The sequence below is a fragment of the Hakea prostrata genome, chromosome 2 (assembly GCF_041222555.1).
Source record: "Hakea prostrata isolate BN-2017 chromosome 2, UWA_Hpros_2, whole genome shotgun sequence".
NCBI classification, from domain to species: Eukaryota; Viridiplantae; Streptophyta; class Magnoliopsida; order Proteales; family Proteaceae; genus Hakea; species Hakea prostrata.
This window is the reverse complement of record NC_142601.1, coordinates 27,945,876-28,090,054: the sequence shown is the minus strand read 5'-3', so window position 1 is coordinate 28,090,054 and position 144,179 is coordinate 27,945,876. Positions and strand designations below refer to the sequence as shown.

At 40.8% G+C, this 144,179-nt stretch overlaps 2 protein-coding genes across 3 annotated transcripts; one reads left to right on the top strand and one right to left on the bottom strand.

Moving 5' to 3' along the window:
* Positions 1-47,520: 47,520 nt before the first annotated feature.
* On the top strand, positions 47,521-91,789 carry LOC149024173 (glutamine--fructose-6-phosphate aminotransferase [isomerizing] 1-like). The gene is made up of 11 exons (XM_089144499.1): positions 47,521-47,951; positions 48,521-48,693; positions 53,047-53,158; positions 66,419-66,564; positions 72,650-72,811; positions 80,684-81,044; positions 81,140-81,390; positions 81,479-81,593; positions 81,717-81,972; positions 82,055-82,223; positions 91,564-91,789. Exons 1-11 carry the CDS (start codon positions 47,705-47,707, stop codon positions 91,645-91,647), a joined length of 2,076 nt encoding a protein of 691 aa, XP_089000625.1. The 5' UTR covers positions 47,521-47,704; the 3' UTR covers positions 91,648-91,789.
* A 7,222-nt stretch (positions 91,790-99,011) lies between these two features.
* On the bottom strand, positions 99,012-103,478 carry LOC149024172 (scarecrow-like protein 3). Of its 2 annotated transcripts, none has more exons than XM_089144497.1 (2): positions 102,736-103,478; positions 99,012-102,342 (listed from the first exon to the last, which is right to left on the bottom strand). In XM_089144497.1, exon 2 carries the CDS (start codon positions 102,291-102,293, stop codon positions 100,869-100,871), a length of 1,425 nt encoding a protein of 474 aa, XP_089000623.1. In that variant the 5' UTR covers positions 102,294-102,342; positions 102,736-103,478; the 3' UTR covers positions 99,012-100,868. The 2 variants fall into 2 exon arrangements, with proteins under 2 accessions (XP_089000623.1, XP_089000624.1); XM_089144498.1 differs by having other exon boundaries at positions 99,012-102,318.
* Positions 103,479-144,179: the final 40,701 nt, after the last annotated feature.

Below are 144,179 nucleotides of genomic sequence, written 5' to 3'. Positions count from 1 at the left end.
CATGTTTTCATGTTTTCATTACCGAAAGCAATGATCCATCCTCCTATTGTTCTTGTCTTTGTTTTCTATTTCAAATTCATCAAGATCCATGTTTGAGTTAATTATGGTAACTTTTTGTTTCCTAATTTGGATCTTGATACCTTGATTTGATTAGTGTTTTGAGGTCCCCTATATGCTAGAATACTACTGATGTAGTCTACCCCTTGATTAGTACCCTTTTGAACCACCAAATTCGGATTTCATATCTTAAAACTCGATTTTATAGGCTACGTCTGCATTGGTCGACTGATTGGTCGTTGGACCACTCGACCAATCCACTCGACCAATGGGTACAGCAACTCCGGAATTGGTCTATTTCGGATGTTTTGATATATTTTCTGTTAGGGATCTTTCCTAATATGTTGTATATACTTGTTTAGGACCTTCTTCTCAAGTTTGCCAAGATCTTACTTGATTTCTTAGGATCCTTTTGCGAGTTATAAAAGGTAAGGATGGTTATTTCCTTAATTACATAGATAGCATGAATCTAGTTTCTATATTGGAATATCATTAATATGTTTCCTAGATTAGATTCTTACAATGATATACTACTGTTGCATAACTTTGATTACAGTAGCATTACTTATTCATATTGAATTGATTCATGTATGATTTACTTACCAATGTTTTACAAGTGATTGTAATACTGATTTCTTTCCATATATGTAGTTACCATATATGTGATGATATGAATTGATGCATGTGTATGCTTACATATGGTTTGGAAAGGAGAGGTGTCCTTTTGACACTTCTGTCCTTGGACTACTACGGGAATATTATGGGATGTTTCCGGAGATGCCCTCTGGACACCTTCCTAAACTGTTGGATGACATATCTAGGATTGTCTAGTAGTGTTTGGCTAGGATGTCCTGTTATGTCGGGACCCTAATCGGAGGGGTATTGAGATCGAACGACCCGTGGTAGCAATGGGGATTCATGGGCGCTCAAGACCGGTAACCAACCCGTGAGAGGACAGGAATCACATTGTGGGGGCCATTTATTGGTAGGGTTGCATATGGTTAGACTTGGGCTCACGGGCGCTTAAGACCGGTAACCAACCCGTGAGAGGACGTGAGAGCTTCCCGTTTACCATATGTGGATGATCAATAGGGTTGATGAGTCCGTAGTCCGAGTTGGTCGGTGCCATAGGATACGGCGACTCTAGTGTGAAGGATACCGGAAAGGATCGTCGGGGACGAGGAATGGAAGTATCTGGATCTGACTTGATGTAACCAAGTAGAAGACTTGCATTTGGCTAGGTTTTACCCTGACATGCGCCAGTACTTATACCAAATGGTTGTGAGAGAGTGTGTTGACTTAACCCCCTGCCAAGGTTTGTCTGAGGGATGAAGGACCCATTACCAATCGGCTGCTCAAGACCGGTGAAATGATCCGTGAGAGAATCCAAGATATCTTAAATGGTTGAGGATGTGAGTGGACTTTCCTAAAGAAGTACGGTGCTATGACTTAAAGCATGTCTGCGCAATAGAGACCAGCATCCATAGAGTTAGATTCATTCATTCATTGTTTGTCTCATATCATATTGCATTTATGTTTGTTACGGAATCCTGCCATTTATGTTATTATGGATTTTTAAGCGCCTTCTTGGGTTTCTTTGAAACTCATTCCTTTATTGTACAATGTTGTTAGACTATCCTGCAGTGCTTGAGTACTATGACGGTTCCCTATGAAGAAGCGCAAGGCGAAGAGACATATCTCCGGGAAGGTGATTGCGGTTACCACAATTACTCGAAGATCCCGCAGTGGTTATGCTCCGTACGATGCTTAGTCCGACCATCGAGTGGAAGCGTCCTTGTGCTATTTATGAGATCTATACCTACAAGGATGTCGTCTATAAAGTGGAGAATAATTTAGTTACCCAATGTACTTGCTTTGGGATTAGATTTTGTCTAGTTTATTCTTTAGAGCTACTTTTCATTTGGATGTAAAGTGGGATTTTTGCTTCACTTTACTTATCATTTGATACTACGATTATATCTATTATTTCGATTCGTTTATGATTCATTCTTTCATTATTGGATCTATGATTTATCTTCCGCACTCTTGTTATGATTGTTCATGATTATGTTATTGTTTATGTGGGAGGTTGATCACTCGATACCTGATCTTCGGGCTGTGGATCACACTCTCGGGTATGCCAGATAGGGTACCGGCTGGGAGGGCGTGACATATATGGTTTTGCAGGGTCATCTGCAGTGGCGGAAGGATCGGTCCAGTTGGATTTATCCATTGGAAGTTTTCCTAAGGAAACAACCGTCCGAATCAATTTTTTGGTGGTTCGGGAACTGCCAGCTTATAATATGATCCTCGGGCGACCATCTTTATCCAAGATAGGTGCTATCGTTTCGACAAAGCACACGAAGATAAAATTCCCGACGATATGGGAATTGGTCAAGTCTCCTCGACCGGAAGATCTCTCGGCGGTGTTACGTTGCCTATTTAAAAGACAAGGAGGGCCCGAGGAAGGTAAGCGCCCTGCCCATAGAAGTTCGAGATGATCGGGAAGAGACGAGAGATGCAAAGACCCGAACCGGTGGAGAAGCTGGAACAAATCCAGTTGTGTACCGAGGATGAGAAAAAGATTACTTATATCGGGTCCGAGCATTTGGAAGAATTTAAAGATGAGTTGAAGTTATTTCTTCAACGAGAATAAAGATGTATTTGCATGATCTGTGTGAGGACATGCCCGGAATCGATCGGGCCAATGCGAGAGCACAAACTCTGGATAGATCCTAAGGCGAAACCGGTGATACGAGAAAAGAAGAAATTTCTCCATTGAAAAATATGAAGCCGTTCGAAGCGAAGTTGAAAAACTTAAGAATTCTGGTTTCATAGAACCAATTGAGTGCCCAACTTGGTTGGCCAACGTGGTAATGGTAAAAAAGGCGAATGGGAAGTGGAGGATGTGTACGGACTACACAGATCTTAACAAAGCTTGCCCAAAAGATTGCTACCCGTTGCCTCGGATTGACTTCTTGATAGATGCGATTGCGAGGATATGAAACTTTAAGTTTCATGGATGCCTACTCGGGGTATAATTAGATCCTTATGAATAAGGAGGATGAGAAGTATACGGCTTTCATGAGTGATCGTGAAAGCTATTATTACAAGGTCATGCCTTTTGGCACGAAGAATGCGGGAGCAACATATCGAGAGGGCCGTCAACAAGATTTTCAAAGAGCTAATAGGAAAGAATGTTGAAGCTTATGTTGACGACATGCTAGTGAAAAGCTTTACAAAAGCAAATCATATTACAGATTTGGCGAGGTATTCTCGATCTTTGCGGAAATATCAAATGAAGCTAAACCCGAGAAAAATGTGCCTTTGGAGTCTCCTCGGGCAAATTTTTGGGCTTCATGGTATCACATAGGGGAATTGAGGCTAATCCTGCCAAAATACAAGCTACGATTGATATGGAGGCTCCCAAAACTGTTCGGGATGTGCGGTGTTTAACGGGGAGAGTTGATGCTTTAAATCGATTCATCTCCAAGTGCGGAGAAAAATGTTTGCCTTTCTTCAAGGCACTTAAAGACCTGAAGGGCGGTAAGGAAGCGAAATGGACTGAAGAGTGCCGAGAAAGCTTTCGAGGAATTAAAAGAAGCACTTGGACAACCACCGATCCTGTCCGGACGGGAGAAGGGGAAATATTACAGCTATATCTAGCGACGTCCCTTTCAGCGGTCGGTGCGGTACTTGTTCGTGAAAAAGATAAAAAACGGTGGCCGATTTACTATGTAAGCCATGTGTTGCTAGATGCGGAGACAAGATATTCACAGATTGAGAAGCGGGCTCTGGCTCTCATGATGGCCGCCGGGAAGCTAAGGCCATATTTTCGGGCTCATCCAATTGAGGTATTTACAACTTTTCCTCTTAGTAAAGTTCTTAACAAACCTGATTTGTGCGGAAGGATGGTTGTCTGGTCGGTTGAACTCGGCGAGTTCCAAGTGAGCTTTAAGCCCCGAAGCGCAATCAAGGCTTAGGCATTAGCCGACTTTGTAGTAGAAACTATTGCACCGGTGGAACCCACCATTGAGGATCCCATTATACCAACCACTTGGGAGGTATATGTGGATGGTTCGAGTAATAAAGATGGAGCGGGGAGCTGGAATTCTATTAAAAAGTCCAGCAAGATTTATTATTCGATATGCTTTGAGATTTGCATTTCAAGCAAGTAATAACGAAGCGAGAATATGAGGCTACGATAGCGGGACTTCGGTTGTCAAAAGCATTATCTATTGCAGATGTTACTATTTATAGTGACTCTCAACTTATAGTCAACCAAGTCCGGGGGGAGTATGGTATTAAAGAACCACGCTTGCAGAAATATCAAGAGATAGTGCGGGCATTTCAAAACCAATTTTGGAATTTGAAGATATCTCGGATTTCGAGGAATGAAAATTCGGTGGCGAGATGAGCTATCCCGACTAGCCAATGCCAAAGAAAAGAATCTAGACCCTTCGGTCTACATTGAAGAGATAACTTTTCCAAGTTATCATGAGAAAGAAATTTCTTATATTGAAGCGAACGTTCTTTGGATGGATCCGATAATCGAGTATCTAAGGGATAACAAATTACACGAGGATCCAATAGAGGCAAGGTTGATCAAGATTCGATCAGCTAGATTTGTCATTCGGAATGGGAGACTATACAAAAGATCTTATCTTTGGACCCCTTATGAGATGTATAGGCCCCGAAGGAGCAAAATCAGCTTTGGGTGAGGTTCATGAAGGAATTTGTGGAGCTCACATGGGTGGACGAGCCCTGGCTCACAAAATTACGAGACTTGGGTTATATTGGCCTAAGGTCCAAGAGGCTGCTATGGAATACGTTCGTCGATGTGGTAACTATCAAATTCATGCTACGATATCGAAGCGCCCGGCGGAAACTATGACTTCAATTCTAAATCCCATTCCCTTTGCGATGTGGGGAATTGATATCATGGGCAAATTCACCAAGGCATCGGGCGGACGGGAATATCGATAGTAGCAATTGATTACTTCACAAAATGGGTAGAAGCTAGTGTGCTGGCGGCAATTCTTGAGAAAAAAGTGGAGAAATTCGTGCTTGAATCAATCATATATCGCTTTGGGATTCCAAAGATTATACGTCATGACCATGGTACTCGGTTCGATTGTCCACAATTTGAGCAATTACGTGGAACATATATGATCGAGCATCGTATGTCCTCGGTGGCATACCCCCAAAGCAATGGACAAGTAAAGGTTACTAACCGAACGCTATTGGAAGGAATAAAGAGAAGACTCGAAGGCGACAAAGCTTCTTGGGTCGAAGAACTTCATAATGTCTTGTGGGCTTATAGAACTACGGTTCGAACACCCACAGGAGAAACTCCATTCAGGTTGGCATATGGATCCGAAGCATTGGCACCAGTGGAGATAATGGCGGGGACATTACAGGATCGTGAGTTTGAGGAAAAAGCAAATGAACAAGGACTGCATGATAGTCTTGATTTGTTGGACGAAGTTCGGGCAAAGGCAATAGCACGAACGCAACATTATCAAAGAAGGATAGCGTCTCATTATAATACTCGAGTGAAGAATCGTCGGTACTTAGCCGGAGATTTGGTGTTGAGAAACACCCTAGCTTCCGACCCGCGTCACCAAAGAAAATTGGACCTTCCTGGGAAGGACCTTATATGGTTGTGAAACCGGTCGGTTCAGGAGCTTATAGGCTGAAGAACATCAACACCCAGAAAGAGTTGGATCGTTTGTGGAATGCTAGGCATCTCAAAAAGTTTTATCCTTGATGATGATTTCAATTTTGTTCGCGATGTAATCATTTTCAACTCAATCAATGATATTTTTGGCTTTCAACAAACTATCTTTTGATTGGGGGGCATCATACACCACATTCAAGAACAAGATCCAACTATAAGGCATCGGATGAAAATTCGTGTGGGTCCTTCAACACTTATGGAAATTTTTCGGACTTTCTTAAGTCGAGGCATCGGATGAAAATCCAGTGAGTTCCTTTTGCAAGGCGTCGGTTTGAAACCCGAGTAAGTTCCTTCAAGACTTATTGAATTTTTGAATTATCCTTAAGTAAAGGCATCGGTTTAAAACTCGAGTGAGTTCCTTCTCAAACTTATTGTATTTCTCCGAAAATCCTTAAGTAAAGGCATCGGTTTAAAACCCGAGTGAGTTCCTTCTCAAACTTATTGTATTTCTCTGGAAATCCTTAAGTAAAGGCATCGGTTTAAAACCCGAGTGAGTTCCATCTCAGACTTATTGTATTTCTCCGGAAATCCTTAAGTAAAGGCATTGTTTCAAACAACTAAGACCTAATGCAATAGCAATTCAAGTGGCTAGCAAAGTTCAAGATAAAGTTAATTTCTTATTTCTTCAAAAGATCCAAAGAGGCCAGTATAAAAACAATTACAAGAGCTGGATACAATCTTCGGTCAAAAAAGAAAGTCTTCATAGGTGACTGTTAAGAAGTTATACAAGATCAACGCGACTTTGCTAGAACAAACATATGAGTCAACCATTGGTGTGGATTCAAGGAAAAGAAGAGAAGAAGTGAGGATTACAAAAAATATTTCGGTATGCATAAAATCCTCCGCAATTTCATACTCTTTGTCCAGCTTGTCCAGGAGAAGTATGGTCCTCGACCAAACTCGCATTCGGGACAAGCTCGTCATAATTGACTTCTTCCGGGGGAGAATAAACGGGAGAATCTTCCGGATAATGCATAATATCTGGATCGGAAGGTGGAGGATCAATCTTATCCTTGGTCCAGTCGGGAGGAGGAATACCCGGGTCGGTAAATACTTCGGGATGGCAAACAACCTTTGTAGGGAGTCGTATCAAAATGAGGATCCTTCCTTAATATTGATTCCCATACTTCGTTCTCACCATCCCGAGTGCGCTTTGCAAGTTATAAGCATTCAGCATATCAACAAAGGGCTTCTTGTGTAAATACTTGAAGACGCGAGGCTCTGCGAACATCGGTTGGAAGGGATTCGGGCAAAGGAACGACGGCTTGCCTTTCGGGTAACGTTTGAGATCCTTTGGCTCCCGACTTTCCAAGCTGTTCGCTCCGATCGCCGGATCTTCTCCCTGGCATCATCCAAGTCCGACTGAAGACGACCAATCATCGAATTTTTTTCTCCTGCCACCTCCCAAGCTAGATTCCGAAGGCGAGCAATCTCAACATCTTTAGCTTCGGAGATTTCCCGAAGCCTAGAAACTTCATTGCTCAACCTACTGAGCCTAGAAACTGCTTCCACTTGGTTGTGGAAGTTACCAGCAAGACTCCTGCAAACAACTTCCGAGTTAAGAAGGAGCAGAAGAGTAATTTTTCAGAATCAGAGGATAATGAAGAAAGACTTACATCACCGGTGACTTCGTAAAGACTTCATCCGGAAGTTTGGAAAGAAGCTGCGCTCTCGGAAGTCATTCGAGCAGCAGTACACCATTCCAACGCTCTGTCAAACTCGTTTGACACTAATTCAGGCGAAGGATGAGAAGGATGAGCTACACCAAGAGAAGGATGAGCTGCATCACTTGTCAACCGACGGCGCTTCCTAGTGGCAAAATCCTCCGACTCGGAAGGAGAGGAGGAGGATGCCAAACAAGCATTAGAATGGGAAATAGCAGCAGCACCTGCTGGGACCACACCTTCATCAAACACCAACATAGTTGCCTCAGATGCCTGAAGAGTCTCTTTCGGGGGTGCACCATGTGATCTCACCAGCGGGGGCGTCGGCGGCACCATCGGCAGCGGGTGATCAAGATCTTCCTGGGAAAGACGAGCGATCACTTCGGGCAAAGGAGGCGCAGGGACGACATCAATAGAAACTGTGGGAATCTGACTTGAAGATTCACCGGCAGCAGTCGCCTTACGCTTGGAGGATTCACTAGCTGAAGCCACCTCACTGGCCCCAACCACCACCAACGGAACGATTTTCTTGCAAGATTTTGCTCTGATAAAGTTCGGGTTGATCTTGGGAGCCACTATGCAAACAAACAAGCCGTATCAGTACAGAAATAAAGTGACGACAACAAGAGGGAAAACCCTAGTTTTTTATCACTTCCGACAACACCAAATAACTAAACCCCAAGTATAACTACTGTGCAGTTCACTTAGGGGGGAAGTGGGGAAAGAGATGGGTAATCAAGAAACTCACTTGTTTAGAAGTTGATAGAGCTACTGTTGGAGTACGAGGAATACGGAGCCAGGCCGAAGGACGAAAGGTCGCTTTAGCACTTTAGCAAATCTAACTTGCAAATGGCAGGATAGATGAAGAGTACCCACGAAGGCTTTAAATAGCCTCATGTATTAAGACGACGGTTGAAGGCTAAGGACAACCGACGACCTAGATCGAAATGACGCTTCGAAATCCGCAGAAAGCAAGATCAAAGGTCGGAGGGATGCCACATGGAAACATGTGGAAACGAGCACCTGATTCAGAGATACCTCCAATCGTCGCACCGCCATTAAAATAATGGATGTATTTCCGATTCATTGGAAACAGTGAATGGTATACAAAAGCAAGAAAACGTTTGAACTTCGCAGAAGGGAAACGTGCGGACTTTGCAATAAATGAAGTAGTGGGGAAGATTAATGCATCTTTCCGAAACACATCTTCACAATATTTCTACAAGATTATTATTCGGCGAGGAATGTAAAGTTAAGTGATAAGTTTTATCATTAATACTTTGATATTCAAGGCAAGATTTCGGCAAGAGACGGGGAAATATAAAGGCCAGCATGAAAAAGAAATGTCTATTCATTAAATAGAGGGTAAATCTTTACAAAAAGATAACTCCCTAAGCCTTTTCTTCATTGTTGCCCGAGGGACCCTGGTCGGGAGGACTTTTCTCAAGATCATGAGAAGAGCCTTCCTCAAGAATGGCATCGGCTGAGTCCTCTACAGCAGCAACTTGAGACTCGGGTTGTGATTTCTCCTCTGGAAGTGCCGGCTCGTCAGCCAAGTATGCCTCATATTGAGGGTCAGCTGGAAAAGGATCATCTTCTTCCTGAGCCCAGTCCGGGAGATCCATACCAACTTTCCCGAAGACCTCTTTGTGGCACACCTCACGAAAGGGAGCAGTGTCGAAGGCAGGGATTGATCCGAGAATTCGCTCCCAAACGTCGTTCTGCCCCAAGCGATAAGCTTGAATGTTGTAGATACCTAGCAGCTCGGAGAAAGGTAGGCTGTTCAGGTATTTCTGAACACACTCCTTCCGAAGCTCTGGCTTTATATGCTCGGGCTTGCTAGGGATCGCCAACTCCGGATGTTCTTCGAGCTCCCTACTTTTGAATTCAAGCCTGTCACCAAACAACGTGGCAGCTGCTTTTTGCTTCCGGCCTCGCGCTCGGCAGCGGCGGCACGAATCTTCGAAGCTTCGAGGGCCCTCCTTGAGGGAGATCACTTCTTCCTCATGCTTTTTCTGCAGCTCCACGGCAGTGCTGCGGTCAGCTGGTCTATTTCGGAATTGGCTTTGGCCAAATTCTCTTCACGGAGTTTGCGGCAAGGAGCTGGTGCGACCAACTCGGCTCAATGCTTCCATGTGTTGATAAAAGCTCAACACAGCATTCCTGGGAAGGCGGAAAATATCAGAAGAAGTAATAAGAAATTATTAAAAAATAAGTAAGCAAGAAGACCGGTACCTTGTAGATTGACTAACAAGGGAGGTGTCATCCGGGGCTTCAAATTCTGGCGATCGGAAGGAGCAAGGCGAGGGAGCTCCATTCTGCGGCTTTCTCGGGATCCCGAGTCACCCTTTCGGTCGGCTTCGGGGGTCCACCTGGGGGGTGAAGACCTCCTCACAATCCGTTGAAGCTTTGGATTTTTTATTGGAGGAAGCATCAATTGTGTCATGCCTCCTTTTGGTTCGGGCGGAGGAAGAGATATTGGACCTCTCAACCATCGGTTTTTTCCCTTTACCCGAAGCATTAGCCACGGGCCTGATATTCCTGATACCCCTATAAGAGGAGTCGGGAGAGGGAACAGAAGCCTCTTGATCTACGGTCAAGGCTCTGGGCGATCGTTGCTCGGCTGTCACAACGGCCCTAGCTGCCTTCACCCGCAGGCTCTCAGGGTTCATTCTTGGAGGCACTGCAAAGAAGAATGACAAGAGTCAGAATTAAAGACATATCACTTCTGTAAAATTAAAGGATGGTGGTTAGAAGCTCACAATGAGCCAAGCCCCAGTACTGAAGGATGGAGTTATACTCCACTTCAAGTCCATGTATCTCTTGATACCATGGAATGGATTTGATCTTCCTGACGGCCGCCTCGTCTTCTCTGGATAAGGGAAGGCCTTGGTTATTCTCGGAAGAAAAAGTACACCTCCTCCAGGTGGTTGGGAAGTTAAGATCTGATGGAGGGGCTCGACAGAAAAAGTATCGTTCGCGCCATCTTTTATGGTTAGAAGGGCAAGTTCCTTTAACAAGGATGCTGCCCCTCCAATCGAGTTCAGCCTTATTGCATTTGGCACGAAAAACCCATCCGGGAGGATGGGAGATAGAAAGAACATGAAAATGTACAAAGAGAGAAAGAGAAGGCGTAATGCCAAGTTCAAAACACAAACCCAAGAAGCCGACGATGAGACGCCGGCTATTGGGGAGGAGCATTCCGGGACAAATGTTCCAATGATTCGAAGCTGCGGAGAACAAAGGATTAAAAAGGGAAAGCGAACCCCGCTTTCCGGTGCATCTATATACGAGAGAAAATTCACCCGAAAGGGTTGAATCAACCCTCTCATCGGGGTGGGGAGCCCTACTTTGATAAGAGGAAGGAAAATCAAAATCTTGGATAGCTGAAAGAAGGGTTTCCTCATTATAAATGGAGGGAACAGAGCCGGGTCCACCATCGGACCCGGAAGTTTGAGGCTGCCTAGAAGACTCGACAATCTTGGAAGATCCGGACTCGAGAAGGACGGGGAGAAGTTTCGGTTTTTCTTTCTAAACCTTTTTGAGAAACTTCAGCAAACTCGCGCCGGAGGACAGTTAGGGTTTTGTTATCACTATCCATTGTTCGGGAGCGGGGAGAAGCAAAAGCCTCACTTGCTATTACCAACACTTTGGGTACCGGAGAAGCCCTATCATCCGCCATTACTTGTTTCGATAAACTACAAAAAGAAAAAGACCAGTAAACTTACTGATTCGGTGAGGCGGAAGCTTGAGAGCAAGAAGGCGCGAAAGCGGACAACAAGGTTCAAATTCCAGACGGGGAAGAATGAAACCTACGAAGACAACGAACCGCTTTTAAAACTCCCGCACGATTGTTCGGGAATCGAACGATCGAGATTGATTCAAAATCAACGATCAAGATTGAAAGAGCGTTTTGAAAGTTTGAACTCACGAATCCGAAATAGGCGTTCGGAAACCGTCGCTTGGATGACGTGCGCCACGACAGATCAAGCTGCAAGGAGATACGTGGCCTTACACTCCTGGCAGCTCGAGGAAAAGTGACCACCGCATTAAATGTGATATGACATTTAATGAAGCACCGAGAGATTATCACCTGACGGCGAACCCGAGTTAAAAACCAAGCCCTCGGGATCGACCGAACGGCTTAGTGCAGGGGGGCTCGTGATACGGAGAGATTATGATCGGACCGGGTTCATACCTGGTCCGACCCTCGACCCCGGTCGAGACGGAGAGAACCGACTCGCTCCCGAGCCAACCGGATCAGAAGATGGCTTGCTTTGAAGAAGAAAGCTTATTCGGCTGCAAGCGTGCCCTAATCCTACTTATGGATTAGGGTAATCACCCTAATGATGGCGGACTCGAATTGACGGCTGCGGATAATCATTATCGAAGGGATAATCATCACATAACCTAAAGGTTATCTCGGGAGTCCTCTACTAGTCCAAACTAGTAGAAGTCTATTGCTCAACGGATCTAACTGTTAAGATCCAACGACTACCCGAAGAAGGCTCAAGTGCATCCAACGAAGGAGATTCGAAGGTACACTCTATATAAACCTCACTACCATACAAGGTGAGGGGATCGAAAAGAATACTATACGAGACTCGGGTTTAGATACATGCTTGATAGACCTAAACTATCGGCGATCTGCTATCTAGATCACCTTTCCTAGTTCTTCATTCCTTAGCTCTGTGCTTCTAGCAGAGCCGTTTGTGATTAAGTTCATCAACTGACTTAGCCTTCGGTGGTGGACTCCCGACCCTAGCGGTCGGGCCACATCTGACGCTTTCGTTTTGCAGGTCATCACGAGGAGATCTAAGGGGGGGGGGGGGGGGGGGCGCCCCGGGGGGCGGAAGGGTGGGGGGGGCCGGGTGGGGGGGGGGGGGGGGGAGGGGGGGGGGGGGGGGGAGAAAAAAAAAAAGAGAAGGAGGAGGGATAGGTGAGGAGAGGTGGTTTGGTTTGTTTTGGGGGAAAAAACCACCAAATATTGGTTGTTTCATATCCGGTGTGGGTGGGGGGAGGGTGGGGGGGATCTTCAGCCATGGTCGTTGATTGGATTTATATCCTTATATCTCGATCGTAACGTCCAATTTGGTCGAAACCATTGGGGTCTATGTGAGACTTCCTAGAGGAGGCTGGTGGCTACCTTAATGTATGTCTACTTAGATAAAGACTGGTATGGATAGTTAGCATCCTCGCATCGAATTGCATTGCATTCATCATACTTAAGTTACTTATATGGTTATGTGATGTTGTTAATCTTGCTGAATTCATTGGAACTCACCCTTTTGTGGAAAGATTTTCTTCATACTGTATTGCAAGTTATGATGTCCAAGCGATATAGGAGTACCCAATGCCGACAGAGACATACAAATACCAGTTGAGCTAGATTACAAGGTTCACGATGACTCATGTGCTTGTCTCAAGTGCTCCTACGGCACTCAACTCTTTTGATAGGAGACTAGTGATTTGTAGGGATATAGAGGCCTTCGTTAGGATCATTTATCATTTGACTAGATTTATTAACAGTTTTAATTAAACATCATTTAATTTTCTTCCTTTTGATAACATTCATCGTAGTTGTTTTTCATTGACTTGATTATGGTTCTTGCTCATTGATTTTGTTATTGCGTGGATTGTTTATGAGATTGAATGTAAACCTTATCTTTTGACCGTGGATAATATCCACTGGTAGTCAAAACGATTCCGATTTCATCTGGTGGGGTGTGACATTCTTGTTCTCAATTTGCCAAAACTCCTTTTCCTCAACAGAGCATAGAATTTGACCAGCAACACTAATTGAAAATAGGTTCCAATCTATAAGAGGAGGTGGTGGTGGACGGTTTCCAATGGCTCAACTTAACCAGAAGAAGATGGGTGAACGGGTTCCCCCTTCATGAACCCCTTCACCGATCTCTATGTGTAAGGTTCAACTTTGAAAATAGGATTTAAGGGGCATTTGAGTCATTTTAACATTTAAAGGTACTTTGAACCGTACTTGAATTCGGTAGCAATCTTAAGTTGTTTAGTAATGGAGGACTCATCTATTGTTTTCGAAAAACTAGGGGGGTCAAGAGTTTCATGGCAAAGTCAGCGGTGTGCATGTAAAAACTCTAGATTAAATCAAAGAGAAACTCATTGAGACTCGGGGATTAGAAACCCTCGAAATCTGGATTCAATTCTTGATAGCAATACAATGTGGTTGATTGCCAATCAAGTCTTCCAATCGATCGACCGGTTGCTGCTATGTTACCAATTAATAATTCAGGATAGAGGAGAAAGCCTAAGCATGCATATTAACACTTAGAATTCCATATTTAAATAATAAGTTGGGAAGACATGATCAGGGTTGCACTCCAACTCAAGCAAGTTCCACCCTACAATCTACGTCGAGGTGAGGGAAGTGTAGCTAGATCCTGGTATATTCAATTCACTATCCCTTATTATGATGGGTTATATATGGGAATTGAAGGTTTGCTAGTATAATTCGTCCTTGACATGACATGCACTCATTAGGCTCTTGAGTAGCGGGTGAAACTGTGAATTGTGTCGTGTTCATGAGGCTCACAGATCATTCTTGCATTTATTTATTTTCAGCAGATGGAAGACAATTTCAGCATGTGAATGTGTTACAGCTGTAGAAATGAATTACACTATATATATATATATATAACGTCATATCTGTCATAGGCACCTTTCATACATGATATACTACTTGCATGCATCATGTATAATATACGTGGTTGGGTAAACCCAAAAAATGCTACTATCCTTGGATACTGAGGTTGGGCAAACCGTGGTTTGGATGACAATATAGCTAGAAGACTGACATATGTATATTGTTTTATATTGTTTCATGTTGAATAGCCTATAGGGCATTGATGCGACCAAAATCTGCTCAGCCCTTGGATTTCCACGTGATGTCCTGCAAAACGAAAGTGTCAGATGTAGCCCGACCGCTGGGGTCGGGAGTCCACCTCCGAAGGCTAAGTCAGTTGATGAACTTAATCACAAACGGCTCTGCTAGAAGCACAGAGCTAAGGAATGAAGAACTGGGAAATGTGATCTAGATAGCAGATCGCTGATAGTTTAGGTCTATCAGTATGTATATGAACCTGAGTCTCAGATAGTATTCTTTTTGATCGATTGATCCGTCCCTCACCTTGTATGGTAGTGAGGTTTATATAGAGTGTACCTTCGAATCTCCTTCGTTGGATGCACTTGAGCCTTTCTTCGGGTAGTCGTTGGATCTCATCAGTGAGATCCGTTGAGCGATAGACTTCTACTAGTTTGGGCTAGTAGAGGACTCCTGAGATAACCGTTAGGTTATGCGATGGTTATCCCTTCGATAATGATTATCCGCAGCCGTCAGTTTGAGTCTGCCATCATCAGGGTGATTACCCTAATCCATAAGTAAGATTAGGGCACGCTTGCAGCCGAATAAGCTTTCTTCTTTAGCAAGCCATCTTCCGGATCCGGTTTGCTGGGGAGCGATTCGGTTTTCTCCGTCTCGACCGGGGTCGAGGGTCGGACAAGGTATGAACCCGGTCTGATCATAAACTCTCCATATCACGAGCCCACCAGACCAAGCGTTCGGTCGATCCCGAGGGCTTGGTTTTTAACTGGGTTCGTCGTCAGGTGATGATCTCTGCGTGCTTCATTAAATGTCATATCACATTTAATGCGGTGGTCACTTTTCCTCGAGCGTTGTGAGTGTAAGGCCACATATCTCGTTGCAGTTGATCTGTCGTGGCTCACGTCATCCAAGCGACGGTTTCCGAACGCCTATTTCGGATTCGTGAGTTCAAACTTTCAAAACGTCTTTCAATCTTGATCGTTGATTTTGAATCAATCTCGATCGTTCAGATTCCCGAACACTCGTGCGGGAGTTTTAAAAGCGGTTCGTTGTCTTCGTAGGTTTCATTCTTCTGTCTGGAATTTGAACCTTTGTTGTACCTTCGCGCCTTCCTGCTCTCAAGCTTCCGTCTCCTTGAATCGGTAAGTTTCTTGGTCTTTTTCTTTTTGTAGTTTCTTGAAACGAGTAATGGCGGACGATAGGGCTTCTTTAGTACCCCATGTTGGTAATAGCAGTGATGCTTTTGCTTCTCCTGCTCCCGAACAGTCGGATAGTGATAACAAAACCCTAACTGTCCTCTGGCGGGAGTTCGCTGAAGTTTCTCAAAAGGTTTTGAAAGAAAAACCGAAACTTCTCCTATCCTTCTCGAGTCTGGATCTTCCAAGATTGTCGAGTCTTCTAGGCAGCCTCAAACCTCCGGGTCCAATGGTGGACACTGGCTGACATTCCCTCCATTTACAATGAAGAAACCCTTCTTTCAGCTGTCCAAGATTTTGATCTTCCTTCCTCATATCGGGTTAGGGCTCCCCACCACGATGAGAGGGTTGATTCATCCCTTTCGGGTGAATTTTCTCTGTATATAGATGCACTAGAAAGCGGGGTTCGCTTTCCCTTTTTTAATCCTTTGTTCTCCGCAGTTTTGAATCACTGGAACATTTGTCCCGGAATGCTCCTCCCCAATAGCTGGCGTCTCATCGTCGGCTTCTTGGGTTTGTGTTTTGAGCTTGGCATTACGCCATCTCTTTCTCTTTTTGTACATTTTCATGTTCTTTCTATCTCCCATCCTCCCGGATGGGTTTTTCTTTCCAAACGCAATAAGGCTGAACTTGATTGGAGGGGCGGCATCCTTGTCAAAGGAACTTGCCCTTCTAACCACAAAAGATGGCGCGAACGATACTTTTTACGTCGAGCGCCTCCATCAGATCTTAACTTCCCAACCACCTGGAGGAGGTTTACTTCTTCGTCCGAGAGTAACCGGGGCCTTCCCTTATCCAGAGAAGACGAGGCGGCCATCAGGAAGATCAAATCCATTCCGTGGTATCAAGAGATACATGGATATGAAGTGGAGTATAACTCCATCCTTCGATCTTGGGGCTTGGCTCATTGTGAGCTTCTAACCATCATCCTTTGATTTGGTGAAGTGATATGTTTTGAATTTCGACTCTTGTCCTTCTTCTTTGCGGTGCCTCCCAGAATGAACCCTGAAAGCCTGCGGGTGAAGGCCGCTAGGGCCGTTGTGACAGCCGAGCAACGATCGCCCAGGGTCTTGACCGTAGATCAAGAGGCTTCTCTTCCCTCTCCCGACCCCTCTTATAGGGGTATCAGGAATATCAGGCCTGTAGCTGATGCTTCGGGTAAAGGGAAGAAACCAATGGTGGAGAGGTCTAATGTCTCTTCCTCCGCCCGAACCAAGAGGAGGCATGACACAATTGATGCTCCCTCCAATAAAAAATCCAAAGCTTCGACGGATGGTGAGGAGGTCTTCACCCCCCGGTGGACCACGAAGATGACCGACGGGGTTACTCGGGATCCGAGAAAGCTGCTGAGAATGGAGCTCCCTCAGTCTTGCTCCTTCTGATCGCCAGGAGTTTGAAGCCCTGGATGACACCTCCCTTGTTAGTCAATCTACAAGGTACCGGTCTTCTTGCTTACTTATGTTTTCATAATTTCTTATGACTTCTTCTGATATCTTCCGCCTTCCCAGGAATGTTGTGTTGAGCTTTTATCAACACATGGAAGCATTGAGCCGGGTTGGTCGCACCAGCTCCTTGCTGCAAACTTGTGAAGAGAAATTGGCCAAGGCCAATTCCGAAATAGACCAGCTGACTGCAGCTACCGTGGAGCTGCAGAAAAAGCATGAGGAAGAAGTGATCTCCCTCAAGGAAGCCCTCGAAGCTTCGAAAATTCGTGTCACTGCTGCCGAGCGCGAGGCCAGGAAGCAAAAGGCAGCTGCCACGTTGTTTGGTGACAGCCTTGAAATCAAAAGTAGGGAGCTCGAAGAACATCTGAAGTTGGCGATCCCTAGCAAGCCTGAGCATATAAAGCCAGAGCTTCGGAAGGAGTGCATTCGGAAATACCAGAACAGCGTACCTTTCTCCGAGTTGCTAGGTCTCTACAACATTCAAGCTTATCGCATGGAGCAGAACGACGTTTGGGAGCGAATCCTTGGATCGATCCACGACTTCGACACTTGCTCCTTTTCGTGAGGTATGCCACCAAGAGGTCTTCGGGAAAGTTGGTATGGATCTCCCGGATTGGGCCCAGGAAGAAGATGATCCTTTTCCAGCTGACCCTCAATATGAGGCATACCTGAATGACGAGCCGGCACTTCCAGAGGAGAAATCACAAGCCGAGTCTCAAGTTGTTGTTGTAGAGGATTCAGCCGATGCCACTCTTGAGGAAGGCTCTTCTCATGGTCATGAGAAAAGTCCTCCCGACCAGGGTCCCTCGGGCAACCAAGAAGAAAAGGCTTAGGGAGTTGTCCTTTTGTAAAGATTTTCCCTCAATTTATTGAATAGACATTTCTTTTTTCATGTTGGCCTCTAAGTTTCCCCGTCTCCTGCCGGAATCTTGCCTTGAATATCAAAGTATTAATGATAAAACTTATCACTTAACTTTTCATTCCTCGCCGAATAATAATCTTGTAGAAATATTGTGAAGATGCGTTTCGGGAAGATGCATTAATCTTCCCCACTACTTCATTTATTGCAAAGTCCGCACGTTTCCCTTCTGCGAAGTTCAAACGTTTTCCTGCTTTTGTATACCATTCATTGTTTCCAATGAATCGGAAATACATCCGTTATTTTAATGGCGGTGCGACGATTGGAGGTATCTCTGCATCAGGTGCTCGCTTCCACATGTTTCCATGTGGCATCCCTTCGACCGTTGATCTTGCTTTTTGCGGATTTCGAAGCGTCATTTCGATCTCGGTCGTCGGTTGTCCTTAGCCTTCAACCGTCGTCTTTATACTGAGGCTATTTAAAGCCTTCGTGGGTACTCTCCATCTATCCTGACTTCTGCAAGTTAGATTTGCTAAAGTGCCAAAGCGACCTTTCGTCCTTCGGCCTGCTTCCGTATTCCTCGTACTCCAACAACAGCTCTATCAACTTATGAACAAGTGAGTTTTTTGATTACTCATCTCTTTCCCCACTTCCCCCCTGAGTAAACTACACAGTAGTTATACTTGGGGTTTAGTTTGTTGGTTTGTCAGAAGCTTTAGAAAACTAGGGTTTCCCATTTGTTCTTTGTCGTTTATTTCTATCTTCTTGATACGGCTGGTTTTTTGTTGTTTTGCATAGTGGCTCCCAAGATCAACCCGAACTTTATCTAAGCAAAATCTTGCATGAAAATCATTCCGTCGGTGGTGGTTGGGGCCAGTGCGGTAGTTTCAGCTAGTGAATCCTCCAAGCGTAAGGCGACTGCTGGCGGTGAATCTTCAAGTCGATTCCCGCAGTTTCTATTGATGCCGTCCCTGCGCCTCCTTTGCCCGAAGTGATCGCTCGTCTTTCCCGGGGAAGATCTTGATCACTCCGTTGCCGATGGTGCTGCTGGTGAGCTTTGTTGGTGAGCTTTGTTGGTGCACCCCGAAGGAGACTCTTCGGGCATCCGAGGCAACTATGTTGGCGTCGATGAAGGTGTGGTCCCAGCAGGTGCTGCTCCTATTTCTAACTCTAGTGCTTGTTTGGCATCCTCGTCCTCTCCTTCTGAGTTGGAGGATTTTGCCACTAGGAAGCGCCGTCGGGTGACAAGTGATGAAGCTCATCCTTCTCTTGGTGTAGTTCATCCTTCTCATCCTTCGCTTGAATTAGTGTCAAACGAGTTTGTGAGAGCGTTGGAATGGTGTCTTGCTGCTCGAATGACTTCGAGAGCGCAGTTCTTTCCAAACTTCCGGATGAAGTCTTTACGAAGTCACTTTGGTGATGTAAGTCTTTCTTCATTATCCTCGATTTTGAAAAATTACTTTTTTGCTCCTCGCTAACTCGGAAGTTGTTTGCGGGAGTCTTCTTTGGTAACTTCCACAACCAAGTGGAAGCGGTTACTAGACTCGATAGGTTGAGCAATGAGGTTTCTAGGCTTCGGGAAATATCCGAAGCTAAAGATGTTGAGATTGCTCGCCTTCGGAATCTAGCTTGGGAGGTGGCGGGGAGAAAAAAATTCGATGATTGGTCGTCTTCGGTCGGACTTGGATGATGCCGGGGAGAAGATCCGGCGGCTGGAGCGAACAGTTGGAAAGTCGGGAGCCAAAGGATCTGAAACGTTACTTGAAAGGCAAGCTGTCGTTCCTTTGCCCGAATCCCTTCCAAGCGATGTTCGCGAGCCTGCGTCTTCAAGTATTTACACGGTAAGCCCTTTGTTGATATGCTTGAATGCTTATAACTTGCAGGCGTACCGGGATGGTGAGAACGAAGTATGGGAATCAATATTAAGGAAGGATCCTCATTTTGATACGACTCCCTACGGTGCTTGTTTGCCATCCTGAAGTATTTACCGACTTGGGTATTCCTCCTCCGAGTTGGACCAAGGATAAGATTGATCCTCCACCTTCCGATCCGGATATTATGCAATATCTGGAAGATTCTCTGTTTATTCTCCGCTAGAAGAAGTCAATTATGACGAGCTTGTCTTGAATGCGAGTTTGGTCGAGGACCATTCTTCTCCTGGACAAAGGCTGGACAAAGAGTATGAAATTGCGGAGGATTTTATGCATACCGAAATATTTTTGTAATCCTCATTTCTTCTCTTCTTTTCCTTGAATCCCCACCAATGGTTGACTCATATGTTTGTTATAGCAAAGTCGCGTCGATCTTGTATAACTTGTTAACAGTCACCTATAATGACTTTCTTCTTTGATCGAAGATTGTATCCAGCTCTTGTAATTGTTTTGATTCTGGCCTCTTTGGATCTTTTGAAGAAATAAGAAATTACTTTATCTTGAACTTTGCTAGCCACTTGAATTGCCGTTGTATTAGGTCTTCGTTGTCTGAAACAATGCCTTTACTTAAGGATTTCCGGAGAAATACAATAAGTCTGAAAAGGAACTCACTCGGGTTTTAAACCGATGCCTTTACTTAAGGATTTTCGGAGAAATACAATAAGTCTGAGAAGGAACTCACTCGGGTTTTAAACCGATGCCTTTACTTAAAGATTTCCGGAGAAATACAATAAGTCTGAGAAGGAACTCACTCGGGTTTTAAACCGATGCCTTTACTTAAGGATAATTCAAAAATTCAATAAGTCTCGAACGAACTCACTCGGGTTTCAAACCGACGCCTTGCAAAAGGAACTCACTCGGATTTTCATCCGATGCCCCGACTTAAGAAAGTTCGAAAAATTTCCATAAGTGTTGAAGGACCCATACGAATTTTCATCCAATGCCTTATAGTTGGATCTTGTTCTTGAATGTGGTGTATGATGCCCCCCAATCAAAAGATATTTTGTTGAAAGCCAAAAATTGCATTGATTGAGTTGAAAATGATTACATCGCGAACAAAATTGAAATCATCATCAAGGATAAAACTTTTTGAGATGCCTAGCATTCCACGAACGATCCAACTCTTTCTGGGAATCGATGTTCTTCAGCCTACAAGCTCCTGAACCGACCGGTTTCACAACCATATAAGGTCCTTCCCAGGAAGGGTCCAACTTTCTTTGGTGACGCGGGTCAGAAGCTAGGGTGTTTCTCAACACCAAATCTCCGGCTAAGTACCGACAATTCTTCACTCGAGTATTATAATGAGACGCTATCCTTCTTTGATAATGTTGAGTTCTTGCTATTGCCTTTGCCCGAACTTCGTCCAACAAATCAAGACTATCATGCAGTCCTTGTTCATTTGCTTTTTCCTCAAACTCACGATCCCGTAATGTCCCCGCCATTATCTCCACTGGTGCCAATGCTTCGGATCCATATGCCAACTTTGAATGGAGTTTCTCCTGTAGGTGTTCGAACCGTAGTTCTATAAGCCCACAGTACATTATGTAGTTCTTCGACCCAAGAAGCTTTGTCAGCTTCGAGTCTTCTCTTTATTCCTTCCAGTAGCGTTCGGTTAGTAACCTCTACCTGGCCATTGCTTTGGGGGTATGCCACTGAGGGCAAACGATGCTCGATCATATATGTTCCACAGAATTGCTCAAATTGTGGACAGTCGAACTGAGTACCATGGTCGGTGACAATAATCTTTGGAATTCCAAAGCGATATATGATTGATTCAAGCACAAATTTCTCCACTTTTTTCTCAGTAATTGTCGCCAGTGCACTGGCTTCTACCCATTTTGTGAAGTAATCATGTGCTACTATCAGATATTCCCTTCCGCCCGATGCCTTGGTGAATTTGCCCATGATATCATTTCCCCTCATTGCAAAGGGAATGGGATTTAGAATTGAAGTCATAGTTTCCGCCGGGCGCTTCGATCTTTGTAGCATGAATTTGTGAGTTACCACATCGACGAACGTAGTCCATAGCAGCCTCTTGGACCTTAGGCCAATATAACCCAAGTCTTAGAATTTTGTGGGCCAGGGCTCGGCCACCCATGTGAGCTCCACAAATTCCTTCATGAACTTCAGCCAAAGCTGATTTTGCTCCTTCGGGGCCTATACATCTCATAAGGGGTCCAGCATAAGATCTTTTGTTTAGTCTCCCATTCTGAATGACAAATCTAGCTGATCGAATCTTGATCAATCTTGCCTCTACTGGATCCTTGAGTAATTTGTCATCCCTTAGATACTCGATTTATGGATCCATCCAGCAACGTTCTGCTTCAATATAAGAAATTTCTTTCTCATGATAACTTGGAAAAGTTATCTCTTCAATGTAGACCGAAGGGTCTAGATTCTTTTCCTTGGCATTGGCTAGTCGGGATAGCTCATCTCGCCCTTTGAATTTTCATTCCTCGAAATCTGAGATATCTTCAAATTCCGAAATTGGTTTTGAAATGCCTGCACTATCTCCCGATATTTTTGCAAGCGTGGTTCTTTAATGCCATACTCCCCCTGGACTTGGTTGACTATAAGCTAAGAGTCACTATAAATAGTAACATCTGCAATAGCTAATGCTTTTGACAACCGAAGTCCTGCTATCAATGCCTCATATTCCGCTTCGTTATTACTTGCATCAAATGCGAATCTCAAAGCATACCGAATAATAAATCCTGCTGGACTTTTTAATAGAATTCCAGCGCCTGCTCCATCTTTATTACTCGAACCATCCACATATACCTCCCAAGTGGTTGGTATAAAGGGATCCTCAATGGTGGGCTCCACTGGTGTAGTAGTTTCTACTACAAAGTCGGCTAATGCCTGAGCTTTGTTTGCGATTACGGGCTTAAAGCTCACTTGGAACTCACCGAGCTCAACCGACCAGGACACCATTCTTCCGGACAAATCGGGTTTGTTAAGAACTTTACTAAGAGGAAAAGTTGTAAATACCTCAATTGGATGAGCACTGAAAACATGGCCTTAGCTTCCTGGCGGCCATCATGAGAGCCGAGCCTCGCTTCTCAATCTGCGAATATCTCGTCTCCGCATCTAGCAACATGTGGCTTACATAGTAAATTGGCCATTGTTTCTTATCTTTCTCCCGAACAAGTACTGCACTGACCGCCGAAAGGGACGTTGCTAGATATAGCTGTAATATTTCCCCCTTCTCTGGCCTGGACAGGATCGGTGGTTGTCCAAGTGCTTCTTTTAATTCCTCGAAAGCTTTCGGCACTCTTGAGTCCACTTTGCTTCCTTACTGCCCTTCAGGTCTTTAAGTGCTTTGAAGAAAGGCAAACATTTTTCTCTAGACTTGGAGATAAATCGATTCAAAGCAGAAACTCTCCCTGTCAAACATTGTACATCCCGAACGGTTTTGGGAGCCTCCATATCAATCAGAGCTTGTATTTTGGCAGGATTAGCCTCAATTCCCCTCTGTGATACCATGAAACCCAAAAATTTGCCCGAGGAAACTCCAAAGGCACATTTTTCTGGGTTTTGCTTCATTTGATGTTTCCGTAGTACTGAGAAAACCTCAGTCAAATCTGCAATATGATTTGCTTTTGTAAAGCTTTTCACTAGCATGTCGTCAACATAAGCTTCAACATTCTTTCCAATCAGCTCTTTGAAAATCTTGTTGACGGCCCTCTGGTATGTTGCTCCTGCATTCTTCAGGCCAAAAGGGATGACCTTGTAATAATAGATCTCACGATCAGTCATGAAAGCCGTATACTTCTCATCCTCCTTATTCATAAGGATCTGATTATACCCTGAGTAGGCATCCATGAAACTTAAAGTTTCATATCCTGCAGTCGCATCTATCAAGAGGTCAATCCGAGGCAACGGGTAGCAATCTTTTGGGCAAGCTTTGTTTAGATCCGTGTAGTCTGTACACATCCTCCACTTCCCATTCGCCTTTTTCACCATCACCACGTTGGCCAACCAAGTTGGGCACTATATTGGTTCTATGAAACCAGAATTCTTAAGTTTTTCGACTTCGCTCCGAACGGCTTCATACTTTTCAATAGAGAAATTTCTTCTTTTCTGTATCACTGGTTTCGCCTTAGGGTCTATCCGAGTTTGTGCTCTGCAATGGCCCGATCGATCCCAGGCATGTCCTCAACAGACCATGCGAATACATCTTTGTTCTGTTGAAGAAATAACATCAACTCATCTTTAAACTCTTGCAGCTGTTCTGACCCGATATAAGTAATCATTTTCTCGTCTTCGGTACACAGCTAGATTTGCTCCAGTTTCTCCACTGGTTCGGGCCTTTGCATCTCTGTCTCTTCCCAATCATCTCGAACTTCTATGGGGAGGGCAGTTACCTTCCTCGGGGACCCTCCATGTCTTTTAAATAGGCAACACAACACTACCGAGAGATCTTCTGGTCAGAGGAGACTTGACCAATTCCCATATCAGTCGGGAATTTTATCTTCAGGTGTTTTGTCGAAACAATAGCACCTATCTTGGATAAACATGGTCGCCCGAGAATCATATTATAGGCTGGTAGTTCTCAAACCACCAAAAAATTGATTCGGACAGTTGTTTCCTTAGGAAAACTTCCAATGGATAAATCCAACTGAACCGATCCTTCCGCTACTGCAGATGACCCTGCAAAGCCATATAGGTGTGTAGATGAAGGTTTCATCAAGTCCTGATCCACCTTCAATTTTTGATACACTTCGTAGGAAATTAGGTCAGCTGCAAACCCTGTATCAATCAAAACTCTATGCACTTCCCGCCGTGCAATCTCTACCTTGATGACTATAGCATCATCATGAGGTAAACAAACGTGGCAATGCACGTCTCCCTGAATCGCGTTGATCAGGCTCTTGTGGTAAAACCACTCGTTTGGTGAGCATGCGGAGTGCTTGGCTCACCTCCAAGAGTTGAATCTTTACCTGATCCAATTGATCTTGGATTGTATCAGGAGGAGGATTACGTCCTCCCTGGCCATCATCCACCTCGATAGGATTTTGGCTTTCCAGGGGAATATCCGGATTATTCACTCCAGGTATCTGAACACCGGAATTGCGTTGTGCAGCGGCTGCTGCGGCTGCTGATCTAGTCACCATGGCTTTTCAAGTCGTTTCCCACAGACGGTGCCAAATGATGCGTCCAAAATCTGCTCAGCCCTTGGATTTCCACGTGATGTCCTGCAAAACGAAAGCGTCAGATGTGGCCCGACCGCTGGGGTCGGGAGTCCACCTCCGAAGGCTATGTCAGTTGATGAACTTAATCACAAACGGCTCTGCTAGAAGCACAGAGCTAAGGAATGAAGAACTGGGAAAGGTGATCTAGATAGCAGATCGCTGATAGTTTAGGTCTATCAGTATGTATATGAACCTGAGTCTCAGATAGTATTCTTTTTGATCGATTGATCCGTCCCTCACCTTGTATGGTAGTGAGGTTTATATAGAGTGTACCTTCGAATCTCCTTCGTTGGATGCACTTGAGCCTTTCTTCGGGTAGTCGTTGGATCTCATCAGTGAGATCCGTTGAGCGATAGACTTCTACTAGTTTGGGCTAGTAGAGGACTCCTGAGATAACCGTTAGGTTATGCGATAGTTATCCCTTTGATAATGATTATCCGCAGCCGTCAGTTTGAGTCTGCCATCATCAGGGTGATTACCCTAATCCATAAGTAAGATTAGGGCACGCTTGTAGCCGAATAATCTTTCTTCTTCAACAAGCCATCTTCCGGATCCTATTTGCTCGGGAGCGATTCGGTTTTCTGAATCTCGACCGGGGTCGAGGGTTGGACCAGGTATGAACCCGGTCTAATCATAAACTCTCCATATCACGAGCCCCCCAGACCAAGCGTTCGGTCGATCCCGAGGGCTTGGTTTTTAACTGGGTTCGTCGTCAGGTGATGATCTCTGCGTGCTTCATTAAATGTCATATCACATTTAATGCGGTGGTCACTTTTCCTCGAGCGTTGTGAGTGTAAGGCCACATATCTCGTTGCAGTTGATCTGTCGTGGCTCACGTCATCCAAGCGACGGTTTCCGAACGCCTATTTCGGATTCGTGAGTTCAAACTTTCAAAACGTCTTTCAATCTTGATCGTTGGTTTTGAATCAATCTCGATCGTTCAGATTCCCGAACACTCGTGCGGGATTTTTAAAAGCGGTTCGTTGTCTTTGTAGGTTTCATTCTTCCTGTCTGGAATATGAACCTTTGTTGTTTGCTTCGCGCCTTCCTGCTCTCAAGCTTCCGTCTCACCGAATCGGTAAGTTTCTTGGTCTTTTCTTTTTGTAGTTTACTGAAACGAGTAATGGCGGACGATAGGGCTTCTTTAGAACCCCATGTTGGTAATAGCAAGTGATGCTTTTGCTTCTCCTCTGTCCCCCGAACAGTCGGATAGTGATAACAAAACCCTAAGCGTCCTCTGGCAGGAGTTCGCTGAAGTTTCTCAAAAAGGTTTTGAAAGAAAAACCGAAACTTCTCCTGCCCTTCTCGAGTCTGGATCTTCCAAGATTGTCGAGTCTTCTAGGCAGCCTCAAACCTCCGGGTCCAATGGTGGACCTGGCTCTATTCCCTCCATTTACAATGAGGAAACCCTTCTTTCAGCTGTCCAAGATTTTGATCTTCCTTCCTTATATCAGGTTAGGGCTCCCCATCCTGATGAGAGGGTTGATTCATCCCTTTCGGGTGAATTTTCTCTGTATATAGATACACTGGAAAGCGGGGTTCGCTTTCCCTTTTTTAATCCTTTGTTCTCCGCAGTTTTGAATCACTGGAACATTTGTCCCGGAATGCTCCTCCCCAATAGCTGGCGTCTCATCGTCGGCTTCTTGGGTTTGTGTTTTGAGCTTGGCATTACGCCATCTCTTTCTCTTTTTGTACATTTCCATGTTCTTTCTATCTCCCATCCTCCCGGATGGGTCTTTCTTTCCAAACGCAATAAGGCTGAACTTGATTGGAGGGGCAGCATACTTGTCAAAGGAACTTGCCGTTCTAACCACAAAAGATGGCGCAAACGATACTTTTTCTGTCGAGCGCCTCCATCAGATCTTAACTTCCCGACCACCTGGAGGAGGTTTACTTCTTCGTCCGAAAGTAACCGGGGCCTTCCCTTATCCAGAGAAGACGAGGCGGCCATCAGGAAGATCAAATCCATTCCGTGGTATCAAGAGATACATGGATATGAAGTGGAGTATAACTCCATCCTTCAAGATCTTGGGGCTTGGCTCATTGTGAGCTTCTAACCATCATCCTTTGATTTGACTGAAGTGATATGTTTTGAATTCGACTCTTGTCCTTCTTCTTTGCGGTGCCTCCCCGGAACGAACCCCGAAAGCTGCGGGTGAAGGCCGCTAGGGCCTTTGTGACAGCCGAGCAACGATCGCCCGGGGGTCTTGACCGTAGATCAAGAGGCTTCTCTTCCCTCTCCCGACCCCTCTTATAGGGGTATCAGGAATATCAGGCCTGTAGCTGATGCTTCGGGTAAAGGGAAGAAACCAATGGTGGAGAGGGCTAATGTCTCTTCCTCCGCCCGAACCAAGAGGAGGCATGACACAATTGATGCTCCCTCAAATAAAAAATCCAAAGCTTCGACGAATGGTGAGGAGGTCTTCATCCCCAGTGGACCCCGAAGATGACCGACGGTGGTTACTCGGGATCCTGAGAAAGCTGCAGAATGGAGCTCCCTCAGTCTTGCTCCTTCTGATCGCCAGGAGTTTGAAGCCCTGGATGACACCTCCCTTGTTAGTCAATCTACAAGGTACCGGTCTTCTTGCATACTTATGTTTTCATAATTTCTTATGACTTCTTCGATATCTTCCGTCTTCCCGGGGAATGTTGTGTTGAGCTTTTATCAACACATGGAAGCATTGAGCCGGGTTGGTCGCACCAGCCTCCTTGCTGCAAACTTGTGAAGAGAAATTGGCCAAGGCCAATTCTGAAATAGACCGGTGACTGCAGCTACCGTGGAGCTGCAGAAAAAGCATGAGGAAGAAGTGATCTCCCTCAAGGAAGCCCTCGAAGCTTCGAAAATTCGTGTCTCGCTGCCGAGCACGAGGCCGAGAAGCAAAAGGCAGCTGCCACGTTGTTTGGTGACAGCCTTGAAATCAAAAGTAGGGAGCTCGAAGAACATCCGAAGTTGGCGATCCCTAGCAAGCCCGAGCATATAAAGCCGAGCTTCGGAAGGAGTGCATTCGGAAATACCCGAACAGCGTACCTTTCTCCGAGTTGCTAGGTTTCTACAACATTCAAGCTTATCGCATGGGGCGAACGACGTTTGGGAGCAAATCCTTGGAACGATCCCCGACTTCGACACTTGCTCCTTTTCGTGAGGTATGCCACCAAGAGGTCTTCGGGAAAGTTGGTATGGATCTCCCGGACTGGGCCCAGGGAGAAGATGATCCTTTTCCAGCTGACCCTCAATATGAGGCATATCTGAATGAGGAGCCGGCACTTTCAGAGGAGAAATCACAAGTCGAGTCTCAAGTTGTTGTTGTAGAGAATTCAGCCGATGCCACTCTTGAGGAAGGCTCTTCTCATGGTCCCGGAAAAGTCCTCCCGACCCAGGGTCCCTCGGGCAACAAAGAGGAAAAGGCTTAGGGAGTTGTTCTTTTGTAAAGACTTACCCTCAATTTAATGAATAGACATTTCTTTTTTCATGTTGGCCTCTAAATTTCCCCGTCTCCTGCCGAAATCTTGCCTTGAATATCAAAGTATGATAAAACTTATCACTTAACTTTTCATTCCTCGTCGAATAATAATCTTGTAGAAATATTGTGAAGATGCGTTTCGAGAAGATGCATTAATCTTCCCCACTACTTCATTTATTGCAAAGTCCGCACGTTTGCCTTCTGCGAAGTTCAAACGTTTTCCTGCTTTTGTATACCATTCACTGTTTCCAATGAATCGGAAATACATCCATTATTTTAATGGCAGTGTGACGATTGGAGGTATCTCTGCATCAGGTGCTCGCTTCCACATGTTTCCATGTGGCATCTCTTCGACCGTTGATCTTGCTTTTTGCGGATTTCGAAGCGTCATTTCGATCTGGGTCGTCGGTTGTCCTTAGCCTTCAACCGTCGTCTTATACCTTAGGCTATTTAAAGCCTTCGTGGGTACTCTCCATCTATCCTGACTTCTGCAAAATTGATTTGCTAAAGAGCCAAAGCAACCTTTCGTCCTTCGGCCTGCTTCCGTATTCCTCGTACTCCAACAACCGCTCTATCCACTTCTGAACAAGTGAGTTTTTTGATTACTCATCTCTTTCCCCACTTCCCCCCAGAGTAAACCGCACAAGTAATTATACTTGGGGTTTAGTTTGTTGGTTTGTCGAAGTCGTAGAAAACTAGGGTTTCCCCCTTTGTTTCGTCGTTTATTTCTCATTTCGATACGGCTTTTTTTTTTTTTTTTTTTTTGCATAGTGGCTCCCAAGATCAACCCGAACTTTATCAGAGCAAAATCTTGCAAGAAAAGCGTTCCGTCGGTGGTGGTTGGGGCCGGTGCGGTAGTTTCAGCTAGTGAATCCTCCAAGCGTAAGGCGATCGGCTGGCGGTGAATCTTCAAGTCGATTCCTGCAGCCTTCTATTGATGCCGTCCCTGCGCCTCCTTTGCCCAAAGTGATCGCTCGTCTTTCCCAGGAAGATCTTGATCACTCCGTTGCCAATGGTGCTGCCGGCGCTCCGCTGGTGAGCTTTGTTGGTGAACCTTGTTGGTGCACCCCCGAAGGAGAGTCTTCGGGCATCCGAGGCAACTATGTTGGCGTCGATGAAGGTGTGGTCCCAGCAGTGCTGCTCCTATTTCTAACTCTAGTGCTTGTTTGGCATCCTCCTCTCCTTCGAGTTGGAGGATTTTGCCACTAGGAAGCGCCGTCGGGTGACAAGTGATGAAGCTCATCCTTCGCTTGGTGTAGTTCATCCTTCTCATCCTTCGCTGAATTAGTGTCAAACGAGTTTGACAGAGCGTTGGAATGGTGTACCGCTGCTCGAATGACTTCGAGAACGCAGCTTCTTTCCAAATTTCCAGATGAAGTCTTTACGAAGTCACTTGGTGATGTAAGTCTTTCTTCATTATCCTCTCGATTTTGAAAAATTACTTTTCCGCTCCTCGCTAACTCGGAAGTTGTTTGCGGGAGTCTTCTTTGGTAACTTCCACAACCAAGTGGAAGCAAGTTACTAGACTCGATAGGTTGAGCAATGAAGTTTCTAGGCTTCGGGAAAGCTCGAAGCTAAAGATGTTGAGATTGCTCGCCTTCGAATCTAGCTTGGGAGGTGGCGGGAGAAAAAAATTCGATGATTGGTCGTCTTCGGTCGGACTTGGATGATGCCGGGGAGAAGATCCGGCGGATCGGAACGAACAGTTGGAAAGTCGGGAGCCAAAGGATCGAAACATTACCCGGAAGGCAAGTCGTCGTTCCTTTGCCCGAATCCCTTCCAACTGATGTTCGCAGAGCCTGTGTCTTCAAGTATTTACACAGTAAGCCCTTTGTTGATATGCTGAATGCTCATAACTTGCAAGCGTACCAGGATGGTGAGAACGAAGTATGGGAATCAATATTAAGGAAGGATCCTCATTTTGATACGACTCCCTACAGTGCTGTTTTCCATCCTGAAGTATTTACCGACCTGGGTATTCCTCCTCCCGACTAGACCAAGGATAAGATTGATCCTCCACCTTCCGATCCAGATATTATGCAATATCTGAAAGATTCTCTTGTTTATTCTCCGCTAGAAGAAGTCAATTATGACGAGCTTGTACTGAATGCGAGTTTGGTCGAAGACCATTCTTCTCCTGGACAAGCTGGACAAAGAGTATGAAATTGCGAAGGATTTTATGCATACCGAAATATTTTTGTAATCCTCATTTCTTCTCTTCTTTTCCTTGTATCCCCACCAATGGTTGACTCATATGTTTGTTCTAGCAAAGTCGCGTCGATCTTGTATAACTTGTTAACAGTCACCTGTAATGACTTTCTTCTTTTGATCGAAGATTGTATCCAGCTCTTGTAATTGTCTTGATACTGGCCTCTTTGGGTCTTTTGAAGAAATAAGAAATTACTTTATCTTGAACTTTGCTAGCCACTTGAATCGCCGTTGTATTAGGTCTTAGTTGTCTGAAACAATGCCTTTACTTAAGGATTTCCGGAGAAATACAATAAGTCTGAGAAGGAACTCACTCGGGTTTTAAACCGATGCCTTTACTTAAGGATAATTCAAAAATTCAATAAGTCTCGAAGGAACTCACTCGGGTTTCAACCCGACGCCTTGCAAAAGGAACTCACTCGGATTTTCATCCGATGCCCCGACTTAAGAAAGTTCGAAAAATTTCAATAAGTGTTGAAGTGTTGAAGGACCCATACAAATTTTCATCCGATGCCTTATAGTTGGATCTTGTTCTTGAATGTGGTGTATGATGCCCCCCAATCAAAAGATATTTTGTTGAAAGCCAAAAATTGCATTGATTGAGTTGAAAATGATTACATCGCGAACAAAATTGAAATCATCCTCAAGGATAAAACTTTTTGAGATGCCTAGCATTCCACCGAACGATCCAACTCTTCTCGGGAATCGATGTTCTTTAGCTTCGTAAGCTCCCGAACCGACCGGTTTCACAACCATATAAGGTCCTTCCCAGGAAGGGTCCAACTTTCTTTGGTGACGCAGGTCGGAAGCTAGGGTGTTTCTCAACACCAGATCTCCAGCTAAGTACCGACGATTCTTCACTCGAGTATTAAAATGAAACGCTATCCTTCTTTGATAATGTTGAGTTCGTGCTATTGCCTTTGCCCGAACTTCGTCCAACAAATCAAGACTATCAAGCAGTCCTTGTTCATTTTCTTTTTCCTCGAACTCACGATCCCGCAATGTCCCCGCCATTATCTCCACTGGTGCTAATGCTTCGGATCCATATGCCAATCTGAATGGAGTTTCTCCTGTAGGTGTTCGAACCGTAGTTCTATAAGCCCACAGTACGTTATGTAGTTCTTCGACCCAAGAAGCTTTGTCAGCTTCGAGTCTTCTCTTTATTCCTTCCAGTAGCGTTCGGTTAGTAACCTCTACCTGGCCATTGCTTTGGGGGTATGCCACTGAGGACATACGATGCTCGATCATATATGTTCCACAGAATTGCTCAAATTGTGGACAGTCGAACTGAGTACCATGGTCAGTGACAATAATCTTTGAAATCCCAAAGCGATATATGATTGATTCAAGCACAAATTTCTCCACTTTTTTCTCAGTAATTGTCGCCGTTGCAATCGCTTCTACCCATTTCGTGAAGTAATCAATTGCTACTATCAGATATTCCCGTTCGTCTGATGCCTTGGTGAATTTGCCCATGATATCAATTCCCACATTGCAAAGGGAATGGGATTTAGAAGTGAAGTCATAGTTTCCGCCGGGCGCTTCGATCTTGTAGCATGAATTTGACGAGTTACTACATCGACGTAACGTAGTCCATAGCAGCTTCTTGGATCTTAGGCCAATATAACCCAAGTCTTAGAATTTTGTGGGCGGGGGCTCGGCCACCCATGTGAGCTCCACAAATTCCTTCATGAACTTCAGCCAAAGCTGATTTTGCTCCTTCGGGGCCTATACATCTCATAAGGGGTCCAGCATAAGATCTTTTGTATAGTCTCCCATTCTGAATGACAAATATAGCTGATCAAATCTTGATCAACCTTGCCTCTACTGGATCCTCGGGTAATTTGTCAGCCCTTAGATATTCGATTATTGGATCCATCCAAAGAACGTTCGCTTCAATATAAGAAATTTCTTTCTCATGATAACTTGGAAAAGTTATCTCTTCAATGTAGACCGAAGGGTCTAGATTCTTTTCCTTGGCATTGGCTAGTCGGGATAGCTCATCTGCCACTGAATTTTCATTCCTCGAAATCTGAGATATCTTCAAATTCCGAAATTGGTTTTGAAATGCCTGCACTATCTCCCGATATTTTTGCAAGCGTGGTTCTTTAATGCCATACTCCCCCTGGACTTGGTTGACTATAAGCTGAGAGTCACTATAAATAGTAACATCTGCAATAGCTAATGCTTTTGACAACCGAAGTCCCGCTATCGTGGCCTCATATTCTCGCTTCGTTATTACTTGCATCAAATGCGAATCTCAAAGCATATCGAATAATAAAATCTGCTGGACTTTTTAATAGAATTCCAGCGCCTGCTCCATCTTTATTACTCGAACCATCCACATATACCTCCCAAGTGGTTGGTATAATGGGATCCTCAATGGTGGGCTCTACTGGTGCAGTAGTTTCTACTACAAAGTCGGCTAATGCCATAGCCTTGATTGCAGTTCTGGGCTTAAAGCTCACTGTGAACTCACTGAGCTCAACCGACCAGGACACCATCCTTCCAGACAAATCAGGTTTGTTAAGAACTTTACTAAGAGGAAAAGTTGGAAATACCTCAATTGGATGAGCCTGAAAATATGGCCTTAACTTCCTGGCGGCCATCATGAGAGCCAGAGCCTGCTTCTCAATCTGCGAATATCTCGTCTCCGCATATAGCAACACGTGGCTTACATAATAAATCGGCCACTGTTTCTTATCTTTCTCCCGAACAAGTACTGCACTGACCGCCGAAAGGGACGTCGCTAGATATAGCTGTAATATTTCCCCCTTCTCTGGCCCGGACGGGATCGGTGGTTGTCCAAGTGCTTCTTTTAATTCCTCGAAAGCTTTTCGGCACTCTTCGATCCACTTTGCTTCCTTACTGCCCTTCAGGTCTTTAAGTGCCTTGAAAAAAGGCAAACATTTTTCTCTAGACTTGGAGATAAATCGATTTAAAGCAGCAACTCTCCCTGTCAAACATTGTACATCCCGAACGGTTTTGGGAGCCTCCATATCAATCAGAGCTTGTATTTTGGCAGGATTAGCCTCAATTCCCCTCGTGATACCATGAAACCCAAAAATTTGCCCGAGGAGACTCCAAAGGCACATTTTTCGGGGTTTAACTTCATTTGATGCTTCCTCAGTACTGAGAAAACCTCAGTCAAATCTGCGATATGATTTGCTTTTGTAAATCTTTTCACTAGCATGTTGTCAACATAAGCTTCAACATTCTTTCCAATCAGCTCTTTGAAAATCTTGTTGACGGCCCTCTGATATGTTGCTCCTGCATTTTTCAAGCCAAAAGGCATGACCTTGTAATAATAGCTTTCACGATCAGTCATGAAAGCCGTATACTTCTCATCCTCCTTATTCATAAGGATCTCGATTAAACCTCGAGTAGGCATCCATGAAACTTAAAGTTTCATATCCTGTGATCGCATCTATCAAGAGGTCAATCCGAGGCAACGGGTAGCAATCTTTTGGGCAAGCTTTGTTTAGATCCGTGTAGTCTGTACACATCCTCCACTTCCCATTCGCCTTTTTCACCATCACCACGTTGGCCAACCAAGTTGGGCACTATATTGGTTCTATGAAACCAGAACTCTTAAGTTTTTCAACTTCGCTCCGAACGGCTTCATACTTTTCAATAGAGAAATTTCTTCTTTTCTGTATCACTGGTTTCGCCTTAGGGTCTATCCGAGTTTGTGCTCTGCAATGGCCCGATCGATCCCGAGCATGTCCTCAGCAGACCATGCGAATACATACTTATTCTGTTGAAGAAATAACTTCTACTCATCTTTAAATTCTTCCAGTTGTTCTGACCCGATATAAGTAATCTTTTTCTCATCCTCGGTACACAGCTGGATTTGCTCCAGTTTCTCCACTGGTTCGGGCCTTTGCATCTCTGTCTCTTCCCAATCATCTCGAACTTCTATGGGGAGGGCAGTAACCTTCCTCGGACCCTCCTTGTCTTTTAAATAGGCAACATAACAATGCCGAGAGATCTTCTGGTCAGAGGAGACTTGACCAATTCCCATATCGATCGGGAATTTTATCTTCGTGTGTTTTGTCGAAACAATAGCACCTATCTTGGATAAACATGGTCGCCCGAGAATCATATTATAGGCTGGTAGTTCTCGAACCACCAAAAAATTGATTCGGACAGTTGTTTCCTTAGGAAAACTTCCAATGGATAAATCCAACTGAACCGATCCTTCCGCTACTGCAGATGACCCTGCAAAGCCATATAGGTGTGTAGATGAAGGTTTCATCAAGTCCTGATCCACCTTCAATTTTTGATACACTTCGTAGGAAATTAGGTCAGCTGCAGACCCTGTATCAATCAAAACTCTATGCACTTCCCGCCGTGCAATCTCTACCTTGATGACTATAGCATCATCATGAGGTAAACAAACGTCTCTTTCGTCTTCTTCGCTAAAGGTGATAGAATCTTCACCATTCAGCTTCTTCCACTTCTGCGCCTCTCCGGCTCCAACAAATTTGGATTTTGTTTTCAGACTCTGGAATGATTCGGGCTCTGGTCCCCCGAAGATGGTAAGGATCGGTGACCGAGTAGCAGCTTCAATCACCTCCTTGCCTTTTTTAGACTTCGGGGCCTCCCTCGATCGTTCTGAACAAACTGAAGGATCCCTCTTTGGAGCAGCCGCACGTGGCCCACATGGCTCCTCCCTTCTCCTCCGCTAACAAAGCGGACAGATGTCCCACGAGATATCAATCTCTCAATATCCGCCTTCGGATGACGACGATCATTAGTATAATGACCATAGTCCTTGTGGAATCGGCAATACTTTTCCCGATCCTGCTGCTCTCCGGGTTTCAAAAGAATTTTAGGCGGCCACTTTAAAATATTTTTTCTTTTGAGGATATTCAAAATATCAGCCCGAGGAGCATTTAATGGAGTGTACTCACTTTTACCGGGGGACCTTTGGCGCCAAGGCTGGGATTTTCCAACCCGATCGCGAACATTTTTCTTTGGCTTCCGCTTCGCTCGAGAGCCTTTTGTTCCTTATTGGAGACTTTATTATCTCCTTGGCGCGCATCTAGAATCTCCATGACTTCAGCCTCGCTTCCGGCATCTCTGTACCAACTCAAGCATAAGTCGTGGGTATATCCCGTAGTAATAACTCCAGGAGTTTCCGATTAGTGAGTCCTGTGAATAGAGCGGTTCGGCTACTTGTTCATCCAAGTTTTCTATCTCCATCGTCACTTTGTTGAATCTTTTCGGAAACTCTACGATCGATTCGTTCTTTCCTTGTTTGACAAGTAAACAAGGTTTCTTCCGTTTTATTGACTCGTATCCCACTCTGGAATCGCCCTATGAATTGGCGTGCCAATTCGTCAAAGTTTACGATCCTTCCGGAGGGGAGGTTAGAAAACCACTTTTGTTCTGCTCCGATTAGAGATGAACCAAAAACCCCGCATAAAATTTCATCGAATTACCTGGAACGCCATGGTCTCGTTGGTAATAGCCGATGTGAGCTGTTGGATCTCCGGAGCCATCGAATGTTGAGAAGGTAGGCAAACGGAAGTTATGGGGAAACCGATATCCCGCAATTGGCTCAGCAAAGGAGTCTTCCGAATGACCGAGTAAATATCCTCGATTATTCTTCCCTTAGCCAATCGCCCTAATTTCTCATTGATGTTGGCCAATTCTTGACCAATCTGGGTCGGGTGATCTTCAGCAATATGATCACAACCTCGATTAACACGATCATCCCGTGCTACTCGATCATCAAGAACAGCCCGTCCTTTCCAAGCATTCCTCTCGTCACGAACTGCTCGATCATCACGAACGGTTCTTCTGACAGTGGGTGAGTGAGTCCTTACCCCTGTATCCAACCTTGTATTTGAATCAGTTGTACTCTCTTGCGGTCTGTCGAACCGATCGCCTAGCCTCAGTTGATCATCGATCCTCCGAAGTCCTCGGTCTCCTTCACGGAAATTCTGATCAACATTCCGGTCTTCCGCCATTCTCTGGTCACGTGGCAATGCACGTCTCCCTGAATCGCGTTGATCAGGCTCTTGTGGTAAAACCACTTGTCTGGTGAGCATGCGGAGTGCTTGGCTCACCTCCAAGAGTTGAATCTTTACCTGATCCAATTGATCTTGGATTGTATCAAGAGGAGGATTACGTCCTCCCTGGCCATCATCCACTTCGATAGGATTTTGGCTTTCCTGGGGAATATCTGGATTATTCACTCCAGGTATCTGAACACCGGAATTGTGTTGTGCAGCGGCTGCTGATCTAGTCACCATGGCTTTTCAAGTCTTTCCCACAGACGACGCCAAATGATGCGTCCAAAATCTGCTCAGCCCTTGGATCTCCACGTGATGTCCTCGCAAAACGAAAGCGTCGGATGTGGCCCGACCGGGGTGGCGGCGAGTCCACCTCCGAAGGCTAAGTCGGTTGATGAACTTAATCACAAACGGCTCTGCTAGAAGCACAGAGCTAAGGAATGAAGAACTGGGAAAGGTTATCTAGATAGCAGATCGCTGATAGTTTAGGTCTATCAGTATGTATCTGAACTTGAGTCTCAGATAGTATTCTTTTTGATCGATTGATCCGTCCCTCACCTTGTATGGTAGTGAGGTTTATATAGAGTGTACCTTCGAATCTCCTTCGTTGGATGCACTTGAGCCTTTCTTCGGGTAGTCGTTGGATCTCATTAGTGAGATCCGTTGAAGCGATAGACTTCTACTTTGGGAGGGCGGCCCACGGGGGGGGGGGGGGGGCCGGGGCCCCCAAGGGGGGGGGGCCGGGCGGCGCGGGGGGGGGGGCGGGGGGGGGGGGGGGGGGGGGGGGGGGGGGGGGGGGGGGGGGGGGGGCCGCACCCCACCCCCCCCCCACAACACACAGGGGGGGGGGGGGGGGGGGGGAAGGGGGGGGGGGGGGCCAATATTGTGTAATGAGATGGTTGTGATCTTCACCAATATTGCATCCTGAGGTAATTGAGATCTTCAATTGGAAGTACAATCTCTTTGGGGTAATGGACATCCATAATAAATATTATTTATAACACTCCCCCTTGGATGTCCATCAATAGATAATGTACCTCGTTAAAACCTTACTAAGAAAAACCCTGTGGAAAAAAATCTTAGTGAAGGAAAAAGAGTATACATATCTAAATAATACGTATTGGTAGCTGCCTCATTAAAAACCTTACCAGGAAAACCCAGTGGGACAAAACCTTGGTTTAGGGAAAAAGAGTGCAGCACGTATTTTACTCCCCCTGATGATAACATCATTGAGTATCTTTGAATACGTACATTCCATTATCATATACCAACTTCTCAACATTTGAAGTAGGCAACGCCTCAATAAATAAACCTGTCAAGTTATCACTTGAACGAATTCAATGAACATATATTTCACCATTTCATTAAAGATCAAGAGTGAAGAAGAATTTTGGTGAAATATGCTTCGTTCTATCTTCTTTGATGTATCATCCCTTCAATTGAGTTTTGCATGCAGCATAATCTTCATATAATATTGTTGAAATTCCTTATTCTAGTAGAAGACTGCATGCTTCATGAATGTGTTGTATCATTGATCTTAACCAAATATAAAATATCTAACATTCACTTGAAAATAAATAGCATGTTTGAGATCTAGTTTTATGTAGATCAGATAAATATCCTGCATCTGCAAAACTAGTAAGTTGATAACCACATTCATAAAATAATATCATGTCAATAATTTCTCGAATATACTGAAATATATGTTTTATAACATTTCAGTGTCTTCGTATTGGAGAATAAATAAATCTTGTTAATACACTTATAGAAAATGCTACATCCGATTGTGTATTATCAGCAAGATACATTAATGCTCCAATTGCACTAAGATATGGTACTTCAGGACCAAGAAATTCTCCACTGTTTTCTTGGGGTCGAAATGAATCTTTCTTTATATTGAGCGATCTCACAACCATTGGGGTACTCAATGAATGTATTTTATCTAGATAAAATCTCTTCAAAATATTATCTATATAAGTTGATTGATGAACGAATATTTCATTCGTCAAATGCTCAATTTACAAATCAAGACAAAACATTGTCTTTTCAAGATTTTCATTTCAACTTTCTTAAAATAATCTCATCGCTTTTGGAAACTCTTCAGAGTTTCGATGATATTTAAATCATCATCATATATACTTATTAAAATTAGATACATATCCTTTAATAAAGACACGATAATAAATTAGATCATTTTTATGCTTTTCATTTAGTAAATATCCACTAAGGAGATTACCATATATGCCTTGATAATCTTTGAAGCCTTATTGAACAAACTTCCTAGGAATTTTTATATGCTTCAGTCATTCTGAATCCTTCGAGGATTTTCATATATATTTCACACTCGAGTGAGCCATATAAATAGGCTATAATAATATCCATTAGACGCATGTCAAAATTTTCATATACTTGCGCGATTAATAAGATATCTGAAGGTGATTGCATCCACCACAAGAGAACATGTTTCCATGTAATCAATGCCAGGCATCTGCGAAAATTCTTGTGCCATAATTCATGCTTTATATATCACGATTTCATTATTTTTCTCATTTCATTTTTCGCAGAAAACTCAATTGTACCCCACTGACTTTATACCTTCAGATGTTGGACTACAGGTCCAAAAACTTTAATTTTCAAACGAATTTAATTCTGCTTGAATTGCGTCTCTACATTTTTGCCAATCATTTATTGATTTATATTCATCAACAAATTTATGTTCAAGATCCTCGTCTTGATGTATTATTTCAACAATACATAATATGCAAAAATGTTGTCGACAACTTTATCTTTTCGGTTCCATCTTTTTCCTGCAATGACATAACTAATCGAGATCTCTTCATTATTTTCAGGTACCTGAACCTCTTCTGGGGTTTTATAGAAAGTTATGTCTTCAGGATCTTCATAATCAATTGTCTCCATATTATGACCATCTTGATCATTTGCTCCTTTCATTTTCTAGGATTTTATCCTTGGAACCGATTGATCTTCCACATTTTAAACGTGGTTTAATTTCATTTGCACTGATAGATTGTCCTGCTGGGACATCAATTCTAATTGGAGCATTTACAACTGGAATATGAGATTTAGTAACTCTTAGCAGTCAAAGCAAATCTGGCAGTTGATTTATAATATTTATTGCATTATCCTTTGGATTTCAAGTTCACAGTGCTCAGTTCGAGGATCTAATGAGATAATGATAATGCGTACAATCAATATCTTTTTCCAACTATTTATTCTCTCCCCCTCATGTTGGAAAAACTAATTCATCAAAATAATACTCAGCACGTATTGCATTAAATAAATCTCCTATCCTTAGCAATATATTGAATTATATAAGGAGATTTATATCCAACATATATTCCCAACTTTATTTTGGGACTCATCTTTGTGCGTTGTGGTGGAGCAATTGGAACGTAAGCCGTACATCCAAAAATTTTAAGATGAGAAATATTTGGCTTCTGACCATAAGCCAATTGTAATAGGGAGAATTTATGACAATATTTTGGCCTGATGCGTACAAATGATGCTTTGTTCTCATAAACAATGGTTTAGCAATTAATTTGAGACAATTAATAAATAATTTTACCAAACCATTTTGGATATAAACATGAGTAACAGGCTATTCAACTGTGATCTCAGTTGTTATACAATAATCATAAAGCCTGAGATGTAAATTCACCAGCATTATCAAGACAAACTGTCTTTATCTTATAATTCATAAATTATGCTATTAATCTCATTATTCGAGCAAACAATCTCGCAAACACCAAATTGCGAGTTCATAATGAACATACATGTGACCGCTTTATAGATGCATCTATTAAAATTATATATTATCTGAATGGTCCACATGATGGGTGAATGGGCCCATACATTTCACCCTCTATACGTTTCAAAAACATAGAATGTTCAATCTCAACTTTAGCTGGTGAATATTTAATAATAAATATTTCTTGGGAACAAATAATACAAGAAAATTCACTTAATTGAAGAATCTTCTGGTTCTTCAATGGATAACAATTGAATTTTCAATAATTTTTCGCATCATACTTGATCCGGTATGGTCCAACCGGTCATGCCAAATAATAAAATTATTGGAATCAATGTTCATTTGATTTACCCAAGCATGTGTTTCAACCATGCGATATTCGTGTAGTACAAATTGGGAAAAATATCTAATAACTTTGTATAGATATTTACTTATACCATTATTTGTAGTCTCAATCTGATAATAATTTTGGCAAATAGCTTTGAAACTTAATAAGTTTCTTTGAGACTTACTACAAAATAATGAATTATTTATAACCAATTTTATCTCCCAGATAATAATAGATTAGCTCTTCCGGAGCTTCCAATCAATGTTGTACTACCGATTTTATATGAACATTGGCTTCCGCATTATCAAATAAGAGAAATATGTATATTTTTCTCTCAGTATAATATGCGTCACAACATATAAGAGAATATTCACATTCTTCATCAAAATGAAACAAAATATATTAAAAGATATATAGAAAGTCAATAAAAAAAAATTATAGAAGAAAAAGATTAAATTTAAGATAAACTAACATATGAGATGAGATTTGAAGAGAAAAGAATTACATAATCAAATCTTCAACTATTATCTTCAAAGAAGTTTGCAGTATCTAGATATGTAGTATCTGTGAGGCCATCAAAATCATTCCTTTTATAGGCAAAAATTGCTCAAGTATCATGATTTTGGAAAATCTAATTTATCTCCACATTATTTTTATTTTTTTAATTAAGGCTTGACAAAGCTTAATTAAATATTGTGGAGTATGACAGATACATGTCTAATGGCTTTCATACCACATTGGTAACAAATATTATCTTCACTCCTTGAATTGTTATATTGAGAATCCTTATTATTCTCTTATTTATTTCCATAATAATGACGGTAATTATTCCGTCTTTTGTCTCATCCTCTTCCACAGTCATGACCATAATTTTAATTTTGCCTTTTTTTCAGGCATATCATGAATTGTTGCATTCACTTCAGGGAATGGAATAGAACCAATAAGACGAGCTTCATGACTTTTTATTAATAGTCCATTATTTTACTCAGCCACAAATAGGTATGATACCATTCAGAGTATTTCTTAAAACTCATTTTACAATATTACTATTGTAACAACAAATCTGAAACTTGAAAATTTGCTGAGATATTTTCATGAATAATATTTTCTCCTTATAATTTCAAAAGAGAATTAATTTCAAAAACTCACGAACCGTATTTATTTACGCCAAATCTTGCCTCAATCTCACGCGACAATTCGCTTCAAATCTTGCAACTCATGTGCATCTCAGAATCGTATTCATTTACAGTTTCAAATCTTGCAACTTCATGTGCATCTCGTAGAATCGTATTTATTTAGTTTCAAATCTTGCAACTTCATGTGCATCCGTAAAATCGTATTCATTTACAGTTTTAAATCTTGCAACTTCAGGTGCATTTAACAATATTTGTGGTGCAAAGCTAGCAACCACTATATACAATAAATAAAACCACAATCGTTAAAGCAACATAATATCTTATTATTTGATTGATTCTTAGATTCAATAAAACACATACCTTTTTATCATGATGCACTTACATTTCAAGATGGACAAGGTAAACTCCATTGTTTACAAAAACGTGCGAGGAGGTCGATCATTCTTTTCACTTTGGAATAGAAAACATAATGATACATAGTCTGTTGTCTTTCTTCTCAAAACGCAATACTTCGAGCGGATTCATTCTTCGAGCGAAATCGTGCTGATAACGTGTTATAAAATAAAGAGAAAATATATTAGATACAAAGAAGAAAGACAAGATGAGTTTAATCAGAACTTATTCATTCAGTTGAGTGCATTATATATTTATAGTAGAAGGAGCATCTACTCTGATATGGAAATACAATATATGATTCTTGCACACAATAAGATATTCTTGATATGGAAAGATAGATTGCCGCCCAAGATAGAAGGTGCATAGAATGGAAATATTGACTGCCAATATTGTGTAATGAGATGGTTGTGATCTTCACCAATATTGCATCCTGAGGTAATTGAGATCTTCAATTGGAAGTACAATCTCTTTGGGGTAATGGACATCCATAATAAATATTATTTATAACACTGTTGGTGTTCTTTTATTTATTATTTATTTTTAATCTTTTCGTTAGAAAATATTTTTGGAAATGGCCCCAGTGGGGATTTTGAAGGGTTAAAAAAAATTATTTTTTAAAAAGGGGGGGGTGTTTTAAAAAATATTTTTTTTTGTGGGGGCACATAATTATTAAAAAAAAAAAAAAATTCCAACAAAAAAAAATTTTTTTTTTTTTTTTTTTTTAATAAAATTTTGTTGTGGGGTGGGTTCTGGGGGTTGGGGGGGGGCTGGTTGGGTGGGGGGGTGGCTGGGTGGGGGGTCATTCCACTCATTTCTCCCTCCCCCCCCCCCCCCCCCCCCCCCCCCCCCGCGCCCCCTCCCCCCGCCGGGGGGGGGGGGGGGGGCCCGGGGGCGAGGTGGGGGGTGGGGCCCCCCACCCACAAAAAAAAAAAAAAAAAAAAAAAAAAAAAAGAGTGCGGAAGATAAATCATAGATCCAATAATGAAAGAATGAATCATAAACGAATCGGAATAATAGATATAATCGAGTATCAAGCAGGATAAGTAAAGTGAAGCAAAAATCCCACTTTACATCCAGCGGAAAAGTAGCTCTAAAGAATAAACTAGACAAAATCTAATCCCAGTAGCAAGTACATTGGGTAACTAAATTATTCTCCACTTTATAGACAACATCCTTGTAGGTATAGATCTCATAAATAGCACAAGGACGCTTCCACTCGATGGTCGGACTAAGCATCGTACGGAGCATAACCACTCGCGGGATCTTCGAGTAATTGTGGTAACCGCAATCACCTTCCCGGAGATATGCCTCTTCGCCTTGCGCTTCTTCATAGGAACCGTCATAGTACTCGCACTGCAGGATAGTCTAACAACATTGTACAATAAAGGAATGAGTTTCAAAGAAACCCAGTAAAGCGATTAAAATCCATAATAACATAAATGGCGAGGATTCAGAACAAACATAAATGCAATATGATATGAGACAAACAATGAATGAATGAATCTAACTCTATGGATGCTTTGGTCTCTAATGGCGAGACATGCTTTAAGTCATAGCACCGTACTTCTTTAGGAAAGTCCACTCACATCCTCAACCATTTAAGATATCTTGGATTCTCTCACGGATCATTTCACCGGTCTTGAGCAGCCGATTGGTAATGGGTCCTTCATCCCTCGGGACAAACCTTGGCGGGGGGTTAAGTCAACACACTCTCTCACAACCATTTGGTATAAGTCTTTGGCGCATGTCGGGGTAAAACCTAGCCAAATGCAAGTCTTCTACTTGGTTACATCAAGTCGGGATCCGAGATACTTCGATTCCTCGTCCCGACGATCCTTTCCGGTATCCTTCACACTAGAGTCGGCGTATCCTATGGCACCGACCAACTCGGACTACGGACTCATCAACCCTATTGATCATCCACATATGGTAAACGGGAAGCTCTCACGTCCTCTCACGGGTTGGTTACCGGTCTTAAGCGCCCGTGAGCCCAAGTCTAACCATATGCAACCCTACCAATAAATGGCCCCCACAATGTGATTCCTGTCCTCTCACGGGTTGGTTACCGGTCTTGAGCGCCCATGAATCCCCATTGCTACCACGGGTCGTTCGGTCTCAATACCCCTCCGATTAGGGTCGACATAACAGGACATCCTAGCCAAACACTACTAGACAATCCTAGATATGTCATCCAACGAGTTTAAGAAGGTGTCCAGAGGGCATCTCCGGAAACATCCCATAATATTCCCGTAGTAGTCCAAGGACGAAGTGTCGAAAGGACACCTCTCCTTTCCAAACCATACGTAAGCATACACATGCATCAATTCATATCATCACATATATGGTAACTACATATATGGAAAGAAATCGATATTACAATCACTTGTATAACATTGGTAAGTAAATCATACATGAATCAATTCAATATGAATAAGTAATGCTACTGTAATCAAAGTTATGCAACAGTAGTATATCATTGTAAGAATCTAATTTAGGAAACATATTCATGATATTCAAATATAGAAACTAGATTCATGCTATCTATGTAATTAAGGAAATAACCATCCTTACCTTTTATAACTCGCAAAAGGATCCTAAGAAATCAAGTAAGATCTTGGCAAACTTGAGAAAAAGGTCCTAAACAAGTATATACAACATATTAGGAAAGATCCCTAACAGAAAATATATCAAAACATCCAAAGCAGACCAATTGCTGGAGTTGCTATACTCATTGGTCGAGTGGATTGGTCGAGTGGTCCAGTCGACCAATCGGTCGACCAATGCGAGATGATAGCCTATAAAATCGAGTTTTAAGATATGAAATCCGAATTTGGTGGTTCAAAAGGGTACTAATCAAGGGGTAGACTACATCGGTAGTATTCTAGCATATAGGGGCCCCCAAAAAACAAACCAAACAAAAGACCCAAACCCAAAAAAAAAAAAAAAAAAATACCCAAAAAAAACCCCAAACATGGATCTTGATGAATTTGAAATAGAAAACAAGGACAAGAACTATAGGAGGATGGATCATTGCTTTCGGTAATGAAAACATGAAAACATGCATAGGTCTTCATGGAATAAGGCTTAGAAGCATAAATCTAAATAAGGAAATAAAACCTACCATATATGTAACTATCATGCATCATGAAGAACACATAGTAAGGTAGAAGAGAACAACTAGAATTCTATGGATTATGGATCATGGAAAGAAAACACAACCATTAACCACTAACATGATCAATGAAAGAAGATCCAAAGAGATCGGAATTCAGATTAGAAGATTAACAGAGATTAAATCATGGTTTGATCATGAATCCTTCAAAAGCTTGCAATGATCATGGTTAAGATCATTGTTCTAGCCTTAAATCCTTAGGATGATCATGAGAACATGTTTAGAGATGTTTGCAACAGAGGATGCAGCATCTCTTCTACTGTCTCAACTCAAAAAGGAAAGAAAAACAAAGATGGAGGAGAAGAAGAGAGAGTAGACATACCTTTTGATGCAAAAAGAAGAGTTCCGACGAAGATCCGTCAAGAAAACACCAAGGATGCAAGAGAGATGACTTGCAGAGGTCTTTGGTTCGTTCGAGAGGGTTTGGAGGCAGCAAATACGAAGTGGACTCGAGGTTGGACTTAAATAGAGCAAGAATCAACCTAATTGCCAAAGAACGACACTCATTGGTCGTGGCGGACCGGTCGACCCGGTCGACCAATGTCGACCAAAGACAAGGCCAAAACAGGGAATTGAAGGTCCAGATCAAATCCAAACCTAAAGGGGTTTTGCACACAAGTCAAGTGACTTACCTAATAGGTAGAAATGCCTTCAAACCAAGATAGAGAGCACTCCAAGTCCATCAACTAATTAGATCTTCATCAGGATTCAGTTTCCATAAATAGAACCTCATCATCAACTTTCATGGATTCAAAGCCAGACACCAAGTCCTCTACTGGGATGGCCCAAAGCTGACTTCTTACTTTACTTCGGGTCATCGGACCTACAAACAACAAGGTTTCCGGGTCAAGGTTAGGGCTGGGTTTCACACACGCTGGACCTATATGGCAACACCGCTTTGAATGGAAGGTCAACTATGAAGATGATCATACAGGATAACGGACGAAGGAGCTTGGTCAGGGTAGATTAGGTGGCCGTCATCGGGGAAGCCTGTCTACCTACACGCTATTTAAACAAAGACTCACCCCTCCAGTAAAAAAACGAACTTATTCTAAGAAAATTTCTATTTAGCTCTAGCATGGGATCTTAACCTGATCATTGTCTGACTTAATCATCGGAGACGGTTGCCCGGCATTCTGACCGGCCCGCGTCTAACCTTTCTTGCAGGACTTATCGTCTCTGACCATGGGAAGGCATTCGGGAGCTTGTGAGGCTTAGTTGGACTCACGATTAGAACTGAGACACATCACTGGCATTAGTATAGGGATAGATTTATAATTTTGATCATCCATGGGTTATAAGTCTTTCATTTTAGAGATAAGTATATCCTCAATTAAAAATATAGATTTATCCCCACCTATACTTGTGGCACTAGTGGATATCAATCCCAAATGACTTGAACTTTGGTTTTTTTTTTTTTTTTTTTTTGATCTAAGGTTCATCTAGGCCAGTTTACGCGCACCTCGACTACATTTTTAGGATATCTTTATAATTAATATAGACGGAGCTTTGCCCTTGATTCTAAAAAAATTCGAACTTTAATTCATTTATAGAAGTGCTGGTCTTTTACCAACTGAGCCCCTTGAAGTTAGTTTGCCAGTCTTTTTTTGTTTGCACTTGAATGGGAGCTTCATGGACTGTCTTTATTCACCAATTCAAACAAAGAAAGTAATTTTGTGGCTAACCCGCTTGACGGGTCTCGTGACCGTAAGTAAATGAGATAAACTTTGGTCTCGGTGGACGGTGGGTTACCTAGTATTGGTGAATATTATTATATTATATTTATCTAATACAAATGCCCTATTCAATAAAAACAATCTAAAAACTCGTAAAGAAGAAGAAGAAGAAGCAAACTTGACTGGTCAAACAAGGCAGACAAAATCTTCCATGTGGGGAAAGATAAGACGCTCAGTCAGAGAGCAATAATTTGCCGCAACCATTGCGGGAGGATGAAAATTCCATCCTTCTGGTGACTCATTTGTATATTTGGAATTTCTCACTGATTACTTCCTTACAAGTGTAAGTAATGACGCAGAAGGTTATTAATGTCATTTCAACGTTATTTAAAACCCCCCTCGAACCGAGAAAACGACCGGAAAGTGTAAAGAAACCGCCTCTCTCTCTCTCCAGCCTACTTCTTCTTCGCCATCTTCTCTCTCTCTCTCTCTCTCTCTTTCTCTGTGTATGTTCTGTTCGATCTCTGCTTTTTTTTTCTTCTCTCGGTTCTCCATCATCGAAGAGAGGAGAGAGTGAAGGATTGAATACAAAATGTGTGGGATCTTTGCGTATTTGAATTACAATGTGCCTAGAGAGAGAAGATACATTCTTCAAGTTCTCTTCAATGGGTTGAGGCGTTTGGAATACAGAGGATATGATTCTGCTGGGATTTCTATCGATTCCTCTGAACTCGCTTCTGTTACTCAGGATCAGCGTAGAATCTCATCTACCTCTTTTGGACCTCTTGTGTTCCGCCAGGAAGGAAACATTGAAAAACTCGTCAAATCTGTTTACGAAGGTTATATCACGCCCCTTTTTTCTTTCCTAGAGCAGCCAAAAAAAAAGCTAAATTTTGTTTATGTTCATAGGGCTTAGTGTAGTTTTGTTCGTGGTTTCGGAGTGAAATTGTTGATTAAAATACTTGTTTGTAATTAATATTTTTATTAAATATTTTGGCGTCTTGTCTATGCCTTCAATCAAATTCTTCTTCCCCCCCTTTTTATTGTTGTTCATATAACTGTTATAGTACGGTAGCTAAATTGGAGATTGTAGCTGGTAGCATGGGAAGGGAAAAATTACTTTCAATTTCCGAAGAAGGATTTTTGTCTTGCCCTTATGGGTGCGAAGTTATGATTTTTCTGGTGTTGATGGGTTATGCTGAATTTTCTGTTCCTTGAGGTTTTCGTTTCCTGCATTTTCTCCTCATGTTAGCAATGGTGTTGAATTTTCTTCGAGTACACTTGGTTGACTTTGACTGACCATATGTGCTGGTTTCGTTATTTTTATATTGTGAATGATTTTTAATAGAGCAGTAGATTTTAGATGATGATAATGAAACAAAAATAAGGTGGGCCTTTCTACTTACAGAGGTTGCGGCTACGGATTTGAATTTGGAGGATTCGTTTCCTGTTCATGCTGGAATTGCACACACCCGGTGGGCAACTCACGGTGAGCCAGCACCGCGGAACAGCCATCCTCAGGCTTCTGGTCCTGGAAATGACTTCTTGGTTGTTCATAATGGTGTTGTCACCAACTATGAGGTACACGGTTTCCTTATGTTGTTTCCCTTTCCTCTTGTTCCTTAATTTCCTCGTGAATCCACGTTGTCTTTTGTCCTTCTAGTTATTTGTATTCTTCGTTCCTCATTTATTTAACAAACTATTGTATCTGAGTTTTCAAATTTCAACTCCATATTGGTGCTCCCGTGGCTTTATTTTACTTGTTGTATTAGTTATTTTGGTAACACACCAACGTTCTCCCCCCCCCCCCCAAAAAAAAAAAAAAAAAAAAACCAGAAGAAAACCATGAGCATTTCATGCTTTACATGTTTCAGTTATCTTATTGTAGCATTTTAGTTCTTTAGGGACTTTGTCTCTTAGCCTGGGAACAAGTGTCACATTCAGTGGTGTACATTTCGAATGGCTGGATAAATGGGTTGGCTACACATATCCTACCTTGAAATTTTACTTTATTTATCGTTATCATCAAACATATTTCTTTCTTTCTTTCTTCTTCTTCGTCTTTTTTTTTTTTGGCTGATTAAATTTACTTTAGGCAATTCATGCTAGAAACGTCTTTTCTGAAGCTTTCTCTTTTAAGTCTCTTGAAACATGGTGTGTTATTAGTACCTTTGGCTACACACTCACAGACTCACAGTTAGTGCTGGCTATAATTGTGACTCTTTGATTGATATGGTTTATCACTGGCTATTTGTGCAACACTGGGTGGTCAGAACTATATGTCCAACCCTGTAGCAATCAAGCTGCCCATGGCTGAATCAAGTTGTTTCGAAACAGAATGTTTAATCATGAGTATTTCAAATAGTAAAGGGTCCATTACTTAACTGGTTCCACCTATGTGGGGTCTTGAGAGAGGGGAGTTTGGAGATGGCCCTAACCTTTGTCCTTTTTTGCACAATGTGACTGCTCTTCAAGACTCTATCCCAGGCATTTTCCCAATGCCTAAACCTTTTACCATTATTCCAAGTTATGGACCCTATTCTTTTTCTAAATAGCTGTCGCTAATTATAATTAAGAGCATTTTGAATGATGAATGTAAAACTTCATAATCAAGATTTGGACTCAAAATCTTTGTAACTCTTACCAACTAAGCTATGTAGTCAATTACAATTTGAATAGTTAGGGTGTCAATTTAGGTTTCCTGTTTGTATGAACTTACCAGATTGCTTGGTTTCTTCAAGAATTTAAATACCCTTTCAGTCCCATGTCTCTTTAATTTTTTTCTTAGTGAATTTGTCATTTATTTCAAAAAACTTTTGAATAATGATCTTATCACTGACATTGAGACATTATATCCTTCATCAGTTTGGTGACCATTGAGATAGGGTTCAATCATAGTGGTCTGTGCAACAGCATTTTCCTGGAAATTTAATTGAAAATTTCCAAGCATTACCAATCAAACAATTAGCAATACAATTTAGAGCATTTATAAAATGGAAAAGATGAAAGATTTTAGACTTGGAACATAAGAAATGCAAGAGTTCAAATGTTTTCAGAATTGATAACATAACGAATGTTTGATATGAGAAAATTTTTATCCATTTGGAGAATCCCTGACTACTGCCTCTTTCCTAAAACTTGATGATATAGATTGAAATAAGAAGGGGGGGGGGGGAACCAAAACACTGTTCAGAGTACTGTTTATGTGAACAATGTGACGACCTGTGTTTGCCTTGTGTGCTTATGCTTGTTAGAAGATGTTGTGGGCCCATCAAATGAAGAATTATTCTATCCTAATGCTTCCATAGTTTAGTATCTATCTCAGTTTTAGAAAATATTTTTTTATTTCATTGCAATAGAATCTCAGATTTCTAATATCATTTTGCTATGATTTTGTTTTTAGGTGTTTCTATTTGATGTATGTCAGCTACGTTTATGGGAAGTCCCTAATTTGGTTGTAAATCTACTTCATAGCAAGTACTTCCTATTTATATTGTTTCTAATTTTAGACTCAACAGTCTATGTAATGTGATGCACATAGAGGCCTCCTCCATACAATTCAATAAATAAAGTTGTGTTATTTTGCTATGCATTGTCCCAGTATAGGTTGAGAAGGGTTAGATGCTCAGGCTGAGTAAGACCTGAGAAACAGGATGCTATGGTGGGTTGTGAGTTGTGACAGAAAGAGAACTAGAAGAATAGGAAGAAGAAGAAGAAGAAGAAGAAGAAGAAGAAGAAGAAGAAGAAGGGAAATAGTAGAGATGCGGAAGAAATCTCACAATCTGATTCTCAAATAGCACTCCACTTGTCTGCCAATTCACTCTAATGTCTGCTGGGTGTTACAGGCATGTATTTATAGGGAAGTTAAAAAAAAAAAGAAGACATCTTGGTTAAAATATAAACTTATAAAAACAAAGTTCATACCAGAGTCTTAACTCCTACATAGGAAAACAAAAACAATTAAAGCATTGAAAATAATATACTAATTCAACTAATTCCAGGCCTTCTTGGACTGGTTGTTGTTGGGTTTGGGGTTTCCAAAGTCTTGTTTGCTGGTCCAACCAAGTTATTGATGCTGCATCACTGAGGCATTCAAAATCATTGTTTTGACAGCTGAAACAGCTGGGGATGAGAGATCCAGCGCTGAGATAGCCTGCTTCCCTCCTATTCCTATTCCCACCTTCTCATATCCACCTCATCTGCTACCTTTTTGTCTTAATGAGTTTGGTTTTTGGTGTCCTGCTGCAACCTATCAACAGTACTACTGCAGAGTGGGTCTTACTTGAATTCCCTTCAACATTAGCTGATGTGTAGAATACCTACTGCAGATTTGGGGCTTGGTATCATATATTGTATAATGATCTGGATATGGTCTGTTTAGATTCCCACATCTCTGTCTTGAAACATGGTTGGAATCATGACTTGGGCTTCGTGTTGTTGTGAAACCTTTGAATTGAACTGTCTCAAATGTGCTTGGCTTTTAGCCACTAGGAAGAGAAGGATCAGGCGAGGTAGAAAAGAAGACAATCCAGTGATCAGCCTATGTTCTGCAAGGTATCTGCTGCTCCAAACAAAAATTCCGAAGTGGAGGCTTATATTCCAAGAATCAGATACTGCGCAGCAACCAAAGTATTGAATGTTGTGGGCCACAGCAGCTACATGATAATTTTTGGGAAGAAGAGAAGATGATATGGTGCCTTTGTTATTTTGGTTTCTGAATGGTAGAGGATCACATTTGCTTTAGTTCCTACTTCGCAGGCTGCGGTGAAGCATTAAGAGGCTGTGGTATTGTTTCTTTGATTTTGTATTCTTAGTCAATTTCTAGTCAGTGCAGCTGCAAATAAGAGGGGTGGGGGGTGGGGGGAGAGGAATGGTAAAGGTATAGTTTAGTAAGGAAATTAGCTGAGCTCCATGGTTTGCATCTTATTTTATTCTTCATTGATGGTTTATTTGGTTTATTTAGAATGCAAAGTTAAAAATGAGTAGTTTTTGTGTCGATTTCTATGTTGGGATTTAGTAGATCTAGGAGATACTTTTAAGGTAAAGGTATGTATGGTAAGGGAAAGAGAATTCTGCTTGGTTGCATGCCCCTACACCCAGACAGGGGAGTCCACCCCGATGTTTGATGCCTGAGCACATGCTCTACTTGGCCAAAGTGCTGGTGCAGGGGCATATGACCAATCGCTTCCATACAATGAAAATTTGGATAAATTCCTAACTGAACCCAGACATGAAGAATCGTTGTCAAGTCATTTGGAGTGCATACCAGCACTGCTCTTACCGTTCGGTTGCGCTGATTGTTTCTATGTGAAGTCCTAGAGTTGGCATTTTTCTTAGGTGCAAACTTAAGTTGGGAAATACTTGGAATGAAATTGAATGTGAAGTTGGACATTGTTCGTACACTGAGTGACAAAAAGAACCTCTCTTATCTGTAGTTGTCACAGATTCACAGTGCCAGTGCCTCCTGCGGGGGGGAAGGAGGTTGGGGATGTGAGATAGAAAAGGCAACACCAGCTAGGTGACAGGCAACCAAGGTGATGCTAGCACCTAGACTCGTCAACTATTATTTTCATTTTATTTCTAATAATTTATCCTCTAGAGGGTAAGGGAGACTCTAACCCATTATCCATAAAGAGATCCAATTTTATGTCTTTCAAACAAGAGGATTTCCTCTCCATTACTGGTCCTAAAAATGGTGCACACCCCCACCGACCCTGCCAAGTGCATACAAGTGCTGTCACCCACACACAAACATACATGAAAACTTCATATTTTACTCCTGGATTCATTCCTCCAAGTTGCTACGTCTCTGTAAAGAGTTAGGAAATAGTTATCATATTTCAACTGTGAACCTACAGTAAACATTATTCATCCAAAAAAAGTAGCCATTATTCATGAACTGAAGTTGGATTTTGCTTATTTTAATCTTTTCAGGTGTTAAAGGAGACATTAGTTCGGCATGGGTTTAACTTTGAGTCTGAAACTGATACTGAAGTCATTCCCAAGCTTGCAAAATTCGTTTTTGACAAAGCAAATGAAGCAGGAGGTAATCTTGGTCTATGAACCTCAAATTTTATAAAGAGACTGTTCTTGTACGTTTGTGTTGGATATTTTCGAGAATCCTGTCTATGATGCTTGCTTTATTTTATTTGGGGAACTTACACCTGGGGTACCTATTATTTAGAGAAATTGCAGTTGAAGTTCCTCATGTTTGTTGTATCATGTATGGCACTTGACATGTCTTAAATATTATGTTTTGGGTATCTCACTTTAATAAATTTTATATATTATATTTGGTGCATCGTTTTTTCATATTTCTAATTTTGTCCATAGATATTATGTTTATTGACGCATTCTCAAGAGAATGAAACAGAGAGGGGGGCTGAAAATGATGAGATGAGCTGGTTGAAGCAAGGGACATAGCAGGGGGGGCTCAAAAGGAGGAAGGGGGAGAGAAAGCAGCAGAGGGGTGGGCTTGTGATTGCAGCTGGAGGAGGGGTACAGCTGATGATGTAAACCAAGTCTAGGTTTAGGGGTATTTTAGTAATTTTCCTAGACTTTGGGTTTTCCCAGGAGATTCCAGCAAAAGGGAGGGGGGGAGGTTTTAGGGTTTCTACGGTAATTTAGGGCCTGCTGAAACTGAACTCCAGATCTGAATCCTATTGTAGTCAGAATTCCATGTTTGAAATTTGAATTCAAATGCCAAACTAGGGTTTCGGTTAGGGGTGGGGAAGGGGAAAGGGCTTGCTCTCTTTGCAATTCAGAGCTAAGGGTGCTACTGTTATTCATTTCAGAATCTAGGTTCAATGGATGAAGGGCTAAGATGTTAGGAACTTAAGGTTTTTCTTGAAACTTAGGAATTCTGCAGAACTTCTTGAAGAAGATGAAGTGCAGGATTTTTTAAAGTCAAGAATACTAAGCAGTTAGGACTATAACCTAGTACTAGGGGTGACCAAAGGGGAAGGGAAAAGAGGGTTAGTGGGGCTGGGGTTTGGGATCAGCAGGTGAAGGGTTCCTAGGGTGCTGTGGGTAGGAGAGAGAGGTGGGGAGCCAGCGGGTGCTGAGGGGGAGGTGAGGAAGGGGCTGAGGAAGTCGTGAGGCTTAAGGGAAGAGAGTAAGGGGGTTGTGAGACCTGGGTGCTACTGAATTATTGTAGCAGCAGAGCAGGGGGTTGGGGGAAGGTTGCGCAGGGCAGCAGAGGTGGGGGACGGGCTTGCATGGAAGGGAGGGTGGTGGGAAGGGGCTGTGACTTACTTGGACTGGCTGGAATGTTGATGAAACTTGCTGGATTTACTGAATTGCTCTTCAGAACTTTATTTCGACTTGCTTGAATGCTGGAAACAATTTGAGAACACTCAATAAACAACCACAAGGTCCCCATCAAAGGAACCGTGCCCCTCACTCAAGGCAATTAATCAATCCAAATTTCTTATTCATCAAATCTGAAAATCACTATGCAAGAAGATGGTATTTATAGCCTAAAACAATAGACTTTTGGGATCTCCTTAATAATAGGATCCCATTACATATTGGACTGGACTCTTATCAAAAAATCCTAACGGATAAGATGAGGAATCTTATCTTATCTAAACTACTAAATTCTTCTTCAAAAACAACTTTGACTCAAAATAAAATACTCCAAACAGATCCAAACTTGACTCAAATTGACTCATCAAAATTTTGAAAAACGCATAAATTAATTACAAAGGGAAATTAAGGGCTTAAATGTCCAAAATACCCCTCATAAAAGGTTCAGTCATCTTATGGATGTTTCTTGGAGCCATCCTTGGGGCCCCATGTGGACTTTCAGCCAGGGGAGTCTTTGTGTTCACATCATCTGATAGCTGATTGTGGTAGATGAAGGGGTGCTGTAGCCTGCGGGTTCACTGCTGGTTAATGTCCTTTGATATTGTCAATTAACCTTGATGGACTATACATGATGGAACTGGTAACCTCTGATCACCATTTCAATCTTTGCCCTTTTTATCCTTCAAATCTGGATAGGATATCCTCATTCCATCTTCACCATCTGGAACCTTTCTCATACTCTCCTTCCAATACTCAAAACCATTATGAAAACCACATGTACCCACTAATCTTAACCCTAATTAGAGTATTAGGCCATAGTTCTGTGGTAAAAGCAAGCATCCTAATATCGATAAAGAAACTGCCAGGTTCCAAGCAATTCAGTTGTGAACAGGCTCCCAGCAATCCCATTCAGCAGATTGCCGGTTGTGCCTTGACAGGCAGGGATGCCAGCTCATGCTATCACACATCAGCATCAATGGCCCTGACCAACCCTTTGCTTGCTCCATCAGTAGCACTGGCCTGGTGGTGTGAGACATTGAATCTGTATCAATGACATGATTCCGGTGTAGTGGAGGCACTGAAGCCTTATTTACTCCTGTTGCTGAGACAGTTGCAGTGATGGAATTGAATACAAGATCAACAAAAAGTATGAAGAAGACAATAAGATGCCACGGAGGATGAGGTGTATTGCTGGCCCTTTTATTTGATTCAGATGGAGTCATTCCCACCATTGGATAAGTAACTAGAGGGAGACGCGGGTTTGGGAGGGGGACACAGCATATTGGCAAAAGATGAAGACAGGAAAAGTGTGGGGGGGGGGGGAAATCATCATCTATGTGCAAATTTGTCTATGAGAGTCTAAGAAAGAGACAACTGGCCCCAGAACTCACCAACCACAAAAGAAACTGCTCCATTAAGCCGAGAGAACAATACCCAACCTCTATAGTTCCCCGTCAACCTATTCAGTACCATAGTTGTCACGGCGACGAGGCGGTTTTAGCTAGTTGGGGCGATGAGGCGCCCTCCGAGGCGCTTTTGAGGCGGTCGAGGCGTTTTAGTGTACATCTCATACACTAATTCATTATAAACATATCTTATTTATAATAAAAAACTAATATTAGCCATTTAGCCTACCTCAAGTCATCCAACATACTACAAGCCACACATAGTAGGTCCAAAATAAATTTCAAGTATCATACTATCATTAACAAGAATCAAGATATGATAAAATGTAACTAAATACTAAATAGTAAACACATAGATGCATGAGCAAAACAAATAAACACTAGACAACATACCTTCATTAAATGTCACCAACACTAGCACCACCTACAACTCCACGGCTCCACCTCCACCTCTTCTACATTGTTGAGCTGTAGCCAAATATCCTCACAAGTAAAAGAAGAAAATGAAACAAAGCATATTATATCTAAATAGAAAGTTGTAAATATTCAAGCAAACAATCCCACTTATATCTAAAATCTAAAATCCAAATCCCAAATATACCAACACACCCATATCCAAATTCCCAATAAAAATCCACAATCCATATCCAAAATTCCCAATAGAAAAGTATAAGTCAGCTAGTCATAATCATCATCAAGTAAATTGGTAGCAAGTGGGAGATCTTCTCGAACTTGTTGTTGCTCCAAAGAGGTAGACCTCAAACCAAAATCATTTGCAATGTTCTCATCATCATGCAAGTCTTCCTCTTCTTCCATGTCTCCATCAGACTCAGAGTCATGTTCCTCTTCCTCAACCACCCTCTTCAAAGACCTGTGACGTGAGTAACATATATCAACTCCACCAGATGTTGATCCACTTGGTTGACATCTCCTCGGTCTATTTTGGCCCTCAAGTGATGAAGATGCCCCCTATAGCTCTATCAACAGTGCCCCAAGTAAGATCACCCTCAGGATGGACTAAATCATCAGGTTGATTAACCATCCACTCACTGCTCCAGTCAAGCTCATCAAGGAGTAGTGGATCATAATTTCTAATCTTTAATCGCCTTTCATCGAACCTTTCTTGAAGACGGCGATTGTACTGAACAAAAGCTAGATCATTCAACCTTTCATGTTTCAGCCTATTCCTCTTTTTGGTGTGAATCTGAATTCATAAGCAATTGAAAAGAATCCCAAGTCATTCTTCTAAATTTAAATTTAAAAGTGTTTTAAATACTTGAATCACTTAATACTTACAAACTCAAATGTGCTCCAATTCCGTTCATAACCAGAGGAAGAACAACAAAGGCCTAGTATCCTCCGTGCAATCTTTGTAAGCTCAAAAGCAATTCCTCCATGTGTATCCCACTATGTAACTATAGTATTTTTAAAAAAAAAGAGATTAACATAATAGGTAGAGTTACAAACCAAATAAGTATAACTAAAAATAAAATATACAAGTAAAAACTTACGAGAACTCATAGTTGTACGCTGTCTGATAGCCATAGCTGTGGAGAAAGGACCTCTAACTTCCTTGTAGTCACTTACCTAGGACAATATCTTATTTTGTTGATGTGCATTTGGCACTAGTCTTCCAACAACTTCATTGAAAGAAGTTTGGAGAGAAGTGATCAACTCATAATCATCTACATCATCTAAGTTGTAGAACTTCCCATGATTCAAGAAATAGGCTGCACCATATAAAGGTCTCTCCATCTGGCACTCCCATCACCTATTAATGATTTGTATGACTTTCTTCCAGAGTCGTTCTTTGCCTCCAAAATTGTCCTTTATTTTTTTTTTTTGGCCTCTTGCATGGCTACAGACACTTCAGGCAATACGGGTCTTTCATTAGCATCCACAATCCTCAATACAATCATAAGAGGTTGTGATGCTCTAATACAATCCTCCACACCATGCCAAAATGCTGTAGAAAAAGTTGTTTCAGTTACTTTCTTCCCTGCTTCTGACTTGGACAAATTGAAATTTGTCCACTCCTAAGAAATGAATAAGTACCTTAAATCATCCTTGTGTTTCAACAAGCTTTGCAATGTCAAGAATGAAGTGTCAAACCTAGTCACTGCAGCCCTCACAAGATCTTTGCCATTTGTCTTCTGTCTCAAGGCCTCCAGCAATCTTGTGTGCCTATAAATGAAAGTGGTAATTCTCTTCCCCTGAATTATCACTTTCTTATATTGTTTCAAATTCCCAATGTCCTCTAGCATCAAATCAAGACAGTGGGCTGCACAAGGAGTCCAATATAATCTAGTCCTCTTCTCCATTAATAATGCCCCTGCTGCTTTGTAATTTGAGGCATTATCAGTCACCACTTGAAGTACATGGTCTTCCCCAACTTCTTCAACTTTGCTATCCAATAACTGAAAAAGCATGTTTGCATCTTGCACCTGGCTAGATGCATCCACAGAACCAAGGAAGAATGTTCCCTTTGGACAATTGACGAGAAAATTGATGAGATGCCTACCCTTTTTGTCAGTCCACCCATTAGACATGAGTGTGCATCCATACTTCCTCTAATACTTTTCATACTTTTTCCTCATCTCCATTGTTCTTTCTTTTGCACTCTTCAACAAAGGCACCCTGACTTCATGGTAACTTGGGGGCTTATACCCAGAACCATATTGTGCAATAGACTCGACCATCACCTCAAAGCTTTTAGCTTTAACTGCATTGAATGGAATGCCACATTGATACATCCAATCAGCAATGTGGTTATCCACTCGCTTCTTTTCTTCAGGAGATCTCATTCTATTCAAGATGGTTGTTTGAGTAGCACCCTTAGCCCTCCTTTCTTCAACAAGTTCTTCAGGAGTGCGTCTAACATGCATATCCATGGGACCCCTTACTGGTGCCTTATTAAGGGCACTTTTCAGTCTCTTTGATGCAGTCCCAGAGCTTGGTATCTTGGAGCACACCTCAACCTCAGACCCCACACTAGGTAATGTAGTTCCTCCACTAGAGGGCCTAGAGGCAGGAATAGGATGTTCTTCTCCAATTTGAATGTCATCATACTCCTCATTATCCAAATCAATAACAACAGCCCTCTTTTTATTTTTCACCAACACTGCATTCATCTCTTGGGCAATTGCTGCAGTGGTCTTGGTGCACTTCACAACATCCCCATATCCACCCACTAGATGTTGCTTCAATCTTTTAATTCCTCCTTTAAAGTTTTTGTTGCACAAACTGCATTTGACTGTATTTCTATCAGCAACATCTGGCCAATACCCATATTTCCACCCTGGGTCATTTGACTTAGCCTTTCTCTTTGGGTCTTTTGAGGGATCATAGGCTTCACCCCCACTAGGAATAGGCTTACTAGGAGCAGCCGCTTGATTATCACTTGAGGGCCTTGAGGTCATTTTAAATAACTAGTAAATATCTACAACAAAAATCATGAAACATACACCTATAATCAGCCAAAATTAAAAACAATAATAAAGTTGATAATGATACCGTTTAACCGTATAATTCTAACGTTGCACCATACCGCACCACAATAAAAAATTCTATGCATTCATCTAATCATCTAACTCCATGATAAATTGATAATCAAGCTTCTAAATCAGACTATCAGAGAAAATGAATCGAAAAAATACACTGAAGCTAATAAACAACAATAATAAGTAGGGTAATCACAATTATGGTTGAATGCCATTTTATGAGAATACAATCATTGCTGAAACCTAACCTAGTGGTCCATCACATGATTCACATCAACTGATCTTGAAAAATATATTTCAAAAATTGCAAAGGGACCATTTAAATCTAAGAGAAACCTACAAAAACCTCCCTGAAGCTTATGCAAGGAAAGAATTCATCAGCTGTACCAAGTTGTTGAACTATAAAAAAAAACCAAACAACAAAAGAAAATCAGAGACACACGTACACCAGATTAGAAAAAAATCATTACAATGATACAATCAGGTAGATGAAACAGAGATGGAACAAATTCAACGAAGAAGAGTTGTTACAAATAAAAAAAAAAAATGCGGAGAACATCCAAATAGCAGCTCTGAACTATGCAATCAGGTGCAATTTGCAAGTCACAGGCTCATAGAAATGGTGAACAAAGCTACAGACGACATATAACTAGTTTAACTATATAAGTATATAACATAGCTACAACGCAGGAAAAAAAAAATTTGGCGACTTACCGTTGCCTGAGATGGTGACCAGAGTGACCGGAAGCTATTGCAAGTCTGCAACTTGGTCGCTGACTCGTTGCAAGGCTGCAATCGCAACAGTTGCAACAGTTCCAAAATGGATTTAGGAAAAAAAATGAATGATCAGTTGCTGAAGGGGGGGGAACATTTAGGCGACTTACCATCGCCTGAGATGGTGACCAGAGTGACCGGAAGCTATGCAACTTGGTCGCTGACTCGTTGCAAGGCTGCAATCGGCCAATCGCAACAGTTGCAAAATGGATTTAGGAAAAAAAATGAATGATTAGTTGCAGAAGGGAAAAAAAAAAACATTTCGGCGACTTTCCGTCGCCTGAGATGGTGACCAGAGGGACCGGAATCCACTGCAACTTGGTCGCTGACTCGCTGCAAGCCTGCAACTGAGATATGGTGGAGTTTTGGTTGATGAAAAACAAAAATCAGAGATTCAGAGTCCAACCGAGAAGAGGGTTCTGGGGTCTGTCTTGTTTTACTCAAGCTCTAGAGAAATAACGAAGCAGGGCCGTAGTAAGCATCAGCTTCAAGCTACATAAATGGTCGATTTGATTTAGACTTTAGGAGCTTGCTGGGATGATGAGATGAGCACGGTGACACTGAGGGAGATGGAGTTGTAGGGAAGACCTGGCTGTCGCCGGTGATGACGCTGGCTGTTGCCGGTGTTGCTGGGGGTTGTGTCGGAGTCAGAGACGAAGAGAGTAGCAGAGGGAGAGGGAGAGTAGAGGGAGCCAGAGAGGAGTTAGGGCTTGATTCGATCGAATGCTCGATTCGATCGACTATTCGAGTATCTCGTTTTTTTTTTTTTAATTAATTTAATGTTATGATAATATGTAACACCTATATAACAATTCACCCCTTAGATTCTTTCTGATTGGAATCTACTTTTCAAATTATTTTTTACCTTTGATCTGGAATAAAATAAATTACAATTTTTAAAATTTAAAAAATCGGTCGCCTTGTGTAAGATAGCGTCCGAGTCGTCTGGAGGCGACGACTGGCGACGCCTCAGCGCCGAGTCGAGCGCCTTATTGAGTAAGTCTGAGGCGACACTCGCCTCAGGCCCTTCGTTTCCACGTGGACGCCAAGGCGTCACCTTGACAACTATGTTCAGTACATTTTCATGAATGAGTTCATAGGTCAGGCGGGGGGGGGGGCAGGCATTGGGTGTTTAAGGGAGTGGGAGAGAGAGGGGCCTGCGAGGGGGTGCTATGGGAAGGGAGAGCTAGGGTTTCACAAGTGAGAGAAAGAGAGCTGCAATTGGCTCTTTGGAGGAGATGGTGGTATGGGCTAAATTGATGATATTAAACCCAAATATAATTTATCATACATAGGGTACTAATGGGAACCTTGTCCAATCTTTGCCACTGAATCATAATCCTCAGTAGAGGATTTCAGTGAGGTGAGAACACAACCAGAATTAGGCAATTTTAATAAATCTAAAACAGTGATTTCTGTATTCAGATTACCTCAATTATTGGGTTGAACTTGATGGAAGGGCTCAATGAGTTCAATTATCCTCCAAGAAACCACAGAGATCCAATGATTGGATACACAGTTGTGAGTGAAATTCAGTTGCAGCAGTGGAACATAAAATAGAAGAATCACAGGTTCCCAACGCCACACAACTGAAGTCAATTTGAGCGTCATATGGCCAACCACCAAAAATCGTAGGAGTCCACCAGAACAGCAGCAAAATAGTTGCTATGCTTGAGAACAATCAGTAGGTAATCTTAACCACCCCCCCACCTCAACTAAAAAAATAAATTAAGTAAGAAGGAGATAAAGAGGGATTTGACCAAGATTTTTTCACCAAGGCTTGGGCTAGCATCTCATCAACCAAAACAAGGCATCTCACTTATGCGTTTCACATTATAGGCATCAAATCTTAAATTTCATGGAACTTCTTTAAAATGCTTACTGACAGTCTTAGGCTTTGAGAGGGTTCTAGACATCATTGGCTCTTCTTCCTCTTGATGTAGCTTCACTAAAGGTGGGGGTGAACAGCCAAAATCTTCGCAACAGAACCAGCTCAAATCGGAGGAAACTACGATTTCTTGGGATTTTTGATTAGGGTGTGTGGGATGGGAAAGAGATGGTTTCAGATAGGGTCTGAGTAACTTGGTTAGGATTCAAACAGGTTGGGGTTAATGGCATTGGGTGGGCGTCAACCATGGGATCAACAAAAGGCTGAAAGAATAGTTTCTTCTTCTTTTAATTAGAAAATTATGATGGGGTGAACCTTGAGATGTTGAAGAAGTTTTTCAAAATGAGATTGGGTGTAACTTGGATTGAACCTGAATAGGTAGATCTGTAGATTTACTCTTTGGAAGGGTTTGCATTGGTAGTTCGATTGATGTATCCTCAATTGAGTAAGGGCCAAATGACGAAGATTGTATTCACAAATAACTCCAAGAACAACCTGTAATGGTCTAGATTAGGTTCTGACATGGTCTTTGGAGTAATTATTAATGTGATCCCTAGTGGGGATATCTTTGTGGTTAATGATTGAGATGGTTAATACAAATTAGTTTGAATAATTTCAGATGGGAAGGTTAGGTTAGGTTATGTTTCTGGTCACTTATGGAGATTTCTTGACTTTTAGAGATAAACTGAGATATTTCTAAGTGATGGGTTTGGTGGCTTAGAGTGTTCAGAATAAAATGAATCCTGGGTCGAACCTAGGTAGTACTGTTTTGGTAATATTCTCCAAATTTTGTTGATTTTGGATTGGTATGATGAAAGCTTTGCAAGTTCTTGATTTTAGGGTTTGAGATTAAGGTTTAAATAGAGAACACTTGAGACATAGGGTTTGGGTTGTCATTATGGGGGCAAGTTCTTGAATTTAGGGTTTCAAATTGAGAGCTGTTGGACATAGGGTTTGGCTTGTCATAATGGGCTAGAACTTGGATATAGAGAAATGTGATCCTTCCAAGTTCGATCAAGTTCGGATCACTAAATTGGAATAAATGGGAATTCTTGTTTTTAGGATTTTAGGGATTACAAAAATTCAAGAAGTGGCTGGTTTTTAGGGTTAGCATGATGAGAATAGGGTATAATACAACTTGGTTTGGAGGTAGGGTATGGTCTACACATGCTTAGAGTTTGGGACAAACCTGATGGTTAACTTTGAATTTTGGGTTCTGGTAGTCCAAATGTTGAAGAAAATAAAAGAAAAAAGGTGAAAGGAAAGGGTGAAGGGGGTGTGTAGGCTGTCTGATTGCAGAATGGAAGAGCCTTGTAAAGCTTTGGATCAAGTGGAATAAAATATCTTCTTCAAGGCTGTCAATTCAGCCAAAACAAGGATCTGGCTTGATCTCACCGAGAACCCTAGGTTTACTCAATTGTTGGAATCACGCATTATCAAAATTGAATATAAAGCAATGCACTAGCAAAATCACACAAAAGACACTCAAGCTTGTAGGGAAAATAATTTATTAATCAACTGTAAGGCCTCCAATTGAGTAGGGATGCTCTATTTATGACATTACACTTGAGTCTTTTGATATTAGGACTCAGAAACTGACTTGAACTAGGACAGCAGCTTTCCTACTTCTAATGGACTAAGCAGCCTGGTCGTGGGCTGCCTTTTACAAGAGATAGACTGACTTAAAGAAAACCTAAATGATCTTGTTGTCCTTGACTTAAAGTTGGGAATAAGTACAAGACCGTCGCTGCCCAATTGGAATTTACTTTTTTGAAACAAAATCTTAATTCCTAAGTATATAATCCTGTTAAACAAGGAAAGTGCTGCTGGGCTGCAAGCCTAGTGGAAGAGGATACTAAGAGCAAGGCAGCAAGTCCAAAGACTCTAGTTAGGGTCTAAGTGTGGATCATTGAAGGGAATTTAAGTTGTTGAGTTTTTAGGTTGAGGTAACTCAAGATGCTGGTTTTATGCTTTGGGATGGGGAATGTGCAGCAGGTAGGGCTGAAGGTTGGTATGCTCTTCTTTTTTTTTAAAAATTTTGGTTTTTTTTTTGTGTTGGGGGGGTGGGGGTGGGGAGGGTTCCTGGAGCTTGGAGTCAAACTGATGGAGGAGTAGGGAGAAACTTAGTATGCGTTTGGTAATGTTTCTGTTCTGAGAAACCAGTTCTTATGCAAAACCTTTTTTTAATGTTTCTGTGCTAAAAGACCGTTCTTTACTCGAAATTGGGCGTTTGATAAATCCGTTCTGAAAATATTTTTAAAACACTAATAGAATATGTTAATGTTTTTTTTTTCTTTTTTTTTTGGGTTGAAAAATAAGTTGGTGTTTGATAAACTTGTTCTGAGGCTTCAATTTGAACCAATTTTATCACTTCCGTTTCTGTTCTTTGGTAAAAACATATTTTTTATGTTCTGCAAAAAGCGTTCTTTAGAACATTTTTCTGACTGGTCCGTTCGTAAAGAACAGAAGAACGAACCGTTTTATCAAACGCCTCTAACCCGTTCTTCCGTTCCCAAAGAACAGAAGAGCGCCAGAAATGTTTTTTAAGAACGTTATCAAACGCACCCTTAGGTTCTTGTGAATTGGTGGGGTAGTCAATGGGGTTGTCTTAGGTTCAAGAAAACAGAAAAAGGGTAGAGAAGAGCCTGGTGTGCCACTTATCTGCTGTAAGTCTTGCTCTTCAATGGATGAAGAGATCAATTGCAATGGAAGAATGAATCCATAGTGACAGCAAGTATCTTGGACTTTTAAGTACCAAGAAACTTCAACCACCTGAGACTTTAGACACCAAGAATCCCTCAAATTGGACTAAAAACACCAGAATAGATCTCACTAACAGAGAAAACACAAGCTGCTTGAGAAAAACTTTGCATTAACTGAATGGTGTCTTTGTTTCTTCTCAAGCGACAGTATTTACAGGCTTTAATAAGCTGATTACTTGGACCAGGATTGGAAAACCAGAATAAAACAGCATATGACCTCTCTATGCATGGATGTCTTTTAAAGACTTAAAACAAAACTTCAAACGACTTCAAACAGTGAATGAACATCCAGTCACTGGCATAAATTAGACCAGCATAAACCAATTGGAACTAAGGACTGAATTATTGTTTAACCAAAATTAATGGAGCTTTAAAATAACTATGTTATTAATACTTATACTATGACCGTTAATACTACAGTGCTGGGCAGGAACTCCAGTGGCTCTACTTGAGCAGATGTAGCTCTTTGGACTTGTATCATGTACTCTTTGACCATTCAATGAACTGCATATTTTTCAAGGATTTACAAAAACACCAGTAGCTAACTTATTGACTGTAATAATATATGCTGTGACTTCATATTATAGTTGTTGCTAACTGGATGGTGCTTCTTAAATTCTGCATACATGCATTAATTACTTTTTTTTCTGAACCAACTGAACCTGGTTCAGTCGAACAAAACACAAGATTATTTGAGGAACCGTAGTCTAAGGTAAAGGCTTGGTTCCCCAGTTTTCTCCTTTCTTGCAATGCTACTGCTTGTTGTAGAACTTATCTACTTAAGGGTACTTTAAGTGTGCTTTCTTCAAAGTTTGATGACCTGATTATCTGAGTGTAACATCCTTTTCTTTTATTAATGAACCAATGATGTTTGATGTTATTTGCCTTAAAGTCATTTTTTGGCTACATGGTACACATGACGGACATGTTGAGAACCTTAGTGTCAAATTGCATTCTGAAATCAGTACTTGAAGTGGCTAAAAAGTTGGTCCAAGCTCCTTTTTTTTGGATGAATAAATAAATTCTTTAATCAAATGAGAGAATAGCAGAGGGGAAACAATTCAAAGGCGAACCAAAGCAAACAAAAGAGGCCTCAACAAGGCAAAACGCACAACACTAGCACAATGTTAGCACAAAAAGTGGCTGATAAAATCCTTAAAACAAAGCAAGAAGCACAACACTAGGCCAAAAATAACCAAAAACAGGGCCAGTAGACCAAGCTAGACCGAAGCAGTTTCTTGTTCGATGAAAGTGGGCCTTTATTGCAGCAAGGTGGACGTCGTCGTAATAGGGACAGACATTGCATCAGGGCACCAAGTAGGAGCAACCGGGCCAATAGCCACTATGTGGCAGGCATAAAGTTAAAAGAAAGTGATTTCACTGTAATGGAATTTCTGTAATTTCTTGCAACTTTGGACTCAATTAAGGCACCTTATTCTAGCTATTTTAATCAAGGACTCAATTGGTTAGTCATGTGGGGCCACCTCTCTCATGTGGGTCCTTTATGTTAGTCAATGTGGTGAGTCATCAAATTTCACTCTCACAAACAGGTCTTTATGAACATCATGGAACAAGGATGTCTCTGTGCTTAGAACACACACACAGCGTATGTATTTGTTGCATATGTATATCACTACTTTGCTTATCTTTGAGGTGGTTATGCTGCAGGCGATCAGAAGGTAACATTTACTCAAGTTGTCATTGAAGTCATGAAGCATCTCGAAGGAGCATATGCACTTATTTTCAAAAGTCGACATTATCCAAATGAGTTGATTGCTTGCAAACGTGGCAGTCCATTGATCTTAGGTGTCAGAGTATGTTATTTCTGTCTGTTATTTGTCTTCTGGTTTTTCCAAGCTCTATCAGTTACAACCTAAACATTGCTCCCAGTCTACTATGATATTGAGGTATATGTTTCTTTATTTGTCTTCAGGATTAGACCATCTAATCCACCACTTCAAATATAAATTCATAGTCAGCCAGTCCTAGCCTCTATTTGGAACCATGCATACGATAAATTCCTTGTACACTAATGTAATTGATGTTGATTACAGATCACTGTTGACTGATATGTGGCTCATATGTTTTGGTTTATGGTTTTGTGGAAATAATTGAATCCCTTTGATGACCTATGTGTGGGGCCCTCACTAAACAATTGAATAATGCTAACTTGAACCACAACTTATAATTAAACTAACCCACAAATAAACCGAACCAACCAACACTCCCCCTCAAGTTGAGGCATAGATTTTAATCATGCCCAACTTGCCCAAAATAAGGTGGAAGTCTCCTTCCTTCAGTCTTTTAGTAAAGATGTTAGCTACTTGATCTTTAGATCTCACAAAATGCATGCATATCAGCCCTTGCTTCAACTTTCCTTTGACAAAAAATCTATTTATCTCAATATGTTTTGTATGATCATGTGATATGTTTTGTACGATCATGTTGCATTGGATTATTGGCTATACTGATGGCAGCCTTGTTGTCACAATACAACATCATAGGGCTTATAATAGGAAACCCAATATCTTCTAATGTACCCTTTAGCCATAAAAGCTCACATACTACTTGAACTATGGATCTATACTCGGCCTCTGTACTAGACAATGACACCACATTTTGCTTTTTTACTCCTCCAGGTCACTAGATTGCCCCCAACAAGTGTACAATATCCTAATATTGATTTTATGTGAGGTGAACTAGCCCAATCAGCATTTGTATTAGCTTCCAATTTTAAATTATCTGGGGGTGACAGAAGTATTCCCTTTTTCTGGTGTGGACTTCAAATACTGAAGTATTCTAGGGACAACATTCATATGAGTCGAGTATGGGTCATGCATAAACTGGCTAACTAGGCTTACTAAAAAAGCAATGTCGAGTCTGGTGTGGGACAAATAAATCAATTTTCCAACCAGCCTCTGCTATCTCCCTTTATCTACTGTTATTCTCTCTTTCTCTTTAAGCTTCATGCCTGCTTCAATTGGGTATCCATGGCTTTACATCCCAACATTCCCACTTCTGAAAGTAAGTCTAGGATATACTTGCACTGGGACAAATAGATGCCTTTTTCTAACCTAGCGACCTCAATTCCCAGGAAATACTTGAGTTTCCCTAGATCTTTAACCTTAAATTCCTTGCCAAGGAAGCTCTTCAGCTTTTGTATTTCTGCCCCATCATTCCCAGTGATGACAATGTCATCCATATAGACTATAAGAAGAGTAATGTGAGTTCCTGACCTTCTCATGAAGAGAGTATGGTCAACATTACTTTTCTTTTAACCAATTGATGTCATGGCCTTTTGGAGGTGTCCAAACCAATATCGGGGAGATTGCTTCAACCCATAAATTGACCTCTTCAACTGACAAACCTCCCCTTTTGTTTTGCTATCAAAGAATCGATGTGGGATTTCCATATAGAACTCTTCTTTCAATTATCCATGTAGAAATATATTCTTTACAGCTATTGACGTAAATCCCAATCTCGATTCACAGCCACTGATAACAAGATCCTGAGTGTATTCAATTTTGCAACTGGAGCAAAGGTCTTTTGATAATCAATTCCATAAGTCTGGATGAACCCTTTTGCAATCAATCTAGCCTTCAATCTGTTGACTGAACCATCCATGTTTTGTTTCACCATGAACACCCACGTACGACCTACCGGTTGTTTCCCTGGAGGAAGAGTAACCAACTCCCAAGTACCATTCTTCTTCATAGCTTGCATTTCCTCTACCATTGCTGCTTCCAATTTTTATTAGCATAGGCTTCCTACCAAGTCTTTGGAATAGATGCTGTAGATAAAGATGATATGAAGGTTCGGTAGGAGTCAGACAAAGAATCATAGGAAACATATTTAGCTATAGGATGCTGAGTACATGACCTGCCTCGTTTTCTAACAATGTAGGAAGGTCGGAAGAAGATACCTCAGGGATACTTATAGGACCTAAATCTGGATGAGGAGACTGGAGTGGTAACTTGTCCAACTGGTTTTCTTCATTTGATAGGTCTGCACATCCTTGCTTTGGTCAATTTGCTTTTGAAAGACCTCAATAGTGTGCCTTATATGAGTGGTCTCCCCTTAGATAGGAACCTCACAAGGTTTAGAGGAGGAAAGGGGAGATTGAGTGTTTACAGGTATGCTGACCTAATGCTCCCTCTGGTTAGGAATCTCTTCATGAACCTCTAAATGGGGTTGAATTGGGTTTGGTAGGTCTCTACATGGGATAGGAACGTATAATGTGAGAAATAACACCTCTGCTGTTGGAATCTCCCCTTGGAGAGGTGTATAATAAGGATTAGACTTATTAAAGATGACATATATGGACACAGTTGTTCTTCTCGAAGGAGGATGGTAACATTTGTAACCCTTTTTGAGTAGTAGAATACCCCAGAAAAATGCAGCGGAGGCCACAAGGTTCCAACTTACTTGTGGGTCGAATTCCTGGCATAACTCACACAACCAAATATCCTTGGAGGAACTATAAAGGAAGATGTCCCTTGAAGAACCTCACTAGGGCATTTGAAGTCAAGGATTCTACTAGGCATCTTATTCATGAGGTAGGATGCAGTGATAACTGCATCACTCCAATATTGGTCAAGGACATTGATGGCAATTAGAAGAGAACGAGCAATCTTTAAGAGATGCCTGTTCTTTCGTTTGCCCACTCCATTTTGGCCTGCAGTATCAACACAACTAGTTTGGTGTATGTAGAATTAGAGAGGTATCTCTAAAATTCTTTTTCACTGTACTTGGTTCCATTGTCATTGCAAAGGACCTATCACAGTGGCATTGAATTGAGTTTTAACCATGTTATGAAAATCTTGAAAAACATCAGAAAATTTCATTTTTTTGTTTTAAAAGATAAATCCATGTGGATCTAGAATGACAATCAATCAAAGTAACAAAATAACGATGGCTAGTAACGGACATGCGTTGACAAGGCCCCCACACATCAGTATGAATTAACGTAAAAGGAATGGAACTTCTATTATTTTTAGAAGGCAAATAACTTGAACGAATCTGTTTAGCAAAAACACAAGCCTCACAAAAAAAATTCCCTATGATAGGATGAGACTAAATCGGGAAATTTTTTTCTTAGAGTTCTTATGGGGGGATGTCCTAGCCTACGATGCCACTGGTGGAGGGCTGGCAAATTCAAATTGACCTGATAAGGAGTAACAAGCATAGCAGGAGAAGAGGCTCCATTCGATTCCAACAAGTAAAGTCCTTTGTCCAATTTACCACATCCAATCTCCTTCCCTATTACCAGATCTTGGAAGACATAGTAGGAAGGAAAAAAGGTTATCTTACAATTCAAGTTATTAGTAAGACTACTAATGGAAAGAAGGTTAGTAGAAAAAGATGGAACATGTAAAATTGAGGACAAAGAAAGGGATGGTGAATGCTATATGGTTCCCTTTCTAGCAATGGAAGAGTAAGAGCCATCAGTTTTATGGACCTTATCTTTCCCTGAGGTAGGTAAATAATTCAAGAAAAGAGAAGCAAAACCTGTCATATTTTTTGTTGCTCCAGTGTCAATGAAGTAGAAATTGAAGGAGCATGGAAGCCTGTAAATATGGTACTTGAAGTAGCAAGGTAGGAGTTCGAATGTGCAGTTGAAGGAGCATTGGAAGAGGCAGTGGCAGCGGTAGAAGGCTGTAGAATGCGCCTGATAGCAAGCAACTCTTCCTGGGAAAAACCGATATCTGGAGTAGGTGGTGCAGAAATAGTCTTTGAATGATTAGCCTTTGGTTTACCCTTCCTTTGGGCTCTTTTTTATTCAAATCAACAGGCTTCCCATGTAATTTCTAGCATGTGGCTTTGGTATGATAGGGTTTGTGGCAGTGCTCACACTTAACCACATCTTTGACTGATTTAGTTTTGGACACCATACTCACACTTTGAAGAGCAGATTTTTCCACTATCGGGTTGTGTAGCATAGCTAGACTACAACTCTCCTCACATTGAACAAGTGCATAAGATTGTTCCAGCATAGGAAAGGGAAAACGGCTCAAAACCTGTACCCGGATCTGATTATACTCCACATTCAATACAACAACAACCACAATATGTTGGTAGCCACATTCAATCCAACCAAAAAATCATACACCCGAATTTTGTCAACATGCTTCTTGTAGGTAGCCACATTGTAAGGATTAGTATGTTGGTAGTCACCATAATGGTCTAACTCTTGCTAGAGAGACTGTAATTCAGCTTAGTGCTGGAACTGTCAACTCTTTCTGTGTGGTCTCATGAAGTTTTTTCCGTAACTCGTAGATCTGCACCTCACTCTTCAACTGTCCATAAGTCTCTTTAGTGGCCTTCCAAATCTGGGCTGCTGTATCCAACAATATATATCCCCTGACAAGTTTTTGATGCATGGAATTCAAAAGGAACGACATGATAAGAGAGTCGTTTGAAATCCACTTATCTTGAAGAACGGTAGCAGTCAAAGGTTCAGTTGTAGTGTCCATAATATGGCCGATTAGACCTCTTCCAACAATTGTCAAATAGGTAGAATGAGATCAGATCAAGTAATTAGTTCCATTGAACCTAAATAGAGAGTGGCGGAAGGGTGGGAAAATTTTCATGACTTGTTGGAACTGCATAAACATGCCAGTGGTGTCGTATCTTCAGCCCACTCACCAAAAAACACCATGAAAAAAATTATTGAGGAAGTAAAAAACCAAAGTCGGATAGAGAATGGTGGAAGGGTGGGATAATTTTCATGACTTGTTGGAACTGCATAAACATCCTGTGGTGTCGTATCTTCAGCCCACTCACTGAAAAACACCACGAAAAAAATTATTGAGGAAGTAAAAAATCGAAGTTGGATTGATCCAAAAAAATTCTGATCAAACCTGCTGAAATTTTCTGATCAAACTTGCAGTAATTTTCTGATCAAACTTGCAGTAATTTTCTGATCAAACTTGCAGTAATTTTCTGATCAAACCTGCCGTAAATCTCTGATCAAATCTGCTGATCTTCAGTCTTCAAACTTTTAGAAGAATCTGAACTATGGCAGGAGGTGTATATCTTAAAAAAAATATTTCTTTTCATTGCGGTAGAGGAGAGGACAACATCAATTTCTGCAAGAAACTACCGCATATATGCTGTCCTTTAATGGATTAAATAACCAAGGAGGGGCCGATAGTAAGAAAGAAGCCTAGAGGAAGAAGAAAAAAGGAGAAAGAAGGAGAGTCGGTGACGCGGTTGCCTTGGGGTTGATCGAATTTTTTTCTTTCTTGGTTTTTCGATTCTAATTTTCACTTGGCTATGATGCCATGTGGATATAATTGAATCCGTTGGATGATCAAAGTGACCCCCAAGCTTCTTATTTATAATAATGGGAAATATACAAAGTTACATAATTACCCTCACTAAACAACTGAATAATAATAACTTGAACCACAACTTATAATTAAATCAACCCACAGATAAACCGAACCAACCAACAGGTTTCAAAATTTCTGTTAAAAGGCAGTGGGTCTGGAGCCATGTCCCAATGCTGTTCCTTCATATTTGTGATCTTGGGAAGGGTGTATAGGGAGATGGTCTTGGCCTCACAATTGTTTGCACAATGTGGCTGTTATTAAGACTAGAGTTCAGGACATTTACCATGGCTGCCTGAGGCTTTTACTATTGCTTGAAGTGAGGACTATTGAAAAACTAGGGGAAGTCCTGTATGCATCATAGGCCAACTTCATTGTGATGGGCTTTCAAATTCGAAATGTGTCCTACTCTAACTTCTGTCCATGTGGAAAAAGTAGTGCATTTGTGTGAATAGTTTCCTAATTCTGGTCCATTAAGGGGAAAAAATGTGAAATTGTTAGTGTTCTCTGCATTTTTTTAACATGGCGTCACCCATGTAACTTTAGGAGATGTATATTGTTGTTGCAGGAACTAAATGAACATGTGAACAGTGAACCACTTTATGATCCTAAATTTCTTCCAAAGACGGATGAGCCCAAGGAATTCTTCTTTTCTAGTGATCCAAATGCTGTTGTTGAGCACACAAAAAAAGTTTTGGTCATTGAAGATAACGAAGTTGTGCATCTCCAGGTTGGTTTTTTTTCTTCCTTTCTCTTAGTACCTTTGGAATTTTTTTGCAGGTTTTTTTCTATGTTCTGGTTGACCTACTAGAGTAATACCATTTTCATTTTAAATTGTTGTCCTCCAGTTTTATCTTTAACCCATATTGACATATTCTCCTTTTTGAAGCTTAAACATGTTTTCCTTCTTGAAAACCACATCTTAAACGACCAACCAAGCATCTTGGTTCAAAGTGATTGCTGCAATGCCCTTAAAACTTCTTGGCACCCTGTGCTGAAACTAAAAGAAGGGACTAGTATCTGGGAAAATTTTCAAAGAAAGCCCTGATATGTTATTGAAAATGCATTTGGTTTTTTCCTTGTTGAATTCTAATGAAGAGAAAACTTCAAGTCAATGATTGGTGGCACAGGAGATGCTAAGCCAGGTACAAAAGAAGGACCTGGTAACAGATGTCTGATCTATTTTCTATAAGTCTTCTTTGAGCTTAATCACCTTGGAAAGAGAATAGGGCTTACTTTGTCGGAAGCTGGTCCTGGGTTGGGAGTGAGCATTCATTAATGATGCATTTTAGTCTTAAAAAAAAATAGTTGCTGACTTGTTGCCTGTTGCTAGATTTTGATTTGAGATATGACTCCTAATCCTATGAAGAAGCGATAAGTGGAAATGACCGATCCATTTGTAGCTGAGTTTCATGGACACATTATGCATATTCCATGTACATGAGAATAACATCCCATTTATCCCCCTCTTGAAAAGGAAATTGGTAAAGAAATTTGTCTCAATAAATTTTGATAATTTATCTACTGCACTGTACTTCACAACCTGCAATATGTGGGTTGAGTGGGTCCATTAAGTAAGAGGACAGCAGCCCCATCACAGTGGTAAAATTTATTAATCCAAAGTTTTGTGATATTACCAAATTGTCACTAGGGAAGCATTGAATATATAAATATGAAGTCTTCTTTGTAACTCCGAGCCCTTAAAAGTATACGATGGCTTCTTTATAATCTTAGCTCTGAAAAGTAATAAAATGTATAAGGGCATATGTCATTTTGAACCTCTTTCTATTCTCATGTTGGGCTGAAATTTTACCAATGATTTTGGTGGAGGGCTGATGCAGCCTTACTTGAATAAGGCTTAGTGTTCCAAGATCCCTAAGACTAGCCTACTTGTCCAAGCCCCATTCATGATTTTGAGCATGGTATATTGGATGGTTTCTGGATGGTTTCTCTAATTGGGGTGGTGGACTTTTAATTCCTTGGTTAGGTTAATTGGGATGAAATGGTCTCAAGGGTGGTGGAATGTTACTTTTGGAGAGATTTAGGGTGATGGGATATTTGGTGAGATGGGGTTTGTTCTTGATATATCGGATGAAAAGCTGTGGGAATGGGGTGAAACTTGGATCGAGCCTAGCCCTTGCTGTATAGAATAATATTTTCAAGTTTCAATTGGTTTGCATAGTGGAATGTGGAGATATTAGGTTTCTTAATTTTGGAGGGAAATTAGTGGGTGAAAAAAAGCAAGAATGATCGTGTCTGGAGACTGGCTGCTTTGTTTAGGCTGACTGGATCAAAGATAAGGGATATTCTAACGCCTCAATCTCCATGTTAGGGAGAAGACTGTCATCTATTAAGGTTTGCTGATACTTGGGTAGCAAACCAAAATTCTTTGAGGGTTTTATCCATTGACTATGTAGATTTGTAAGATCACCCCAAAAACTTAACAGATTGTTGCGGAATTTAATCAAACTTAAAATAAAGACATTTTCATAAATAATTCATAATTCTCATAAAACCAAAATAAAACTAGGTCTCCAAAGGTTTACGGTCAATAAATTTCTTAACTAAGACTACTCTAAGAAATAAAATAGACATGCTCTCATTTAGTTTGCATATATCCACCATCCCTTGGGTTGAGCTCACCATTTGTAGAAGGGGTAAGTTTTGGAATAAACTTCGCACAGTTATATAACAAATTAACAAGTTTTCCCTATATAATCTCATAAATAAAGTTTAAACAAAATAAACTTAATGCATGTGACAAAAATGACCATGATATGCTTAATGATGCAAATTTAACTAAATACTACACAGATAAATGATGAGTAAACCACCTTCCCACTGGTCTAAGGTCGATAAGATGTCCTATGGTGTTATATGGTCTATGCGTGTTGCATAACCCAACATTAATTTACCTTAAACCAAGTATTTCAAATTCAATGGATGTTCCATGCAATTACATAGTTTGTGTCATTACACAACCCTAACATCCATCTCATCCAAAACAGCACTTCTAGCCCACTATCTACCCTAAACCAAGTGCCTTAAATTCAATGGATGTTCTATGCTGTTACATGGATGCACATAGTCCTAGCATCAATCTTGTCCAAGACACCAATGCTTTGGATCACATGGATACAATTATGCAATAATGACCATGGCATACATAGAATATACAACAATATAACAATGACATGCTCATTTTAATACAAATTCATAAAATGGTCAATGTATAACATATATTAAATCATTAAAGATTAATATTTTAAGATTAAATTAATTATATGATCTCCATCAAATCAATAAGAAAATGACTCAAAAATCCAATATAGTAAATTATTAATCAATCAATAGAACACATAGTCCTAGAAATAAATTTGTATATTGCACATTAAATATGAATATAAAACCAATTACGCATGAAAGTCATGTTGATAATGCATAACCATTGTACATAGATGTGATTCCTACTCTCTCACATGCATAGGCTCCTTTTCCCCAATTCCTCTTTTTTTTATTCTATTATTTGAATCCCCCCTCTCTCACGCTTGGACTCCTTTCCCCCAATTTGTCTTCTATTTCAATCGCTTTCCACTTTTTATCTTAATTCACTCTCAATCTCCATCCAATTCGTCTTCTATTTCATTCTCTTTCACTTATTATCTTAGTTCACTCTCAATCTCCAATCAATTCGTCTTCTATTTCATTCCCTTTCTCTTTTTGTCTTAATTCTCTCTTAATCTCCACCATTGATTCTATCTTTATCTCATATTTGGATCTCCCCCCCCCCTTCATGCATGGACTCCTTTCCCCCAATTCATCTCTTATTTCATTCTCTTTCTCTTTTTGTCTTAGTTCTCTCTGAATCTCCACCCAATTGGTCTTATATTTCATTCCCCTTCTCTTTTTGTCTAATTCTCTCTCAATCTCTGCCCAATTTGTCTTCTATTTCATTCTCTTTCTCTTTTTGTCTTAGTTAACTTAATTTCCGTATATAACACCCGTGATCAAAGTACCAGGGTACCTTAGGCCTCACATTGTTATAGATTCAATAATGCTTTATGTGTGAACTAATGTAGGATGGATAAACTTATTAGGATTATATCTTGTCAGATTGGTAAATAAGTTGATGCATAACTAGGCGGGTTAAGCCTCACCTTAACTAGAAAGGGAGGCCAAAGGTTCGACGCCTTGTAGATGCGTTAAGGAGGCATGACGTGTTTTTATATTATTTTGACCTCACCCTTCAAAACTAACTTGGATACTATGCTATGAAATAAAGAAGGAAGATCCTCATAATAAACAAGAAATTAAAATAAGAAAGAGAGTATTGACTAGGGACCAAAATAGAATGAAATATTGAAATTGAGAGGGAATTGAGACAGAAGGGAATGCAATATGGTGATAGAGAGAGAATTGAAACAAAAATAGAATGGAATATTGAGATTGAGAGGGAATTAAGACAAAAGGGATGAATATGGATATTGAGATAGAGAGAGAATTAAGACAAAAGGGGTAGATATGGATATTGAGATAGAATTGAGACAAAAGGGATGAATATGGATATTAAGATAGAGAGAGAATTGAGACAAAAATAGAATGGAATATTGAGATTGAGAGGGAATTAAGACACAAGGGATAGATATGGATATTGAGATAGAATTGAGACAAAAGGGATGAATATGGATATTGAGAGAGAATTGAGACAAAAATAGAATGGAATATTGAGATTTGAGAGACAATTGAGACAAAAATAGAATGAAATATGGAGGTTGAGAGAGTATTATGACAAAAAGAGAGAATGAATAGAAGAAGAATTAGGGGAAAGGAGTGCATACGTGGGGGGGGGGGGGGGGTCCAAATAATAGACAAATATAGAATGAAATGCAGAGATTGAGGGAGAATTAAGACAAAAAGAGAAAGAGAATAAAATGAAAGACGACTTGTGGGAAAGCAGCCCATGCGTGAGAGGAAGGGGGAATTCAAATGAGTGAATAAAAGAAGAGAAATTGGGGGAAAGGAATCCATGCGTGTGAGAGAGGGGGAAATTGAAATAAAAAGAAAAAAGTTCTAAGAGAGATAAGGGATAGTTAGGGGTAGAAGGGAGAGACAAGAAGAAGAAAGGATTAAGAAGAGGGTAAATTGTTGAAATCACTATACGAGTAGTAAGTATGAGGCTATGAATCTATAGTTAAAAGACTTACCTGATTGGTGTGATGCACATATCCTTGTAGAAGTTGGAGAAGACATTGGCATCAGCATCATGTGTTTTTCGAAATAAACATGTTGAATTGTCCGAAAACATACTCTCTTTAAGGCATTTGAATGCCCCCTTATTGTGCAGACCGGGTTAACCATGGTGTCCTCACCTCCAAGATAAACAACTATTGATTCCAATGGCATGCACTTTGAAGGAAACTACTTGCATAGGACGTCCGAAGGTAGCACACAAACGCATTGATAAAACACACATTTTGATAGAAAACCAGAGACTACAATCGGTTTTAAAATTGTTGTTAGAGCAATTAGCAACCAACTCCTCTCTTTATATGGAAGTGGAAGAGACTCCTAAAGAGGGATCTCTCCAAAAGATATGTCCCAAACCATGTCTTTCCCTTATGGTCTGTATGTTAGCCACTCAATTAAGTTTTTCCATAGAACACCCATTGGCTATTTAGGTATCTAATAGGGAGTAACATCACCTCTAATCCTTCTTTGTAAAGCACACGAATATTTTGAATCTCACATTTTAAAAAGTTGTTTAACAATTCTGACACAAACAAAGTCAAAAGTGAAGTCCCTTTATCTTAGGGAGAAATTTCTGTGCAATTTCGTTTCCACATCTGTAAGTAGAACTGTTATACATTATTAACGTAATTTTTTTTCGTAATCGATCTTATTTTCATATTTGATGTATGGTATACAGATTTGTTTTTTAAATTATGTTTTCTATAGATTGATTAATGATTTTGAGTTGTGTTCTTATTGATTGGATGAGGGTCTTAAAAGTATTTTAATCTTGAAACACATTAATTTTTAGTGGTTTAATATATGTCATACATTGATCATTTTGTATTAAATGAGCATGTCATTAGTATATTGCTTGTATATTTTTATCGGTTTATGCCATGGTCATAATCAATTGTTGTACCAAATGGTGTGAAGCATTGGTGTTTTGGATGAGGTAGGTGTTAGGGTTGTTAATGGCAGAAGCCATGTGATGATATGGAATGTAAATTGAATTTGAGGCACTTGGTTTAAAGTAGATGCATGGGAAGCATTTGTGTGTTGGATGAGCTTGATGTTAGGGTTGAGTAACGACATGAGCCATGCAATGGCATGGAACATCTTGGTTCAGGATAGATGAATGTTGAGCTAGCATTAGTGTTTTGGGTAAGACAGATGTTAGGTTTGTTTAACGATAAAAGCCATGTAATGGCATGGGGCATCCATTGAATTTGAAATACTTGGACTAGCGTAGATAGATGTTGGGCTATGTAACATGCGCAAGCCATGTAACGACATGGGACATCTCATAGACCCTAGACCTGTAGCATAGTTGGTTTACTCATTGATTTGTCAGTGGGATTGAGTCAAATTTGCATGATTGAGCATGTCATGGTCATTCTTGTCACATACATTAAATTTATTTAAAAAAATTATTTGTGTGATTATATACAAAAGTACTAAATGATTTGTATATGGTTGTGCAAAGTTTCTTCCTGAAACTTACCCTTTTTGATGAGCTCAACCATGGGGAGGGTGGACACATGGAAGCTGGAGGAGAGAATGTCTAATATATTTTGTAGGGTAGTTTTATTTGGGGATTTTATTGACTGTAATCCTTTGGAGATTCATATTTTGAATTTTATGAGAATTATGGACCTATCATGGAAACCTTTTTATTTCATTTTTGATTAGATTTCTGCTGTGATCTGTTTTGTATTTGAATTGATTTTACTAATCTACATGCCCACTGGATAAATCCCTTAAAGTGTTTAGGTTCACTATCTAAGTATCGTCAGTCCTTGCCAAATGACGGTCTTCTCCCTAACGTGGAGAGTGGGGCGTTACATCATATTTCATCTCTCTTTCTCTTTTTGTCTTCGTTCTCTCTTAATCTCCAAATTTCATTCCGTCGTTGTCTAAATGTCCTCTCAATGTCAGTAGATCTTCCCTCTCTATTCATCACCCTATTTCTCACATCTCCTTATTTTGAGTAAATATCAATATTCTTCCCCTTATTTTAAGGATCGTATCGTTCTCCCAATATTATCTTTCTTACTCTTTAAGTATCCTATTTATTCTCTCAATACTCTTTGTTATTTTAACAATCTTGTTTATTGTGAAGATCGTCCTTCTTTGTTTTGAAGCATAGATAAAAACTATATTATACCACCTAAGGCATCTACGGGTTGTCCAACCTTTGACCTACCTGTCAAATCAGGGTGAGGGTCAACCATCTATTTACTCGTCAACTTATGCATAAGATTTCACCAAATAAAATCCTAAAAAGTTTATTCATCCTGTATTAGTTCACACATAAAGCATTGTTGCTCAGGTGTTTCAGGTATGGTGGTAGTTTAGTGGCTGGAGCTTGAGGAGAAAGGGGCGGCTGGTTAGTGAGATATGGAAGTTCTTGGTTTAGAGTGGAAAAGAAGGGCAACTAGGGTCTTTTTTTTTTGGGGGGGGGGGGGGGGGGGGGGGGGTGTCCAAATCAGTGGATAGCAGAGAATGAAGAGGAGGATTCTGTAGGGTGCCAGTTGTACCTGTTTGGAATCATTATGGATGCTGGAACTCACCTGTAGATGAAAGTCGAAGGCTGTCCCATACAGCCGCAGCAAGAGTCTAAGCTTGATTATACGTAGAATCTTCTTTAGCCCTGGATCTTCAATGCTGATTTAGAGAAATCAGAAATCAGAACCTAACAAACACAAGAGAGGTGCTCAAAGAGAAGCTTTATATTCAATATTCAAAAGCTGATCCTTATTGAGTGGAGGGGTCTTATACAAGTTATGAGCTGGAAATCCTAATCTGATTTGAATTCTCAGCCTTATTCTGACTGACTTCTAATGCTACGAGGTTTTTATAGTTAGATATACTCTTTTAAAATAATATATTATCATATGCTTAAAAAAAGAAAGAATCACATGGCCAGTATGCCCCTCAAGTGTACAGAACAAAAATTATGCCACTGGTTCTATCAACTATCAAGTACACTAATGAACTGAATAAAACTATAGATAAGCTGCTGGGCAGCAACCTGCGAGGGCCCTCCACTTGGAGGGCTTGGATACTGCATCAGGGGCCTTGCAAAACTATGTCATTTGTTTGCAGTGTTTTATATCTGGGATGAAAATTACAGCATTCTTTTTTTCTTCTATGCTGCTTTTGTGATGTTTACCTGCAATTAGACCATTTACTCATGTTCATCTTTAGCCTTTGCATCTCTAATCTTACCCTCTATCACGATTGACCTGCAATGGTTCCACAATTTATGAAATCCAATTGCTTAACTAGTTACTGACTTATTTCTGCTTGGCAATACTATATATATGTGAGCATAGATTTTGGAATTTCCTTCTAATACTGATGATTCCAGGATGGAGGTGTGTCAATCCTCAAGTTTGATCATGGAAAAGATAAAACAAGTGGCAGCCATACTACACCTTCATCTGTGCAGCGTGCACTGTCTATTCTTGAGATGGAGGTTGAACAAATTAATAAAGGAAATTATGAGCATTACATGCAGAAAGAAATTCATGAGCAACCAGAGTCTCTAAGAACAACAATGAGAGGAAGGCTTATTCGCGGAGGTTCCTGCAAAGCCAAGAGTGTTCTTTTGGGTGGACTCAAGGATCACCTAAAGACAATTAGAAGGAGCAGGCGGATTGTTTTTATTGGTTGTGGTACAAGCTATAATGCTGCCTTGGCAGCAAGACCAATTTTGGAAGAGCTTTCTGGTGGGCATGAGTGTTCTCTGCAAGAGTTTTAAATTTGATAGATATATGTATAGGAAATTATTTTACTTACTAAATTTCTTTCCTGGAACTGAAAGGTCTGCCTGTAACTATGGAGGTTGCAAGTGATTTGTTGGATAGACAGGGCCCCATATACAGAGAAGATACAGCTGTGGTAGTTAGTCAATCTGGTGAAACTGCAGACACCTTACAAGCATTACAGTATGCTCGAGAAAATGGGGCATTATGTGTTGGTATAACAAATACTGTTGGTAGTGCAATAGCCAGGAACACACACTGTGGTGTCCATATCAATGCTGGGTGTGAGATAGGTGTGGCGAGTACCAAGGTAAAATTTGCTTTTTTATGACATCTATTTGAATGTCTGTGTTTGGGTTTTAATGTTTTATGGGGTTCTTCGTGTTGTATTTCGTCAGGCATATACAAGTCAGATTGTAGTGATGGCCATGATAGCTCTAGCAATTGGAGGCGACACTCTCTCCAATCAAGCAAGAAGGGAAGCTATCATAGATGGTTTAATTGACCTGCCAAGTATGTTATTTTTTTGGCTTCCTTACTTGCACCAGTCTGGAATTTTTGTTCATGACAAAAAAAAAAAAGAAGGTAGTACATTACATGGTTTACCTGTGTTTTTATCTTATTATTGTTCTGCAGATAAAGTCAGAGATGTTCTAAAGCTTGATCAGGAAATGAAGGATCTGGCAAAATTGTTAACAGCTGAGCAGTCGCTTCTTGTGTTTGGAAGAGGCTACAATTATGCAACGGCTCTCGAGGGGGCACTGAAAGTGAAAGAGGTCGCTCTGATGCATAGTGAAGGCATACTTGCAGGTGAAATGAAACATGGTCCTTTAGCCCTAGTGGATGAAAATCTTCCCATTGTTGTTATTGCTACCAATGATGCTTGCTTCAGGTATGTTCTGTAGGAAGAGAAAGTTAACACAACTTTGATTTCTTTCTCTGTTTGAGTAAGACATTTATGCCCCTTCTGACAGCAAGCAGCAGTCAGTTATCCAGCAACTTCGTGCTCGCAAAGGACGCCTGATAGTGATGTGTTCAAAAGGAGAGGCATCATTGGTTTGTCCAGGCGGGTCTTGCCGCATAATTGAAGTTCCTCAGGTTGAGGATTGCCTTCAACCTGTAGTTAACATTGTCCCACTACAGGTATTTTCTCAGGGTTCCATTTATATCCTGGTACATTATGATGCAGATTCATCATCAATTGGGCTTTTCCTTAGGAATTAATTGAGGATTAGATCATATATGTATTTGGCCTTTGGTTCTATGGGTATAACTGGTAATTGGCCTATTTGATGGGTCTAGGTACAAAGTACAGAAACAGTTATTTCATTAGTTTAGTTAGTCATATTTTGAATCTATTTACTTTATTAGTTTGCTTTCCTGGTCAGTTTTGGTTACCTAATAGGTTAAGGATTGGGTTAGGACTTGACTTTTCAGTATAGGAGTCTATCTTTTAGTCTTGGCCAGATTTTGAGTGTGGTCCCTTTTTGATGTACATTTTTTGCCGGCAAATTTACTGCCCCTAGATAATTGTTTTGGATCTCTCTTCACATATCATGATGCACAACCTACTTAAACAATCACTGGTTTTGCCTGGCTGGATGAAAAGGTAGATTTTGATCCAGCTTAGTGGCTTCATTTGCCTTTAGCCTTCTTGATCCTCTGAACTGGTTCAAGCCATTTCTCCCTACTCTATTTGCATTTCTATCATGCAGTCAATTTTACATTAACATACATTAATATGATGCTTTCCTTTGTGTCCTTCTTCGGGAAATCGAGTTAGCTGGGTTGGTTCCCTGTCCCCGATATGTAACTCTAATATTTTTTTGTTTACCACATTCATTCATGAAAGCACCTGCCTCTCTCTGGTGGGCTTGACCTTTAAAATAGAGGAGAGGTAGTCGCAGCAGGAGAAGGAAGAGACCTAAATTAGGAGCGAAATCCACTACCCTCCTTTTGTTGTCTGAATGGAATTTTATTTTATTGTTTTCTGGATGGTGGTTTTTCTTTCTTTTTTGGGAGAGGAGGGTGGTGTCTTGGTGGGGTTTGGGGCCTTTACTGGAAACCACAAAACAGCTAACCATGTTTTATTTCTCTCAGTTAAGATGCTGTGTACCATTGAGGTAATGAATTTAGGCTAGGATGTAGAGGCATAGTTTTGAACTTATCCCTGCTAAACCTGTTTGAGAATATCCTGTAAAATTATTATGTTCACCTCTTCCCGATTATTAATATGGCTACATTTGCGGGTAGTTTCTGGACCCCACAAGTTTTGCATCCTTGCTGAACCTGGCGGGGGGGCCCCCTTTGGGGGGGGGCGGGTTTTTGGGGGAGTGGGGGTTGGGGGAAAAGCCCCCCCAAAAAAGGGTTGGTAAAAAACAAAATAATAATTACCCCAAAATCCATACAAGAATGCAAGAAATAACAAGATAACACTGGTTTCTATGATGCCAGTCACCCCCAACACCTCACAGTGTTCCCTCAGCCTACGGTTGCCCACAGGACTCTCCAAACATTTGATGCCCTCTTCTAACACTTCTCCCTCTATTTATTATCTCAACTAACCCTAACTAACCTTCATTCCACCTGGCCTCATCCTAGGGTCCTAACAACTACCGGCCTCTCGAAAATCACCTTGTCCTCAAGGTGATTGAAATTTTGAAGAAGTTTAGCCCTCTGCATGCTTGCCAAGTAAACACACTAGGTCAGCATCTTGACTGATAGCCTTCTTTGGCTTCCCATACTCTGGGTACCCTTGCAACTGTAAGCAGCCCATATGAAGAAAAAGAAAACCTTTAAAATTACAGCAAAAGCACGATCCCTTCCTGCTCCAAGATTTCCGCTTCCATTAAACAACCCAACTCCAAATGCCACAGCCCTAGCAGAAGTCCGAGGAACCTGCACGTGGTTGGAAGAAGGGCATCGGTGGCCAATTTGCTCAGTTTCCACTGCCGCTGCTGCTGCCGTTGCGACGCAAGTCTCATGCTGCATTTGGTTGGAGCTAGAAGGAGGAACAGTAGTGTTCCTAAAATGCCCATGGTAGTTTTGCTTTGTCAATGGGTTGTTTCCAAACTGGGCCTCAATTGACAATACCCAAAACAGAACTGCTGGGCTGGGCCTGAAACCAGTAAGAACCCATCCGCGAACCTCAATTCCATGACTCAGGTCCAACGTCTTCCCATTGTGGGTTTTAAAGCCCATAGTAGGTCTTTTGAGTGGGTGGGGTTCCAATTTAAACCCTGGGTTAAGATAAATGGGCTGGGTAATGGTTTGATGGAAGGGGTTGGGTTTTGGGTCATAAAACCGTAATGGGCCCAAATTAATTCTTTTGAATGGGCTAGGACTAAAACTTTAAAGTGTGGATGAAGGAATATAGGTTGGGTATTGGGCTAATGGAATAAAATGGGCTGGGGTTTAAGAAATAAGTTGGGCCCAAGAAGGTTTCTTTGGGAATCAAGCGGCCCAATCTTTAAACTTGGTTCGTTTGGGCCCTAAGTGTGAGAATGGGCCAACCTGAGTTGGGCCAAAGTTATGGCTCTTAATGAATGAACCAAACCCATGAACCGATTTGAGGTGAACCGAACCAATTCGAAAAACCCTAACTCTCCATCGTCTTCTTCTTCCTTTCCTGCGAACAGAAAGCTTCACTGCCGCCTGCCGATTTCCGCTAGATGCTTCCGACTCTCTTCCATTCCCCTTGTGACCCTCGTTTTTCATTTTACCGCTAAAATCAATAGCCTTCGCAACCTTCAACCCTCCATTTGGCATTTTTCTCATGGTTTGGTGAGAAACGACTGCTGCAACTAATCGATCACAACCATCGGCCTCTTCCTGCGCCTTTACCTGCACTTGATCGATGTGGTGCTGCCATTCCTCCTCTCCAAGAACCAATGCAGATTCGATATGATGAAGCTTTGCATTCTCCCCATCATTGAAATTAGTAACTAGTGCTTTACTGAAGTTCGCCCAGGTAAACTCTGGCCAAGACCTTTCATATACCCAATCCAATGCGTTTCCCTCCAAGTGTTGGAGAGCTATGCCTAATCGTTGGTCATCCTTGATGTTGCATTCCCAGCAAAACAACAGGATCTCAAGAAACCAACTCTGCACATCTTCTGTGCCTGAAAACAGCGGCAATACCATCCTTCTCTAGGATTGAACTGCTCTGATGCCAATTGATAAAACCCTACTAATACTTCCTAAAATCCATACAAGAATGCAAGAAATAACAAGATAACACTGGTTTCTATGGTGCCAGTCACCCCCAACACCTCACAGTGTTCCCTCAGCCTACGGCTGCCCACAGGACTCTCTAAACATTCGATGCCCTCTCCTCACTCTTCTCCCTCTATTTATTATCTCAACTAACCCTAACTAACCTTCATTCCACCTGGCCTCATCTTAGGGTCCTAACAGGTTATACCAAGTTATAGTTGATCTATTGAAAAATAGAATTCTTAAAGTGTATTTATCCCCTCATGGTGATTTTAAATAGTATTCGCTCATACCAAATAAGGTAAATCATTACATTACTCCTTCGATATAAATTTAGAAAATATAAGAGTATATGAATCAAATATGAGGGAACATTGATCATTTCAAGAACAATATGAAGCAAATGTATGTTTTAGCTCTTTCAAGCTTTCAATGACATATCTACATTTCTAGTACCTAATTTATGTGTCGAGTAGGTGCTTGTAATAAGGCTAGCATATGTCATTCAGCTTTAGATTAGCAAACATAGGTTAAATTCATCCCCCCCCCCCCCCCCCCAAAAAAAAAAAAAAAAGAAGAAGAAGAAGAAGAAAGACCATAGGTTAACAGCACAAGTAACATTTTGGGTGCTATTTTGGTGAAAACAATTCATGGAGCAGATTTGAAATGTATTTTAAAAAAACACATAAAATTAAAAAACAAAAACCACTTTCTGGACCTCGGTACTAAGAATCTGTTTCTTTTTTCTACCTATATGATGTACCACAACAGTCCACCCTCCTGCAGTAGCTTGAATTCCCCATCTTTTCTTGCTTGTATGTTTCAAATAAACTGGATCAAAACGAGGAATAAAGAGTATATAAATTTTGAGGGTGTGTGTACAGAAAAATGTATGGAATTATGAATATGAGAATCAATCCTTTTCTAACTTTAGGATCTTTCTTGGATCTATTAGCTAAGAACAGCACCAAACAAGATATTCAGTTGCAACCTTCTAAGTGGTTAAAAAAGAAGTCTAACAGGCCTACAAGGCTACAAGTTTTTCTGTCAATACCAATAGTCACTTCCTCAGGTGCTTTTGTATTGTTCGCTATCTCATTCTGTGTTTCAGTTTGGCATGAACCTGCTGCATAACTAGCGTCCCCTCCCCAACACCCGAAAAAATAATAATAACACAATCAGCTGCCAAGATGCTGAACAGTGACAAGAAACTTCCACATAAATTTTTTAACCATTCATACAAGTCTCTTGGTTAAGGAAAGGGAGACAATGATTAAAGAAGCAAATGAAACAATGCAAGAAGAGCATTCATTCTGAAAAATTAACTGCTCTTAATTTATACTCATTAGGGTTTAGAAACCAACAGAAATTTCCATAATTGCTGACAAATAGGAAATGGATCAAATAAAACTCAATAACATGGGCACTGAAGTTAATATTTGAAATCCTTTCTGCAGCAAAATCTAGGGTTCCTTGATGGTTAACTATCCTATAATTTCTACCTATAGAGCAGCAAAGATGATCGAATTTGAGTGCCATTCAATTGTTAATCAAGTGATGCCCGAAGATCAAATGATCAAATCTACAGAGGAACTATCAAATTACCAAGCCCGTAAGGCAAAAGGGAAAACCAAAACTTAGGAGCGATGAACTTCCCTCTTTCAGTATAATGACAGTTTGCAACTGAGGTTAGAGTAGATGGCACACAGGTTTCATGGAGTTGAATCAGTGGGAGATTGACAGAGCTGAAGACGCTGAAGTTGCAGGAGATCTCTCGCTGCAACAGAGGGCTCCACATGAGTTGAGATCCTCTGGGTCTCCCAAATATTTGGACCAATTCTGCCTTTCTGGTTTTCTTCTCTTTACAAGATATGTCTTAACATATTCTTACAAAAGCTTTCTTGAGACCACATTTGTCACCAGTTTGTTCTTAAAGAGAAAACCAACGAACTATTTTACCTTACACCTGTTATTTATTGGGGATCAGAAAAATGCCAGAAATGTTCCCCAAAAATGTTATCAGACGCTTTATTAGGTTCTGAGTTAAGCGTGGAAAAATGCAACTCAGTTTAGGGACTGACTGAGACCACCCTTGGAACATTGTCAACTTATTATAATTCTAGACATTTGTCTTGTCTAATTTATTAGGCAAGATGAGAGCAAGTAACAAAAAGCTGTTGATTTTTGGATGAGCACAAGGAAAATTTAATCTGGTGTACAAGTGGAGAGTCTGAAGGAAAGAACTTTGCCAGAAGCTATTGCCATTGAATTCAGGAAATTCTGTTATTCAAGGGTTGAAGGTTAGTAATGCAAAAGTCTACCTCGGACCAGGACACCAGCGGGAGATTGATTGCAGCCAGGGTCAACACAATAAGGATGAACCACTGAAAACTATTCCACCACCCCGCCACCCCCCGCCGCTCCTCTTTTTTTTTTCTTCTCTCTCTCGCTCTTTTCCTGTTCACAGGGGATAAAAAAAGATAGCAGTAGATACAAGAAAAGAAAGGGGTAGGAGCATGGCCTATCTCAGCCCTGGGTCTCTCACCTACAGATATCTCAGCTGTTGAACAGGAATGTTACTCCATAATTGAGGCTACTATACCTCCAATTTAATTTCTTCAATGTCAATTTTTTTATTGCAATGTGAAGGACCTATTTATAGCCTTGGGCAAAGCTGTACAAAATAAAATGTCTTGAAAAAAGAAACTACTAAATAAAACTAAGAAACAAGAATAGAAATTTCCTACAAACATTGAAATAGAAACTCCTAAAATACTAACAATCTGAAATTAGAAGCTATTTAAACTCTAGTTTAATGAAATAAGTTATAAACCTGTAAATGGAAACTAAACCATGGCAGCGTTAGTATAGAATCTTTCCACTTGATAAGGCCCACAATATCTGCAAAGCATTCCCAAATAAGGCCTATGTTGGCTGTCACATGAACAATGTTTTGGTATTTTTTTCACTTTCATGCTTCTATTTGGTGCAACTTCCTTATGTGATGCTCCATTGACCTAACAAAAACTTGCCACATCATTAGACCAGGCGTCTCCCACAGCAGTGGCATCTAGGGCTGCAACTGGGCTGGGCTTTTGCAATCCCAAGCCCAGCCCTATATGTTCTAATCTGAGCCCATTCCTGCCCTGACCCTAATTCAGGGCCAAGGATTATTGTCCCTGGCCCTAAGCCCTATAGGGCCAAGCCAAGCCCATTCCCGCCCTAATTGGCCCTAATTGGGCTGGGTTGGCCCTAATTGGCCCTGGCCCTGACCCTAATTAGCCCTGATTGGCCCTGTCCTTAGCCCATAATGGCCTTGACCCTGATTGGCCCTGTCCCTGGCCCTAATTGGCCCTGACCCTGATTGACCCTATCTTGGCCCTAGCCTTAATTGGTCCTATCCTTGAACCTAAAATATCAAATGTAAATTCATAAAAACAAAAAAAATAATAATAAAAATAAAAGTATCATAAGTAAACTAAAAATAAAATTCATAGAAATATAAGATGATTCAAGTTCATACAAAATGATAAAATAGTCAATAAGTTGATAGTGTTGCTTTAAACATAAATAAATTCATACTCTATAATTCTATATTGATTTATGAAAGTCTCTCATTGCTTTGATGATGAAAATTGAAAACCTCTCCCATTACAATGGTGATGGAAATTGAAAACCCCTCCCATTGATATCATTATTCAACAAAAACAATCATATTCAAAACTTTGTTAACAAGTAAATCAACGATAATTTAGTATTGATATTTTTTTCGTAGTTAAAGAAAATTATATTTTAGTTACAAACATAGCTATCTGTCCTTAATATATATATTTTTTTCCCTTCTTCTTTTTCTTCTGAAATATCACATTGGAGGCAAAAGAAAGATGTCAAAGATGTCAATATTCATGATGAGAAGTTGGGGTGTAGATTTGTTAGATATTAATTCTCTATATACTAGTTTTTATTATTTATAATATATTATCTCGCCTTAGTAAAAAAAAAAAAAAAAAAAGAATCAATGAGTTTTTGGAACTAAAAATGACTTAGTTCGAAAAATAAAAATTATCTTAAAAATAATATAAAAAGTGAACTCATTGTCTAATATGATCAAAATGACTGAAGGTCAAAGTCGAGACTTATATTATATCAATGTTAATGTGAAGATTAGGGTAAAAATCTAATATATGATCAGGGTCAAATTAACATTAAGACTAGGACCAAAATTAGGGTCAGGATCAGACCAAAATCAGGTGGATGCTTACTACATTGGTAATGAAGATATAATTTATTTTTATTAATTTTTTACAAAACATGATCATGTTTTTAAAATTTGACACGTGTCAAATATTCACCAATGTGGATTATAATTAATTCCTCTCCATATGGGTGGAGGGTCCGGACTCAAATCAGGGCCAAAATCATGGGCCTAGATCAAGGCCAAGATTAGGGCCAATATCCAGGCCAAGATCAGGGCCAAGATCAGGGCCAAGATCAGGGTCAGAATCAGGGCCAAAATCAGGGTCAAAATTAGGGCCAAAATCAAGGCCAGAGTCAGGGCCAAGATCAGGATCAGAATCAGGGCCAAAATTAGGGCCAAGATCAAGGTCAAGATCAGGGTCGAGATCAGGGCCAGAATCAGGGTCAAGATCAGGGTCAAAATCAGGGCTAGAATCAGGGCCAGAATCACGGCCAAGATCAGGGTCAAAATCAGGGACAGGCCGGGATGGGCTGGGCGGGCCAAAGAGTAATCCCAGGCCTGCCCTTGGCCCTAGTTTAGGGCTAGAATATTTTGGCCCTAACCCGCCCTTAGGGCCAAAATCTTTAGCCCAAGCCCTATTCGGGCTTAGGGCGGGTCAGGGCTGCCAGGGCCAAACTTGCACCCCTAGTGGCATCCAGCGTCTTTGCTGGGTGGCTCGGAGCCTTGTTCCTAAACATGCATATGGGCTTATGATCTACATCAGCTAGTTGTGTCACAATTTTGAAACTGATGGAGAAAAGCACTATCCCTATTATAAATTAGTACAGATGGTTGAAATATGCCTGTTTAACAACCCAGTTTCTTTGGCTGGGATTGCAAATAGGTACAAAACATATCCGTCATATTCATGCACACGTTTCATTGAGGATATCGGTTTCTAGGTTGGGTCTGGTTACCAGAGAGGTACTATCTGAAGGCTAACCTAAACTAGAAGTCCAATCAGGTAGCCAATTATCATACTCTAATTTGATTTATGAAGGTTTGGGTTTGGCTTACCCAAGCTGTAGTTATGAAGGAGAATAGGATTTCTGACAAGCTTTCCTAGGGATACAAAACCTATGTAGGGAATGAGGAGGAAATTGTTAATAGATAATTCGAATTTCCCCTCAAGATAAGGTCATGTATTTAAATCTAAACTTATTTCAGTGGTTATATATTGTTGCTGCTCAGGCCAACAAGCCCTAGGGAAATTAGGACTCTCCCTTGCTTGAAGAGTCTTGCCAAAACTTGTTTGCCTCCTTGCTTTATTGAAATTGGGATGTGAATAACTTGCTGAAATGTCATTTAGTGGGAAATCCTTATAGTCCTAATCACATGGGAAAGAAAAACTCTCATAGTCTCATGATATTTATAGCCAGTTCTGTAAGTGAAAGGAATGCTGTAATTAAGAAGCATGTAATTGGGTGAGTTTAAGCTATTCATACTAAAGGTGAGAGGAATTTGGATCAACTTAATGGAACTAAGGTGTTTCTTGATGGAATTCATTTCCTTTGGTTCTCACCATATTTGGATCCCAGAATTTCTCCTTTTCTTATCTTATTATTATGTTGAGTTTTCAAGAATGTTGCTGAAGTCAACAGTAGTATATCAGATAGGTGGGAAACAATACTTGTGGATTTTCTCTAATCTGCTTTTTCTTTTATCAGTTCTGCTTCTTAAATTGATTGGTGGATGCAATTTTGGGTGTGATATCTATAAAAATTCTTTGACTTTTGCTAAAATAGTCAGTACTCGTCTTTGGTTGTTTACCTCAGAAGCCCAAGGAATATTTATGTTAACTAATTATTTTTAAAACTCAAATACTGTTGTCCTCAAGCTTAATGCATAAAATGCCATGCTATTTTGTGCAGTCATAATTGTACTTGTCTAGATGGGATGCCTTTATGGCCTACTCTGTAGGACATTTATATCTTTATATGTAATTATGTAAAGTATCATTTGACATTTTGTCTTATACTTTTCCAAACCTATGAGTAAGTTGAGCTTATCTTGACAATATTGTTCTCGCAGTTGTTGGCTTACCATCTTACTGTTCTACGGGGATACAATGTTGACCAGCCTCGCAATTTAGCAAAGAGTGTGACCACACTATGATGAGGAGAATGTATTTTTATTTGGTCTCTTTCTCTACTTTCAAACTTTAGGATCAAGGTTTTAAGCTAATTTAAGCTCAGTCACTATGCTACTGTTGACACCTTCAGATTAGGGAAAAGAAAGAGAAAGAAGAAAGGGGGGGGGGCGGGCTTCGATTTGTATCTTTCTTTCTATTACTCTACAGTGATACCTTAATGCTTTGTAGCTAAATATATGCATCTTTTTGACAAATTGCTGTAATTTTTTCCTTACTTTGGGTGGGGAATGGGGAGATGCATTTAATCTTGGCAGTTTTTATTCTTCTTGACATGTCCAGGGAAGATGCCATACTTCCATTGTAGTTTGAATGGAGATCGCTTGTCTCTGTTAAATTTTCTTTGACATCTATAAAGTTTGCTCGCATAATATGTAAGGTACTTCCAGTTTTCAAGAAGGTTACTAGTTCTACTTCATTGTAGCCATGGTTCTGAATGTAATACAAGATTTTCCTCGATAGTTTTTGTTGATCACAGAACTTGACATAAGATGGTGGATGGTTGTGGTTTGTGAAGGGCCAAAAACCCAGAACAACTTACCTGATGACATTCGCACAATAGAATTGAGTTCAACTGTTGGGCGAGAATAGGGTTGTAAGTTTGCCTTTGATGGCTTTGATTTGGAATGTCCCACCCTGAGTGCAAACAGGCTTTGAATCCAAGATTTTGGTCCTAAGGGCAGGGATAAGGGTGCATTGGGATTAGTGTTTGTCCCACACTCTTCCAACTTGTTCTTGATTTTTGTAGTCAAGGCGACAATATGGATTTTTTGTGGACAAAGAAACGATATGGAATTTGGATCATTTTATGCTGTTGTGTATTTTATTTTTTTGTTTGTCTGAGATTCTATTTTTTTCCTTTTTGTTTTCATTTAATAGCATCTTGGGAGTTTCATTGCTTATTTATTTATTTTTATCTATCAAATGATTGAAACTTAGTTACAGATTAGATTATGAAAGCTTTATTTATTTATTTTTATTGTGCATCTGTTGAGATGATATTGATATTAGCCTTTCACGAGGGCATGGATAGTGATTCTAGTTTGGAAGTTATTTTGTTTTATTTTTATTTTTATATCAAATGATTTAGATCAGTTTTAATTATGTGTGTATATATATATATATATATATATATATATATATATATATATTTTTTTTTCTTTCTCTTATAGGTCTAGTTAAGATACTATCATATCAGAACAGATTTAATAATAAGTCTTTCGGAAGCTTGTATGTTTTCTTTGTTTTATTTTAAATTTAGTGAGAGTTTCAATTTGGGGAAGTTCCATTGTTTGACTGGACATCTCATGTTCAATTTAGCTATATACTAGATTTGCCAGGCCAAGGCCGTCGGTCATCTAATCCAATAAGGGACAATCAGGGTAGGATTGGGTTTGGTTCGGCGTGTTAGAGTCCAGGATCAGGAACAAGAATCTTAAGTCTTGAATTAAGAAAAGTCCGACCCAGCTTGTCCTTAAAGCAAATAGGTAAAATATTGCTATTTGGATTTGTAACTTTGTAGTGCACCCAAGCATGGACTGGTGAGAGGGCACATCGAGGAATGAACACTAATTCCAATTTTTACATTTTGGGCTTTTATTTATTTATTATTATTATTAAATTTTTTTTTCTAGTGCAAGCATGCTTTTATATGACTTTTCAACTAAGACGTATTGGCTTTATCAATCAAGCAAACTTGCATTTGTTTGTAGTTTTTCTTTTTATAAATATAAAAAACTAATACCCGTACAGCATATTGCAAAGGAAATTCCAAGTTAAAATTCACTATATATGATTCTAATTAGGGCTGTAATAGGGAAACTCTCATCTTGACTTAACCTTCATATTTACTTTAATCACCGTTAAAACAAGGTTAGTTCATGGTTAATATGAAGGTTTAAATTAGGGTTGGTTTGGGTTGGGCTAGGTTAGGTTAGATTAGATACTACTCAACCTTGATCCAAACCCTGATATGCCTTTTGGGAGTTGAATTTTGAGCTCAGACCCTTTGTGTGCTCTGCTAAACTTGGACCCTCGATCCTAATTCTGTTTCATTTTAAGGCTTTGTAAGGAAAGGTTGAGCAAGGTGCCACTTATTGAGCTATCTTTCTAGTTCCTTTCTATTTGGAAAATACCCTTCTTCTTGGATTGATTTCTCTCCAATGTGCCCAGTGCCTATGGAGTGTCAAGGGCATCTCATGGCTGACTAAATACGTAGTAGGATGTGTTTACCTCAATGGATAGAGGATTGTGTTCCTCTCACATCCTTCTACAACTTGTTCAAGGAGAGGCGTTACTTTTGAATATTTATGGTCATTTTTATCAATGTTCAAAAATGGATTTTCTTTCTAAATGTGTGGTGGATGGGTGTAAGGAGAATACAATCCTCTTCCCATCCAGATAGAAAATCCCAACTCGCCATTGGCTGCCTCCCATGTTTCTTTGTGTCTAATAGGTTTTTGACACACGTCTTCCTCTTTTCGTCCCTTTGAGTGGAGATTACATTACTTTTCTCGTGCCCAACCGTATACTTTTGCATCTCCTGGTAACCCAAAAACTATGCTCAACCCTCTCCCCATGATAAATTAAAAGGAAAGGGAAGTAAAAATTCTAGACCTAAATATAGATGTTTTGCAATAATTATCCAACAGGATTAATATTACTAATTAACTTCAATTCATATTGGTCAATGACTAAACATTTGGTTGTAGCATCTAGATCTACATAGATTTGAAAAATAAATTGTAAAAGTACATCTCATAGGCATGAGAAAATATGATTTTCATTTCATATCTAAAGAAAACCTCATTTTTCTTATTTTAGCACCATTCCCTCCTCTCTCCTCTTTGCATTGCAACCCAAGCCTTACACTTTCTCTTTTACCCCATGTTCCCCTTGCAATTTGGTGCCCCTTGCCTTTCCACCTTTTCACAATGATTTTTTTTATGAATAAGGTAAAAAATGATTATATAGAGCTTGTCTAGGAGTAAATCGAACAAATGATAAACTCCAGAAAGTCGATTGAAGTAATATCGTTATGTTCAATTGAGTACTTTCAACACCTTGAACGGAGAAATGATTATATCAAAAGAATTAGAAAACTAATGGTACAACTAAGTTAACTTTAGGATAAGTGGTGAAAAAAGATATGCATAACTTATGCATCATATTTAGTGTATCTTCAAGTAACAAGAAGTTAAAAATCCATAGGACAGACCTCATTTAATTGAAGCATGTTGGAATTTATTAATATAATTAATAAATTAAATGCCCAAGGACAAATCTAAAAAATCACTTTTAGGGTGGTTACAAAATATAGGTTATATATTTGTAACCACTGCATTACTTGAGAGTAAGTGTGTGATTCATTCGTACGAGATTTTTCCAGAAAAGTGGCGGCTCCAGAATCGCAGGCTTGGAGTTTATTTCTTTCCTCGCTTTAGATCTTTATTCCATTTTTCCATGGCATTTGGGTTGTGGAAATTATTCCATTTTCTAGTGATTTTGGAATCACTCTGGTAGAGCTTTGGTGGTGGAACTAGAACGTGGATTCAGATTTACTTTCGCTGCATATACTTCATATTTGGAAAAACGAATTCAGGTAAGGATCTTTCCCCTATCAATTATGGAATTGAAAATTACATAGAGTATAACCTACAAAGCAAGTCTTATTGTTGTTGTCGTTGTGATCCTCCTGCCTGGGTAGTTCTCATCTCAAATAAGACAATAGGAAGAGAGATTGGATGAAATCATGACCACTTCTAATTGCCAAACAATCAGATTTAAATCCTCTCCAATTGCTTGATCACCAGGATGGAGAGAGGTCTAACACCTGATAGGCATGATATTTTAAAAAAGAAAAATAATAATGATTTATAAAACGAGTATGACTTCATAAAATCACCCACTCCTCCCCACCCAACCCACCACTCTCCCTTTGAAAAACTCATGCAAAAAAAAAAAAATCATTCTGAATTATGGTATCATCACTTCAAATTAATGATCATTGAGATAAAAAGAAAATTATTTTTCTTACATCTCTTAGCATGCGTTTGGGGATGTAGCGATTCTAGACCATCAGTTCTAGTGTAAAATCGTTTTGACATGTTTTTGTATTAGAAGACCGTTCTTTGTTTAGAAATAGGCATTTGATAAACTCATTGTATAAGTATCTCCCAATTGAACCACTCTATGAAAAATCTTGTTTTCAAACTAGAAAGCGGGAAAGGAAAGCAAGGTTAGGGGTTTATGAGTAGCAGTGCGGTGGGGGTGGTCCCGAGAAGCCTTCACCATTGACACCATTTTGGCTAGTTTTTATCTTTTTTTAAGAACATGTTCCACAAAAGTGGTTCTTCATACCCTATTTTCCTGGTTTCTTCTCGAAAAACAAAAGACCATTTTAATGAACACCTAACAGTAATTCTTCTATTCTTTGAGAACAAAAGAACTCTTAGAATTGTTCTCCAAGAACATTACTGATTGCGTTCTTACCGGTTCCCTCAAAAGGTATTCATTGAGGTTGTTAGAAGAAAATAATAATGATTTAAGGAGCTAAACATTATCTACACCACCTTATCAGTTAAAATAGTTAGATTAAAGTAAAACGTCACTGTGAATTAAAATTTCTATGAAATGACTCAATGGACCCATAAGGCTATCTCATGATGTCAGGTAAGATTCATTTAAACTGATTTTATGGTTGTTTTTTTTCTTCTAGGTCTCTTAACCTATTGAAAAGGATTTATAATTTTAATCAGATTAAAAAAAATGATGCATGTTATAGAAAAAGTGATGGGATTGAAAGAGAAAACATCATCTGTTGGATAGAGACAAAATTATTTGACATATACTCTTCAACAGCCAAAGATTTTCCTTTTTCTCCCCATCACCCTGATGGTCTACTTAACATTTCTTTTTTCGGTTTTTATTTTTATTTTTATATATTCATAAAAAAATATTAGGTGATTTAAAAGAAATAAAATGTGAGGCCCACATTTCTTAAAAAAAGTTACTTTTTCTAAATTGAAATGATTTTGGATTCATTTTAGTCAAGTTACATCTCTCCACTATAAATTTAGGAGGACACTCACCTCTGAGCATTAATAAAGCGGACTAGAATTAGGTCTCCCCTCCTAAACATATGATATTAAGGGTATCAGAAGAGCATAATCCTTTACAAGTTGGGTAAGGATTTCACAGTCTTCTATGTAAAGACAACAAGTTCAAGGAAGTCTTGCATTTTGAACCTTCACACCTTCCCCTTCTCCCCCACAATTCCCCCCCCTAAAAAATCCCCTGGATCTATGGCCCTCCAATCCTTGTGATTGGTTTGATGATGACAAAAAAAAAAAAAAAAAAGATAATAAATAAATAAATAAAGTTCAGTGCCACACTTTGAGTTATCCAATTTATTAATTAAACCTAGTGTAAAGTAAAATTATATCAAAGGCACCCCGTGCTATTAAAAAGCACAATTAAGACATAATATAAGCAAGTTAGATATTTCAGAAGAACAAAAATAACAATGTATGAAAAACCCATAGACACTCATTTTTCTTCTCCCTCTATGGTCTATGATTACTTTCTCTCCCCAATCATAAATTATCACAAAGTTTAGAAGATAGATGCTATGAATTGTGTTTTTAAAGTTAGGATATAGGGTACGATGTTAGTAATAGAGGGTCTATCTGATAAATTGAGTAACTTAAGGGATGACATTAATATTAGGGGGTAACTTAGGGGTAGTGTTGGAAGTTTTCTCCAGAAAAACAAAGAAGTATATATATATATATATTGTCAAATGCCACAAACTTGCATTCTGAAACAACCTGTACACAATCTAAGTGTAAACTAGGATCTAACTGGACTGCATCCCTAATTGCTGCTTCCATCTCCATTTTAGTAGCTAAAACCCCTCTGTTTACCGAGTCACGCTGTGCGATTAAGGCGCATCACCGGACAGTCTACCATCGAGATCAAGATCTCAATTTCGACTATACCTTGCAGGTGTTGCGCATTAATTACACAACACCCAAGCAAAATCCCTGTTTACCATTGTTTTGGTAGCCACAAAAGCTCCTTCCAGGTCCCACAGAATGCAACTTCAAATGCCTTGGTGAGGAGATGCTTCCCTCGCCCTATCAATATAAATCATAAAGTCTTGGTAAAGCTAAATTGGATTGGAAGAAACATAAATGAGGTTGCACCAAAATTGTCACATCAGATGTATTCAAAACAGAATAACTTAAATGTTTGCCCCAAAAAGAAAAGGAACTTTACCTTAATGCAAGTGGAGGTTTTTCTTTTTTTGGTAAGACAAATGAAAGTTTTTCTACATAAACATCAAATGGTACGGTTTTCTTTTTCTAATGGACATATCATACTAAGTTGCTCAATTTGAGTAATGGAAAGATGATGTGGACCATCTATCCTTTCCATGTGGTGGAGTCTATTCAAATTTAACTTTGGCCATCAAAGTAAGAGAGAGGAGGTGGTGGGCATTGGCTCTTTTCTTGAAAAACTTAAATTTTTTCGAAGAACGATTTTATATATGACCGTGGATAGTGACATTGTCATGTTTATAATCATTGGATAAATATGATCATATACAAACCTAATCTCTCGTCATCATCTAACGATCGCCAACACGATCAGACACACTTATCTTTTTCTTCAATTGTTCTATCATTTTCTATCAATTAAATACTTATCTTAAGTGGTGGTACCACAATTGCTTGTAATGGGTAGTTTAACATCGTAAAAAGTCAATTATGTGACTTTTTGTAAAAATGTAATGCATATTTGAGTCAACTTGCCACAAAATAGGGAAGTGTACATCAATTTTTATTGTATGTGAAAGAAACATCAAGTATCTACTCATTAATTTATCTAAAAATATATATATTGTTTAAAAAATAATAATAAAATTTTTTTTTCCTTTTTACACTGATGTGATGCATGAAAATGGCCTGTGGGGCCCACTTATAGAATCAATTCCTTTTACTATTTCTTGGGAGAAAGTTGAAGCAAATCTTTGAAATGAAGTTCATTGCAATGTAGGTAGGGCCTGATGTGTTGGGGAAAAAAAAAAAGAAAAAAAAGGGCCTGATATCATAGAGAACTCTTGAAACAAACCCTGAAGAGTGATGGTGTTTGATCTAGTGGATCTACCAAAGACAAATAGATCATCGGCAAAACATACAGCGGTGATCGCCGGAGATTTACAAAAGATTATTGAGTCATGTCTGGTTTCACTTGAAATATAAATATTTCACAACTCTTTTGAGTCTTATCTTATACCTTTTAGACAGGATGGTTAGGTCATGCAGGTTATCTGGTCATGATAGCTGGTGGTGTTGGTTATGATAGAGGTGGTTTGTGAGGATCCACCACACCTATACTTGTGGTTCATCTTGCTGGGCATTCAAATGAAAAAAACACAAGAAAAGACTGGTGTTTGATCTTAGATCCACACATATCTTGGACAGAACTCAATAAAAGAAGATCCAATATAGAATGTAATCGAAATGGATTCATATCCAATTATATTTGGGGGAATTCGGATAACATCCTATTGGTTTTTAGATGAATTCAATTACTTTTTTTTTAAATAGATACGAACACGGATTGAATATCAATCTTCAACTACCCATTGATATCTTCGATGTTCAAAAATTTAACGCATAAACAGAGATGTAAATTTGCTCTGCCTCTACTCTACCGTCAATCTCCATTTCATCAGTGAAGTGATTTTGAGGGCTTCCAACAGAGCTTGGTACGACAAGGGACCCCTTAGAACAAACCTTGGAATGCAGTTGCTTGTGTCTTTCAATGCTAATCTATGGCATTAAAAGCTACAAAACATTCTGGACTGAAGGTGTACTAGAAACCAATACAAGAATCATAAAATCCATAGATAGTATGGTATCTATTACTCATTATAATATTCACAACAGATTACTCCAGAGTAGACTTTTTTCCATGGAATTGATAGCACTTATTGATGAGAGCACACCAAAAAGAAAAAGGCTAAATGAGTAACAGAAGCATCCAGATTAAGCAACATCAACATATTAAGAGTAAACCAGTAAACCTGAAGGGTCTGGAAAGGAAGTAAAGGGTGACAGGATATATAGAAAGGTTTTGGAAACCTCAGTTCAGCCAAGGATGGAGGCAATGATGAAGATGATAAAAATACGACATTGATACAGAGGAGCACACCAATTTACTGTCAATGAAACTGCAGGCAAAATCTCAGGATTAATGTCGTAGTAGTTTGGCAAATCCTCAGACTCAGATGCACCAAAAACAGAGACCAGTTCTTCAAGTGTTGTCATCTTTCAACTAGAGAAAAATCAAATCACCAGCTGACAAAGTGGCAGTTCTAAAATGACAAAGAAGGTAGATGATGCATCATCCACTAATCCACTGGACTGGATTGGATTCTTCTGCTGCAGATTTCATACAATGGATAACATCTTGTGAAACTACAACTATAATTTTTGTTTTCAATTTTCCCCTTTTATGGTTCAATCCATGGGGGCCTAGGCATCATGAAGGTTTCCAAGTCCTATCCCAATTGTGGAAAACTTTAAGAGGGATATCAGTTGGATTGACCCTTATGATCAAGCTGACTAAATGATCTTCACCAGAGACAGACTTACTGATATTCAAAAGGATACCATGCTGAGGGATACATTTCAGGTATTCTCTGATAAGTGATCTTTTCATCATGCTCAATTCAGGTCATGGTGACCAATCAATAGAACAATTTAACAACAAAATGAAAGGGTGTAAGATTCTGGAAATGTTTTGTTTGAGAAATGAAATACAGTCAGGAGGAAAGCTGAAAACTATTGAACTTTTGGGAGAACTAGTTACCAAGAATTGAAGGAGACGAAATATATGCTACAATGAACACCAAAATGATTCATGAAATGCAACCATTTGTAATTTTGTACCAAACAAGCATATCAAGGTTGAGTATGGGACTGGAAAAGAAAAAACAGAAAAGGAGAATGTCTATTACATCAATAAACAAAAATTTAGAACAGAGGATGAAGAAAACTTCCATCCCTTCCACAGAATGCTATGCAAAATTAGAGAAAACAAAAAAGAAGAAGAAGTGGAGAACTCCGAAATCCTTTCTACATGGAAGAGAAAAGCTCACTGGAAAAATGATCAATTTTTACCTCCTACACTTCCAAGCTGAAACAGAAAAGAGGGCTCGATCTTGCCAGCAAATTACTAGACAGCCGTTCTCTTCTTTGATCTTATATCCATCGCAACCATAGGTTTGCAATAGTGTCCTTGCTTGCAACAGAGCATAGTAACTCAAAGGCACCCTTGCAAACCCTGCAAAATCCATCCTGCGGATCCACTTCTCAAGCTTCTCATGCCTTTCCTTCCTCTCAGCTCCCTCACATGCAATAATATTCTTGATTTCTTCCCCAAATAGCATCTTCTCTACTTTGATTCGCTCCATTGAAGCTCTTGATACAGTGGATTCCAAGCAATCAAAAAGTGATGCATAGAAATAAAGCGCTTCCAAGAGCCTCTCCATCAAGGTTGATCCATTATGGTTCGATTCTTGCTCAGTAACTACCATTACTTTTGGTGATAGCCCCCAGAGGGCATTGAGGAAGCTGTCCATCTTTGCTGAAGAAGATACAGATAACGGGGATGAAGACACCAAATCAGAATTGAGGTTGTACCCATTGAGCAAATCTTTATCAAGCAATCCACCCAAATTGTTCTGGTTCAACTGTAGGGCTCTCTGCAGGTGAACTGAATTCGAATTCTTGGAAGCAGGTGGGGATTTATTCCTGAGGATTTCATCATCTGATGCCAAGAGGGAATGCAGTTGAAGCACAGAGCTGATCGCCAATGCCTCTCCGGTCTTAACGCGCAGGCTTTCAACATCAAGATCCTCTAACTTGCTAACTACAGGATTGAATTGAAATGGTATATCCAATTTCTCAGCTTCTTCAGTCAAACGAAGAGCTGTTTGTTCCAGTACCTCCTTCTGTTGATGAATACCTGTAATTCTCAAATGGGGTGGGCCTTCAGGTCTGGCACTCAATACTTGAAGGAGAGCAATCCATTGTGCAGGCTCTGCAGCATTGAGATCAATGATATGAACCATCTTCTCCCCTTCCATCGCTTCAATGATGGATTGATTGGTGATCAGATAGGAGACCTTCAAGAAAGGGCAGAGGTCAAAGAACAACTTTCGAACCATAATTCCATCGGAGACTGATGAAATCTTCGTAGAATTGAAAGCTTTATACAGGCCAGGCCAGGCCTTGAGAATCCTGTCTGCCAGAGCCTCCGTGAAATAGGAAGCAATGCGCTGCATAGTATCTCCATCCGGTGAAGCAAGGTGGGAAATTTGCTCAAGTGCCATATTTGTATTCTCAAGGCTACCAGAAGCAACGTGGTTGCCACATGTTAACAATAGATGGATGAGATACAACCCACGCTCCTCAGATTTAAGCTCTCTGAGCCATGGGTATGGTGAGCCTAAGCTAGGGGAGAGAGACATCAGGGAGAAGAACTGAAGGGGAGAAGAAGTTACAGATGATGATCCTTCATCTTGAACCATTCCTGCCATTCACCACCACCGTGATTCTTCTTTTCTGAAGAAAACCAGAGTCCAATAACTGTCAAAAAGAGCTAGAATCAATTCCAAGACGGAAAATCACAGATACGAGTATGACCTGTGTGCTATTTATAAGAATTTGTAGAACAATCCTTTCTATTAATAGTAAAATCAATCCAAAAAGGAAGACGAATTCAGAGAACTATTTATGACAGAACCTCTGCTTCAGTACTTGAGATTTAAATATGCAAGAAAATCAATCGCAAACAGAGAAGAAGAGTCAAAATGAACTGTTCATTCACGAAGGTCTGCCATGTACGCCTCAAATCAACACAAATAATAATTAAATGTAAAACGAAACCTCGGAAGACAAGATTAACTGGGCACCACGCCTTTGAAGATTTTGAAATCACATTAAAAGATGAACACATAGAAAACAGAGAAAGAACAGTACCATAACAGCAGAAACAGGAACTCTCACACAAGAACTCAAAAACCCCACAACTGGGTTTTCTAATTCCTCAAAAACCCATCATAATCTATCTGCTCGCTTCTCTTGGTTTTGCGCATATCTGAACCGATTGTTGTTTAAGTGGTTTTAGATGGAGAGTCACATATGAACTAAAGGGTCTCCTTTGATGAATTTTCCATGGCTGCAGTTGGCAACAATGCGGGTTTGGAGCTTGGATGGTGTTAAATTGTTGTTATAAACTTCTTGTCTTCTGAAGGGATACGAAAAATATGGTTATGGAATTTTTGAGAGAAAACACCTAAATGGCTCTCTGCTCTTGCTTATAGATGACTGAACAGGTTCTAGCTTTTTCTTTCCCTTTCTCTATCATTGTCTCTCTCTCTCTCTATCCTTCTCTGTGAAATTGTCCCCCTTGAGGTTTTGTCTTGATGTTAGGTGGAAGAGGAATAAGGGGTACCCAAGAACTTAGTATTATTCCAAACCATCACTCCCATTCAAACATGCCCTAACAAAACAACAAAACAACCTTCTTGTTTGGTTACATCTGGGTCCTTGTGGTGGGAATGCAGGGAAGGTCTCGCCGAGCACTTCCAAAATCTCTGTTTGTTTTCTCTTTAAGGCATAGACCATCCAATTGGTATTATCCTCTTACATGAAGACAAAGAGACAAGGAACTTGGGAAAACATCCAAAACCAGAGGCCACATTTAACTCTATCTACAGACTCTGATCCTAGGTGGCTAAAGATCCTCTAATAAAACCAAAACCCTAGTTTCCATTTCTTAATCCTTACTATCTATAATTTCTTAAAATTTACTAAAAATAATTTATTATTTTTTAATTAAACACCCCATTTCATGCCATCCTTCTTAGGTCAATTTTTCTTTTTTTCTATCAGGAGGGACCATTAATAACAAGGTTTTTTTTTGGTAATCATTAATAACAAGGTTGGCATTCCAAGAAGGCGGCCAAGAAGTGGGGGTAACCAACAACTAACATTTGCAAATGTTTATAATTTTTTGAAAGTGAGTTTTCTCTTGGACAGTTTACATGCATCTCCACTACATTTTCAGAGGAGTAGCATAATATCATAAAATCAGTGTGGGTTTTACTTTTAGGTGACATTTCAATAATTATTTTCTTGATCTAGATTCTCCTAAATGGGGAAGAATACAAATTAAATACAAGTTTTCGAGGATCCAGATCTTTTGCATCTGCGGATGTGGTGCATCAAATATGTCTACTCGTTAGATGATGTCACATGGTTTTCTTTAATCGTGATCGTCGATTTAAGCACGCGCTTAATTGATGACTTCAAATATTAATTTTAGTATATACACTATCCGACGCCTTGGAAAATAATGAATACGCATGACATTCGTCTAATAGCCAAACGTATTGGACGCACCACACCCATGGATGCAGAGGATATGTTTCTAGTTTTTGACTACCCGTTGACATCGTTACTATTTTATTAGAGAGGTTTGGTAGAGTGGTAAGATACTAGGATATGTACTTCTCAAAAAAGAAGTTGTCAATTCGACTTTTGCGGATGACATATATAATATCGCCCTCTTCATCTATATATATACATATATATCATATCATACTATTATATTAAAACACGTCTTGTTTTTCATGGCAAATTTTTTTGTCCTTCTTTTTCTTTGAAATATTTTTAATTTTCTATTGTCTATAATTTCTTTACCTGATTTCTGTTGGATATTTTTTACATTTAGTTAATAATTAGTTACTATTAATCAAAAAAGAAAACATAAAAAAAAAAAGAAGAGAAAATCTTCTCCTAAATTCTATCATTTCCTTAATGATTTTGTTTCCATTTTCTCTATCAGAATATTTGAAAATCTATCATTTCCTTGATGATTTTTGTTTCCATTTTCTCTATCAGAATTTGAGGGAAAAAAAAAATGATCTCTTGAAGTTGAAAAATGCTGAGTAATCCTCCCTTCTCTCTCTCTCTCTCTCTCTCTCTCTCTCTCTCTCTCTCTCTCTCTCTCTCTCTCTCTCTCTCTCTCCCCTAAGCTAGACGCATCTGAGTTGTCACGCCCTCCCAGCCGGTACCCTATCTGGCATACCCGAGAGTGTGATCCACAGCCTGAAGATCAGGTATCGAGTGATCAACCTCCCACATAAACAATAACATAATCATGAACAATCATAATAAAAGTGCGGAAGATAAACCATAGATCCAATAAAGAAAGAATGGATCATAAATGAATCAGAATAATAGATATAATCAGAGTGTCAAACAGATAAGTAAAGTGAGGCAAAAATCCCACTCTACAACCAGCGGAAAAGTAGCTCTAAAAGAATAAACCAGACAAAATCTAATCCCAGTAGCAAGTACATTGGGTAACTAAATTGTTCTCCACTTTATAGACAACATCCTTATAAGTGTAAATCTCATAAATGGCACAAGGACGCTTCCACTCGATGGTCGGACTAAGCATCGTACGGAGCATAACCACTCGCGGGATCTTCAGTGTAATTGTGGTAACCACAATCACCTTCCTGGAGATATGCCTCTTCGCCTTGCGCTTCTTCATAGGGACCGTCATAGTACTCGGACTGCAGGATAGTCTAACAAACATTGTACAATAAAGGAATGAGTTTCAAAGAAACTCGGTAAGGCGATTAAAATCCATAATAACATAAATGGCAGGATTCCAGAACAATCATAAATGCAATATGATATGAGACAAGCAATGAATGAATGAATCTAACTCTATGTATGTTGGTCTCTATTGGCAGACATGCTTTAAGTCATAGCACCGTACTTCTTTAGGAAGGTCCACTCACATCCTCAACCATTTAAGATATCTTGGATTCTCTCACGGATCATTTCACCAGTCTTGAGCAGCCGATTGGTAATGGGTCCTTCATCCCTCGGGACAAACCATGGCGGGGGGTTAAGTCAACACACTCTCTCACAACCATTTGGTATAAATCTTGGCGCATGTCGGGGGTAAAACCTAGCCAAATGCAAGTCTTCTACTTAGTTACATCAAGTCGGATCCAGATACGTCCATTCCTCGTCCCTGACGATCCTTTCCTGTATCCTTCACACTAGAGTCCTCATAGTCCCTGACTACGGACTCATCAACCCTATTGGTTATCCACATATGGTAAACGGGAAGCTCTCACGTCCTCTCACGGGTTGGTTACCGGTCTTAAGCGCCCGTGAGCCCAAGTCTAACCATATGCAACCCTACCAATAAATGGCCCCCACAATGTGATTCCTGTCCTCTCACGGGTTGGTTACCGGTCTTGAGCGCCCATGAATCCCCATTGTTACCACGGGTCGTTCGGTCTCAATACCCCTCCGATTAGGGTCGACATAACAGGACATCCTAGCCAAACACTACTAGACAATCCTAGATATGTCATCCAACGAGTTTAGGAAGGTGTCCGAGAGGGCATCTCCGGGAAACATCCCATAATATTCCCGTAGTAGTCCAAGGACAGAAGTGTCAAAAGGACACCTCTCCTTTCCAAACCATACTTTAGCATACACATGCATCAATTCATATCATCACATATATGGTAACTTCATATATGGAAAGAAATCAATAATTACAATCACTTGTATAACATTGGTAAGTAAATCATACATGAATCAATTTAATATGAATAAGTAATGCTACTGTAATCAAAGTTATGCAACAGTAGTATATCATTGTAAGAATCTAATCTAGGAATCATATCAATGATATTCAAATATAGAAACTAGATTCATGCTATCCATGTAATTAAGGAAATAACCATCCTTACCTTTTATAACTCGCAAAGGAATCCTAAGAAATCAAGTAAGATCTTGGCAAACTTGAGAAGAAGGTCCTAAACAAGTATATACAACATATTAGGAAAGATTCCTAACAGAAAAGATACCAAAACATCCAACACGGACCAGTGCGGAGTTGCTTTGTACTCATTGGTCGAGTGGATTGGTCGACTGGTCCGATCGACCAATCAATCGCGAATAGTAGCCTAAAAAAAACAGAGTTTTAAGATATGAAATCCGAATTTGGTGGTTCAAAAGGGTACTAATCAAGGGGTAAACTACATCAGTAGTATTCTAACATATAGGGGACTTCAAAACACCAATCAAATCAAGATATCAAGATCCAAATTAGGAAACAAAAAGTTACCATAATTAGATCAACCATGGATCTTGATGAATTCGAAATAGAAATCAAAGACAAGAACAATAGGAGGATGGATCATTGCTTCAGGTAAAGGTATCATGAAAACATACTTAGATCTTCAAGGAAAAAGCTTAGAAGCATAAATCTAAATAAGGAAATAAAACCTACCATATATGTAACTACCATGCTTCATGAAGAACACATAGTATGGTAGAAGAGAACAACTAGAAATTGATAGATTATGGATCATGGAAAGAAAACACAGTAATTAACTACTAACATGATCAATATCAAAGATCCAAAGAGATCGAATTCAAATCAGAAGTTTAACAAGACTAGATCATGGTTTGATCATGATTCCTTCAAAAGCTTGCAATGATCATGGTTAAGATCATTGTTCTAGCCTCAAATCCTTAGGATGATCATGAGAACATGTTGAGAGATGTTTGCAACGAGAGAATGCAGCATCTCTTCTACTGTCTCAACTCAAAAAGGAAAGAAAAACAAAGATGGAGGAGAAGAAGAGAGAGTAGACATACCTTTTGATGCAAAAGGAAGAGTTTCGACGAAGATCCGTCAAGAAAACACCAAGGATGCAAGGGAGATGACTTGCGAGAGGTCTTTGGTTCGTTCCGAGAGAGTTTGGAGGCAGCAAATACGAAGTAGACTCGAGATTGGGCTTAAATAGAGCAAGAAAAACCTAATTGCCAAAGACAGACACTCATTGGTCGAGTGGATTGGTCGGCGGTCGCCATCGGTCGACCAATGCCGACAAACAAGACCAAAACAGGGAATTGAAGGCTCAGATCAAATCCAATCCTAAAGGGGTTTTGCACACATGTCAAGTGACTTACCTAATAGGTAGAAATGCCTTCAAACCAAGATAGAGAGCACTCCAAGTCCATCAACTAATCAGATCTTCATCAAGATTCAGTTTCCATAAATAGAACTTCATCATCAACTTTCATGGATTCAAAGCCAGACACCAAGTCCTCCACTGGGATGGCCCAAAGCTGGCTTCTTACTTTACTCCGGGTCATCGGACCTACAAATAACAAGGTTTCCGGGTCAAGGTTAGGGCTGGGTTTTACATGAGTGCTACCCTCTCTCTATGATATGGAGAAAATATAACCGAACCTGGTTCAATCTTCGTTCGACCCTCGACTCTGGTCGGGACGAAAGGAATCGACTTGCTTCCGAGCTAGCCGGGTCCAGGAGATAGCTTGCTGAGGAAGAAAACTAATTTAGTCACTAGCACGCCCTAATCCACTACGACCGGAATAGGCTATTCGACAAAGAGACAGGTAACAACATTTGGCGGCTGTCACTCATCGCTATTATATGGATAACTACCATATAACGATCGTATTATCAAAGGAGTCCTCTACTAGTCCAACCTAGTAAGGATCTATCACTCAACGGATCTATCTGTTAAGATCCGACGACTATCCGAAGAAGGCTCAAATACATCCAACGAAGGAGATTCGAAGGTACACTCTATATAAGACATCACCTACTCACAAGGTAGAATGACACATACAATCTGAATCGTATTCTCGTTATTCATTCCTTAGCTCTGTGCTCCAGCAGAGCCGTTTGTGATTAAGTTCATCAACTGACTTAGCCTTCGGAGGTGGACTCCCGATCCCAGCGGTCGGGCCACATCTGACGTTTGTTTATGTAGGTCATTCATTAGCGATCTAAGGGCTGAGCAGATTTTGGACGCATCATTTGGCGCCGTCTGTGGGAAACATTTCAGAAAGCCATGGTGACTAGATCATGGCAGTGGCGGCAGCAGCAGCGGCTTTTGCGGCCCAGTGAGATGCTGGCGTCCAAATTTCCAGAGTAAATAATCCAGATATCCCAGAGGGAAGTCGACCCCTTGAAGTGCGGGAAGATGGTGGTCAAGGAGGTAATAATCCTCTAGATCCACTCTAGTGTCAACTGGATCAACCGAAGCTCCAGATGTTGGAGGTAAGTTAGGCGCTCCGTGTGCTGACCAGACAAGTGGTGGCACCACAAGCACTTGATCACCGTAATGCGGGAAGGCGCGCGTTACAATGGAAGCAACGACTGATCGATGAACAGAATGTCGGTCAAAATTTTCGGGAAGGCGACGGATGGCAAGAAAGAGAACCTTGGAGAATTGGAGAACTCCCTAGGCGAGACGATCGGTTCGACGGACCGCAAGGAAGTACGACCGATTCAAATACAAGGTTGGGTGTAGGGGTACGAACTTACTCACCAACCATCAGACGTGTGGCTCGAGAGAATGATCGTGTTGTCGGAGATCAATCTGCACATATTGGTCAAGAATTGGCCAATATCAATCAAAAACTCGGACAATTGGCGAGAGGGAGGATAACCGATGATATTTATTCGGTTATTCGAAAAACTCCGTTTGCCGAGCCCATAGCCGGATATCAGTTTCCTCACAATTTTCGTTTTCCGACTTTTTCCACGTTCGATGGTTCGGGAGATCCCATCGCTCACATCAGTTATTATCAACAGACTATGGCTGTTGCGGTAATTCCGATGAAATCCTTTGCAGGGTTTTCGGTTCATCCTTGATTGGAGCAGCTCAGAAGTGGTTTTCGAATCTCCCATCGGGAAGGATCATGGATTTTGAAGAATTGGTGCGCAAATTCATAAGACGATTCCAAAGCAGAATCCAGATAAAAAAGACCGAAGAGACCTTGTTCACTATTAGACAAGGGAAAAGTGAATCGATTCGGGAGTACCTGAAAAGATTCAACAGGGTCACAATGGAGATAGAGAATCTAGATGAACAAGTGGCTAAAACTGCTCTATTCACTGGACTCAAAAACCGACGACTTTTGGAGTTATTACTTCAAGATATGCCTACCACTTATGCTGAACTGGTGCAAAGATGTCAGAAGCAGGCAGAGGTGACGGAGATCCTAGACGCACACCAGGGGGATAACAAAGCCTCTACAAGAGAACAGAAGGCCCCTGAGAACAAGCAGAAGCCGAAGCAGAATGTTCGTGATCGGGTCAGAAAGCCTCACTAAGCGTGGTGACAAAGATCTCCCTGTAAAAGTGAGTATACTCCATTAAATACTCCTCGGGCTGATATTTTAAATATTATCAAGAAACAAAATATCTTGAAGTGGCCTCCAAAGCTTCCCACCAAACCTGGGGAGCAGGATCGAGAAAGGTATTGCCATTTCCACAAGGATTACGGTCATTATACCAATGATTGTAGACATTTAAAGGCGAATATTGAGAGATTGATATCTCAAGGGCACTTGTCCAATTTCGTTAGAGGAAGACGAGCGGAACAGCGAGACACAAGTAACAAAAGGGACCACTCGGTAGGCCCAGAACAACCGATGGAGGCTCCAAAATCTAAGAAGGGTAAGGAAGTGATCGATGCCAATCGGTCACCCATACTAACAATATTTGGAGGTCCCGAACCTGAGTCGCTCCAGAAGCTGAAAGCCAAATCCAAGTTTGTTGGGACCGGAGAAACACAGAAGCATAAAATGCCGAATGGTGAGGGTTTGATCACCTTCGGCGAAGAAGATGAAAGAGGCGTCTGTTTACCTCATGATGATGCCATAGTCATCAAGGTAGAAATCGCGCGCCGTGAAGTACATAGGGTGTTAGTTGACATCGGGTCTGCTGCAGACCTTTTATCTTATGCAGCTTATCAAAAGCTTAAAGTGGATGAAGACTTAATGGAGCCGTCATCCACGCATCTATATGGCTTTGCGGGATAGTCTGCAATAGCGGAAGGATCAGTACAGCTAGATCTGTCGATTGGAAGCTTCCCCAAAGAGGCTACTGTTCGGGTAAACTTCTTGGTGGTTTGAGAGCTTCCGGCTTATAATGTCATCCTCGGAAGGCCATCCTTATCAAAGTTAGGTGCTATAGTCTCAACGAAGCACCTGAAAATAAAATTCCTGACAAAAATGGGGATTGGTCAGGTCTCATCTGATCAGAGAATCTCTAGACAATGTTATGTAGCATATTTAAAGGACAAGGAGGGCCCAAGAAAGGTAACTGCGTTACCAATAGAAGTATGAGATGATCGGGATGAAGCAGAAATGCTAAGGCCCGAGCCGGTAGAAAAGTTGGAACAAATTCAGCTGTATCTCGATGATGAAAAAGGAATTACTTATATCGGGTCTGAGCAGCTGGAAGAATTCAAAAAGGAGTTGAAGTCTTTTTTTCAACAAAACAGCGATGTGTTCGCGTGGTCTGCGGACGATATGCCAGGAATTGATCGGCAAGTTGCAGAGCACAAACTTTGGATAGATCCGAAGGTGAAACCAATAATTCAAAAGAGGAGAAATTTCTCCATAGAGAAGTACGAAGCCGTTCGGGGTGAGGTTGAAAAATTAAAGAACTCTGGTTTCATTGAACCCATTGAGTGTCCGATCTGGTTGGCCAACGTGGTAATGGTCAAAAAGACAAATGGAAAGTGGAGGATGTGTATAGATTACACAGATCTCAACAAGGCTTGCCCAAAAGACTGTTACCCGTTGCCTAGGATTGATCTATTGATAGATGCAACAGCAGGATATGAAACATTAAGCTTCATGGATGCATACTCAGGATACAACCAGATCCTCATGAACAAAGAGGACGAGAAGTTTACGGCTTTCATGACTGATCGTGAGAGTTTTTATTACAAAGTCATGCCGTTTGGCCTGAAAAATGCAGGGGCTACTTATCAGAGGGCCGTCAACAAAATCTTTAAAGACTTTATTAGGAAGAACGTGGAAGTGTATGTTGACGATATGCTGGTAAAAAGCACTGGAGAGCAAAGCACATCGAAGATTTAGCAGAAGTATTTTCAGTACTGCGAAAATACCAAATGATGCTGAATCCGGAAAGTGTGCCTTCGGAGTTTCGTCGGGCAAGTTTTTGGGCTTTATAGTATCACAAAGAGGTATTGAGGCTAACCCAGCCAAAATACAAGCTTTGATTGATATGGAAGCCCCCAAGATTGTTCGGGATGTGCAATGCTTAACGGGGAGAGTTGCCGCGTTGAATCGTTTTATCTCACAGTCGGGAGAAAAGTGCCTACCTTTTTCCAAAGCACTCAAAGACTTGAGGGGTAGTAAGGAGGCAAAATGGATTGAGGAATGTCAGAAGGCTTTCGAAGATCTAAAGGAAACTGGGAAGACCACCGCTATTGTCCCGACCTAAGAAGGGAGAAATTTTACAGCTATATTTAACAGCATCCCCTTCGGCGGTAAGCGCGGTACTCGTTCGGGAAAAAGACAAAAAGAAGTGGCCAATCTATTATGTTAGCCACGTATTACTCGACGCGGAGACATGGTACTCTCAGATCTAGAAGCAGGCTCTGGCTCTTATGATAGCAGCTAGAAAACTACGGCCATACTTTCAGGCTCATCCAATCGAGGTATTTTACTACTTTTCCCCTTTGTAAAGTTCTTGGTAAACCTGATTTGTCTGGAAGAATGGTAGCTTGGTCGGTCGAACTCAACGAGTTCTAAGTAAGCTTTAAGCCTCGAACGACAATTAAAGCTCAAGCATTGGCCGATTTCGTAGTAGAGACTACTGCACTAGTGGAGGAAATTGTCGAACCCACTATTCCAACCGTTTGGGAGGTATACATGGATGGTTCGAGTAATAAGCAAGGAGCAGGGGCTGGAATTCTCCTAAAGAGTCCAACAGGTTTTATTATTCGATATGCATTAAGATTCGCATTTGAAGCGAGTAACAATGAGGCAGAGTATGAGGCCCTAATAGCTGGACTTCGATTGTCAAAAGCATTGGCGATAACAGACGTAACTATTTTTAGTGACTCACAGCTTATTGTCAATCAAGTACAAGGGGAGTATGGCGTTAAAGAACCCTGATTACAAAAATATCAAGAAATTGTGCAAGCATTGCAGAAAGAATTCAGGAATCTGAAAGTATGTCAGATCCCAAGAAAAGAAAATACGATGGCAGATAAGCTATTCAGATTAGCCAATGCCAGGGAAAAGAATTTAGACCCTTCGGTCTACATAGAAGAAATAACATTCCCAAGTTATCGGGAGATGGAGATATCCTAAATTGAAGCTGAACGGTGCTGGATGGATCCGATCGTGGAATATCTGAGAGATGATAAATTTCCAGAAGATCCGAAAGAAGCAAGATTAATCAAGGTGCGATTAGCACGATTCATTATGCAGAACAGAAGGCTATACAGAAGATCTTATGCCAGACCCCTCTTGAGATGCTTGGGTCTCGAAGGATCAGAATTAGCTTCGCCGAAGTACATGAAGGAATTTGTGGTGCTCACATGGGCAGTCGGGCCCTAGCACACAAAATTTTGAGGCTCGGTCTATATTGGCCTAAGCTTCAACAAGTTGCTATGGAATATGTTCGTCGGTGTAGCAATTACCAAATCCGCGCTACAGTATCTAAAAGCCCAGCTGAAACCTTGACTTCGATCCTAGACCCCATCCCTTTTGTGATGTGGGGAATCGATATAATGAGAAAATTCACCAAGGCGTTAGGCAGAAGAGAATATCTCATAGTAGCGATTGACTACTTCACCAAGTGGGTCGAGGCTAGCGCCCTGGCAACCATCACTGAACGAAAGGTGGAGAAGTTCATGCTCGAGTCTATCATATATCGGTTCGGGATGCCAAAAATAATCGTGACCGATCATGACACTCAATTCGATAACCCACAATTTGAACAATTTTGCGGAACTTATTTGATCGAGCATCGTATGTCGTCAGTGGCATACCCCCAAAGCAACGGCCAAGTAGAGGTTACAAACCGAACATTAATTGAGGGGATAAAGAGAAGACTTGAAGATGATAAAGCCTTATGGGTCAAAGAATTGCACAACATACGTGGGGCCTATCGAACTACGATTCGAACACCCACAGGAGAAACTCATTTTAAACTGGCTTATGGCTCTGAAGTGTTGGAACCTGTTTAAGTAATGGCTGGAACACTACGGGAAAGAGTGTTCGAGGAAAAAGCAAACAAACAAGGACTGCTAGATAGCCTTGACTTGTTAGATGAAGTTCGTGCAAAAGCAATAGCACGAACTCAACATTATCAACAAAGGATAGTGTCACATTATAATTCCCGAGTGAAGAATCGTCGATACATAGCAGGAGACTTGGTATTAAGGAATACCTTAGCTTCAGATCCACGCCATTAGAGGAAATTGGACCCTTCATAGGAGGCCCATAAATGGTTATTAAACCAGTCGGTTCGAGAGCTTATAAGCTGAAGAACATGACAACGCAGAAAGAGCTGGATCGTTCGTGGAATGCCAGGCACTTGAAGAAATATTATCCTTGAGGAGATTATCATTTTCATTTAAGATGTAACAAAATTCAACTCAATCAATACAATTTCAGTTTTCAAACACACTGTCTTTTGATTGGGGGCAACACACAACACTCAAGATCAGATCCAGCGACAAAATCAAAAGGCATCGGTTTAAAACCCGTGTGGGACCTTCTACAAGGCATCGGATTAAAACCCGAGTGACTTCATTCTCAAACTTATTGAATTTCTCCGGAAATCCTTAAGTAAAGGCATCGGTTTAAAACCCGTGTGAGACCTTCTATAAGGCATCGGTTTAAAACCCGAGTGAGTTCCTTCTCAAACTTATTGAATTTCTCTGGAAATCCTTAAGTAAAGGCATCGGTTTAAAACCCGTGTGGGACCTTTTACAAGGCATCGGTTTAAAACCCGAGTGAGTTCCTTCTCAAACTTATTGAATTTCTCCGGAAATCCTTAAGTAAAGGCATCGGTTTAAAACCCGTGTGGGACCTTCTACAAGGCATTGGTTTTAAAACCCGAGTGAGTTCCTTCTCAGACTTATTGAATTTCTACAGAAATCTCTAAGGCATTGTTTTGAAACGACTAAGACCTACTGCAACAGAGACTCAAGTGACTGACAAAGTTCAAAGATGAAGTTAATTCTTTATTCCTTTAAACGACCAGAAGGGGCCAACCTTTACATCAAATATACATATGAGATAACAAGTGTTGAGGTACAATCTTCGTTCGGTCAAAAAGGAAAGTCATCATCGGTGATCGTCAAGAACTCTAACACAAGATCGAAGCAGCTTTGTCAGAAGCAACACAGAGTCAAGAAGAAGAACAGAGTCGAAGAACAGAGTCAGGAAAACATATGTTATCATTTTTTTATCTCCCTCGGGGATTGCAAAGCATTATGTAAATACAAAATCCTCCGCAATTCCATACTCTTTATCCAGCTTTTCCAGAAGAAGCCTGATCTTTGATCAAACTTGCATTCAAGGCAAGCTTTTCATAGCTGAATCCTTTAAGAGGAGACAAAGGAGGAGAGTTATCAAGATGATGCATTATATTTGGATCTGGAGGTGGAAGGTCCATCACATCCTTGGCCCAGGCAGGAAGAGGAAGTCCCAACTTTGCAAACACTTCAAGATGACAGTTGGCGCGGTGGGGAGTCGTGTTGAAATAAGGATTTCTCCTTAGTATCGATTCCCATACCTCGTTCTCACCATCCTGATATGCCTACAAGTTATAAGCGTTCAGCATGTCAACAAAAGGCTTACTCTGCAAATATTTGAAGATGCAAGCCTTGCGAACATTAGTCGGAAGGGACTTGGGCAAAAGGGTAACAACTTGCCTTTGGGGTGTTGATACAGCTCCAAACCCTTTTGCCCCTGCTGAAAGCTTTGCAACTTCCCGCTCCAGCTGCCGGATCTTCTCCTTGGCACCATCCAAATCCGAACGAAGATGCTCGTTCTCAGAATTCTTTTCTCGGGCACTCTCCCAAGCTTTGTTTCCAGACGAGCAATCTCAGCAACAACTTAAGGGTTAGTCAAGAGAAAAACAAAAATCTTCAGAATGAAAGGTAATGAAGAAAAACTTACATCACCAGGGATTTCATAAATTTTCTATCCGGGACCGTAGAGAAGGCTTTGCTCTCAGTAGGCATTTGAACAGCAGTGCACCATTCTAGTGCCTTGTCAAAATCGCCCGTTACCAAGTCAGATCTCTTCAACGACCAGGAAGGATGGAACACATCATCGGCCAACCGAGGGCGCTTCCTAGAAGCAGAATCCTCGGCCTCTTCGAAAACCTCCACAGTAGGAGGGTTGGAGGAGGATGCCAAACAAGCACTAGAGTTGGGTTCGGAGGCCCGAACGACGACTGCAAGGACCACATCTTCTTTAGAAGCCCGAAGGGTCTTCATCATGGAAGAGGACTCTAGTGTAGTGCCAGCGGGGTTTCAGCCAGTGTGAACAATGACGAAGGCATCCACATCCCCCTTAGAAGACCGAACGGTCTCTTTAGGCAAAGGAGGCGTGGGAGAAGCATCAGCAGAAGCTGTGGGAATCTAATATGAAGATTCACCAATAGCGATCTCCCCACGTTTAGAAGATTCACCAACGACAATCACTTCAGAGGGAGCAACCTTTGTCAGCACTGGAGCAGTCTTCTTGCAAGATTTCGCCCTAATATTATCCAAGTTAATTCTTGGAGGCACTACAAATGAAAGGCAAGCAGCATCAGTATGAGAAATCCAACAAAATATAACAGAAAAGGGAAAACCCTAATTTCTGTCGAACAGATGAAGTAACGAATACCCAGTAGGGAACTTCCGTAATGAGCAAACCCCAAATATGAATACTGTGGAGATTACTCTGGGAGAAGAAGAAGTTCGTGATAAAACTGAATGACAGAGCAGAAGACTTACTTGTTCAAGTTCTGATCGAAGATATTGTTGGAAGATAAAAGTACAGAGACAGCAAAGGAAGACAAAATACTACTTTGCAAATCTAGCAGACAAGAATAACTTGCAGATAGCGAGGATAAGGATGAAGCACCCTTGAGGAACTTAAATAGCCTCAAGGAGTGACGCGACGGTTGAAAGCCCAAGTTAATCAAGGGATAGGATGGAAGAGACGCTTCGAATTCCGAAAAATGCAGGATCAACGGTTAGGAGATAACGGCGCTTCAAATTCAAAACTTGAAGGCTGAACTAAGTTTCCACGTGGAACAATGTGCACCTGATACGAGGATACTGCCAAATACCAACCGTCGCACCAGTATTACATAAGAAAGTATTACCAATTCCTTAGGAAGAGCAACTTGTACGCGAATACAAGGAAACGTTTGGGCTTCGTCATAAAGAAGGAGCAGTTGGGAGATAAAGTTCAAGTGTCATAAAAGGTTCGGAAGAATCAACGCTCCCGAACGCATCTCTCTGATGTCCCGAGTGTTATCTTCAATTAAGGTACAAGTTAATCTACATGATAACTTATCTAATTCTTAAATATCTCTTGCGTGAGGGAATAGACAATTCCTTGGATACGATATGAGAAAGTGTTATGGCAATCATTAGAAGAGTTTGGGTAAAAGGAGGCAAATTTCTATTTCATTATAGAAGACCGTGGGGGGCCAACCCTTACAAAAAAAGAAAAAGAAAAAAGAAGAAGAAGATAGCTTCCTATTGGTTTTTTACATTTTCGGCTGAAGGATTGTTGTTTGAGGCAGGCTTTTAAGGTTCTTTGGGAAGAGGCAGCGAATTAGCAAGATACTTCTCGATGTTTGGATCCGTTGGAATGGGGTCCTCTTCTTCCAAAACCCAATCAGGGAAAGGCATCTCAAGCTTCTCAAAGATTTCCTTGTGACACCCCCCCTCGAAAGGGAGTTGTGTCAAAGGAAGGGTCAGTTTCAAGGACATTTTTCCAGACATCATTCTGCCCCTCTTGATAAGCTTGAAGGTTAATGAACCCATCATGTCAGTGAAAGGAACGCTGTTCAGATTCTTCCGAATACAGTCCCTCCGAAGATCTTGTGAAAGATGTTTGGGCTTGCTAGGAACTGCCATCTTCTTCAGGCGTTCGTTATCCAGGGCCTAAAGCTCGAGGCTCTCACCAAATGCGGTAGCAATATTTTTCTGCTTCTTGGCTTTGCGTTCTGCAGTAGCAGCATGGCTAACCGACAAGTCAAGTTCTTTTCTCAAAGAACTCATGGCCTTGTCATTCTTCTCCTTTGACTCTTCGGCTGCTTTCTTCAACCGGTCAACTTTAGAATTGGCTTCCCCAAATTTTCTTCATAGGTCTGCAACAAGGAGCTACTACGACCGACTCGGCTCAATGCCTCCATGTGTTGATAAAAGCTCAACACAACATTCCTGGAAAGGCAAGAGAATTATCAAAAAAATCCCAGGAGAGATTACAAAGCAAGTAGTGAAAAACTCAAGAAAAGTAATACCTCATGGAAAGACGAACCACAGTGTCGTCTTGTAGGGTTTCGAAGGCCTGCCGATCGGCTGGCATAAGGCCGAGTGAGCTCCACTCGGCAGCCTTCTCGTGGTCCTGCGTGACTCGGTCTGTCTCCGTCAACGACCACTGAGGGACAAAGATCTCCTCAGAATCTTTATTCTTTTTTGATTTCTTCGGGGCAGAAGCATCGACCGAGTCATGCTTCCTTTTGGTTCGGATGGGAGAGGGAGTTTCGACCTCTTCCACCATCGGTTTCTTCCCTCTCCCTGAAGCCTCAACCATTGGCTTCAGGTTTCTAATACCCTTGTAAGAAGGGTCTGGAGGAAGCATAGAAGCCACCTGTTCTGTAGTCAATGCTCGAGGAGACCGTTGCTCTGCAGTCACAATGGCCTTAGTAGCCTTCACCCGAAGGTTGTCTGGATTCATTCTGGGAGGCACTACAAAGAAAGACGAAAGTCAAAAAGTTGAAAAAGTTCACAATACATTCAAGAAAGCAAAACGTGGCAGTTAGAAAGCTCACGTTGAGCCAGCCCCCAGTATTGAAGAATGGAGTTGTATTTCATCTCATATCCATGTATCTCTTGATACCATGGAATTGACTTGATCTTCCTAACAGCAGCTCTGTCTTCTTTGGATAGTTGAGGGACCCGGTTGCCCTCAGATTATGAAGTGTACAGTTTCCAGGTGATCGAGAAGTTAAGATCTGATTGAGGCGCTCGGCAGAAAAAATACCGCTTGTGCCACCCTTTGTGATTGGAGGGCAGGTTCCCCTGGCAAGAATGCTGCCCGACCAGTCAAGCTCAACTTTATTGCGCTTGGAAAGCACAACCAAATTAGGAGGATGGGAAAGAGAAAGAACATGAAAATGTACAAAAAGAGGAAGAGAAGGTATGATGCTGAGTTCAAAACATAAACCCAAGAAGCCGACGATGAGACGCCAGCTATTGGGAAGAAGCATTCTGGGACAAATGTCCCAATGATTTAGAAGAGCAAAAAACAAAGTATTGAAGAAGGGAAAGCGAACTCTGCTTTCCAGAGTATCTATATACAAGGAAAATTCGTCAGGAAGGACCGAATCAACCCTCTCATAAGAAGTGGGAGCCCTAAGTTGGTACGAAGAAGGAAAGTCAAAGCGTTTGATGGCTAAAGGAAGGTTCTCCTCGGTAAAGGAGGAGGCAATAGAACCAGGTCCATCAGTGGACTTGATAGGTTGTTTGGACTGCCCAGAGGATTCGGCAGTCACCTTCAGAGTCTTGGATGGTCTAGACTCAGGAAGGGCAGAAGAAGCCTCAGCATTTTCTTCTGCTTTTCTCTGTTGGCTAACTTCTGAGAAGTCACGCCAGAGAGCAGTTAGGGTTTTCTTGTCCCTATCCGACTACTTAGAGGGGACAGAGGCAAAGGCTTCATCGCCAGTATCGCCCTTACCGGCGCTAAGTTTAGGAGAAATTTCAGAAGAAACTCTACCGCCCTCCATTACTAAAAAGTTTGATTGTGGTTTCTAGCAAGAAAAAAGAAACCTGGAGACAAAAGTAAACTTTGCAAAGGAGTCAGTAGACTTACTGAATCACTGAAGCATAATGCTCAAGAGCGAGAAGATCGTTAGGGCCCAAAGAAGACGACGAGGTTTCAAATTTCCAAACAAAGAGAATGAAACCTACGAAGACAACGAACCGCTTTTAAGAACTTGCACGAGTGTTCGAGGACGTGTACGATCGAGATGGATTCAACATCAACGATCAAGATTTAGAGACGGTTCGAAAGTTTGAACTCACGAATCAAAAACAAGCGTTCAGAAACTGTCGTTTCGATTTCGTGAGCAACGATAGTTTCGGCTACAAAGGACGCGTGGCGTCACTCCCACAAAAAGTGAGAATACTCGCAATGCTCGAGGAAAAAGCGACACAGCTGCATTAAATGTGGTATACAGCTGCATTAAATGTGGTATGACATTTATTGGGTTGGGGATTATGCAAAACTATTGTTCGACAGAGAACCCAGTTAAAAACCAAGCCCTCGGGATAGTTTGAATGCTTGGTCTGGGGGGCTCGTGATATGGAGAAAATATAACCAAACCTAGTTCAATCTTGGTTCAACCCTTGACTCCGGTCGGGACGAAAGGAATCGACTAGCTTCGGAGCGAGCCGGGTCCAGGAGATAGGTTGCTGAGGAAGAAAACTAACTCAGTCACAAGCACGCCCTAATCCGCTATGACTGGAATAGGCTATTCGACAAAGAAACGGGTAGCAGCATTTGGCGGCTGTCACTTATCGCTATTATATGGATAACTACCATATAATGATCGTATTATCAAAGGAGTCATCTACTAGTCCAACTTAGTAGGGATCTATCACTCAACGGATCTATCTGTTAAGATCCGACGACTATCCGAAGAAGGCTCAAATACATCCAACGAAGGAGATTTGAAGGTACACTCTATATAAAACATCACCTACTCACAAGGTAGAAAGACACAAACAATCTGAATCGTATTCTCGTTATTCATTCCTTAGCTCTGTGCTCTAGCAGAGCCGTTTGTGATTAAATTCATCAACTGACTTAGCTTTCGGAGGTGGACTCCCGATCCCAGCGGTCGGGCCACATCTGACGTTTGTTTCTGCAGGTCATTCATCAACGATCTAAGGGCTGAGCAGATTTTGGACGCATCACTCTCCATCTTCTTTAATTTAGTCTTTCAATTCACTTCCATAACCTTCTTCCTCATGCGTGGTCTCTCTGTCTCTTCTCAAATCTTGATGAGAGGGATCTTAGGAGTTTTCTTAAAGGAAAAGGTTTGAGCATAGGTAATTGAATCAAGCACATGAGAGAATGGGTTTGATGTGTGTGTGTTTTGTATGTAATGGGTGGGATTGTGAAAATTGATGTGATAGGCAACACTAATTTGTATAGGTTTGCAAGGCATGGAATTTTTTTTTAGTTCCTTTTATTCTTTCATACTTTTTTGGTTTTATGGTTCCAAATAAAAAATATCATGAAGTCTTTTATCAACATCTTAAATTTTACTCTCGATTCCCTTTTTATCAAGCAACTTTCACTCAAGCTAACCTCAACTATGAACCTAAAATCTCTGGATTAAGTTCATTTTGTGGGTTGACAATGTTATTAGGTTCTTTGGGTATGTTACCCTTAATTCTCTTGTAACTAAATTTCATATTCTTTTTCTTGAGGCTAGAATACAATAATATCATAGAATAGTGAATATAATACAATGATTGCATGCAATATAAGGTTCTTCCTTAAATTCTTTCTTGTTCCTCGTTCATTTTACATTAAGATATTAATGATACAATATATTTGTCATTTCCTCTAACTAATCAACAGTTCTAATGGAAAAGCGATAACTGAATTGGACATAGTGTTAGGATGTCAATGTTTTTCATCGATCATCTTGGGTTATCTTTCAAAGCTTTTCTATTTTAAATACAATTTATAAGCAATATATATAAAATTGTACATAAATGGGGTCAAAGGAACAAGTAACAGGAAAAAAAAAACTAAGCAACAACCACATCCGTCTGAAGGACCTTCATCAAGTTAGGATGAAGGTCCTCAAAGAACACCAAAGTGAGCTGCTGTCTAAAACTAAACTTTGATATTCAATCAGCAGCTTTGTTTGCCTCGCTGCATACGTGGCTAAATCATAAGCAATATTCACATCGAGGGAAAAAAGAAACAAACAAAGAGAGAGTAGCAAAATAATAGAACTAATGGCATTCCACTTTAATAATAAAACATATACAAGAAAAAGGACATCTCAACAGCTTATGAACGAAAGAGAGAAAGAGAAATGCTTTTGGCCTTTAGGCTTCATAAAAAATGTCAAGAATCGAAAAACCCAAAATTGGTTGTCAAGTAGGGTTGATGGATATGGAGATGAGATGGACACTCATTCGCAGGTATATATATACTTGGGTGTTGCTGTAACACGTTTACCCCTTTAATTGTTTTATTTATTTGAATCCCCATCACCCAATTTAATTCAAATAGAACAAAAATGGATTTGTTTGGTCTAGACACTATTGCCTGACATGTGTCCTTTCCACAACCCATCTAAGTTGTTGTAGATAAACATCATCAAAATGGCCTGGCCACACATTCTATATGCTCCTTCTACTTCTTTAAGGTTCACCCAGCATCCCTATCGATAGTTGTTGTGTTTGATTTTCTATATTTTTTTAGTTTTCCTTTTCATATTCCTTACAATAATGCAGGTTGCATGTGGGGTTCCAACGGGGTTGGGTTGGGACACATTTCATGAAAATTGGGTTTAGGGTTTATCCTAATCTTAAATATTCTAAATGGGGTTTTTAGTACTCACTTTATTCTTAGACTCCACAAAATTTATTTAAATAGTCAAGCACGGTGTTTAAATAGGCATTCTTAGAATTTCAACAAAAAAATAGTAAGGAGGCCCTAAAAATAGGGTTTATGGATCTCGGATTGATCCAAGCTCAAACAAGTTAACCACATGGGGTTAGCTCAGTACAAAGACCATTGCCTCATAATGGGAGGTCAAGAGTTTAATCTTCTTGGACCTAAGGGATAAGCATGCTATATATTTGAATACATATAAAACTAATTGCACCTCCCAAGGATGTAGTTGAAGTGCACTTAAACTGGTTTGGACGAACCTCGCTTCTAAGAAAAAAAAATAATAAATGAACAAATATATATTGTGAAATCTCGCAAAACCCTAAGCCAGAAATCTATATTGTAGGTTTGAAAATCCGGAGTGTAGGAAGAAGGCAACTGTGAGCCATCCAAGTTGAGACCATTGAATTAGACCCTGAACCAATAGAAGTAGATGGAGATGATGCCAAGTTGGGAGTTCTGGGGGGAATAGAGAAGAAGATTTAATGGGGGGGTGGGGGGGGTTGTGTCCCCCGGCCGGGGGGGGGGGGGGGGGGGGGTGGGGGGGGGGGGGGGGGGGGGGGGGGGGGGGGGGGGGGGAGTAATCAACCTCCCACATAAACAATAACATAATCATGAACAATAATAATCGATGTGCGAAAGATAAACCATAGATCCAAATAAAGAAAGAATGAATCATATATAAATCAGAGTACTAAATATAATCAGAGTGTCTAAATCAAATAAGTAAAGTGAGGCGAAACCCCACTCTACAACCAGCGGAAATGTAGTTCTAAAAGAGAAGAAACAGAATGAAATCTAATCCCAATAGCAGGTACAATAGGTAACTAAATTGTTCTCAATCTTATAGACAATATCCCTATAAGTATAAATCTCATAAATGGCACAAGGGCGCTTCCACTCTATGGTCAAACTAAGCATCGTACGGAGCATAACCACTCGCGGAATCTTTAGTGTAATTGTCATAACCGCAATCACTTTCCTGGAAAAATGCCTCTTCTCCTTGCGCTTCTTCATACGAGCAGTCATGATACTCAGAACTTGTAGAGTAGTCTAACAAACATTGTACAAAAGGAATGAGTTTCAAAGAAACTCGATAAAGGCGATTAAATCCATAATAACATAAATGGCGGGATTACAAAACAAACATAAATGCAATATGGTATGAGACAAACAATGAATGTATGAATCTAACTCTATGTATGCTGGTCTCTAATGGCAGACATGCTTTAAGTCATAGCACCGTACTTCTTTAGGAAAGTCTCATTCACTCATCATCAGTTGGTAATGGGTCCTTCATCCCTCAGGATATTCCATGGCTGGGGTATAGGTCACCACTCTCTCACATCACCATTGGTCTAAGTACCGGCGCATGTCAGGGTTAAAGCCTAGCCAAATGCAAGTCTTCTACTCAGCTACATCAAGTCAGATCCAGATACGTCCATTCCTCTCCCCTGGCGATCCTTTTCGGTATCCTTCACACTAGAGTCCTCATAGTCCCTGACTACGGACTCATCAACCCTATTGGTTATCCACATATGGTAAACGGGAAGCTCTCACGTCCTCTCACGGGTTGGTTACCGGTCTTAAGCGCCCGTGAGCCCAAGTCTAACCATATGCAACCCTACCAATAAATGGTCCCCACAATGTGATTCTAGTCCTCTCACGGGTTGGTTACCGGTCTTGAGCACCCATGAATCCCCATTGCTACCACGGGTCGTTCGGTCTCAATACCCCTCCGATTAGGGTCTGACATAACGGGACATCCTAGCCAAACACTACTAGACAGTCCTAAATATGTCATCCAACAGTTTAGGAAGGTGTCCAAAGGGCATCTCCGGAAACATCCCATAATATTCCCGTAGTAGTCCTAGGACAGAAGTGTCAAAAGGAACACCTCTCCTTTCCAAACCATACTTAAGCATACACAAGCATCAATCCATAACATCACATATATGGTAACTTCATATATGGAAAGAAATCAATAATTACATTCAACTTGCGTATAACTGGTAAGTAAATCATACATGAGTCAATTTAATATAAACAAGTAATGCTACTGATATCAAGACAGTACCACAATAGTATAACATTATAAGAATCTAATTAAAGAAATAAACTAACAAGATTCAAATATAGAAACTAAGATATGCAATTTATGTTGTTAAGGAAGTAACCATCTTTACCTTTTATAACTTGCAAAGGAATCTTAAGAAATCAAGTAAGATCTTGACAAACTTGAGAAGAAGGTCCTAAACAAGTGTATACAATACATTAGGAAAGATTCCTAACAGAAAAGATATCAAAACATCCAAAACAGACCAAATCTGGAGTTGCTTTGTACTCATTGGTCGATTGGATTGGTCTCTTGTCGATCGACCAATCGGTCGACCAATGGAGACGATGGCCTACAAAATCAGAGTTTTAAGAATAAAGAACCGAATTTGGTGGTTCAAAAGGGTACTAAACAAGGGGTAAACTACATTGGTAGTATCCTAACATATAGAGGACCTCAAAACACTAATCGAATCAAGTTTTCAAGTTACAAATTAGGAAACAACAAGTTACCATAATTAGATTAATCATGGTTCTTGAAGAATTCAAGATACAAATCATAGACAAGAACAATAGGAGAATGAATCATTGATTTTGATAAAGATATCATGGAAGGCATACTTAGATCTTCAAGAAAATAGATCTAAGAACATGAATCTAAATAAGGAAACAAAACTTACCATAGATGTATCAGTCATGATTCTTGAAGAAAGCATGGTATGATAGAGGAGAAACAACTAGAGATTGATAGATCATGGATTATGTAAAGAAAACACAGCGATTGACTACTAATATGATCAATATAATAGATCTAAGAACATCAGAATTTAAATCAAAGATAAACGAAGACGAGATCATGATTTAGATCATGATTCCTCAAAAGCTTGCAATGATCATGATTACGGACATTGCTTTAGCCTTTAATCCTTAGGAAGATCATGAGAGATAAGTTCGAGGAGATGTTTGCAACGAGAATGCAGCATCTCCTCTCTGTCTCAACTCAAAAAGGAAAGAAAACAAGGATGAAGAAGAAGAAGAGAGTGTAAACATACCTTTTTGTGTAAGAACACGAGTTTTGACGAAGATCCGTCAAGATAAACACCAAGGACGCAAGGGAGATGACTTGCAGAGGTCTTTGGTTCGTTCCAAAGAGTTTGGAGGCAGAAAATACGAAGTAGACTCGAGATTGGACTTAAATAGAGCAATCAAGACCTAATTACCAAAGACAGAACCCATTGGTCGAGTGGATTGGTCGACTGGTCCAGTCGACCAATGAGTCGACCAATTAGTTCAGCAAGTTCAAAACAGGGAATTGAAGGCTCAGATCAAATCCAAACCTAAAGGGGTTTTGCACACTCACAAAGTGACTTACCTAATAGGTAGAAATGCCTTCAAACCATGATAGAGAACACTCCAAGTCCATCAACTAATCTGATCTTCATCAAGATTCAGTTTCCATAAATAGCACATTGTCATCAACACTCATGGATTCAAAGCCAGACACCAAGTCTGTCACATCCTCCCAGCCGGTACCCTATCTGGCATACCCAAGAGTGTGATCCACAGCCCGAAGATCAGGTATCGAGTAATCAACCTCCCACATAAACAATAACATAATCATGAACAATCATAATAAAAGTGCGGAAGATAAACCATAGATCCAATAAGGAAAGAATGAATCATATATAAATCAGAGTACTAGATATAATCAGAGTGTCAAAAACAGATATGTAAAGTGAGGCAAAATCCCACTCCACAACCAGCGGAAAAGTAGCTCTAAAAGAAAATAAACTAGACAAAATCTAATCCCAGTAGCAAGTACAATGGGTAACTAAATTGTTCTCCACTTTATAGACAACATCCCTATAAGTGTAAATCTCATAAATAACCCAAGGACGCTTCCACTCAATGGTCGGACTAAGCATCGTACGGAGCATAACCACTCGCGGGATGTTCAGTGTAATTGTTGTAACCGCAATCACCTTCCTGGAGATATGCTTCTTCGCCTTGCGCTTCTTCATAGGGACCGTCATAATACTCAGTACCTGCAGAATAGTCTAACAAACATTGTACAATAAAGGAATGAGTTTAAAAGAAACTCAGTAAGGCAGTTAAATCCATAATAACATAAATGGCAGGATTTCAGAACAATCATAAATGCAATATGATATGAGACAAGCAATGAATGAATGAATCTAACTCTATGTATCTTTGGTCTCTATTGGCGGACATGCTTTAAGTCATAGCACCGTACTTCTTTAGGAAGGTCTCAATCACTCATCATCAGTTGGTAATGGGTCCGGCATCCCTCGGGACATTCCATGGCTGGGGGTTAAGTCACCACTCTCTCACATCACCATTGGTCTAAGTACCGGCGCATGTTAGGGTAAAACCTATCCAAATGCAAGTCTTCTACTTAGTTACATCAAGTCAGATCCAGATACGTCCATTCCTCGTCCCTGACGATCCTTTCTGGTATCCTTCACACTAGAGTCCTCATAGTCCCTGACTACGGACTCATCAACCCTATTGATCATCCACATATGGTAAACGGGAAGCTCCCACGTCCTCTCACGGGTTGGTTACCGGTCTTCAGCGTCCGTGAGCCCAAGTCTAACCATATGCAACCCTACCAATAAATGGCCCCCACAATGTGATTCCTGTCCTCTCACGGGTTGGTTACCGGTCTTGAGCGCCCATGAATCCCCATTGCTACCACGGGTCGTTCGGTCTCAATACCCCTCCGATTAGGGTCTGACATAACAGGACATCCTAGCCAAACACTACTAGACAATCCTAGATATGTTATCCAACAGTTTAGGAAGGTGTCCAGAGGGCATCTCTGGAAACATCCCATAATATTCCCGTAGTAGTCCAAGGAAAGAAGTGTCAAAAGGACACCTCTCCTTTCCAAACCATACTTAAGCATACACATGCATCAATTCATACCATCACATATATGGTAACTTCATATATGGAAAGAAATCAATAATTGCAATCACTTTGTATATAATTGGTAAGTAAATCATACATGAGTCAATTCAATATGAATAAGTAATGCTACTGTAATTAAAGTTATGCAACAGTAGTATATCATTGTAAGAATCTAATTTAGGAAACAACTCAATGATATTCAAATATAGAAACTAGATTCATGCTATCTATGTAATTAAGGAAATAACCATCCTTACCTTTTATAACTCGCAAAGGAATCCTAAGAAATCAAGTAAGATCTTGGCAATCTTGAGAAGAAGGTCCTAAACCAGTGTATACAACATATTAGGAAAGATCCCTAACAGAAAAGATACCAAAACATCTAACACAGACCAATTCTAGAGTTGCTGTACTCATTGGTCGAGTGGATTGGTCGACTGGTCCGAGTCAACCAATCGGTCGACCAATGCGACGATAGCCTAAAAAAAAACGAGTTTTAAGATATAAAATCCGAATTTGGTGGTTCAAAAGGGTACTAATCAAGGGGTAAACTACATCAGTAGTATCCTAACATATAGGGGACCTCAAAACACTAATCCAATCAAGCCATCAAGATCCAAATTAGGAAACAAAAAGTTACCATAATTAGATCAACCATGGATCTTGAAGAATTCAAGGTAGAAATCAAAGACAAGAACAATAGGAGAATGGATCATTGCTTCAGGTAAAGGTATCATGAAAAGCATACTTAGATCTTCAAGGAAATAGGCTTAAAAGCATAAATCTAAATAAGGAAACAAAACCTACCATATATGTAACTATCATGATTCATGAAGAACACATAGTATGGTAGAAGAGAACAACTAGAGATTGATAGATCATGGATCATGAAAAGAAAACACAGCATTTGACTACTAACATGATCAATATAGAAGATCCAAGGAGATCAGAATTCAAATAAGAAGTTAAACAAAGACTAGATCATGGTTTGATCATGATTCCTTCAAAAGCTTGCAATGATCATGGTTAAGATCATTGTTCTAGCCATTAATCCTTAGGATGATCATGAGAGACAAGTCCCAGGAGATGTTTGCAACAGAGAATGCAGCATCTCCTCTACTGTCTCAACTCAAAAAGGAAAGAAAATAAGAGATGGAGGTGAAGAAGAGAGTATAGACATACCTTTTGATGCAAAAGGAAGAGTTTCGACGAAGATCCGTCAAGAAAATCACCAAGGATGCAAGGGAGATGACTTGCAGAGGTCTTTGGTTCGTTCCAAAGAGTTTGGAGGCAGCAAATATGAAGTAGACTCGAGATTGGACTTAAATAGAGCAACAAAAACCTAATTGCCAAAGACAACACTCATTGGTCGAGTGGATTGGTCGACTGGTCCAGTCGACCAATCAGTCGACCAATGCTGACAGCAATTCCAAAACAGGGAATTGAAGACCCAGATCAAATCCAATCCTAAAGGGGTTTTGCACACATGTCAAGTGACTTACCTAATAGGTAGAAATGCCTTTAAACCAAGATAGAGAGCACTCCAAGTCCATCAACTAATCCGATCTTTATCAAGATTCAGTTTCCATAAATAGAACTTCATCATCAACTCTCATGGATTCAAAGCCAGACACCAAGTCCTCCACTGGGATGGCCCAAAGCTGACTTCTTACTTTACTTCGGGTCACTGGACCTACAAATAACAAGGTTTCCGGGTCAAGGTTAGGGCTGGGTTTTACATTCTCCCCCCTTAAAGAAATTTCGTCCTCGAAATTGAAAGCGTATCTGTGCTTCCAAAGAGGTAAGGAAACTTCTCCTTCATGTCTTCTTCCTTCTCCCAAGAAGCTTCTTCAGGGGTATGGTTCTTCCACCGAATCTTCACCAAAGGGATGGTGCGATTCCGCATGCTGCTTGTCCTTCCTATCCAAGATTTCGGCCGGTTCTTCATCGTAGGTCAAATCAGCACTAAGTCCTTCAGGTGCTTGCTGCAAAATGTGTTCCGGATTCTCTATGTATTTTTGGAGCATCGAAATATGAAACACATTGTGAACACCAGCAAGAGGCGGAGGTAATGCTAACCGATACGCAACAGGTCCAACCTTTTCCAAAATCTCGAAAGGTCCAATGAAACGAGGGCTAAGCTTTCCCTTAACATTGAATCTCATCACACCCTTCATTGATGAAACTTTCAGAAAGACTTTCTCTCCAACTTGAAATTCCAAATCTGTCCTTCTCTTATCAGCATAAGATTTCTGTCTTGAGTGGACAGACTTAATCCTTTCTCTTATCATATCTACCATAGCACTCGTAGCTTCAATCATTTCAGGACCTAAGACTTTTCTTTCACCTGTCTCAATCCAGTACAAAGGTGTCCTACAAGTACTACCATACAAAGCCTTGAATGGAGCCATGCCTATTGTTGCTTGATAACTGTTGTTATAGGCAAACTCAACCAAAGCTAGGTGTTCATCCCAATTACCACCCATATCCACCACACAAGATCGAGCATGTCTTCCAATGTCTGAATTGTCCGCTCAGATTGTCCATCAGATTGTGGATGATGAGCTGTACTCAAGTTCAATTGGGTTCCCAAGGCCTTTTGCAAACTATTCCAAAACCTTGAGGTGAACCTAGGATCACGATCCGAAACAATACTCAATGGCACACCATGCAGACGAACCACATTATCCACGTAAAGCCTTGCTAGCTTATCCGGGAGTATGAGTGATCTTCATAGGAATGAAGTGGGCTGATTTGGTCAACCTATCAACAATCACCCACACGGTGTCATTGCCTTTACTTGTCCAAGGCAAGCTAGTCACAAAGTCCATAGAGATATCCTCCCACTTCCAACTAGGAATAGGAAGAGGCTGAAGTAATCCAGATGGGGGTTGTAGAACGGCTTTCACACGTTGGCAAGTCTCACACTTGGCAACAAAATCATCAACATCAGCCTTCAGACCAATCCACCAAAAATGTTCCTTCAAGTCCTTGTACATCTTGGTGCTTCCGGGTGTATAGTAAAGGGCCATTGGTGTGCTTCCTTCAATATTTCTTTCTTAATTTCATCGTTTGCAGGCACACACAGTTTTCCTCTAAACAACAAAGCACCATCCATGGATATACCAAAGTCGGGGTCCGACTCAGGATTCGAAGAAATCTTCTCAACTTTGATCAAAAGCTCTTGATCGGAACTCTGCTGAGCAACAATCTTATCTCTAAGACCAGATCTTGCCGTCATGGCAGAAAGAATAAAACTAGAATTCTCAGGGACAATTTCCAAATCAAAACTCTCAATAGAAGACCACAATGGTAAACTCAAAGATTCAAATCCAAAGTCTTCTTCTGGTTCTTCCTACTAAGAGCATCAGCAACAACGTTTGCTTTCCCAGGGTGATACTGAATATCACAATCATAATCGGAGACTAGTTCCAACCATCTCCTTTGTCTCATGTTCAACTCCTTTTTGGGTGAAAAAGTATTTCAAACTCTTATGATCCGTGAAAATGGCAATCTTCTCACCGTAGAGGTAATGTCTCCAAATCTTCAAAGCAAAGACAACAGCGGCAAGTTCTAGATCGTGAGTGGGGTAATTCCGCTCATAATCTTTCAACTGCCGAGAAGCATAGGCTACGACCTTGCCATGTTGCATCAGTACGCAACCCAATCCAATCTTTGACGCATCGGTATAAACTGTCATACCACCGGAACTATCAGGTATAGTCTAAACCGGGGCACTTGTCAATCTATCTTTCAACTCTTGGAAATTCTTCTCACAGGCGTCAGACCAAACAAACTTCTCCTCTTTCCTGGTCAACTTAGTCATAGGAGCAGCCAACCGAGAAAAGTTCTCAATAAACCTTCTGTAGTAACCCGCCAATCCAAGAAAACTTCTTATTTCCGTTACCGACTTCGGTCTTTCCCAATCAGCCACAGCTTGAACCTTTTCAGGATCGACACGAATACCTTCGGCTGAAACCACATGACCAAGGAATACCACTCTCTTAAGCCAGAAATCACACTTGCTAAACTTAGCGAGCAACTTCTTTTCTCGCAACCTTTGCAAAGTGAAACTTAGATGACTCGCATGCTCTTCTTCGCTCTTCGAATAGATCAAGATGTCATCAATGAAAACAATCACAAACTTATCAAGCACATCGTGAAATACTCGGTTCATGAGGTCCATGAACACCGCATGAGCATTGGTCAATCCGAAGGGCATGACTCTAAACTCGTAGTGACCATACCGCGTTCCGAAAACTGTCTTGAAGATATCACTAGACTTCACTTTCAATTGGTGATATTCGGACCTTAAGTCAATCTTTGAGAACACAACTGCACCCTTCAACTGATCGAAGAGATCATCAATTCTGGGCAGCGGGTATCTATTCTTGATAGTCAGCTTATTCAACTCACGGTAGTCGATGCACAAGCGCATACTACCGTCTTTCTTCTTGACAAACAAGACCGGAGCTCCCCAAGGTGAAACTCCCTTCTCTTCTTTAATTTTTCCCACCTAGTGTATCACCTTGGTTTCCAAATCAGAAGCAAGATATCCAAGAACATCATCAACAACTTGCTTCCACTCTTTACTTAAAATCATCAAAAATCCACTTGACCAAAAGATTGGAAATCTTAAATCATGCTCAAATATATCCATATAGTCATCAAACAATAATCCATAAGGCAAAAATCACATTTTCCAAAAATTCAACAGCAAATGAGGTCTCTGTGACCATTGGTCGAGTGATTGGTCGACTGACCCAGTCGACCAATGAGTCGACCAATGTGACAGAATGCGAAAATTCGCATTATAAGCCTCATTTCCACATTCCAACTTCATTCTAACTTCTTCCAATGGTGAGAGAGCTCTAGGGAAAGTCTCCAAAGGTTCTCACAAGTGTTCTTGAGGTGTTTTGGTGCTTCAACAACAACACAACAACACACAACCATCACAAACAAGGTAAATCTATCATTCTTTCTTCCATTTTCATCTTCTCATGCTTGCATTTCAAACAAAACCATGCTTTGCTTGTATCCAATGCTAGAAATCATGCTTAGGAATGCTTAGAAACATATTCCCTAGGTTTTAAACACAATGCCATGCATAGACAACAAGTTTTATCATATTGGTGTTCATCTCGCAACGTTTTCATACCGAAATCGTTATCTTTAGAAAAATTTCGTTTTCTCTCAAACCGCTTGAAATTTTCGCACGAGATCAAATGCTACATGCTCAAGATGATACTGTAGATAGGTCCATACAATTTGATTTAACCAATTTCAACTTTTCAAAAATCCAATTTTGACCTAAATTGCAAAATCCCCAAATTTCCTTCTTGCTGAATTTTTCGCTTTAATCCAAGTTTTCGATCGATTTTCTTCAAACAAACTTCATAGACATGAAATTCCAAGTATTGCGCACATGCTAGTATGTTCAAATCAAATTTCCCCCAAATTTGAAATTTTCCGAAAAATTACGAAAATAACCTTTTGGCTCAAATCTTAAAGTAGCACTAACTGGAATTGTCTCTTGTCTCTTTCACAGATACACACTATGCAGAGGGGAGGGCGAGGACGAGGTAGAGGTCGTGGTCGCATTGTAGGGGCACTTAGGGGCAGAGGTCAGGTTCCTTCGAGCCTGAGACGGGAGGTTAGGAGACCGGACATGTTCGACACACCTCGGGCCGAGTTCCTGTACGAGGCCTACTTTAGTTACTGCAATATCGAGATGGGACGTCTACTTCACCTACGCCAGCTCAGAGTCTTTAGGATTCGGCAGAGATTCGACACGTTGCAGTGGACTCATCTCTTCACCGAGGATCTGCCGGTATACCCGGAACTAGTGAGGTTGTTCTTCAGCAACCTTACCTACACAGAGGAGGCTCGAGGTCAAGGACATCCACTTAGACTTGTCCTAAGGAGCAGGGTCTTCCGGACTCAGATTCGCTTCTCCACCCGAGCACCTGGCTGAGATCTTGCGGGTTCCTTACTATCCACACGGCAGTGTGTGTGGATACCTGCAGGAGCAGATCCGGACAGCCATCGATGCCGTACGAGCTTCGCGAGATATGCTCTACGCTATGGGATAGCCGTCGATGCTTCACTCCGTGGACCAGCGGACGGATGACAGATTCTGCACGGATTATCGGTCGCATAGTCGGCCGAAACATTATGCCGAAAGCCGGACATCACCATCGGGTCACAGTGATGGAGGCCTTAGTCATCTACCGCATCTACATGGGCTTCGAGATTGATCTCTCCTACATCATTCAGCAGGTCATGCTGGACTTAGTTCTGCGGCCTAGCGTGCGGAACCTTTGCTATGGGAGGCTACTGACCTTGATCTTCAGGCATTTCGGGGTGAGCTTCGAGGATACACCAGTGGACATTGGTTCACGGGGATACTCTATTGGGACTCGGACCATTCGTCGGATGAGACTGCAGCAGTCGAGAGATCTCCTGGTCCGGAGGGTGAGGATGACGAGGAGTCGGAGGATGAGGATCGGGGGTCGGAGGATGGAGGAGAGGATATCGGTCCCGATAGTGATGATCAGGCCGGAGATGATGCGAGATATGCACGAGGCTGGGCCGGTGCATCACGAGTTTCCTTCATCACACTTCGAGGCGGGTGGCCCTTCGGATGCGGTTCCGGAGACTTCAGATCTTGGGGCACGAGATGAGATCGATGACTTCCATGCTAGAGAGGATGGAGGTCGAGATAGGAGCAGATGTATGAGAGGATGGAGTCACGACGGGATAGGATAGAGCATCGGGTGACTCAGCTAGCGGAGGAGTTCGAGCATACGAGAGATCGAGAAGATCACCTAGATAGACTGTACCCTAGGATTTCCATTTATGCATTTCAGATGTAATCGTTGTAAAAACTTTTGAAATTAATGAAGTTCATTTTGTTTCTCTTAATTATTGTATATTATGCACCTTTCTTTTCTTGCATTAGTGACATTTGTTTAAGTATAATTATGGTATGTAATTCAGAAATGTTCTGTTATGCTTCATAGGTTAAGTTTCTAATCCAAGTGTTCTATTATTCACTTCTAAGAGTAGAAGAGTCATTTCAGATCAATGACTCAAGAATGTTCAGTTATTGTCTTTTGTGGTTAGGATTTCCTCGAACCTTGGGCTCTGATACCAATCTGTCACATCCTCCCAGCCGATACCCTATCTGGCATACCCGAGAGTGTGATCCACAGCCCGAAGATCAGGTATCGAGTAATCAACCTCCCACATAAACAATAACATAATCATGAACAATCATAATAAAAGTGCGGAAGATAAACCATAGATCCAATAAGGAAAGAATGAATCATATATAAATCAGAGTACTAGATATAATCAGAGTGTCAAAAACAGATATGTAAAGTGAGGCAAAATCCCACTCCACAACCAGCGGAAAAGTAGCTCTAAAAGAAAATAAACTAGACAAAATCTAATCCCAGTAGCAAGTACAATGGGTAACTAAATTGTTCTCCACTTTATAGACAACATCCCTATAAGTGTAAATCTCATAAACAGCACAAGGACGCTTCCACTCAATGGTCGGACTAAGCATCGTACGGAGCATAACCACTCGCGGGATGTTCAGTGTAATTGTTGTAACCGCAATCACCTTCCTGGAGATATGCCTCTTCGCCTTGCACTTCTTCATAGGGACCGTCATAATACTTAGTACTTGCAGAATAGTCTAACAAACATTGTACAATAAAGGAATGAGTTTCAAAGAAACTCAGTAAGGCAGTTAAATCCATAATAACATAAATGGCAAGATTTCAGAACAATCATAAATGCAATATGATATGAGACAAGCAATGAATGAATGAATCTAACTCTATGTATGCTGGTCTCTATTGGCAGACATGCTTTAAGTCATAGCACCGTACTTCTTTAGGAAGGTCTCAATCACTCATCATCAGTTGGTAATGTGTCCGGCATCCCTCGGGACATTCCATGGCTAGGGGTTAAGTCACCACTCTCTCACATCACCATTGGTCTAAGTACCGGCGCATGTCAGGGTAAAACCTATCCAAATGCAAGTCTTCTACTTAGTTACATCAAGTCAGATCTAGATACGTCCATTCCTCGTCCCTGACGATCCTTTCTGGTATCCTTCACACTAGAGTCCTCATAGTCCCTGACTACGGACTCATCAACCATATTGATCATCCACATATGGTAAACGGGAAGCTCTCACGTCCTCTCACGGGTTGGTTACCGGTCTTCAGCGCTCGTGAGCCCAAGTCTAACCATATGCAACCCTACCAATAAATGGCCCCCACAATGTGATTCCTGTCCTCTCACGGGTTGGTTACCGGTCTTGAGCGCCCATGAATCCCCATTGCTACCACGGGTCGTTCGGTCTCAATACCCCTCCGATTAGGGTCTGACATAACAGGACATCCTAGCCAAACACTACTAGACAATCCTAGATATGTTATCCAACAGTTTAGGAAGGTGTCCAGAGGGCATCTCTGGAAACATCCCATAATATTCCCGTAGTAGTCCAAGGAAAGAAGTGTCAAAAGGACACCTCTCCTTTCCAAACCATACTTAAGCATACACATGCATCAATTCATACCATCACATATATGGTAACTTCATATATGGAAAGAAATCAATAATTGCAATCACTTTGTATATAATTGGTAAGTAAATCATACATGAGTCAATTCAATATGAATAAGTAATGCTACTGTAATTAAAGTTATGCAACAGTAGTATATCATTGTAAGAATCTAATTTAGGAAACAACTCAATGATATTCTAATATAGAAACTAGATTCATGCTATCTATGTAATTAAGGAAATAACCATCCTTACCTTTTATAACTCGCAAAGGAATCCTAAGAAATCAAGTAAGATCTTGGCAATCTTGAGAAGAAGGTCCTAAACCAGTGTATACAACATATTAGGAAAGATCCCTAATAGAAAAGATACCAAAACATCCAACACAGACCAATTCTGGAGTTGCTGTACTCATTGGTCGAGTGGATTGGTCGACTGGTCCAGTCAACCAATCAGTCGACCAATGCAGGCAGTAGCCCAAAAAAAACAGAGTTTTAAGATATAAAATCCGAATTTGGTGGTTCAAAAGGGTACTAATCAAGGGGTAAACTACATCAGTAGTATCCTAACATATAGGGGACCTCAAAACACTAATCCAATCAAGCCATCAAGATCCAAATTAGGAAACAAAAAGTTACCATAATTAGATCAACCATGGATCTTGAAGAATTCAAGGTAGAAATCAAAGACAAGAACAATAGGAGAATGGATCATTGCTTCAGGTAAAGGTATCATGAAAAGCATACTTAGATCTTCAAGGAAATAGGCTTAAAAGCATAAATCTAAATAAGGAAACAAAACCTACCATATATGTAACTATCATGATTCATGAAGAACACATAGTATGGTAGTAGAGAACAACTAGAGATTGATAGATCATGGATCATGAAAAGAAAACACAGCATTTGACTACTAACATGATCAATATAGAAGATCCAAGGAGATCAGAATTCAAATAAGAAGTTAAACAAAGACTAGATCATGGTTTGATCATGATTCCTTCAAAAGCTTGCAATGATCATGGTTAAGATCATTGTTCTAGCCATTAATCCTTAGGATGATCATGAGAGACAAGTCCAGCGATGTTTGCAACAGAGAATGCAGCATCTCCTCTACTGTCTCAACTCAAAAAGGAAAGAAAATAAGAGATGGAGGTGAAGAAGAGAGTATAGACATACCTTTTGATGCAAAAGGAAGAGTTTCGACGAAGATCCGTCAAGAAAATCACCAAGGATGCAAGAGAGATGACTTGCAGAGGTCTTTGGTTCGTTCCAAAGAGTTTGGAGGCAGCAAATACGGAGTAGACTCGAGATTGGACTTAAATAGAGCAACAAAAACATAATTGCCAAAGACAGCACTCATTGGTCGAGTGGATTGGTCGACTGGTCCAGTCGACCAATGCTGACAGCAATTCCAAAACAGGGAATTGAAGACCCAGATCAAATCCAATCCTAAAGGGGTTTTGCACACATGTCAAGTGACTTACCTAATAGGTAGAAATGCCTTCAAACCAAGATAGAGAGCACTCCAAGTCCATCAACTAATCCGATCTTCATCAAGATTCAGTTTCCATAAATAGAACTTCATCATCAACTCTCATGGATTCAAAGCCAGACACCAAGTCCTCCACTGGGATGGCCCAAAGCTGACTTCTTACTTTACTTCGGGTCACTGGACCTACAAATAACAAGGTTTCCAGGTCAAGGTTAGGGCTGGGTTTTACATTGTCCTCCACTAGGATGGCCCAAAGCTGACTTCTTGCTTTACTTCGTGTCACTGGACCTACAAATAACAAAGTTTCCGGGTCAAGGTTAGGGCTGGGTTTCACATTCTCCCCCCCTTAAAGAAATTTCGTCCTCGAAATTGAAAGCGTATCTGTGCTTCCAAAGAGGTGAGGAAACTTCTCCTTCATATCTTCTTCCTTCTCCCAAGAAGCTTTTTCAGAGGTATGGTTCTTCCACCGAATCTTTACCAAAGGGATGGAGCGATTCCGCAGCTGCTTGTCCTTCTTATCCAGGATTTCGGCCGGTTCTTCATCGTAGGTCAAATCAGCACTAAGTCCTTCCGGTGCTTGTTGCAAAATTTGTTCCGGATTCTCTATGTATTTCCGAAGCATCGAAATTTGAAACACATTATGAACACCAGCAAGAGGCGGAGGTAATGCTAATCGATACGCAACAGGTCCAACCTTTTCCAAAATCTCAAAAGGTCCAATGAAACGAGGGCTAAGCTTTCCCTTAACATTGAATCTCATCACACCCTTCATTGGTGAAACCTTCAAGAAAAATTTCTCTCCAACTTGAAATTCCAAATCGGTCCTCCTCTTATCAGCATAAGATTTCTGTCTTGACTGGGCAGACTTAATCCTTTCTCTTATCATTTCAACCATAGCACTCGTAGCTTCAATCATCTCAGGACCTAAGACTTTTCTTTCACCTGTCTCAGTCCAGTACAAAGGTGTCCTACAAGTACTTCCATACAAAGCCTTGAATGGAGCCATGCCTATTGTTGCTTGATAACTGTTGTTATAGGCAAACTCAACCAAAGCTAGGTGTTCATCCCAATTACCACCCATATCCACCACACAAGATCTGAGCATGTCTTCCAATGTCTCGAATTGTCCGCTCAGATTGTCCATCAGACTGTGGATGATGAGCTGTACTCAAGTTCAATTGGGTTCCCAAGGCCTTCTGCAAACTATTTCAAAACCTTGAGGTGAACCTAGGATCACGATCAGAAACAATACTCATTGGCACACCATGCAGACGAACCACATTATCCACATAAAGCCTTGCTAGCTTATTCAGAGTATGAGTGATCTTCATAAGAATGAAGTGGGCTGATTTGGTCAACCTATCAACAATCACCCACATGGTGTCATTGCCTTTATGTAAAACCCAGCCCTAACCTTGACCCAGAAACCTTGTTATTTGTAGGTCCAGTGACCCGAAGTAAAGTAAGAAGTCAGCTTTGGGCCATCCCAGTGGAGGACTTGGTGTCTGGCTTTGAATCCATGAGAGTTGATGATGAAGTTCTATTTATGGAAACTGAATCTTGATGAAGATCGGATTAGTTGATGGACTTGGAGTGCTCTCTATCTTGGTTTGAAGGCATTTCTACCTATTAGGTAAGTCACTTGATATGTGTGCAAAACCCCTTTAGGATTGGATTTGATCTAGGCCTTCAATTCCCTGTTTTGGAATTGCTGTCTGCATTGGTCGACTAATTGGTCGACTGGACCAGTCGACCAATCCACTCGACCAATGGGTGCTGTCTTTGGCAATTAGGTCTTGCTTGCTCTATTTAAGTCCAATCTCGAGTCTACTTCGTATTTGCTGCCTCCAAACTCTTTGGAACGAACCAAAGACCTCTGCAAGTCATCTCCCTTGCATCCTTGGTGATTTTCTTGACGGATCTTCGTCAAAACTCTTCCTTCTGCATCAAAGGTATGTCTACACTCTCTTCTTCTCCTCCATCTCTGTTTTGCTTTCCTTTTTGAGTTAAGACAGTAGAGGAGATGCTGCATTCTCTGTTGCAAACACCTCTGGACTTGTCTCTCATGATCATCCTAAGGATTAATGGCTAAAACAATGATCTTAACCATGATCATTGCAAGCTTTTGAAGGAATCATGATCAAACCATGATCTAGTCTTTGTTTAACTTCTGATTTGAATTCTGATCTCCTTGGATCTTCTATATTGATCATATTAGTAGTCAATTGCTGTGTTTTCTTTTCATGATCCATGATCTATCAATCTCTAGTTGTTTCTCTTCTACCATACCATGATTTCTTCATGAATCATGATAGTTACATATATGGTAGGTTTTGTTTCCTTATTTAGATTTATGCTCTTAGGTCTATTTTCTTGAAGATCTAAGTATGCTTTTCATGATACCTTTACCTGAATCAATGATCCATTCTCCTATTGTTCTTGTCTTTGATTTCTATCTTGAATTCTTCAAGATCCATGATTGATCTAATTATGGTAACTTTTTGTTTCCTAATTTGGATCTTGATGGCTTGATTCGATTAGTGTTTTGAGACCCCCTATATGTTAGGATACTACTAATGTAGTTTACCCCTTGATTAGTACCCTTTTGAACCACCAAATTCGGATTTTATATCTCAAAACTCTGATTTTTAGGCTACTGTCTGCATTGGTCGACCGATTGGTCGATCTGGACCAATCGACCAATCCACTCGACCAATGAGTACAGCAACTCCTAATTGGTTTGTGTTGGATGTTTTGGTATCTTTTCTCGTTAGGGATCTTTCCTAATATGTTGTATACACTTGTTTAGGACCTTCTTCTCAAGTTTGCCAAGATCTTACTTGATTTCTTAGGATTCCTTTGCGAGTTATAAAAGGTAAGGATGGTTACTTCTTTAACAACATAAATTGCATATCTTAGTTTCTATATTTGAATCTTGTTAATTTATTTCTTTAATTAGATTCTTATAATGTTATACTACTGTGGTACTATCTTGATATCAGTAGCATTACCTATTCATATTGAATTGACTCATGTATGATTTACTTACCAATTATATACAAAGTGATTGTAATTATTGATTTCTCTCCATATATGAAGTTACCATATATGTGATGATATGAATTGATGTTTGTGTATGCTTAAGTATGGTTTGGAAAGGAGAGGTGTCCTTTTGACACTTATGTCCTTGGACAACTACGGGAATATTATGGGATGTTTCCGGAGATGCCCTCTGGACACCTTCCTAAACCGTTGGATGACATATCTAGGACTGTCTAGTAGTGTTTGGCTAGGATGTCCCGTTATGTCGACCCTAATCGGAGGGGTATTGAGACCGAACGACCCGTGGTAGCAATGGGGATTCATGGGCGCTCAAGACCGGTAACCAACCCGTGAGAGGACAGGAATCACATTGTGGGGGCCATTTATTGGTAGGGTTGCATATGGTTAGACTTGGGCTCACGGGCGCTCAAGACCGGTAACCAACCCGTGAGAGGACGTGAGAGCTTCCCGTTTACCATATGTGGATGATCAATAGGGTTGATGAGTCCGTAGTCAGGGACTATGAGGACTCTAGTGTGAAGGATACCGGAAAGGATCGTCAGGGACGAGGAATGGACGTATCTGGATCTGACTTGATGTAACTAAGTAGAAGACTTGCATTTGGCTAGGCTTAACCCTGACATGCGCCGGTACTTAGACCAATGGTGATGTGAGAGAGTGGTGACCTATACCCCCAGCCATGGAATGTCCCGAGGGATGCCGGACCCATTACCAACCGATGATGAGTGATTGAGACCTTCCTAAAGAAGTACGGTGCTATGACTTAAAGCATGTCCGCCAATAGAGACCAAGCATATGTAGAGTTAGATTCATTCATTCATTGCTTGTCTCATACCATATTGCATTTATGTTTGTTCTCAAATCCCGCCATTTATGTTATTATGGATTTAACTGCCTTACTGAGTTTCTTTGAAACTCATTCCTTTATTGTACAATGTTTGTTAGACTATTCTACAGGTACTGAATATTATGACGGCCCCTATGAAGAAGCGCAAGGAGAAGAGGCATATCTCCAGGAAGGTGATTGCGGTTACAACAATTACACTGAAGATCCCGCGAGTGGTTATGCTCCGTACGATGCTTAGTCCGACCATAGAGTGGAAGCGCCTTGTGCCGTTTATGAGATTTATACTTATAGGGATGTTGTCTATAAAGTGGAGAACAATTTAGTTACCCATTGTACCTGCTATTGGGATTAGATTCTGTCTTGCTTATTCTCTTTTAGAACTACTTTTCCGCTGGTTGTAGAGTGGGATTTTGCCTCACTTTACTTATCTGATTTAGACACTCTGATTATATCTAGTACTCTGATTTATATATGATTCATTCTTTCCTTATTTGGATCTATGGTTTATCTTCCGCACTTTTATTATTATTGTTCATGATTATGTTATTGTTTATGTGGGAGGTTGATTACTCGATACCCGATCTTCGGGCCGTGGATCACACTCTCGGGTATGCTGGATAGGGTACCGGCCGGGAGGATGTGACAGATTGGTATCGGAGCCCAAGGTTCGAGGAAATCCTAACCACAAAAGACAATAATCGAACATTCCCGAGTCATTGATCTGAAATGACTCTTCTACTCTTAGAAGTGAATAATAGAACACTTGGATTAGAAACTTAACCTATGAAGCATAAGTAACATTTCCGAATAACATACCATAATTATACTTAAACAAATGTCACTAATGCAAAGAAAAGAAAGGTGCATAATATACAATAATTAAGTGAAACAAAATGAACTTCATTAATTTCAAAAGCTTTTACAACGATTACATCCGAAATGCATAAATGAAAATCCTAGGGTACAGTCTATCTAGGTGATCTTCTCTCGATCTCTCGTATGCTCCGAACTCCTCCGCTAGCCGAGTCACCCGATGCTCTATCCTATCCCGTCGTGACTCCATCCTCTCGTACATCTGCTTCCCGTCTCCGACCTCCATCCTCTCTAGCATGGAAGTCATCGATCTCATCCGTGCCCCAAGATCCGAAGTCTCCGGAACCGCATGTGAAGGGCCACCCGCCTCGAAGTGTGATGAAGGAAACTCGTGATGCACCGGCTCAGCCTCGTGCATATCTCGTATCATCTCCGGCCCGATCATCACTATCGAGACCGATATCCTCTCCTCCATCCTCTCGACTCCCGATCCTCATCCTCCGACTCCTCATCATCCTCACCCTCCGGACCAGGAGATCTCTCGATCGCCGCAGCCTCATCCGACGAATGGTCCGAGTCCCGATAGAGTATCCCCGTGGAACCAGTTGTCCACCGGTGTATCCTCGAAACTCACCCCGAAATGCCCGAAGATCAAGGTCAGTAGCCTCCCATAGCAAAGGTTCCGCATGCTAGGCCGCAGAACCAAGTCCAACATGACCCGCTGAATGATGTAGGAGAGATCGATCTCGAAGCCCATGTAGATGCGGTAGATGACTAAGGCCTCCATCACCGTGACCCGATGGTGATGTCCGGCCTTCGGCATAATGTTTCGGCCGACTATGCGACCGATAATCCGTGCGGAATCCGTCATCCGTCCGCTGGTCCACGGAGTGAAGCATCGACGACTATCCCATAGCGTAGAGCATATCTCGCGAAGCTCGTACGGCATCGATGGCTGTCCAGATCTTCTCCCGCAGTATCCACACACACCGCCGTGGATAGTAAGGAACCCGCAAGATCTCAGCCGTTGCTCGGGTGGAAAAGCGAATCCGAGTCCGGAAGACCCCGCTCCTTAGGACAAGTCTAAGTGGATGTCCTTGACCTCGAGCCTCCTCTCGTGTAGGTAAGGTTGCCGAAGAACAACCTCACTAGCTCCGGTATACCGGCAGATCCTCGGTGAAGAGATGAGTCCACCGCAACGTGTCGAATCTCTCGCCGAATCCTAAAGACTCGAGCTGGCGTAGGTGAAGTAGACGTCCCATCTCGATATTACAAGAATCGAAGTAGGCCTCGTACAAGAACTCGGCCCGAGGTGTGTCGAACATGTCCGGTCTCCTAACCTCCCGTCTAGGCTCAAGGAACCCGACCTCCGCCCCTAAGTGCCCCTACAATGCGACCACGACCTCTACCTCGTCCCCGCCCTCCCCTCTCGCATAGTGTGTATCCGTGAAAGAGACAAGAGACAATTCCAGCTTAGTGCTACTTTAAGATTTGAGCCAAAAGGGTATTTTCGTAATTTTTCGGAAAATTTCAAATTTGGGGGAAATTTGATTTGAACATACTAGCATGTGCGCAATACTTGGAATTTCATGTCTATGAAGTTTGTTTGAAGAAAATCGATCGAAAACTTGGATTAAAGCGAAAAATTCAGCAAGAAGGAAATTTGGGGATTTTGCAATTTAGGTCAAAATTGGATTTTTGAAAAGTTGAAATTGGTTTAATCAAATTTTATGGACCTATCTACAATATCATCTTGAGCATGTAGCATTTGATCTCGTGCGAAAATTTCAAGCGGTTTGAGAGAAAACGAAAATTTTCTAAAGATAACGATTTCGGTATGAAAACG

What these genes read in the sequence shown, in the direction of transcription:
- LOC149024173 (XM_089144499.1), top strand. Translation starts at nt 47,705, where the DNA reads ATGTGTGGGATCTTTGCGTATTTGAATTACAATGTGCCTAGAGAGAGA. An exon ending in AATTTTGGAAGAGCTTTCTG is followed by an intron (nt 81,045 to 81,139) that starts GTGGGCATGAGT and finishes TGGAACTGAAAG; the next exon opens with GTCTGCCTGTAACTATGGAG. An exon ending in TGGTTTAATTGACCTGCCAA is followed by an intron (nt 81,594 to 81,716) that starts GTATGTTATTTT and finishes ATTGTTCTGCAG; the next exon opens with ATAAAGTCAGAGATGTTCTA.
- LOC149024172 (XM_089144497.1), bottom strand. Translation starts at nt 102,293, where the DNA reads ATGGCAGGAATGGTTCAAGATGAAGGATCATCATCTGTAACTTCTTCT.